At 36.3% G+C, this 144,179-nt stretch overlaps 1 protein-coding gene across 1 annotated transcript; it reads left to right on the top strand.

Moving 5' to 3' along the window:
• Nucleotides 1-59,323: 59,323 nt before the first annotated feature.
• Nucleotides 59,324-130,846, top strand: LOC120142450 (the record flags this gene model as incomplete). The annotated part of the gene is given in 6 exon segments (XM_039157143.1): nt 59,324-60,442; nt 128,346-128,607; nt 129,040-129,677; nt 129,807-130,026; nt 130,029-130,576; nt 130,730-130,846. Coding segments are annotated over 6 exon segments (2,904 nt in total), but the record flags the coding sequence as incomplete, so codon positions are not given.
• Nucleotides 130,847-144,179: the final 13,333 nt, after the last annotated feature.

The following is a 144,179-nucleotide window of genomic DNA, read 5'->3' as shown; positions in this document are numbered from 1 at the left end:
ATATCATCACTATCCATTAACCATTTCTCCTATCATTGAATTATCCATCATATATCATCAAGAATCACGTGCATCATCACCATTGGTGGCCGAATTCTACTGCATTTTAAGGACAATTCAATAATACTTCCACAGCCTATCTTTGATAACATTTCTATGCATTTCATTTCATTTCTTTCCATTTCCATTTCCTTTCTTAATTATCCATTAACTTAATCATTTCTTTCTTATTTTGTGCAGATTACTTATTGATTCAAGTGTAGCATTTGGTGTCTCTCCTAGATCGGGAAACACTAAGGCTGCTACTTCTCCATTATTGAAGAAGCTTGAATAGCCTTACAACAAGTTCCTTTCTCATTGTGAGATTCATTGGTGCATTGAACTCATGCATTTATTTCAAAGGTTAAGACTCTTCACAAACCATCATGATTCAAGGAGTGGAGATGAAGAGTTACATATTTTCTTTAAAGAACATGATATGCCGGGTCAAGGAGAAATAAGTTCCATCACCAAAAGGCACATTGCAAGTGCCTATTCAAACAAAGCCTTGATTCGAGAAGCCCTTTTTGGAGACAAATTTTCATTTCTTGTTTTGCAGGATACATCAAAGGATGCGACCTTACCAAAGGATGAAATTGTTGAACCAATAGATGTGTTGATTCAAAACAATACAATTATTGATGTTCTTAGAGACATTAACAAGGAGATTTTTTTCATTAAAAGAAACCAAGTAAGTGAACCATTATCATATTTTCAGGTTATGTATGAGAAATTTCCAAATGAGGTGTCTTTTGAGAAAGGTTATTTAGGAAAGGTACCTATTGGCATGCAATCATATCTATCCAATGAAAGACCTAGTACTAAAGAATTTTCTGAAAGAAACCCTCCAAATGTCGTACAAGAAGACATCAACCCTTGGGAAAAAGTTCATGAGTTTGGAAGGTAAGGAGTGAAAAACAAGGACGAACTACTAGAAGACCCTTTCGATTTGAGGACAAATTGCTTCAAAGAAGGGAGGGATGATGTGATACAGACTAACCTACTTCTTTTCTTCTTAACGTTCTCACCATGGTGGCTTGAGGGAGTCTTCTCAATCCCTTTTATTTAACTTTTCCTTAGTTTACAATTCACAAAACTACATCATATTACATATATATTAATCTACGCTTTAAATATTATATTATATGATTTATATTTCATAATATATATAGCTTATCTTATATTCGTCATTAAATGAAGCATACTTAATATATATGTTATATGCATCACATCTTTACATTATATAAGCACTTAAGTTATATTTTAATATAAGCTTTTTATTTCTTTTGTAGGAATCAATGTATACAACAACTTGGGAGCTAAATTTGAGATTAACTAAGGTCAAGGAGCTAGTAAAACTTACATAGGATTACTCGGGAGATCATGAAGAACAAATGGTAAAAAGTTGTCAGCTACCCTCCAAGCTCATAGCTAACTTGAGCTGGACTTTTGAGCTAGCTAGAGATCTCATTTCAGCTGGAGAGTTGCACCATCATCACCACCATACAGAGTACTTCAAATATGGTCTAGGTTAATTTTTGTGGATTCGTACCTTTTCGTGAATAGTTACCATTTCAAGAGGTGCCTTTTCACAAGGAGCTGACCAAAGACTCATCTTCATGTACTTCATCTATGGCCAGCTCATCTCCAGCTCATACACAAGGGAAGTAGCTCAAATGATGAAAGGCTACCTTACACATAATGTGACCTTCATGACAAGTTGCTGCCCATTGAAGACCATGACACCTAGATACATGTTGGAAGCTAAGTCACGCCTAGTTGATGTCTATCTTCATTCCATGGACTTCAAGACACCATCCTATGGTTTCAACCTCGCCAAAGCATTGCAATAAGACCCATGTGCATTCAAGTAGGCTTCCATATGTATCATTCAAGCATGTGCACTCCATGTGACATCAAATAGGCACCAAAACACCAAGGGATGCTTCCTATTTGGCCAAAGACTCCTTCCTCTTCATTTTGGCGCCCAAATAACTTCCAAATGCATTCAAAATATCCTTAGGGCCGAACCAACACCTAACCATTCGGCTAAGAGCATTTATCTTCATTAAAATTATGTATTTTCATTAAAAATAATGTATTTTTAAAGGGGTTTCAACCTTAGCCAAACCATCATGTGTCTATTTGGCCTAAACCCTTTGAAAACTATAAATAGATTTTGGTATTTTATTTGTAACTCAACCCTTTTTGATAATACCAACTCTTTGTGATATTATTCTCTCTTCAAGTTCCTTTTAGAACTATATCGATTAAGTAAGCTTTCTTAAGTTTGTGGCGTCATTCCTTCCATAGATACTTTGAGTTTCTAGTTCTTATAACTAGTGGGTTCAAGTCCTTTCATACCATCCCTTAAAGAAGCAATATAAAGTCTGGGTCTTTGTTCTTTAACATTGGTTCTTCTTTGAGTCATCTTTAAGATACTATCTTACCATCGTCATATTTAATCACCTTCATGCCTAAATCATCACCATTCCATTACCATTTCTCCATCATTGAATTGTCCTTCATCTATCATCGAGGATCACGTGCATCATCACCATTGGAGGCCGAATTCTCTTACATTTGAAGGACAATTCAACAACACTTCCGCAACCTATGTTTGATAACATTTCTATCTATTTCATTTCTTTCCATTTCCATTTCCTTTCATAATTATCTAGTTACTTAATCATTTCTTTCTTATTTTGTACAGATTACTTATTGATTCAAGTATAGCATTTGGTGTATCTCCTAGATCGGGAAACAACAAGGCTGCCAACTTCTCTATCATTGAAGAAGCTTGGTTAGTCTTACATCATGTTGGAATCAAGACAACAATATTAGAACAAGAAAAACAAAAGATAAAAAAAATAGAAAATAAAGTAAAATAATAAAGAAATCAAAAGATCTCCCTTATGAAGGTGAACGATAAAGATGATTGATGGTGCAGATAGGTTTGTGGAAAATTGATGGATAAGTGTCCAATCTAACCCTCCTACTCGCAATAAAAAGGCAAACTCAATAATATGGCTCTAACCAACCCTCCTAGTATTTATGAAAAGGCAAATTGATGTGATCTAATTCAACATCAAGTCTAACTTTGCATTTTTAACCTTTCAAGGGGAGAAACTTTCTAATTTTCTACACAATGATATTTATCTCGTTTGCTATAACCTAACTATATTCATATATATATATATTATATCTATAGCTATAATGATAATAACTTATTCATTATTATGTGTGACATAAGTTATTATTACATACTATAGAACACATATTTATCATATACACATTAATTTATTTCATGTACTTAAATTATTCTTTATGTTCTGAATATAAGCCACAACTTGGGAGCTATCTTGGAGCTAAATGGTGAAAGCAACAGCAAGGAAACATACATGGGGATGTTTAGGAGAGAATAAGAAAAATTTGGTGAAAGGATATTCGGAGACTATTGAGCTCATAGCTGGATTGAGCTGAAGATTTGAGCTACAAGATGATTTCAATTCAGCTGGCGTGCTGCACCATCATTATCACCACTCAGGACACTTCAAATATGTACTAAGTCAATTTTTGTGAAATCGCACCTTTTTACGAATAGTTACCATTCCAAAAGGTACCTTTCCACAAGGAGATACCATAACGTTCATCATGTTGCAACTCACCTATGGCCAGCTCACCTCCAGCTCATTCACCCTAGAACTAGCTCAAATATGAAAGGTCACCTTCCAATAATTGTGACATTTCATGAATGATGTTGCCCTTTCATCAATGTACATGTTGGTGAAGAGATTACATCCACTGGACTCCTTTCATTTAAATAATTATGTATTTTTATTAAGGATCATGTACTTGTCGAATCACTAGGTATCTATTCGGCCAAGCCCTCTCATTTCCTATAAATTGAGAGGCTTGTTTTCATTTGTACTCATCTCATTTCATAATATAAACAACCTTTTGTGAGTTAAATCTCTCTTCAAAGTTCTTTGAGAACTTTGTCGATTAATTGATAGGGAAGCGGTTGTGGGTTAATGAACGTTGCTCTTGTTGAAGAATCAAACCTAGAAAGCTCTAGACTCGATGAAGAACAATGGGGGATGAATAGGGGAAGGTGGCGGCAGTAAGTAGGGTTCTTAGGGTTTCTTTTAAGTGTTGGAAACAAGGTAAAAAAACAAGATTAAGAAAAGATAAATGAATTGCAAATAAAGTAAGATAACAAAGAAATCAAAAGATCTCTTTTATGATGGTGAACGTTAAAGATGATTGATGGCGTGGATGGATATATAGATAATCAATGGATAATGTCCTATCGAGCCCTCCTAGTCACAATAAAAAGGAAAACACAATAATATGACTCTAACCAACCTTCCTAGTAGTGATAAAAAGGCAAATTGGAGTGTGAAGATTAATCTCCTTCACAAGAACTTGAAAGAACTCAAGGAGAAGAAGCTTCGAAAGCACAAGGGAATTAACACTTGCAAAACCGAACTCTCGTTGTATTATTAATCAAATAAATCTTGTTTACAAAGTTGAATGAAGCCTCCTTTATATAGGGTTGAGTTCTAAAGGTCCTAAATAACTAAATAATAAAATAATAATAAACTAGACATGTCTTAACTCTAATTCCTAATAAAATAATAATAACTAAAAATATTGTTTTAACCCAACCTTAATTCCTAATAAAATAATAAATCTGATCCTAATGCTTGGACGAGTGGATCATTTGGATGAGTTATTACTTCTTCCTTTGATGTGAGCCTTGTGATGAATGTATCATCCTCCCTTTCTTCAAAAAGATTTGACCTCGAATCTGAAATATTAAAGGGAGCAACATTAGAATTGTTTAATGATTTATTCACATTATACTTACCGAATAGATATGCTTTGAATCTTCGAGACTTTGTTCTTCTAATAGGTTCGAGTAGAAACATTAGTCCAAAGAAGCATGTATTATGGACCCTGGTGCATGTATCATTCTCCTACTCCTCAAAAGGATTCATCCTTGAATCTGAAAAATCCAAAAGAAAGAGAATTAGATGTGTTGAAAGAAAAACTTGTGAAACATTTACCATGATCAATGTGATGTGTCTTTATGTGTTTTAGTCGAGTTTTCTTCTTTGTAAGAACTGATTTCTTGTAGTCTTGAAATCCTCTTTTGCATACAAGTCTTTTAATATGATGTTTAGGTTGAAATTCAACATGGCACCGACCACTGTTGGCTTTCTGTATGATTGCTTCAGATAATTTCCCCATGGTTTTATTCTTGTGTGGCGAGAATGAGTGTTTAAAAGCCATATTAACTGGTTTGTTAAAGTAATTCCTTAAGTCTCCTAAGTGTGGTTCATGAATTAAGAATTCTTAGGAGGAGATTTATGGACTGTAAAACCTGTTTAGTTGGCAAGGAAACTCATATACAAGATAAAACTCATTAGAAGAACTTTTAAAAGTATAGGTAGAAATATCAGAAATATATCAGTTATTGTGATATACATCTTTGATATGTTTAATTCTCATAAAATTAGTATGCGTTTGATAGGTAAGAGTATACCTTCGTGGTAGTGCATCGTCTACTGTGTTTTGCTTACCTCGGTTTGTTACGTACTTAAAGGAGTTGTGTTTAGTATGGATGACAACTTCACGAGCCTTACCTTGTAAAAAGGAGAAGAAGTATGTTACAATGTCATTAAAATGAGTAATAAAATACTTACCTTTGGACTCCCGTAAATCGTGACTCTTCATTGATATGGTATAGTGATTAGGGCTTTCAGGTGGTAACCCATCAGGATGGTCACCTAACACTATTCGACAACTCTTGGTGATGGAAGATGGTATGGGCCAGTCTCGTGTTACTTTTACTTTTTTATCATTTACATGGATTTCTTGTGCACGAACTATAAAGCCCGTGGAGTTGTTCAAATCATGTTTCGTTATTAAGATGGCGTACGGACTAAGGCTTTCCTAGATGTAGCCTTTTCGTAACAATTCTAACTCTTTGGTTTCTTCGATATTGTATGTTTGACGAGGTATGATGGAACCTTGAATTAGATTAGTTTGGTTTTGTTTTCTTCTTTTCGGTGGTAATTCGTTAGGTGGATCACCTAATACTTCTTGAAAATCCTGTAACAAAGATGAAAACACACTAGGCAAAATCCTTGTTAATGTTAGAAATCGAAACAATTGATTCCCTAAAGTGAACAATGATGGAAGGTTGTTTGTAAAGAAGGTTCTCTCTCAATTCTTTTGTGATCACACATTGATTTTGAGTCACTCTTTTCTTCTCACATTTAGGTTCACTCACCACCCAATGGTCATTATTCTTTTGGCTTTTGTAACTAGTAACCTCTTTCGATTTTGCATCTTCTCATCTTTTTCTTTTTTTGCTTTCACTACCTCCTCACAAATTATTATTTGATCTTTAGGGGCTGGAAGTTTGTCATTCTTTGCTGGTCGTTCTTTCCCCTTGTCAGGTTGTCATCTCTTGGCTTTTTTAGTGAAGATGGAGTAGAAGATGAGGAAGGATTTGAAGGATTACCTTCATAAGAGGATGAAGTACCTTCGTAATGTTCTCTAAATCGAAATCTCATTTGGATTTGTGCTTCTATTGTCATTGCTTTATTTAGTGTATCTTCAAGCTTTTCGTACCCATAGATATCAAGAAGATCAGTGATGTTTGAGTTCAAGCCGAATACAAATCTTGGCACGGTGACCTATTCTTTTTTAGTTATGTTAGCCCTATTGAGTAAGGACTACATCTCCTTGCAGTAGTCTTCAACTGAACTTCTACCTTGTCGAAGTCGGTATAGTTGTAGTTTAACTTCTCGTGTATAATGTGTCGGTAGGAATCGCTTCCTCATGGTTTGTTTGAGGTCGGTCCAAGAAGTGATCGTTGGAATTTGGAAGTTCTGAATCTTTTTCCTTGTTTGCATCCACCATGTTCGAGCATATCCTTCGAATTGCATGGTAATAAGGGGAACTTGTTTAGCTTGGGGGTAGTCATGGTATACGAACATGAGATCAACTTTTCCTTCCCAATCGATGTACCTGTCCGGATCGTTGTCTCCTTTGAAAGACGGGATCATGAACTTTGGTTTTACAAAGAGTTCGTGTGCTTGGGAACTTGGTTGTTCTCGCCTGGGTACCAAAAGGTCAGCATTATTTGTTCTTGGATTCTGGTTTGATAGATCTAGTTGTGGTTCTTATCGTTCTATCACGATATTGGTAAGTTCATCAAATCTTTCAACTTGAGTCGTAAGTCGTGCAAGTGTGGCTAAGATAGTCGTAAGTGTCTTGTTGTTATTGTCGCCCATCCTGAAATCATAACACTCGAAAGAAAATTTTAAAGTAAAATAAAAATAAAAGAAAGAAAATTCAACAAAGCAAGAAACCTCACAAGTCACTCCAAGAAAGTAACACAGCGAGAGGCAAGTAAGCCGATCTTGTACTCTTTAAAACTCACTTCACCAAGTAGTCTTCCACATTTCGTATTGGAGTTTGATTACTAGCAGGCGATAATAAAACCTAAAAGCTCTAAGAGGCCAAACAAGGGTTAGACTCCAAGAGAACGAGAATACGAAGAAGGAAGAAATATGCAAACTCTTTAGTCCTACTAACACAAGAAACATAATGTGTTAGATAATGCAAAAGAACAATAAAAGGGAAAACAAAAGAACCTAAAGCACTAAGAATCAAAGGGGAAAAAACCAACCTAGAAACCTAGAAAAGGCTAGATCAATGTGAGCAACGTTTTTGAGAGGGTTACTGGTGTCTAAAAATTTTGGAAAACTTCTTGAATGTCTTTCTATGCGTCAAGAAACCGCCTGTGAAATTTCAGAACCAAATAGCTTTAGTAGTATTCAGTCGACTCTGTTGAATGGTGAGTCCTCAAACAATCTATTTTTCTTGAATGCTTTGTTCAAAGGTGTTCTTGATCTCCAACAATTCTGATTTTTTGTGTGAATTATCTTGAATATATGAATTTACAATATGAAAATTTTCACCACGAAATTCCTCATGTATAATGTTCAAGAAATTTGACAAAATTCTAGACCGAATCTGCCGATGAAACTTCAATGATGTATTTGAATTCCCTAATTAACTTCAATTGGGGTGAAATTTGGACTTTAGATTACTCTTATAATGAATATGAGATCTGGAGAAAATTAACCATAAATTATTTCATTTGCAATTGTTCAATTTTTTGACTTTTTTTTTGGCTTTTTGGCTTTTAGGCTTTTTCTTTTTTTTTGGCCATTTTCTTCTTCTTATTTTTTTGAAAAATATCAAACTAACAAGAAATATTTGAATCTAAATTAAAATTAAATAAAAAGAATCTAAAACCACGAATCTTTTGCGAACTAGCTCCGTTGGGGTACCTTGACGGTTTTGTGTGTAAGAACAAGCAAGATTGCTTGCTTCTTTCCAAGAATCGGCCCAAATCTGATACCAATTGATAGGGAAGTGGTGGTGGGTTAATGAACATTGCTCTTATTGAAGAATCAAACCTAGAAAGCTCTAGACTCGATAAAGAACAATGGGGGATGAATAGGGGAAGGTGGCAGTCGTATCTCCAGAAGACATCTTGACCAAACAAGGTAAGAAACAAGATAAAGAAAAGATAAATGAATTACAAATAAAGTAAGATAACCAAGAAATCAAAAGATCTCCCTTATGAAGGCGAATGATAAATATGATTGATGGCGTGGATGGATATATGGATAATCGATGGATAATGTCCTATCGAGCCCTTGATGCAAGCACGTTTTCATCAATAAAGGGAGTACTCTTTAACACCTTTATATTGAAATTACTATATATTAGTTATATACTACATGCTCTTATAATACAATTCATGATAAGAATTCTTGTTATATAGATAAAGAATAACTTAGTATGAACACAATAAGCACATTGATATTTAAACATATTACGATAGTTTTATAATCATATTAAACATGATTATCATATAAACATTAAGGCAGCATCATTATAATTCATTTTATTAGTTCATATGCATTCATATTATATCTTAAGCTTCATGCATTATCTTACACATATTATGAGATGATATATTTATCTCATGACCTTCAATCATAGCTCACATTACCATATTCTTACATGGCAGCAAGGTATTTAGCTCATAACATCTCAATACCATGGACTTACCTTGTTTCCTTGCACATATAGGTACATTGGAGTGTGATTCACGATGAGGTAGCTTGGTGGATGATTTGGACATCATAAGAAGCTCACAAACTGCTCACAAAGTACAAGGCATCTCATGGAACACTAGGGAAAGCTCGATTCAGCTGGAGGAGTTTAAGACTAGCTAAACTTAGTTAGTTGGACTATTTGGAGTTGAGTTGTCAAAGGTAGCTGAATGTAGCTGAACATGTTGTTATAGAGCTCACAAGGACTTGGCTAGGAAGCTTGCTCACGAACAACCCATAATTGTTAAGATAGCTCCACACTCAAGCTAGCTTGGAAGGAGACACATGCATGCCCAAGATGGAGCACATGACCAGCCATCATTCCATACACAAGGCTGCACCACAAGGTTCCCTAGGACACCCATGTACCAACCATATGACCAGCCCCCATGTGCCTTGCATGTGGACTCATTTAGGTGCCAAGATGAAGAGCCCTCTCCCTATTCGGCCCAGCATCATCTCCCATCCAATTTGACGCCAACATGAAGGGACACTAGAGCTATTCGGCCAAGGGTTATCACCCTCCATTTAAACTGAAACATCATCTCTATTTTGTAATTAATTATGTCAATATAGGAAGGCACAAGGCTGGTCGAATCCCCTTGTAACCATTCAGCCATGCCTCTCCATTTCCTATAAATAGGAAAGCATATTTCATTTGTAATCAGACCATTTTTTATTAATATAAGTGAGATTATTCTCTTCCTTAAGTCCTGGTGACTTTTATCGACTTATCAAGTATTTTTAATACTTGTGGCGTCAACCCCTTTCTTTTCACCTTGATACTTCTGGTTCCTAGTTCTTATAACTAGTGGGTCAAAGTCCTTAACACCACCCCTTGAAGAAGCAATATAAAGTACGGGTCTTTGCTCTCTATAGCATTGGTTCTTCTTTAAGACTTCTTCAAGATACTATCCTTACTACTATCCCTTTTATTTTATCACCTTAACCATAGCCAAATAAACTATCTTCCGCTTCCATCATTTATTATTTAAATAGCCTACCTATTTCACCCATACGTTTACCACCTTAGCCATCTCTTTTAGGCATTCACTTGTGAGGTTGTTTGCTTCCTTCCTAGATCCACAATCAATTTGTTAAGGTAAAAGTGCCTTACATCAAGCGGTAATCAGAGCTTTGGTGGAAGAAAGCAACGTGGAACAACAACAAAAAGAAAAATACAAAAAAAAAAAGAAGTGCAAGTGAAGTGCAAAGTGAAAGAAATCAAGAAAAATCAGAAAACAAAGTGTAGCACTCAAAAGAAAGAAACATCCAGCACTCAAAAAGAAGAAAAGTAAAGAAAATAAAAGAAAGACGTTGAAGCTCTCATCAACAATTCTTATCACCAAGTAAGTCAAGTAAGCCGTTTAAATTGATTGTGGTGATAGAAGGTTGTAAAGTGACTTGTGTAAGTAACCCCTTTTGTTCTTTCTTTCTATTTCTAAGCCACCCTTTCATTATATTTGTTTTCCCTTCCTACTATCCTTTTTGCAGCCGATGCCAAACAAGTAAAATTCACTTGATATAGTCTTGAGTAAAGTTCTCTAGAACTTGAGATAAGAGAATCGAGAGGAAAAAAGCTGGAGAGTGTGTGAGATCAGAAGAGGACATGTAAAAGCCATTAAGTCCTAGAGTTGCAAACACGAGCAGATTGAGTGACATTCAAGTTTCCTTGGAGTGACTCGTGAGGACTTGTGAGAGTACATTCTGGTAAGGTCTTTTACACATCTTAATCTTTTCTTATTTCACTAACCATGTCTCGAAGTCCAGGATGAACCCCTAAAAGAGATGCCCCTAATTTGTAAACTCAAACAATCATGCATGAAATGGCCAGATTGCTGAAATTAGAATTGGAGCCTCTGCATGATCGTATGGACCAATTTGAAGCATCTTTAGGCAATCGAAGAGTAAATCGCCCTAGAATGGAAGAAGAATTCGAAGAAGATGAGGCTGAAGTAACATCAGTAGCACGAAGAGATGCTCATCGAAATCAGAATGACAACTTCAGCAACATCAAAGTGACCATTCCTCCATTTCAAGGACGAATTGATCCTGAAGCCTACCTTGATTGGCTAATCAAGATTGAACACATTTTTGAATGCCAAAATTATACGGAGTAAAAGAATGTCAGGCTTACTGCCATGAAATTTGTGGATTATGCTTTAGTTTGGTGGGACCAATTGGTGAGTTCCAGAAGACGAAATGGTGAACGTCCCATCAATACATGGGAAGAAATGAAGGCCATTATGAGGAAAAGGTTCGTGCCTACTCACTATCACCAAGATCTTTACCATAAATCACAAAATCTGAAACAAGGAAGCAAGAGTGTTGAAGATTATTTCAAAGAAATGGAAATAGCCATGATCCGAGCCAATATTGATGAAGATAGAGAAGCAACCATGGAAATGTTTTTATCTGGCCTAATCCTGATATTGCTAGCCTTGTTGAACTTCAGCATTATGTAGAGATTGAAAAGATGGTACATGTGGCCATGAAAATTGAAAGACAACTCAAAAGGAAATCCTACACTAGGAACAGTCCAAGTTCGGTCACCAAATGGAAGCAAGAGCCTATTACCTTCAGGAAACCAATTCCAGCACAAGCAAAGGATCATATATAAGTTACCAAGACTAAACAAGTGGGCGAATCTAGTAAGGATAAAGAAAAGCAAACCGATACTTTTGAGAGATCCAGAGACATCAAATGTTTCAAGTGTTTTGGGAAAGGACATGTTGCTAGTCAATGTCCCAACCGAAATACCATGATGATACTTGACAATGGAGATATTGTATCGGATTCTGACGAACCTATTTTTGATGAGGAACCTGAAACAATGCAAGATGAAGAAACTGAAGAAAATGCATATCATGGTGAGATGCTTGTTTCGAAAAGGTGCCTACAATCACAAACATCCCAAGAGGATATTGAAAGAAACAATATTTTTCATACAAGATGCCATGTCAAGAACAAGGTTTGCACAATGATCATCGATGGAGGAAGTTGCACAAATGTAGTCAGTACTCTTATGGTTGAAAACTTGGATTGGCAACATCAAAGCATCCCACTCCATATAAACTCCAATGGCTCAATGAAAGAGGTGAGTTAAACGTTACCAAATAGGTTATAATTACTTTTTCAGTTGGTAGGAACAAGGACGAGGTGCTTTGTGACATTGTCCCTATGCATGCTAGCCATATCTTACTTGGAAGACCATGGCAGTATGAAAAAGGGCCATTCACGATTGTTATCACAATCAATACGATTTTAAGCATGATGGACGTAAGGTAACCTTGATGCCTTTGACGTCAAAAGAGGTACAACAAGATCAGTTGCATATGCGAAAAAGTGTACAAGCATGGCGCAAATAAAAAACCCCAATGAAGAATGAAGAGGAATGAAACATGACACCAAACTTCTTCATAGAGAAACACGATGGTTCAAGGTTGGAAAATGAAGGGGTTCCTACGAAAATTGGTGATGATTGGAATTTAAAGACACAACTCTTCACCAAGGTTTTTAATCACCAAAAGGTAAGTAACCCTTTAATTAAAACCTCTTCTCTCCTCACTTTTCAGGAACAATCACGTGAAAAGTCACTTCCAAAAAGAATATCCTTAAAGGAAGATCACTCTAAAAAGGTACCTATTGGTAAATCAAATTCCAAAGAAAGGCCTAAAGGGAAATCTTATGAAAGGATACCTAATGGAAGAACACAACCATTCAAAGGATGTTTTCTTTTAGCAAGGAGACTTGAAGTTATGCAAGGACAGAATGAACTCGATTTGAGGACAAATCACCCTAAAGAAGGGGGATGATGCAAGCACGTTTTCATCAATAAAGGGAGTACTCTTTGACACCTTTATATTGAAATTACTATATATTAGTATGAACACAATATGCACATTGATATTTAAGCATATTAGGATAGTTTTATAATCATATTAAACATGATTACCTTATATACATCAAGGAAGCATCATTATAATTCATTTTATTAGTTCATATGCATTTATGTTAGCTCTTAAGCTTTATGCATTATCTTACACATATTATGAGATGATATATTTAGCTCATGACCTTCAATCATAGCTCACATTACCATATTCTTACGTGGCAGCAAGGTAGCTCATAACATCTCAATACCATGGACTTACCTTGTTTTCTTGCACATATAGGTACATTGGAGTGTGATGCACGATGAGGTTGCTTGGTTGATGATTTGGACGTCATAAGTAGCTCACAAACAGCTCACAAAGTACAAGGCAGCTCATGGAACAATAAGGAAAGCTGATTCAGCTGGAGGAGCTTAAGACTAGCTAAACTTAGTTAGTTGGACTATTTGGAGCTGAGTTGCCAAAAGTGATGTCAAAGGTAGCTGAATGTAGTTGAACATGTTGTTATAGAGCTCACAAGGACTCGGCTAGGAAGCTTGCTCACGAACAGCCCATAATTGCTAAGATAGCTCCACACTCAAGCTATCTTGGAAGGAGACACATGCACGCCCAAGATAGAGCACATGACCAGCCATCATTCCATGCACAAGGCTTCACCACAAGGTTCCCTAGAACACCCATGTGCATACCATATGATCAGTCCCCATGTGCCTTGCATGTGGACTCATTTAGGTGCCAATATGAAGAGCCCTCTCCCTATTCGGCCAAGCATCATCTCCCATCCAATTTGGCGCCAACATGAAGGGACACTAGAGCTATTCGACCAAGGGTTATCACCCTCCATTTAAACTAAAACATTATCTCTATTTTGTAATTAATTATATCACTATAGGAAGGCACAAGGCTGGCCGAATCCCCTTGTAACCATTCAGCCATGCCTCTCCATTTCCTATAAATAGGAAAGCATATTTCATTTGTAATTAGACCATTTTTTATTAATATAAGTGAGATTATTCTCTTCCTTAAGTCCTGGTAACTTTTATCGACTTATCAGGTATTTTTAATACTTGTGGCTTCAACCCCTTTCTTTTCACCTTGATACTTCTGGTTCCTAGTTCTTATAACTAGTGGGTCAAAGTCCTTAACACCACCCCTTGAAGAAGCAATATAAAGTCTGGGTCTTTGCTCTCTATAGCATTGGTTCTTCTTTGAGACTTCTTCAAGATACTATCCTCACTACCATCCCTTTTGTTTCATCACCATAACCATAGCCAAATTAATCATCTTCCGCTTCCATCATTTATTATTTAAATAGCCTACCTATTTCACCTATATGTTTACCACCTTAGCCATCTCTTTGAGCCATTCACTTGTGCAGGTTGTTTGCTTCCTTCCTAGATCCACAATCAATTTGTTAAGGTACAAGTGACTTACATCGGCCCTCCTAGTCGTAATGAAAAGGCAAACACGATAATATGACTCTAACCAACCCTCCTAGTCGCGATGAAAAGGAAAATTAGAGTGTGAAGATTATTCTCACTCACAAGAACTTGAAAGAACTAAAGGAGAAGAAGCTTCGAAAGCACAAGGCAATCAGTACTTGCAAAAATGAACTCTCGTTGTATTATTAATCAAAGAAATCTTTTTTACAAAGTTGAATGAAGCCTCCTTTCTATAGGGGTTGACTTCTAAAGGTCCTAAATAACTAAAGAATAAAATAATAATAAACTTAACATGTCTTAAATCTAATTCCTAATAAAATAATAATAACTAAAAATATTGTTTTAACCCAACCTTAATTCCTAATAAAATAATAAATCTGCTACTAAAAGATAATTCTTCATCCTATATTAAATTATATTACAAATAATCAATATAAATATTGAAAATACGTAATATTTACAAAATTACGTATTAATCTCGTATAGGATTTCCTGCATGCACTATCTTTAGTAAAATGACCATATTGAGTTTTCGATATCGGATTGATGTGATTCAAGAATTGTTGGAAAGATAAGAGATAGGCAGTCGTATCTCCAGAAGACATCTTGACCAAACAATGTAAGAAACAAGATAAATAAAAGATAAATAAATTACAAATAAAGTAAGATAACCAAGAAATCAAAAGATCTCCCTGATGAAGGTGAACGATAAAGATGATTGATGGCGTGGATGGATATATGGATAATCGATGGATAATGTCCTATCGAGCCCCCTAGTCTTAATGAAAAGGTAAACACGATAATTTGGCTCTAACCAACCCTCCTAGTCGCGATGAAAAGGAAAATTAGAGTGTGAAGATTAATCTCACTCACAAGAACTTGAAAGAACTCAAGGAGAAGAAGCTTCGAAGGCACATGGCAATCAACACTTGCAAAAACGAACTTTCGTTGTATTATTAATCAAAGCAATCTTTTTTACAAAGTTGAATGAAGCCTCTTTTATATAGGGGTTGAGTTCTAAAGGTCCTAAATAGCTAAAGAATAAAATAATAATAAACTAAACACGTCTTAACTCTAATTCCTAATAAAATAATAATAACTAAAAATATTGTTTTAACCCAACCTTAATTCCTAATAAAATGATAAATCTGATTCTAAAAGATAATTCTTCATCGTATATTAAATTATATTACAAATAATCAATATAAATATTGAAAATTCGTAATATTTACAAAATTATGTATTAATCCTGTATAAGATTTCCTGCATGCATCGCCTTCAGTAAAATGGCCATATTTTGAGTTCCCGATATCAGATTGATGCGATTCAAGAACTGTTGGAAATTTAAGAGATAGGAAGTCGTATCTCCAGAAGACATCTTGACCAAATAAGAACTGTATAGGATTTCCTGCATGCATCGCCTTGTGATGCATGTATCATCCTCCCTTTCTTCAAAACGATTCGAACTCAAATCTGAAACATTAAAGGGAGTAACATTAGAATCGTTTAATGATTCATTCACATTATACTTACTGAATATATATTCTTTGAATCTTCGAGACTTTGTTCTTCTAATAGGTTCGAGTAGAAACATTAGACCAAAGAAGCATGTATTATGGACCCTAGTGCATGTATCATTAAGTGATACATGCACCACATACCCTAATGCTAAGGATGATGAATTTACTATACCACTTGGCCCTATCACACGAGGCCGGACCAAACTTCTTAAAGACAAGCTTCAAATCGCAGTTCAAGCATTCATCCGGAAGGGTCTAATAGCAGCAGATTTAAAACAACTTTTTTAAGGGGATCCAGTTGTTATCCGGTCGACATGTCTTCTGGAGATACAACCGTCTGTCTCTTATCTTTCCAACGGTTCTTGAATCGAATCAATCCGATATCGGGAACTCAAAATATGGTCATTTTACTGAAGACGGTGCAGGCAGGAAATCCTATACGGGATTAATACGTTATTTTGTAAATATTACGAATTTTCAATATTTATATTGATTATTTGTAATATAATTTAATATAGGATGATTAATTATCTTTTAGGATCAGATTTATTATTTTATTAGGAATTAAGGTTGGGTTAAAACAATATTTTTAGTTATTATTATTTTATTAGGAATTAGAGTTAAAACATGTTTAGTTTATTAATATTTTATTCTTTAGTTATTTAGAACCTTTAGAATTCAGCCCCTATATAAAGGAGGATTCATTCAACTTTGTAAATCAGATTTCTTTGATTAATAATACAACGAGAGTTCGTTTTTGCAAGTGCTGATTGCCTTGTGCCTTCGAAGCTTCTTCTCCTTGAGTTCTTTCAAGTTCTTGTGAGGGAGATTAATCTTCACACTCCAATTTGCCTTTTCATCACGACTAGGAGGGTTGGTTAGAGCCATTTATCGTGTTTGCCTTTTCATTGCGACTAGGAGGGCTCGATAGGACACTTATCCATCTATTATCCACAAATCCATTCGCACCATCAATCGTCTTTACCGTTCACCTTCATAAGGGAGATATTTTGATTTCTTTATTATCTTATTTCATCTTCCGTTTATTTATCTTTTGTTTATTTTATTCTAATCTTATTGCCTTGATTCCAGCACATAAAAGAAACTCTAAGAACCCTACTTGCTACCGCCACCTTCCCCTATTCGTTCCCTTTGTTCTTAATCGAGTCTAGAGCTTTCTAGGTTTGGTTCTTCAACAAGAGCAACGTTCATCAATCCGTCACCGCTTCCCTATCAATTGGTATCAGAGTTGGGCCGATTCTTGGAAAGAAGCAAGCAATTTTGCTTGTTCTTGCACACAAAATCGTCAAGATACCCCAACGGAGCTAGTTCACAAAAGATTCAGCGTTTCAGGTTCTTTTTATTTAATTTTAATTTAGATTTAAATCCTTCTTGTTAGTTTGCTATTTTTTTTTCAAAAAAACAAAAAAAGGCAAAAAAAAAAAGGCAAAAAAACAAAAAAAAGAGCCAAAAAAGCCAAAATTTCAAAAAAATTGCAAACGAAGGTATTTAGGGCTGATTTTATTCATATATCATATTAATTCTACGATTAAACCCAAGTCCAAATTTCACCCCAATTGGAGTTCATTGGAGCCTTCAAATACATCATTCAAGTTTCATCAGCAGATTCGGTTTAGAATCTTGTCGAATTTCTTGAAAATTTTACAGGAGGAATTTCGTGGTAAAAATTTCCAGATTGAAAATTCATATATTTAAGATCATTCAAACAAAAAATCAGAATTTTTGGAGATCAACAACACCTTCGAACAAAGCGATCAAGAAAAACAGATTGTTTGAGGACTCACCGTTCAACAGAGTCTACTGGATACTACTGAAGGTATTTGGTTCTGAAATTTTACAGGTGGTTTCTTGACGCATCAAAAGACATTCAAGAATTTTTCCAGAATTTTTTGACACCGGTAAACCCCTCAAAAACGTTGCTCAAATTGATCCAGCGTTTTCCAGGTTTCTGGGTTGGTTCTTTTTTTCTTTGACTCTTAGTGCTTTAAGTTCTTTTGTTTTTCCTTGTTATTGTTCTTTTACATTATCTAACACATTATCTTCATTGTGTTAGTAGGACTAAAGAGTTTGCATACTTCTTCCTTCTTTGCATTCTCGTTCGCTTGGAGTCTAACCTTTGTTTGGCCTCTTAGAGCTTTTAGGTTTTTCTTATCGCCTTTGCTAGTAATCAAACTCCGATACGAACTGTGAAAGACTACTTGGTAAAGTGAGTTTTAAAGAGTACAAGATCGGCTTACTTGCCTCTCGTTGTGTTACTTTCTTGGAGTGACTTGTGAGGTTTCTTGCTTTGTTGAATTTATTTTATTCTACTTTAAAATCTTCTTTTGAGTGTTATAATTGCAGGATGGGCGACAATAACAATGAGACACTTACGGCTATCTTAGCCGCACTTGAACGACTCACAACTCAATTTGATCAACTTAACAATGCCTTGAGAGAACGGCAAGAACTACAACTGGATCAACCAAACCAGAATCCAAGGCCAAACAATGCTGAACTTATGGCCCCCAGGCGAGCACAACCACGTTTTCAAACACCCGAACTCTTTGCAAAACCAAAGTTCACGATCCCCTCTTTTAAAGGAGACTACGACCCAGACAAGTACATCGATTGGGAAGGAAAAGTTGATCTCTTGTTCGCATACCATGACTGCCCCCAAGCTGAACAAGTTCCCCTCATCACCTTGGAATTCGAAGGATATGCTCACACTTGGTGGATGCAAACAAGGAAAAAGATCGACAACTACCAAATTCAACCAATCACGTCTTGGACCGAACTCAAACATGCCATGAGGAACCGATTTCTACCGACACATTATACACGAGAAGTTAAACAACGACTACACCGACTTCGACAAGGTAGAAGTTCAGTTGAAGATTACTACAAGGAGATGCAGTCCTTACTCAATAGGGCTAACATAACTGAAGAAGAAGAGGACACCATGTCAAGATTCGTCGTTGGCTTAAACTCAAACATCACTGATCTTCTTGATCTCCATGGGTACGAAAACCTCAAAGATACACTAAAGAAAGCAATGAAAATCGAAGCACAAATACAAAGGAGATTCCGATTCAGAGAACATTACCAAGGTACTTCATTCTCTTACCAAGGTAATACTTCAAATCCTTCCTCATCTTCTACTCCATCTTCTCAAAAAAAGTCGAGAGATGACAAACTCGACAAAGAAAAACAACGACCAACGAAGAATGAGACACTTCCAGCCCCTAAAGACGATACCCGAGCAAGAGACATCAAGTGTTTTAAATGCTTAGTAAGAGGCCATATCAGCCGCAATTGTCCAAACACGAGGACCTTAACCATACTAGGTGATGGATCTTACAATTCTGACTCTGATGACGACCTTGCCGACATTCCAGCACATGCCGAAGCCAAAGAAGACAGCGATGACTATGGAAGCGATGAGTACAATGGCACAATCTTGGTGATCCGTCATACATTGAACATCCAAGCATCCGATGAATCTGACATGCAACGTTCCAACATCTTCCACACACGCTGCCTAATCAAGGAAAAACCATTCTCCATCATCATTGATAATGGTAGTTGTGTCAACGTCATTAGCTCCAATGTTGTTGAATCACTCAAACTTCCTTGCCAACGACATCCGAAACCTTATTGCTTACAATGTCTTAATGAGAGTGCCGAGATGAAGGTGGTTAAACAATGCCTCGTTAATATCAAGATGGGAAAGTATTGTGACGACGTATGGTGTGATGTAATTCCGATGCAAGCATCCCACATTCTCTTAGGACGACCTTGGCAATACGACAATGACGTCACATATTATGGTCGAAAGAACATTTACACAATTCCAATAAAAGGTAAACCGTTCCGACTTAACCCCCTACCCCCCAAAGAGATTCTCATAGATCAACAACGAATTCTCAAGGAAACAGGGAATTTGAAACAAAAGGCAAAAGAGGTCACAATCGATAAAAGCCAAACAAATGACCCACGGGTGGTGAGTGAACCTCAATGTGAAAATAAAAGAGTGTCTCAAAACATTTATGCGAGTGCAAAAGACATGAGAGATACCCTTTTTCAAAATAGGCCGTGCATTCTAGTCCGTTTCAAGGACTCCATTTTATCAAGTATCACTAACATCACAGATTTGCCTAGTGTGTTTTCTTCTCTATTACAGGAGTTTCAAGATGTCTTAAGCAACCCACCGGATGGTTTACCACCTACAAGAGGAATTGAACATCAAATCGAATTTATCCCTGGATCAACCATACCAAACCGCCCCGCTTACCGATGCAACCCTGAGGAAACAAAGGAATTGGAACGACAAATAGATTCATTATTACAAAAAGGACACATCCGTGAGAGTCTTAGTCCTTGTACAGTTCCCGTCATTCTAGTTCCAAAGAAAGATGGCACATTCTGAATGTGTGTAGATTGTCGACCTATCAATCGGATAACAATCAAGTATAGGCATCCTATTCCACGCCTAGATGATATGTTGGATGAACTACATGGTGCAAGTATCTTCACCAAAATTGACTTGAAGAGTGGTTACCATCAAATTCGAATGAAAGAAGGTGACGAATGGAAAACAGCATTCAAGACAAAGTTCGGCTTGTATGAATGGCTTGTTATGCCTTTTGGACTCACAAACGCTCCAAGCACCTTCATGAGATTAATGAATCACGTTCTTAAGGAATTTATAGGTAAATTTGTTGTCGTTTACTTTGATGACATTCTTATATACTCATCTTCTTTTGATTCTCATGTCATTCACGTTCGAATGGTTCTCGAAGTTCTTCGACGAGAACATTTATATGCTAACATGGACAAGTGTGTGTTTTGCAGTGATAAGCTTATGTTTTTAGGCTTTATAGTTAGTGTACAGGGTATTCATGTAGATAAAGAGAAGGTCAAGGCAATTCAAGAATGGCCCACGCCTACTTCCATCACCGAGGTAAGATCTTTTCATGGTTTGGCAAGTTTCTACCGTCGCTTTGTCAAAGATTTCTCAACCATTGCTGCACCATTAACCGAGATCAACAAAAGTCAGTTGAATTCAAATGGGGACCACTACAACAAAAGCTTTTGAACTTCTTAAAGATAAGTTATGTTCTGCCCCTATTCTTCGTCTTCCCAATTTTTCTAACATCTTTGAGCTAGAATGTGACGCTTCAGGCATAGGCATTGGTGCCGTCCTCACGCAAGAAAGACAACCTATCGCTTACTTTAGTGAGAAGTTAAAAGGTGCACAATTGAACTACTCTACCTACGACAAGGAACTTCTTGCACTCGTCCGAGCACTCGAAGTGTGGCAACACTATCTTCTCCCTAAAGAGTTTGTCATTCACACAGACCATGAATCACTCAAATGGTTAAATGGACAAGGTAAGTTAAACAAACGACATGCTCGATGGGTTGAGTTCATTGAATCTTTTCCTTACATCATCAAATACAAACAAGGGAAAGATAACATCGTAGCTGATGCATTATCCCGACGATACACACTTATCACTCGAATGCATGCTACTGTTCTGGGTTTTGCACATATCAAAGAACTTTATCCTAACGATCCAGATTTTTCTGAGATTTATAAACAATGTGTAAAAGGTGCTTTTAACAAGTTTTATCTTGTAGATGGCTTTCTTTTTCGCATGAACAGGTTGTGTATACCACAAAGCTCTTTGCGAGAATTCTTGGTTCACGAGTCACATGCAGGAGGACTTATGGGACACTTCGGTATTCACAAAACACTTGATATGGTCATGGAACACTTCTTTTGGCCGCACATGCGTAAAACAGTGGAAAAGATTTGTGCATCATGCATCACGTGCAAACAAGCAAAGTCAAAGGTAAATCCTAATGGTTTGTATACGCCTTTACCAATTTCTTCTTCTCCTTGGATCGATTTATCGATGGATTTTATACTTGGCTTACCCCGCACTAAGAAAGGACGAGATAGTATTTTTGTGGTTGTGGACAGATTCTCAAAGATGGCACACTTCATTCCTTGCCATAAAATGATACATGCATCACAATGATTCTCAAGTATGGTTTGATTTTTCCAGGTTTCTGGGTTGGTTCTTTTTTTTCTTTGACTCTTAGTGCTTTAAGTTCTTTTGTTTTTCCTTGTTATTGTTCTTTTACATTATCTAACACATTATCTTCATTGTGTTAGTAGGACTAAAGAGTTTGCATACTTCTTCTTTCTTTGCATTCTCGTTCGCTTGGAGTCTAACCTTTGTTTGGCCTCTTAGAGCTTTTAGGTTTTTCTTATCGCCTTTGCTAGTAATCAAACTCCGATACGAACTGTGAAAGACTACTTGGTAAAGTGAGTTTTAAAGAGTACAAGATCGGCTTACTTGCCTCTCGTTGTGTTACTTTCTTGGAGTGACTTGTGAGGTTTCTTGCTTTGTTGAATTTATTTTATTTTTATTTTACTTTAAAATTTTCTTTTGAGTGTTATGATTTCAGAATGGGCGACACTAACAACAAGACACTTACGGCTATCTTAGCCACACTTGCCCGACTCACGACTCAAGTTGAAAGATTTGATGAAATCGTGAGAGAACGACAAGAACCACAACTGAATCTACCAAACCATAATCCAAGACCAAACAATGCTGAACTTTTGGTACCCGAGAAAGAACAACCACGTTTCCAAGCACCCAAACTCTTTACAAAACCAAAGTTCATGATCCCGTCTTTCAAAGGAGACAACGATCCAGACAGGTACATCGAATGGGAAGGAAAAGTTGATCTCATATTGCATACCATGACTGCCCCCAAGCTAAACAAGTTCACCTGATCACCATACAATTTGAAGGATATGCTCGAACTTGGTGGATGCAAACAAGGAAAAAGATCCAGAACTTCCAAATTCCAACAATCACTTCTTGGACCGACCTCAAACAAACCATGAGGAACCGATTCCTACCGACACATTATACACGAGAAGTTAAACAACGACTACACCGACTTCGACAAGGTAGAAGTTCAGTTGAAGATTACTACAAGGAGATGCAGTCCTTACTCAATAGGACTAACATAACCGAAAAAGAAGAGGTCACCGTGTCAAGATTCATCGTCGGTTTAAACTCAAACATCATTGATCTTCTTGATCTACAAGGGTACAAAAACCTTGAAGACGCACTAAAGAAAGCAATGACAATCGAAGCACAAATCCAAAGGAGATCTAGATTCGGTGAACATTACCTAGGTACTTCATCCTCTTACCAAGGTAATCCTTCAAATCCTTCCTCATCTTCTACTCCAGCTTCTCTAAAAAAGCCAAGAGATGACAAACCTGACAAGGAGAAAGAACGACCAGCAAAGAATGACACACTTCCAGTCCCTAAAGATCAAATGATAATTTGTGAGGAGGTAGGGAAAGCAAAAAAGAAAAAGTTGAGAAAGAGGCAAAAGCAAAAGAGGTCACTAGTTATAAAAGCCAAAAGAATAATGACCCATGGGAGGTGAGTGAACCTAAATGTGAGAAGAAAAGAGTGACTCAAAATCTATGTGTGAGCACAAAAGAATTGAGAGAGAACCTTATTTACAAACAACCTTGCATCCTTGTTCTCTTTAGGGAATCAATTGTTTCGATTTCTAACATTAACAAGGATTTGCCTAGTGTGTTTTCATCTCTTTTACAGGATTTTCGAGAAGTGTTAGGTGATCTACCTAACGAATTACCACTGAAAAGAGGAAAACAATGCCAAATCAATCTAATTCAAGGTTCCATCATACCTCGTCAAACATACAATCTCGAAGAAACCAAAGAGTTGGATTTGTTACAAAAAGGCTACATCCAGGAAAGCCTTAGTCGTGACGCCATCATAATGACGAAATATGATTTGAACAACTCTTCAAGCTTTATAGTTCATGCACAGAGAATCCATGTAAATGATGAGAAAGTAAAAGCAACACGAGACTGGACCACACCATCTTCCATCGCCAAGAGTTGTCGAATAGTGCTAGGTGACCCTCCTGACGGGTTACCACCTGAAAGCCCTAATCACTATGCCATACCAATGAAGAGTCACGATTTACGAGAGTCCAAAGGTAAATATTTTATTACTCATTTTAATGACATTGTAACGTACTTCTTCTCCTTCTTACAAGGTAAGGCTCGTGAAGTTGTCATCCATACTAAACACAACTCCTTTAAGTGCGTAACATACCGAGGTAAGCAAAACACAGTAGACGATACACTACCACGAAGGTATACTCTTACCTATCAAACTCATACTTCTATTCCGAGAATTGAACATATCAAAGATGTATATCACGATAACTCGGATATTTCTGATATTTCTACCCATACATTTAAAAGTGCTTTTAATGAGCTTTATCTTGTATATGAGTTTCCTTGCCAACTAAACAGGTTATACAGTCCACAAATCTCCTCATGGGAATCATTAATTCATGAACCACACTTAGGAGACTTAAGGGATTACGTTAACAAACCAGTTGACATGGTTTTTAAACACTCATTCTCGCCACACACGAATAAAACCATGGAGAAATTATCTGAAATAATCATACAGAAAGCCAACAGTGACCGGCGCCATGTTGAAATTCAACCAAAACATCAGATTACAAGACTTGTATGCAAAAGAGGATTTCAAGACTACAAGAAATCAGTTCCTACAAAGAAGAAACCTCGACTAAAATGCATAAAGACACATCACATTGATCCTGGTAAATGTTTCACAAGTTTTTATTTCAACACATCTAATTCTCTTTCTTTTGGATTTTCAGATTTGAGGACGAATCCTTTTGAGGAGTGGGGGAATGATACATGCACCAGAGTCCATAATACATGCTTCTTTGGACTAATGTTTCTACTCGAACCTATTAGAAGAACAAAGTCTCGAAGATTCAAAGCATATCTATTCGGTAAGCATAATGTGAATGAATTATTAAACTATTCTAATGTTGCTCCCTTTAATGTTTCAGATTCGAGGTCGAATCTTTTTGAAGAAAGGGAGGATGATACATGCATCACAAGGTTCACATCAAAGGAAGAAGTAATAACTCTTCCAAATGATCCACTCGTCCAAGCTTTGGAAAAGAAGATCAGAACAGCAGCGCACTTGAGACGACTTTTTGAATGGGATCCTGATATTATTTGGTCGGCATGTCTTCTGGAGATACAACCGTCTGTCTCTTATCTTTCTAACGGTTCTTGAATTGCATCAATCCGATATCGGGAACCCAAGATATGGTCATTTTACTGAAGACGGTGCATGCAGGAAATCCTATACGGGATTAATACGTTATTTTGTAAATATTACGAATTTTCAATATTTATATTGATTATTTGTAATATAATTTAATATAGGATGATTAATTATCTTTTAGGATCAGATTTATTATTTTATTAGGAATTAAGGTTGGGTTAAAACAATTTTTAGTTATTATTATTTTATTAGGAATTAGGGTTAAAACATGTTTAGTTTATTAATATTTTATTCTTTAGTTATTTAGGACCTTTAGAATTCAGCCCCTATATAAAGGAGGCTTCATTCAACTTTGTAAATCAGATTTCTTTGATTAATAATACAACGAGAGTTCGTTTTTGCAAGTGCTGATTGCCTTGTGCCTTCGAAGCTTCTTCTCCTTGAGTTCTTTCAAGTTCTTGTGAGGGAGATTAATCTTCACACTCCAATTTGCCTTTTCATCACGACTAGGAGGGTTGGTTAGAGCCATTTATCGTGTTTGCCTTTTCATTGCGACTAGGAGGGCTCGATAGGACACTTATCCATCTATTATCCACAAATCCATTCGCACCATCAATCGTCTTTACCGTTCACCTTCATAAGGGAGATATTTTGATTTCTTTATTATCTTATTTCATCTTCCGTTTATTTATCTTTTGTTTATTTTATTCTAATCTTATTGCCTTGATTCCAGCACATAAAAGAAACTCTAAGAACCCTACTTGCTACCGCCACCTTCCCTTATTCGTTCTCTTTGTTCTTAATCGAGTCTAGAGCTTTCTAGGTTTGATTCTTCAACAAGAGCAACGTTCATCAATCCGCCACCGCTTCCCTATCATAAAACGGACGATGCCACACATATTGCTAATTTATTCTTTCGAGAAATAGTCCGCCTTCATGGCATTCCTCGCACCATTGTGTCCGATCGTGACACTAAGTTCATAAGCCACTTTTGGAAGGTATTATGGGGTAAGATTGGTACAAAACTTCTCTATTCCACTTCTTGTCATCCTCAAACTGATGGACAAACCGAAGTAATAAATCGGATTCTAGGATCTTTGCTAAGAACTGTGGTAGGTAAGAATACCCGTAATTGGGAAGAATGTTTACCTTTTGTTGAGTTTGCTTATAATCGATCCATTCACTCCACAACAGGTTATTCTCCATTCGAAATAGTTTATGGTTTTAACCCACTAACTACTTTGGATCTTATTCCCTTACCTTTAGATCAGGTTGCCAGTTTAGATGGTGAAAAGAAGGATGCCCTTGTCAAAGACATTCACGCCAAAGCCAAACTCAAGATGGAGAAAACCTACAAGGCAATCGCAAACCGAGTTAACAAGGGCCGACGACATGTCACCTTTGAACCAGGAGATTGGGTATGGGTTCACATGAGAAAAGAAAGATTCCCGACACAAAGGAAATCCAAGCTAAACCCACGAGGCGATGGCCCATTCCAAGTTCTTGAACGAATCAATGACAACGCCTACCGCATTGATCTTCCTGGTGAGTATAACGTGAGTGCATCCTTTAATGTTTCTGACTTATCTCCTTTTGATATTTCAGATTCGAGGACGAATCCTTTTAAGGAAGGGGGAGATGATACATGCACCACATACCCTAAAGCTAAGGATGATGAATTTACTATACCACTTGGCCCTATCACACGAGGCCGGACCAAACTTCTTAAAGACAAGCTTCAAATCGCAGTTCAAGCATTCATCCGGAAGGGTCTAATAGCAGCAGATTTAAAACAACTTTTTGAAGGGGATCCAGTTGTTATCCGGTCGACATGTCTTCTGGAGATACAACCGTCTATCTCTTATCTTTCCAACGGTTCTTGAATCGAATCAATCCGATATCGGGAACTCAAAATATGGTCATTTTACTGAAGACGGTGCAGGCAGGAAATCCTATACGGGATTAATACGTTATTTTGTAAATATTACGAATTTTCAATATTTATATTGATTATTTGTAATATAATTTAATATAGGATGATTAATTATCTTTTAGGATCAGATTTATTATTTTATTAGGAATTAAGGTTGGGTTAAAATAATATTTTTAGTTATTATTATTTTATTAGGAATTAGAGTTAAAACATGTTTAGTTTATTAATATTTTATTCTTTAGTTATTTAGAACCTTTAGAATTCAGCCCCTATATAAAGGAGGCTTCATTCAACTTTGTAAATCAGATTTCTTTGATTAATAATACAACGAGAGTTCGTTTTTGCAAGTGCTGATTGCCTTGTGCCTTCGAAGCTTCTTCTCCTTGAGTTCTTTCAAGTTCTTGTGAGGGAGATTAATCTTCACACTCCAATTTGCCTTTTCATCACGACTAGGAGGGTTGGTTAGAGCCATTTATCGTGTTTGCCTTTTCATTGCGACTAGGAGGGCTCGATAGGACACTTATCCATCTATTATCCACAAATCCATTCGCACCATCAATCGTCTTTACCGTTCACCTTCATAAGGGAGATATTTTGATTTCTTTATTATCTTATTTCATCTTCCGTTTATTTATCTTTTGTTTATTTTATTCTAATCTTATTGCCTTGATTCCAGCACATAAAAGAAACTCTAAGAACCCTACTTGCTACCGCCACCTTCCCCTATTCGTTCCCTTTGTTCTTAATCGAGTCTAGAGCTTTCTAGGTTTGGTTCTTCAACAAGAGCAACGTTCATCAATCCGCCACCGCTTCCCTATCATTAAGCAAGTATATTTCTTATACTTGTGGCATCATTCCTTCACCTTAATTCTTAAATTCCTAGATTTTATATCTAGTGGGTTGAAGACACATTTCCATCCCTCAAGAAAGTTTATGAAGACCGGGGTTGTGCTCCCTAGCATAGCTTCTTCTTTGGCGTGTTTGAAATACATTATCATCTCCATTACTTATTTACTTATCCATTTCTTATACCATTACTAATATTATTTCCTTATCATCTCTGTTGCAGCCCTGCATATAATTCAAGGCATTACTACTTGTCACTCCAAAATCGGGACAACAATAAGGCTATCTATTCACTTCCATTGAAGAGTGTAGATTAGCCGATATCAAGGGTATTCGAAGCATATTTGGATTGAAAACGAAAGTGTCATTGACGTGAAACAATAAAAAAATGTCAAAAGGAAATCGAAACTCCTACAACCAAAAAAGGAGTGCAAAAAAAGATGATAAAAAGAAGAAAAAGAATTTCCAACAAAAAGAAAAGCAAAGCCAAGGAAAAGTGCTCTACCATTACAATTCAATCAAGGAAGCACATCTACACTGAGGAAGATAACCTTATTGTTTATTCTGTAAGGGTGCAGTAAGTGTTGTTCTTGAGTTTTAAGTCACCTATTCCAGTACTCTACTTTCATTTCCTTTCCTTAAATCTTTTCCTTCTTTTCATTTCCTTGAATCCTTTCTTCTACCTTTCCATTTCTTCATTTCATTTATATCCTAACCTATATTGCAGCCGACACACACAAGAAGAAAAATAACTTGTTCTAATCTTGAGTTAGTTCTTTAAAGGACCTAACAAGAGAGATAGAGTGGAAATAGGCTTATTGAGTGAGTGAGATTATAAGGGGAATTGTAAAAAGCCAAATCATATTCTTGAGCGTAAACACGAGTGTTGAGTGGAGTGATCTCTTAATTTTCTTTGGAGTGAAAATTGAGAGGCTTTGAGAGTGTGCTGGTAAGGTTTACTTTATTTTATTTGTTTACTGGCCATGTCTCGAAGTCCTATTAGAGATAATGCAGGTCAGCCAAACTTGCAAATGCAAGCATTGATTGGTTAAGTGATGAGAATGTTTCGTGAAGAATTTGAAGCTCTTCATGACAAGATAGACGAAAAATGAGATACACCACAAGCTCAAAACAATGATACCCCTCGGAGACAACAATCTCTCCAAGAAGATGATATCCTAGATAATTATGATAGAGTAGAACCATCAATGTTACAAGGACCTAGTGATGCAAGCACGTTTTCATCTATTAAGGGAGTACTCTTGAACATCCTTATATCGCATTTACTTTATACTAGTCTTATAGTATATGTTATTATAATACATATCATGCTAAAAATATTAGTTACGCAGTTAAAGAATAACTAAGTATGAACACAGCATGCTCATTAATACTTAAGCATATTAGGATTATAATCCTATTAAGCCTGAATACTTTATATACATCAAGGTAGCATCATTATAATTCGTTTTATTAGATCATATGCATTCATATTAGCTCCTAAGCTTTATACATTAGTTTACACATATTATGAGATGATATATTTAGCTCATGACATGCAATCATAGCTCACATTACCATATTCATACATGGCAGCAAGGTATTTAGCTCGTCTTAGCTCAATATCATGGACTTACCTTAATTCCTTGCACATATAGGTACAATGGAGTGTGATGAACGTTAAGATAGCTTGGTAGATGATTTGGACGTCCTATGCAGCTCACAAACTGCTCACAAAAGAAAAGACAGCTCAAGGAACATTAAGTAAAGCTCAATTCAGCTGGAGGAGCTCAAGGCTAGTTAAACTCAGCTAGTTGGACTATTTGGAGCTGAGTTACCAAGGGTGATATCAATGGTAGCAAAAAGTAGCTGAACATGCTGTTATGAAGCTCATAAGGATTCGGCTAGGAAGCTTGTTCAAAAAACATCCCATGCTTGCTAGCTAGCTCCACACTCATGCTAACTTGGAGGAGATACATGCACGCCTAAGAAGGGAACACATGACCTGCCATCATCCCATGCAAAGGGCTGCACCACACGGCTCCCTAGAACACCCATGTGCTTGGCATATGATCAGCCCTCATGTGCCTTGCATGTGGTTCATTTAGGCACCAAGATGAAGAGCTCTCTCCCTATTCGGCCAAGCATCATTTCCCATCCAGTTTGGCGCCAACTTGAGGGGACACAAGGACTATTCGGCCAAGGATTATTTCCCTCCATAAAGGACCAAAACATTATGTCATTTAGCATTTAATTATGTCATTTTATAGAGGCACAAGGGCTGGCTGAACCACCATGTATCCATTCGACCATGCCCCTCCATTTCTTATAAATAGGAAAGCACAATTCATTTGTAAGCAGACCTTTTGATTAATATAAATGAGATTATTCTCTTCCTCAAGTCATGGTTACTTTTATCGACTTATCAAGTATTTTAATACTTGTGGCGTCAACCCCTTCTTTTCACCTTGATACTTCTGGTTCCTAATTCTTTATAACTAGTGGGTCAAAGTACTTCTTACCACCCCTTAAAGAAGTAATATAAAGTCTGGGTCTTTGCTCTATATAGCATTGGTTCTTCTTTGAGTCTTCTTTAAGATATTATCCTCACAATCATCCCTTTGTTTCATAACCTATAACCATAGCCATATCAACCATCTTCCACTTTCATCTCTCAATTAAACAGCCCATCTAATCACCCATACGTTTACCACCCTTAACCATTATGTTTTGAGCCATTCACTTTGCAAGTTGTTTTGCTTCCTTCCTAGATCCATAATCAATTTGTTAAGGCATCAGAAGAGCCTTACATCAAGCGATAATCAGGCTTTGGTGGAAGAAGCAACGTGCAACAACAACAAAAAGAAAAATACAAAAAGAAGTGCAAAGTCAAAGAAATCAAGAAAAATCAAAAAACAAAGTGAAGTACTCAAAAGAAAAAAAATACAGCACTCAAAAGAAGTTGAAGCACTCATCAACAATTCTCATCACCAAGCAAGTCAAGTAAACCGTTTAAATTGATTGTGGTGATAGAAGGTTGTGAAGTGACTTGTGTAAGTAACCCCTTTTGTTCTCTTCTTTCTATTTCTAAGCCACCCTTTCATTATATTTGTTTTCCCATTCCTACTAACCTTTTTACAGCCGACATCAAACAAGTAAAATTTACTTAATATAGTCCTGAGTAAAGTTCTCTAGAACTTGAGACAAGAGAATCGAGAGGAAAAAGGCTGGAGAGTGTGTGAGATCAGAAGAGGACAAGTGAAAGCCATTAAAGTCCTAGAGTGCAAACACGAGCGGATTGAGTGACATTCAAGTTTCCTTGGAGTGACTCATGACGCTTTGTGAGAGTATATTCTGGTAAGGTCTTTTACACATCTTATTCTTTTCTTATTTCACTAACCATGTCTCGGAGTCCCAGAAGAACCCCAGAAAGAGAAGGCCCTAACTTGCAGACTCAAGCCATTATGCATGAAATGGCAAGATTGCTGAAATTAGAATTGGAGCCTTTACATGATCGTATGGACCAATTTGAAGCATCCTTAGGCAACAGAAGAGTAAATCGCCCTAGAATGGAAGAATAAATCGAAGAATAAGAGGCTGAAGTAACATTAGTAGCAAGAAGAGATATTCATCGAAATCAGAATGACAACTTCAGCAACATTAAAGTGATCATTCCTCCATTTCAAGGTCGAACTGATCCAGAAGCCTATCTTGATTGGGTAATCAAGATTGAACAAATTTTTTAATGCCAAAATTATACGTGCAAAAGAAGGTCAGGCTTGCTACTATGGAATTCATGGATTATGCCTTAGTTTGGTGGGATCAATTGGTAAGTTCAAGAAGACGAAATGGTGAACGGCCCATCACTACATGGGAAGAAATGAAAGCCATTATGAGGAAAAGGTTTGTGCCTACTCACTATCACCGAGATCTTTATCATAAACTACAAAACTTGAAATAATGAAGCAAGAGCGTTTAAGATTATTTCAAAGAAATAGAGATAGTCGTGATCCGAGCCAATGTGGATGAAGATAGAGAAGCAACAATGGCAGGGTTCTTATCTGGCCTAAATCTTGATATTGCTAACCTTGTTGAACTTTAGCATTATGTAGAGATTGAAGAGATGGTGCATGTAGCCATGAAAATTGAACGACAACTTAAGAAGAAAACCTACAATCGGAGCAGTCCAAATTCGACCACCAAATGGAAGAAAAAGCCTAATATCTTCGGGAAACAAGTTCCAGTCCAATCAAAGGATCGTACAGAGGTACCCAAAATTATACAAATGGGCGAATCTAGCAAGGGTAAAGAAAAGCAAACCAGCACTTTCGAGAGATCAAGAGATATCAAATGTTTCAAGTGTTTTGGAAAAGGGCTTGTTGCTAGTCAATGTCCCAACCGAAATGCCATGATGTTACTTGACAATGGAGATATTGTGTCGGATTCTGACGAGCCTATTTTTGATGAAGAACCTGAAACAATGCAAGACAAAGAAACTGAAGAAAATGCAGATCATGGTGAGATGCTTGTTTCGAAAAGGTGCCTACAATCACAAACATCCCAAGAGGATATTCAAAGAAACAATATTTTCCATACAAGATGCCATGTCAAGGACAAGGTTTGCGCAATGATCATCGATGGAGGAAGTTGCACAAACGTAGCCAGCACTCTTATGGTTGAAAAACTTGGATTGGCAACGTCAAAGCATCCTACTCCATATAAACTCCAATGGATCAATGAAGGAGGTGAGTTAAACGTTACCAAACAGGTTCTAATTTCTTTTTCAGTTGGTAGGTACAAGGATGAGGTGCTTTGTGACATTGTCCCTATGCATGCTAGCCACATCTTACTTGGAAGACCATGGCAGTATGACAAAAGGGCCATTCATGATTGTTATCACAATCAATACACTTTTAAGCATGATGGATGCAAGGTAACCTTGGTGCCTTTAACACCTAAAGAAGTACAACAAGATCAATTGCATATGTGAAAGAGTGTACAAGCATGGCGCAAAGAAAAAACCCCAACGAAAAATGAAGAGGAACTAAACAAGAAACCAAATTTCTTCATAGAGAGAAATGATGGTTCAATGCTGGAAAATAAAGGATCTCCTACGAAAAATGGTGATGTTTGGGACTTAAAGTCACAACTCTTCACCAATGGTCTTAATCTTCCAAAGGTAAGTACCCCTTTATTTGAAACCTCTCCTCTTATCACTTTTCAGGACCAGCCACGTGAAAGGTCACTTCCAAAAGGGATATCCTTAAAAAAAGATCACTCCCAAAGGGTACCTGTTGGTAAATCATATTCCAAGAAAAGGCCTAAAGGGAAATCTTACGAAAGGGTACCTATTGGAAGAACACAAATGTTCAAAGGATACTTTCTTTCAGCAAAGAGATGTAAAGCTATGCAAGGACAGAATGAACTCGATTTGAGGACAAATCGCCCTAAAGAAGGAGGGGATGATGCAAGCACGTTTTCATCTATTAAGGGAGTACTCTTGAACATCCTTATATCGCATTTACTTTATACTAGTCTTATAATATATGTTATTATAATACATATCATGCTAAAAATATTAGTTATGTAGTTAAAGAATAACTAAGTATGAACATAACATGCTCATTAATACTTAAGCATATTAGGATAGTTTTATAATCCTATTAAGCATGAATACATTATATACATCAAGGTAACATCATTATAATTCGTTTTATTAGATCATATGCATTCATATTAGCTCCTAAGCTTTATACATTAGTTTACACATATTATGAGATGATATATTTAGCTCATGACATGCAATCATAGCTCACATTACCATATTCTTACATGGCAGCAAGGTATTTAGCTCGTCTTAACTCAATACCATGGACTTACCTTAATTCCTTGCATATATAGGTACAATGGAGTGTGATGAACGTTAAGATAGCTTGGTAGATGATTTGGACGTCCTATGCAGCTCACAAACTGCTCACAAAAGAAAAGACAGCTCAAGGAACATTAAGTAAAGCTCAATTCAGCTGGAGGAGCTCAAGGCTAGTTAAACTCAGCTAGTTGGACTATTTGGAGCTGAGTTACCAAGGGTGATATCAATGGTAGCAAAAAGTAGCTGAACATGCTGTTATGAAGCTCATAAGGATTCGGCTAGGAAGCTTGTTCAAAAAACATCCCATGCTTGCTAGCTAGCTCCACACTCATGCTAACTTGGAGGAGATACATGCACGCCTAAGAAGGGAACACATGACCTGCCATCATCCCATGCAAAGGGCTGCACCACACGGCTCCCTAGAACACCCATGTGCTTGGCATATGATCAGCCCTCATGTGCCTTGCATGTGGTTCATTTAGGCACCAAGATGAAGAGCTCTCTCCCTATTCGGCCAAGCATCATTTCCCATCCAGTTTGGCGCCAACTTGAGGGGACACAAGGACTATTCGGCCAAGGATTATTTCCCTCCATAAAGGACCAAAACATTATGTCATTTAGCATTTAATTATGTCATTTTATAGAGGCACAAGGGCTGGCTGAACCACCATGTATCCATTCGACCATGCCCCTCCATTTCTTATAAATAGGAAAGCACAATTCATTTGTAAGCAGACCTTTTGATTAATATAAATGAGATTATTCTCTTCCTTAAGTCATGGTGACTTTTATCGACTTATCAAGTATTTTAATACTTGTGGCGTCGACCCCTTCTTTTCACCTTGATACTTATGGTTCCTAATTCTTTATAACTAGTGGGTCAAAGTACTTCTTACCACCCCTTAAAGAAGTAATATAAAGTCTGGGTCTTTGCTCTATATAGCATTGGTTCTTCTTTGAGTCTTCTTTAAGATACTATCCTCACAACCATCCCTTTATTTCATAAATCATAACCATAGCCATATCAACCATCTTCCGCTTCCATCTCTCAATTAAACAGCCCACCTAATCACCCATACGTTTGCCACCCTTAACCATTCTGTTTTGAGCCATTCACTTTGCAGGTTGTTTTGCTTCCTTCCTAGATCCACAATCAATTTGTTAAGGCATCAGAAGAGCCTTACATCACCTAGGCATGCCAATGTTGATGATAACATGAGTAATATTAAAATCAAGATTCATCAATTCCAAGGGAAAACTGATCCTGAAGCCTATCTTGAATGGGAAAGCAAGGTGCAACATGTTTTTAGTTGCCACAACTATTCTGAATTAAAGAAAGTAAGATTGACAACCGTGGAGTTCGTATATTATGCTTTGATATGGTGGGATCAACTTACTCTTACTAGAAGGAGGAATGGAGAAAGACCAATCTCAACATGGCCTGAAATGAAAGGTATCATACATAAACGATTCATTCTTATTCATTATCATCGGGACTTGTTTAAAAAATTGTAGAATCTTAAACAAGGCCAACGGAGTATGGATGATTACTATAAGGAGATGGAAGTGGCAATGATCCGAGTTAATATTGAAGAGGATTGAGACATGCATGATCATGACCAACATTCTCCATAAGTTGATTATTCCATGGACGTTTTTCACTGCTGTTTCTAAGGGAGTTCTTCATTACCCTATCGTATATTATATCATTTATACATTCTATTCTATCATAAGGATGCATTCACATGTTAGTATAAATTATTATATTATTATTTTCATCATATGCTTAGTTGATCATGTCTTTCATATCATTCAAATATATGATATGATTACATATCATTTCTTAGGATATTATTATTACATGTTTCCATTTATCATTTATTATGAATACCATGTTATATGATATTCATGCGTACAACATATACCCACATCTTTATGATTGATAAACAATGTTATAAGTATGTTAGATTAATCTTGCATCCATTTAAGCATGATTCATTACATTAATGAAATGGCAGCATGCTTAATCATTCATTTGATAGCTCATATGCATTCATTTTAGCTCCTAGGTCTTATACATTAGCTCACACATATTATATAATGATATATTTAGCTCATGACATGCATTCATAGCTCACAATACCATAATCATGCACGAAAACAAGGTTGATATAGTTCAACCTAGCCTCACTTGGATGGATGGTGAAGTCAAGCCTTTGATTGTTTCGATCTAGGAAAGCAACAAGTATCCTGCTCAAACAAGAAAGCTAAAAAAATTGTTAAATGGAAATAATGAAATGGAAAGATAAATATGGCAGCGGAAAATATATATAAGTTGGTGATATGTTTAAAGGAAATGATGAAGTATGGTAATGGAAGTAGAATTAAGGTTATGGAGATGAATATGAAAAGTAGTATCTCAAAGAAGACTCAAAGAAGAACCAATGTTAAAGAACAAAGACCCAGACTTTATATTGCTTCTTTAAGGGATGGTAAACAAGGACTTTGACCCACTATCTATAAAGAGATAGGAACCAGAAGTATCAGGGTGACATAGATAGGGGTGATGCCACAAGCATAAGCTTGATAAGTCGATAAAGTTCACTTAAGAACTAAAGAGAGAAATTCTCACAAATATTTGATTAAACAAAGTGAATTTTCTTTACAAATGAAATGGAAAGCTATTTATAGGCCTAAGAGATGTCTAGGATTCACATACAAGATTTAATGATTTAACATTCATGGATGAATGTTCATCCTTAAGTAGATACAATGTACGCCCCCTATGCAAGTTCATGGACTAATAAGATAAATGAATGTTCATCCATTTAAGTGAATACATCTTCATAGCCAAATTCATCCTCTCTTGATGTGAACATTTTGGTTCATTCCCTTGCATGAATTTGGAGGAATGTTTCATTGTATGTCCGGCCCCCTTTGGAATGCATGCACCAAGTGTGAACGTGACTCATAGGCTCCCTTCATGCACTTGGATTTGGTGAATGAGTTTGAAAATAATGCATCCATCTCCCTTGAATGTGAACAAGTCCTTTAGCCTCCTTGTATGATTGTACACGCCATAAATGGATTCATGAAGGTGGAAATGCATCAGGTGTGAACATGGCTCTTCATTTGGTGTAAATCCCGTACTTATTTCCAGCCTGCACTCTCTTAATTAATCTGGGCATATATTGAGCTCCTAATATCGGATTGATATGATTCAAAGTGCGTTGGAAAGCTAATAGGTAGGGGAATAAATTTTAAGATACTTCATCACCCAAAGATGCTTGGAACATGTTCAGAAATTGCGATCTCTATGAGTGACGTGAATCTGTCCAACCAACTCTTCAATTGCCTTTAGTCTTCTTAGCATCCAATGTACCTAGACAAAGTTTGTAAACAAATAATTAGATAGGAATTGAGCTATGATAATTATGAATGCATGCTTCCACCTATGTTAATAATGCAAATGAGCTACCCCAATGTGTGTCATACTCCAATGTACCTATCTTTGCACATGTAGGCACATTGGAGTATGACACACATTGGGGTAGCTGGGTGGATTATTGGGACATCATATGAAGCTCACAAACAACTCACAATTAACAAGGCAGCTCATGGAACACTAAGGAAAGCTCAACTCAGCTGGAAGAGCTCAAGGCCAGCTAATCTCAGCTAGTTGGACTATTTAAAGCTAAGTTGCTAAAGGTGACATCAAGTGTAGCTGAATGTAGCTGAATGAGATACTATGAAGGTTGGAAGGTAAGATAGGAAGTTCTTTCACAACCAGCCCCCTTGCTTACTAGCTAGCTACACACTCAAGCAAGCTTGGAGGAAGAAGCATGCACGCCCAAGATGATGCACATGACCAGCCTTCATCCTATGCACAAGGCTGCACCACAAGGTTCCCTAGTACACCCATGTGAGTGCCATATGACCAGCAACCATGTACCTTGCATGTGGTCTCTTTTAGGTGCCAAGAGGAAAGGATACATCACCATTCGGCCAAGCACTCCCTCCTCTTCAATTTGGCGCCAAGATAAATAGAAAAGGGGACCATTAGGCCAAGGATTATTACCCTTTATTTAGGACTGAACCATCATCTCTTTTAGCATTAAAGATATTTCATTTTAAAGAGACACAAGGCCTGGTCAAACCCATTGTAACCATTCGGCCATGCCCCTCTAAAACCTATAAATAGGCTGTCATAATTCATTTGTAATGAGACCTTTTTCATCAATTAAAGTGAGATTATTCTCTTTTCTTAAGTCCATGTAAATTTTGTTGACTTATCAAGTAATTCATTACTTGTGGCGTCAACCCCATGCCCTTGATACTTGTAGTTCCTATCTCTATATAGATAGTGGGTCCAAGTCCTTGTTACCACCCCTTAGAAAGGATTTGGAAGGCTGGGTCTTTGCTCTATATAGCATTGGTTCTTCCTTGGTCATTTCTAAGATACTATCCTCTTCAACCTTCCATTGTTTCATCAACCATACCATAGCCATATCAATCATCTTCCACTACCGTCTCTTATTTCTTAAATAGCTTACCATTTCACCTTTTACATCTACCACCAAACCCTCTATTTGAGTCATTCACTTATGCAGGTTGTTTTTCTTCCTTCCTAGATCCACAATCAATTGAAAAGGTAGAATTAACTTACATCAAACGGTAATCAGAGCTTTGGTAGAAGAAGCAACGTGCAACAACAACAAAAACAAAAATACAATAAGAAGTGCAAGTGAAGAAATCAAAGTCCAGCAAAGAAATTAAAGCACTCAAAAGAAGAAAAATTCAAGCACTCAAAAGAAGAAAAATTCAAGCACTCAAAAAGAAGAAGAAAAGAAAGAAAAGTTGAAGCACTCAACAACAAGTCTCATCACCAAGCCATTCAAGTAAGCCTTTAAATTGATTGTGGTAATAGAAGGTTGTGAAGTGACTTTGTGTAAGTAACCCCTTTATTCTCTTATTTCTATTTCTAAGCCACCATTTTCATTATTATTTGCTTTCCATTCCTACTAACCCTTTTGCAGCCGATGCACAACAAGTAAAATTTACTTGATACGATTTTGAGTAAAGTCATTTAGAACTTGAGATAAAGAGAATTGAGAGGAAAGAGGTTGAGCGTGTGAGATAAGAAGATGACTAGTAAAAGCCTTGAAGTCCTGAGTGCAAACACGAGCGGATTTAGTGACATTCAAGTTTTATTGGAGCGACTCATGAGGCCTTGTGAGAGCATTATTGGTAAGGTGTTATACACATTTCCTTTTTCCTTATTTGCTAATATGTCTCTTCCATCCAACATCTTTGTAATCAAAAGGAATTTGTACATTCAAAGTCAAGAAGATGAATAGAGAGAAAATATCTTACATACAAAATGTCACGTGGGAGATAAAGTTCGTGTGGTGATCATTGATGGAGGAAGTTGTACAAATGTAGCAAGTACTCACATGGTGGAGAAGTTGGGCCTAAAGACGTCTAAACATCCTCATCCCTACAAACTTCAGTGGCTCAATGAAGTTGGGGAAGCCAAGGTAACCAAACAAGTTATTGTCCCTTTCTCAATTGGAATATACAATGATGAAGTCCTTTGTGACGTGGTTCCCATGAGTGCAAGCCACATTATATTAGGACGACCTTGGCAATTTGATAAGAAAGCTACTCATGATGGATTTTCCAATAAGTATTCCTTCCAACATCAAGGAAATAAAATCCTATTGGCGCTTCTACTTCCAAGTCAAGTCCATGAATGCCAACTTACTCTTAAGTCATGTATAGAGGAGTGGGAGAAAATGAAGGGCAAGAAGAAAAGCATTGAAGATATAAGGAGAAATGATGATGCAAGAATGTTTTCACCTACAAAGGGAGTACTCTTGAACATTATGTTATATTTACTTTATACTAGTTTAATGATATATGCTATTATGATACATCTCATGTTAAGGTTACTAGTTATGTAATTAATAAATAACTTAGCATGAACACATCTTCACAATATATGCATATTGTTATTTAAATATGTTGAACATATTAGAATAGTATTGCAATCATATTAAGCATGATTCATCACATTTATATAATGGCAACATACTTACCATTCATTTTATCAGCTCATATGTATTCGTTTTAGCTCTTAGGCTTTATACATTAGCTCACACATATTATATGATGATATATTTACCTCATAACATGCAATCATAGCTCACAATACCATAATTATGTATGGCATGGAATTACCTTGTTTCCTTGCACATGTAGGTACATTGGAGCATGACAAACGTTGGGGCGGCTTGGTGGAGCATTTGGAAGTCATATGCATCTCACAAACTGACGTAAGGTTGATCTACACGCTTTGATGAAAGAGAGTAGATAGCCTTATTGTGTCCCGATCTAGGATTGACAAGTACTGATGTCCTTGAATTTATAAGTTTGGGATGCAAAATAAGATATTTTGGCGCCCAAATAACTTCCAAATGCATTCAAATCATCCTTAGGGCCCAACCAACACATAACCATTCGGCCAAGAGCATGTATCTTCATTTAAATCATGTATTTTCATAAAAAAATTATGTATTTTCAAAGGGGTTTCAACCTTGGCCGAACCATCAAGTATCTTTTCGGCCTAAACCCTTTGAAAACTATAAATAGGCTATTGTATTTCCAATGTAAACATGAACCCTTTGATAATACAAACTCTTTGTGAGATTATTCTCTCTTCAAGTTCTTTTTAGAACTATATCGATTAAGCAAGCCTTTCTAAAGCTTGTGGCGTCATTCCTTCACCTTGATACTTCTGGTTCCTAGTTTAAATAAATAGTGGGTCAAAGTCCTTTCATACCATCCCTTATAGAACTTATAAGAAACGGGTCTTTGCTCCTTTATAGCATTGGTTCCTTCTTAGTTTTATAAGATACAATCTGTCCATCACCATTATCACGCCTATATCATCACCATAGTCCATCACCATTATCACGCCTATATCATCACCATATTCCATCACCATATTCCATCACCAACTTATAAATTTCCATTTCTTCATCTTTGAATTATCCTTCATCCTCAACAAGGCATTCGTCCATCACCACTATTGGAGGTCGAATCCATCATCACTTGAAGGATCATTCTACAACACTTCCGCAGCCCTTCTCTGATAACTATTCTATCCATTTCAATTCTTTCCATTTCCATTTACTTTTCATTTCTTAATTATCATATTACTTAATCAATTCTTCTTCTTTGTGCCGGTTACTTTCAATCCAAGGTGTAGCATTTGGTGTCTCTCCTAGATCGGGAAATAATAAGGTTGCCAACTTCTCCATTATTGAAGAAGCCTAGTTAGCCTTACATCAAGCGGTAATCAGAGCTTTGGTGGATTGACATTCAAAGTGCTACAACAAAAAGCAACGAGAAAGAAAAAAAGAAAAAAGAAAAGAAAAGAAAAGACTCCTACAACAAATTTGGAGTGCAAAAGAAAGAAAAGTAAAGAAGAAAATTCAAAGCAAAAGAAAAAGTGAAGCAAAGTTGCAAAGTACACTCAAAGAGAAGCATATTACAATCTGCCCAACATCAAACTTGAAGGAGGTATCCTTGTTGTTTCTTGTGAAGGAAGATAGTAAGTGTTGCAACTTGAGTTGTAAGTTATCTTCATTTTTTTTATCATTTCATTTCTTTATTCTTTCATCTTTTCTTATTTCATTACCATATTTTTTCTAAACCTTTTTCTATACTACCCTTATCATAACCATTTTCTATTCCTAACCATTCTAAATCGACGCACAAACTAAAGAAACTTGCTTAATCTTGAGTTAGTTCTTAAAAAGGACCCACAAGAGAGAATTGAGCAGTAAAAGGCAAACGAGATGGTGAAATCTGAAGGGGGATCAGAAAAAGCCAAGAATATATCACTGAGTGCAAACACGAGTGTGAGTGGAGTGACATTTTAATTTCTTTGGAGTGTTACTGTGAGGTTTTGTGAGAGTGTTCTTGGTAAGGTCCTTTTCACATTTTCATTCTTTATTTCACTAACAATTTTTCATCTTTTCAATGGAGTATGAACAGCAAAGAATGAATGCATTTCACACTCGTTGCCATGTAGATGGTAAAGTGTGTCTAGTAGCTATTGACGGAGGAAGTTGTGCAAATCTTGCAAGCACATACATGGTCACAAAGTTGGGACTTACAACATTCAAACATCCCAGTCCATATGTTTTGCAAGGATTAAATGAAGATGAAGAGTTAGAAGTCACAAAGCAAGTTGTCATCCCGTTTTCAATCGGCAAATATCAAGATGAAGTTCTTTGTGATGTTGTACCAATAGATGTTGGACATATACTTTTGGGAAGACCGTGGCAATTCGATAGACGAGCAATCCATGATGGGTTTACAAACAGATTTTCTATAACCCATAATGGCAAGAAATTCACTTTGACGCCACTTTCTCCTAGTCAAGTGAATGAAGAGCAGCACCATTTGAAGAAAAGAATGGAATCATTCAAAAACGTTGAAATTAATGAGAATCAAAGAGTAGATGAAGAAAACATTGGAGTTGAAAATGAGAAAGATAAATTTGGAGAAAAAGAGGAGAGTGAAGAACAAATTTTATCTAACCTTTCTTCTCCTATCCTTCTTTCTGTTTTGCAGGGCAATTTCAGAGACGTATCTTTTCAAGGTGATGATTCAAGAATCATGGCTTTTGGAGGACTAAAAGATGTGACTTTTGAAGAACAAATAGTTGTTACTTTTGGTGGTCAACGAAACATATCTCTTAATGTTTCAAAGATAACGTTGTTTGAAGTTCCAAGAGAAGCGTCACTTGAAGTGCCAAGAGTTGTGTTCGTTGAAATTCCAAGTGCATTGCCAATTATGAAAAGAATTCAACAACCAACTCCCATTAAACATCCGCCCTGGTTTGATATGTCCATTCATCTTGTCAATAGTTTTTCATTTACTTATTTTGATTCATTTTGCAGCAATTCAATTCATGTCTGTGGCATTATCTTATCTATTTTTGATGACAAGGATGATTTAAAGAACATAATTTTTCAAGGAAAGGAGCCAAAGGCTGTGACTCTTCAAGAATCTAAGGCTGTGACTCTTCAATCAAAGGACATGATCTTTGGAGGACCAAAGAATGTGTCTTTTAGAATGCCAAAAGTTATGAACGTTCAAAGCAACATCTCTTTCGATTCAAAAGACATCACTCTTGGTCATCCAAAAGATGTGAACAGGGAGTATACTTTTAACCTAACAATGATTCATAATTCCCTTACTTATGAAAGTTTTCTTTCTTTTCAGGACAAGGAGGTTCAAGATACTTATTCAAGGTTCATGACTTTTCACAAGGATCCTTTCATAGATCTTTTCAAAAGGGAATGTCTTGAACAAGTTAATATTGAATGGATATATTTAGAATACAAATCAACAACGATTGAAGGGGTGTACAATTTGGAGAAGTCACATTTCGATTTGAGGACAAATCGCATAAAAGAAGGAGAGGATGATGTGATCCTGTCTAGCACCAACTTTCTGCATGACATACTCACATCATTGAAAATCCATCAAGCTCAATATAAGGGAGTTCTACCTTACTTTATATTATATTTACTCATTTATGCACTATATATTATTATGAGCATACATTTTCATATTAGACTATGCTTGAATTATCATAACATGTGCATTCATTCATTATGTCCTATGGTTTGCATCATTGATTGATATTCATGCATATAATCTATAGTTATAATAATAATATTCATTCAATATCATATGATGCATGAGTTATTATTATAACCTATAGTTCACATCTTTATAATATGCACATTCTTATTACTTTATAATAATTCATATACTTAGCTTATATTATGCTTTCTTTCGTAGGTACATGTTCGGCCATATGATGGGAGCTAACTTAAAGCTAGCATTGGAGTCCAAGAGCTATGGAAACTTAACTAGGACAACTCCGGGACAGCTCAAGAACATTTTGGGACAAAGTTGCCAGCTGACCCTCGAGCTCATAGCTCACTTGAGCTGGACTTTTGAGCTAGCTAGAGACCTCATTTCAACTGGAGAGTTGCACCGTCATCTTCACCACACAGAACACTTCAAATATGGTCTATGTCAATTTTTGTGGATTCGTACCTTTTCGCGAATAGTTGTCATTCCAAAAGGTGCCTTTTCACAAGGAGCTGACCTATGACTCAACTTCATGTAATTCATCTATGGCCAGCTCATCTTCAGCTCAAACACTTGTAAAGAAGCTCAAATGATGAAAGGTTACCTTCCACATAATGTGACCTTTCATGACAAGTTGCTGCCCATTGAAGGCCATGACACCTAGATGCATGTTGGAAGCCAAGTCACGCCTAGTTGCTGCCATATTCATTCCATGGACTTCAAGACACCATCCTATGGTTGTAACATCACCAAAGCCTTGCAAGAAGACCCATGTACGTTCAAGTAGGCTGCCATGTGCATCATTTAAGCATGTGCACTCCATGTGACATCAAATTGGCGCCAAAACACCAAGAGATGCTTCCTATTCGGCCAAAGACTATTTCCTCTTCATTTTGGCGCCCAAATAACTTCCAAATGCATTCAAATCATCCTTAGGGCCGAACCAACACATAACCATTCGGCCAAGAGCATGTATCTTCATTTAAATCATGTATTTTCATCAAAAATCATGTATTTTCAAAGGGGTTTCAACCTTGGCCGAACCATCAAGTATCTTTTCGGCCTAAACCCTTTGAAAACTATAAATAGGCTATTGTATTTCCAATGTAAACATGAACCCTTTGATAATACAAACTCTTTGTGAGATTATTCTCTCTTCAAGTTCTTTTTAGAACTATATCGATTAAGCAAGCCTTTCTAAAGCTTGTGGCGTCATTCCTTCACCTTGATACTTCTGGTTCCTAGTTTAAATAAATAGTGGGTCAAAGTCCTTTCATACCATCCCTTATAGAACTTATAAGAAACGGGTCTTTGCTCCTTTATAGCATTGGTTCCTTCTTAGTTTTATAAGATACAATCTGTCCATCACCATTATCACGCCTATATCATCACCATAGTCCATCACCATTATCACGCCTATATCATCACCATATTCCATCACCATATTCCATCACCAACTTATAAATTTCCATTTCTTCATCTTTGAATTATCCTTCATCCTCAACAAGGCATTCGTCCATCACCACCATTGGAGGTCGAATCCATCATCACTTGAAGGATCATTCTACAACACTTCCGCAGCCCTTCTTTGATAACTATTCTATCCATTTCAATTCTTTCCATTTCCATTTACTTTTCATTTCTTAATTATCATATTACTTAATCAATTCTTCTTCTTTGTGCAGATTACTTTCAATCCAAGGTATAGCATTTGGTGTCTCTCCTAGATCGGGAAACAACAAGGTTGCCAACTTCTCCATTGTTGAAGAAGCCTGGTTAGCCTTACATCAACTTAACTCAAGACCGTATCAAGTAAATTTTTACTTGTTTGGCATCGGTTGCAAAAGGGTTAGTAGGAATGGAAAAACAAAATATAATGAAAGGGTGGCTTAGAAATAAAAAGAAGAGAACAAACGGGGTTACTTACACAAGTCACTTCACAACCTTCTATCACAATCAATTTAAAATGCTTACTTGAATGGCTTGGTGATGAGAATTGTTGATGAGTGCTTCAACTTTCTTTCTTTCTTTCTTTTCTTTGTTTTTTTTCTTTTTGAGTGCTGGAAATTTCTTCTTTTGGAGTGCTTTAATTTCTTTTCTGATTTTTCTTGATTTCTTTGACTTTGCACTTCACTTTCTTTTTTTTTATTTTTTTATTTTTTTTCTTTTTGTATTTTTTTCTTTTTTGTTGTTGTTATACGTTGCTTTCTTCTACCAAAGCTCTGATACCACTTGATGTATGACACTTGTACCTCTTCATTTGATTGTGGATCTAGGAAGGAAGCAAAACAACCTGCACAAGTGAATGACTCAAAAGAGATGGTTAAGGGTGATAGACGAGGGTGAATAGGTGGGTTGTTTAACAAATGAGAGATGGAAGTGGAAGATAATTGATATGGCTATGGGTTATGGTTAATGAAACAAAGGGATGGTTGTGAGGATAGTATCTTAAAGAAGACTCAAAGAATAACCAATGCTATAGAGAGCAAAGATCCAGACTTTATATTGCTTCTTTAAGGGGTGGTATGAAGGACTTTGACCCACTAGTTATAAGAACTAGGAACCAGAAGTATCAAGGGGAAAGGGGTTGATGCCACAAGTATTAAAATACTTGATAAGTCGATAAAAGTCACCAGGACTTAAGAAAGAGAATAATCTTGCTTATATTAATCAAAAAGGTCTGAATACAAATGATATTTGCTTTCCTATTTATAGGAAATGGAGAGGCATGGCCGAATGATTACAAGGGGATTCAACCAGCCTTGTGCCTTCCTATAGAGTCATAACTTAATTACAAAATAGAGATGATGGTTCAGTTTAAATGGAGGGTAATAACCCTTGGCCGAATAGTTCTTGTTCCCTTCATGTTGGCACCAAAATGGATGGGAGATGATGCTTGGCCGAATAGGGAGAGGGCTCTTCATCTTGCCGCCTAAATGATATCACACGCAAGGCACATGGGTACTCTAGGGAGCCTTGTGCATATGATGATGGTTGGTCATGTGCTCCATCTTGGGCATGCATGTGTCTCCTTCCAAGCTAGGTTGAGTGTGGAGCTAGCTAGCAAGCATGGGGCTGTTTGTGAACAAGCTTCCAAGCCAAGACCTTGTAAGCTCTATAATAACATGTTCAGCTACATTTAGCTACCATTGATATCACTTTTGGCAACTCATCTCCAAATACTCTAACTAGCCGAGTTTAGCTAGCCTTAAGCTCCTCCAGCTGAATCGAGCTTTCCTTAGTGTTCCATGAGCTGCCATGTACTTTGTGGCTGTTTGTGAGCTGCATAAGATACCCAAATCATTCACTAAGCTAACTCAATGTGCATCACACTTCAATGTACCTACATATGCAAGGAAACAAGGAAAGTCCATGATATTGAGCTGATATGAGCTAAATACCTTGCTGTCATTTATGATTATGGTAATGTGAGCTATGTTTGAAGGACATGAGCTAATTATATCATCTCATAATATGTGTAAGATTATGTATGAAGCTTAAGAGCTAATATGAATGCATATGAACTAATGAAATGAATTATAAGTATGCTACCTTGATGTATATATGATAATCATGCTTAATATGATTATAAGACTATCCTAACACGCTTAAATATCTATGTTCATGCTGTGTTCATACTAAGTTATTCTGTAACTATTAAAACATTATATAACATAACATAAGAGGGTGTTAAGTTATCAAATTAATCAAAAGCTTCAAGACACTTAGTTAGGAGAACTTCCCTAAATTGTTTGGCCCTTGATCTAGTAATGGGACCTTGTGGCATGACTTCCGAATCTGGGGTGGGTGTGACCACATCACCTTGCTTGAACATAAATGGCCTTCAATTGGTGATAACATCAACCTTGAATGCCTTGAATTGATGAATTAAGATGAACATCAATTGATTGTCTCTTGTTAGAAGATGAAATGACTCTTCCTTGGCTCAAAATCATCCATGCATAAAATTCTCATAACAAAATTCCAGCCATTACTATCTTTAATAAATCGATCATATCTCAAGCTCCCAATATCAAATTGAGGTGATTCAAAAGGCATTGGAAAGATAAGAGATAGAAGAATAATTTCCAATTGGTTTCTGGATCCAAAAATGTCTGTATCGATTCCAAAATTAGAAGACCTTCTGACTGATATCTATTGAGACTGTTCAGCTTCCCTCTTGCACCTAGACACAAAAGTAAGAAATGTTTAAGCTTGAATAAAATAAAATAAAATAAAAACATGCTATGAAAACATATAAAGAGCTAGTTTAATTAATGAACCAGTTTAAATGGATGAACTAGTTTAATTAGTGAACTAGCTTTATTGAATGAAAGGTGATACTTAAATGAAGTAGCTTCATAAAAACCTACATGCTTTGATGAACTCATGCTTAAATAAAGTAGCATGCTATTTTATTTATGCAACTTAATGTCCTGCGAATTTATTATCACTCATGCAAATTCATGAAGAAGTAAAAGATAAAAATCCTCCCTTAGAATTGGTTGTTCCTTCTTCACGTTCCAGCTCTTCTTTTGGATTGAAAAAGGCTTCCAAAAATCTAAACTTGGTTTAAAATTCCCATATTAAGCTCGAATAAACTTCTAGAAGCTTCACGAATGCAAACAACTTACCTCGATCAAACGGTCTCAAGGAGATTGCAGAAAATGATGTAAGGCGCATAGTCGGGATCACATCACAAAGTCACCTTTAGTTGTCTACCTGACTTTGATAAGACTTTTGAAGTGGAATGTGATGCTTCTGAAATTGGAATTGGGGCTGTTTTGACTCAAGAAGACGACCCATTGCATATTTTAGTGAAAAATTGAATGGTGCTTTGCTAAACTATCCAACTTATGACAAAGAGATGTATTCTCTCATAAGGGCACTTGAAGTTTGGCAACATTTTCTTTTACCCAAGGAATTCGTCATACATACCGACCATGAAGCCTTAAAGCATATCAAGGGCCAACACAAGTTGAACAAGTGTCATGCCAAATGGGTAGAGTTTTTGGAGTCATTTCCCTACGTTATTCATTACAAGAAAGGTAAAGACAACATTGTAGTCGATGCTCTCTCCAGAAGGTATGTACTCCTTAGCACCCCTGATTCAAAGTTAATTATTTTTCATATATTAAAGATTGTTATGCTACTGACCATGACTTTGAAGAACAGTATAAGGCTTATGAAAAAGGTGCACATGATAAGTTTTATAGGCACGAAGGGCATGTCTTTAATTCTAGAAGTACTTGTTCGAGAAGCACATGAAGAAGGTCTCAAGGGCCATTTTTGGGTAAGCAAAACATTGGAAATTTTGAAGCAACATCTCTATTAGCCTAAAATGAAGAGGGGCGTTGAAAGAGTGTGTGAAAGATGTGTCACTTACAAAAAGGCTAAATCAAAAGTTATGCCTCATGGTCTTTACATGCCTTTACCTATTCCACAAGAGCTATGGGTTGATATATCAATGGACTTCGTAATGGGACTGCCAAGGACAAAGAATGGGTGAGATTCAATATTTGTTGTAGTTGATCGTTTTTCCAAAATGGCACATTTCATACCAAGCCACAAGACTGATGATGAAACACATGTGGCCAATTTGTTTTTCAAAGAGATCGTGAGATTACATGGCGTTCCAAGAACCATAGTCTCTTATAGAGATGTCAAATTTCATAGCCATTTCTGGAGGACATTATGGAGTAAAATTGGAACAAAATTGCTATTATTCACAACATGTCACCCTCAAACAGATGGGCAAAGCGAAGTAGTGAACCGAGTGCTATCAACCTTATTGAGATCTGTCATCAAGAAGAACATCAAAGCATGGGAGGAGTGTTTACCACACGTTGAATTTGCATACAATCGAACTGTCCATTTAACGACTAAGATGTCACCATTTGAGGTAGTGTATGGATTTAATCCCTTAACACCCTTAGATCTTCTTCCTTTGCCTCAGGAACACGTAGTTAACAAAGATGGAAAGAATAAGGATGAGTTTATTAAGAAGCTTCATCAACAAGTTCGAGACAACATAGAAAAGCGAACAAGGCAATATGAAAAACAAGCAAATAAGGGATGCAAACAACTAAAATTGGAGAAAGGTGATTGGGTGTGGGTGCATTTAAGGAAAGAACGATTTCCTTCACACAAAAATCCAAATTGTTACCAAGAGGAGATGGACCGTTCCAAATCATAAAAAAAATCAATGATAATGCATACAAATTGGATCTACCTGGTGAATACAATGTAAGTGTAACTTATAATGTTTCAGATCTTTCTCCATTTGAAGATAACGACGATTTGAGGGAAAATCGCTGAAAAGAAGGGGATGATGATGTGATTATAACCACACAAATGGATCTTGAAGTCGTGCCTAAAGGATCTATCACTCGTGCAAGGGCAAAACAATTCATAGAAGTACTTTCTCATAAGTGCATTCATGCTTTTAAATCTTTTAATGAGAAAAAACCATTAGATAATAGGTTGTTAATATGTTACATATTGATTATTAAATAACCTATAGTAGAAATCTTTATCTTATACATATATATATAGTTCATGTACTTAACTTAGTCTTTATGATTATATGTGTAGGTACATTTGGCCACAACTTGGGAGCTATCTTGGAGCTAAATGGAGAAAGCAAAGGCAAGGAAATTTACATGGGGACATGAGACAAAGCTCCATGCCTATTCGACCACACCCACATGCCTTGCACAAGAGAGCTTTGGTGCCAATTTGAGGAGACACAATACAATTTGGCTAAAGCAGATGTCTTTGGTGTGAAGATGAACAAGAATGACACCATTCGACCAAGGGAGATAAATCTTCATCATAGCCGAACCAACATGTCTCCTTGAAGAGATAGTCAAACCATTACCAAGCCAAGGGACTCACCCTTTCATCTCAAGCATTATGTACTTTCAATAGAGACATTGATGTGATCCTACCGACCACCAAGTTCAAACAAAACATGTTCACAACTTTGAAGTTCTTCCAAGATGATTCTAAGGGAGTTCTTCCATATTTTATTACTTATTTACTCATTTATGCTTTATATGTGTTATAAGCATACTTTGGCATTCTAAACTATGCTTGAATATTCATATATTCTCCTATGTTTGCATCCTATTTGATATTCATGCATGTCACATCTTTAAATGAGCTTGTTTCATGCATAGTTACACATTCCTTACTTATGTTATCATGTCATGTTATCATGTCAATTGCATTATTATATTAGTCATAGAATCAAGTGTTACATTAGAATGTTACTTATTATTTATTCATTACCTTGAGAATTGTAACTTATATACATTTTGTATTTAGTGCAAGCTACATTTAAGGCAATCCAATGGACAGTGCACGACATTCATATTGATCTCCACTTTTGAACATGTTAAAAGCATATTTGGGTGATGAAGTCTTCACAACATTTAATCCCCTATCTCTTATCTTTCCAAATAACTTTGAATGATATCAATCCAATATTGGGAGCTCGAGATATTCCATATTACTGAAGACAGTGCAGGCTGAAGATTTATACGGGATTTACAACCAAATGAAGAGCCATGTTCACACCTAATGCATTTCCACCTTCATGTATCCATTTATGGCGTGAACATTCATACAAGTAGACTAAAAGACTTCCTCACATTCAAGGGATAAGGATGTATTATTTTTGAACTTATGCACCAAATCCAAGTGCATGAAGGGAGCCTATGAGTCACGTTCACACTTGGTGCATGCATTCCAAAGGTGGCCAAACCTACAATGATACATTCTTCCAAATTCATGCAAGGAAATGAACCAACATGTTCACACCAAGAGAGGATGAATTCGGCTATGAAGATGCATTCACTTAAATGGATGAACATTCATTCATGAATATTCACTCATTAAACGTTTTGCATTCACACCATGCATTCTTAGGCCTATAAATAGCTTACCATTTCATTTGTAAAAACCAATTCACTTTGTTTAATCAAATATTTATGAGAGTTTCTCTCTTTAGTTCTTAAGTGAACTTTATTGACTTATCAAGCTTATGCTTGTGGCGTCACCCTATCTATGTCACCTTGATACTTCTGGTTCCTATCTCTATATAGATAGTGGGTTAAAATCCTTGTTTACAACCCCTTAAAGAAGCAATATAAAGTCTAGGTCTTTGTTCTTTAACATTGGTTCTTCTTTGGGTCTTCTTTGAGATACTATCTTTCATATTTATCTCCATCACCTTCATTCTACTTCCATAGCCATACTTCATCATTTCCATTAAACATATCACCAACATATATATATTCCACTGTTATATTTATCTTTTCATTTCATTACTTCCATTTGTCCATTTTATTTTGACCTTTCTTGTTTGTGCAAGATCTTTGTTGCTTTCCTAGATTCGAAATAATCAAAGGTACAACCTTGACTTCACCATCCAACCAAGTGAGGCTAGGTTGAACTATATCAAATGGTATCAGAGCTAAGGTGATTGCAACAAAAACAAGCAAAAGCAACATCCTACCATTCAATAAAAAGAAAATCAGAAAGAGAAGTTCCAAAAGAAAAAAAAATCAGCAAGTTAATTCTAACATCAACAAGGGATTCCAAGTGAAGAAAAAAGTAGAGAAAGGGAAAAAATGCAAAGAAATGCCAAAGGTGACAAGCATCATCATTACAACCGAGCCTAAAGAAGCCTTCAAGTCCTTTGATTGTTTCTTCTAGGAAGGTGTGAGTATCTTTGCATAGTAAGTGGACCTTTCTTTCTTTTCTTCCTTTTCTAAGACCACCCTTCATTATTTAACCTTTCTACCTTTCTATTTTTTCCTCTACACTAACGAACTTTTCAGCCGACGTCCATAGCACTTGAAAGGTCTCGAGTTAGTTCTTTTAAGAACTTTACAAGAGAGGAACGACTGAAAAAAAGGCTAATCGGATGTGTGACATCAGAAGGGGAATTGCAAAAGCCAATTTATATTTCCGAGTGCAAACACTAGCGTTGAGTGGAGCATCATCATTTTTTTTGGAGTGGTCGTTAAGATTTGTGAGTGTTTATTGGTAATGTCATTTCATCTTATTTAATTATTAATATTTCACTAACATTCTCCCATCTTTCGAATGGAATACAGATAACAAAGGAGGAATACATTTCATACTCGTTTTCTTATGAATGATAAAGTATGACTTGTAGCCATTGATGGTGGAAGTTGTGCAAATCTTGCAAGCACATACATGGTCGAGAAGTTGGGGCTTATAACATTCAAACATCCCAGTCCATATGTTTTGCAAGGATTAAATGAAGATGAAGAGCTAGAAGTTATAGAGCAAGTACTTGTGTCATTTTCAATTGGGAGATATGAAGATGAGGTCTTGTGTGATGTTGTTTCCATGAATTCAAGCCATTTACTCCTCGGACGTCCTTGGCAGTTTGATACACGAGCATTGTATGATGGGTTCTCCAAAAAGTATTCATTCAAATACCAAGGGAGAAAGATCACGTTGGTTCCAATGTGCCCAAATCATGTCCATGAATGCCAAGTTATCATCAAATCACGTATAGAGGAATGGAAGAAAACTAAAGGCATGAAGAAAGTTGAAAGAGAAGTTTCACGTGAGAAATAAATAATAGTGGAGGAAGATCAGAATGAAAATGAGAAAATTAATGTGAGAAACGTTGGAGTCGAAAATGAGAAAGTTGAAAAGATTGAATTTGGGAGCAAAGGGGGAAGTGCGTGTAAAAGAGAAAATGAAAAGAATACAAGTGAGGTTGTGGTTAAAAGATATGGTGAAGTTGAACATGCACAAATCAAAGAAGAACGTTGTGAGAAAACCATGACATTTGGGGTTGAAAATGAGAGTAAGAGCATTGAGAGTAAAGATGAGTGTGTTGAAAAACATGAGCATGAGAGAAAAGAATGTGAGGAGAAGGAAGTTTTTCTTTATACTAATCAATTTTTTTCTTCTATTCGTTCTTTAAATTTGCAAGTTATTCCAAAGGACATTCAAGATATTCAAGAATCATTTATTTTGAAATTCCAAAAGACGTGTCACTTGAAATTATAAAGAACATGTTCATTAACCTTCAAAGTACATTCACCTCATACTCAAGATCGAATGAACCTTATGAAGGGAAGATTCAATTAACCTAACCATGTAGAACAATAAGAGTCTAAACTCATTCATTCATGAATTTAATATTTTCCTTTTCTTTGATTCTAAATTATCTACTTCTAACTTTGTTTTATTTTTGGATTGTTGATTCAAAAGCAAAGACTTGAATATGTGAAGCATTTTGAGCAAAGCAAAGGATGCAAGATGAGAATGAAAAAATTTCCATTCAAACGAAGATCAAAGTTGTTCCCTTATGTACCAAGCATCGATTTGGGGACAAATCGCTTTAAAGAAGGGGGATGATGTGATCCTACCGACCACCAAGTTCAAAAAAACATGTTCACAATTTTGAAGTTCTTCCAAGATGATTATGAGGGAGTTCTTCCATATTTTATTACTTATTTACTCATTTATGCTTTATATGTGTTATAAGCATGCTTTGACCTTCTAAATTATGCTTGAATATTCATATATTGTCCTATGTTTGCATCCTATATGATATTCATGCATGTCACATCTTTAAATGAGCTTGTTTCAGGCATATGTTACACATTCCTTACTTATGTTATCATGTCAATTGAATTATTATATTAGTCACGGAATCATGTGTTACATTAGAATGTTACTTATTATTTATTCATTACCTTGAGCATTGTAACTTATATACATTTTGTATTTAGTGCAAGGTACATTCAAGGCAATCCAATGGACAGTGCACGACAGTCAGATTGATCGCCACTTTTGAATATGTTACAAGTATATTTTGGTGATGAATTCTTTTAACATTTAAGACCCTATCTCTTAGCTTTCCAACGCACTTTGAATCGTATCAATATGATATTGGGAGCTCGAGATATACCCAGATTACTGAAGACAGTGTAGGTTGAAGATTTATAAAGATTTACAGCCAAATGAAGAGTCATGTTCTGATGTAAGGCGAATCTACACACTTTGGTGAGAAGAGTAGATAGCCTTATTGTGTTCCGATCTAGGATTGACAAGTACTGATGTCCTCGAATTTATAAGTTTGGGCTGCAAAATAAGATAAGAAAATATGTTTAATAATGGACTTAATAAAGGGTAATAATATAAGTAATGAAAATAAATAATAAGAATGAAATGAAATAAATAAAAAGATAGAGATGGCTGCGGAATTGATGGAAGCGATGGATGATGTTGATGATGAAATGGCAATGGTGGTGATATTGTATCTCAAACACGCCAAAGATGAAATAGTGCTAAGGAGCACAATCCCGGTCATCACAAACTTGCTTGAGGGGTGGTGATAGTGTCTTCAACCCACTAGATAACAATCTAGGAATTTAGGAATCAAAATGGAAGGAATGACACCACAAGTATAGGAACTACACTTGTTTAATCGATAAAGTTCACAAAGAACTTTGAAGAGAAATAACTCACAAGAGTAATTTTATATATGAGATGAGATGGATCCAAATGAAGGCAAGCCACTCTATTTATAGGAAATGAGAGGGCTTGGCCGAATGGTTACAAGTTGTTTCAGCTAGATACATGTTTCTAGGAAAATACATAATGCTTGAGTTGAATGAATAAGTCTTTTGAGCTTATGATGGTTCGGTTAACTCTTCATGAAAGGCCTTAATGATTCGGTCAAAGGATGGAGAGACATCTCCCTTGGCCGAATGGTTCATGCTTGTTCATATTGGCGCCAATTTCCTCTCCTTGGCCGAATAGTCATGTGCTTTATCATGTTTGGCTCCAAAGGCTCTCATGTGCATGCCATGTGATGTGGCCGAATATGCATGGCATTCTTCCTCATGATGATTTAAGCTTCCAATGGTTGCAATTTCTTCACCAACGTGCTTCTAGATCAAAAGGTATCTTCATGGGCAGCATCATTCATGAAAGGTCACAATGTTTGAGAAAGGTGTCCCTTCATGTTTGAGCTATTTAAGGTGTGAATGAGCTGGTGGTGAGCTGGCCTTAGATGACTTGTAACATGATGAAAGTTTGGGCAGCTCCTTGTGGAAAGGTACCTCTCGAGGTGGCAACTATTTGCGAAAAGGTACCATTTCACAAATTTTGACTTAGGACATATTTGAAGTGTCCTAAGTGGTGATGATGATGGTGTAACTCCCCAGCTGAAATGAGTTCATCTTGTAGCTCAAATCTTCAGCTCAATCCAGCTATGAGCTCACGGCCTCCGGACAACTTTTCACCAATTGTTCCTTGTGCTCTCTTAATCGATCCCTTGTAAGTTTCCTTGCTGTTACATGCTCCATTTAGCTCCAATGTAGCTCCCAAGTGTTGGCCGAATGTGCCTACATGCGTAACATAAAGAAATAAACTAAGTAAATGAACTTATGCAATGTAGTATATAATAATGTGGACTATAGGTTATTTAATATTCAATAGGTAACATATTAAACAACCTATTATCTAATGGTTCTTTCTCATTAAAAGATTTTAAAACATTAAGGCACTTATGAGAAAGTACTTCCCTGAATTTTTTGCCTTTGCACGAGTGATAGGTCCAATGGGCATGACTTCAGGATCTATTTGTGTAGTTGTGATCACATCATCCTCCCCTTCTTTTGAGCGATTTGTCCTCAAATCGAATGATCATCTTTTCTTAGTGTCCTTCCATTCAATCTTTACAAAAAGGTTCATATCCGTTGAAAGTCTGTTTTGGAAGTTCTTAACCTAAAAAGAAAGAAAACTTTCATTAGTATGAATGTGATCAAACAAATTTAATGTTAAGAAATACTTCCTGAAAAATGTAGGTTCAAAGTTCATGTCTATTGAAGACATTTGGCTTTGAACGTTAGTTCCCTTTTGTATTCCAAAAATCATGCTCCTTTCCATAGATAGATGCATTGATTCATGAAAGGTGGTGACTCTTGGAATGGTGATGTCCTCATAAGTCACGCCCTTTGGATGAAAAATCATTTCCCTTTGGGTTTCAATAGGCATGACTCTTGATTCTTGATGGATCACGTCATTTGGATGAAGAGTTACCATTCGTTGCTCTTCAATAGTCGCACCTATTGATATCATCACGTTTTCATCTACAAAGGGAGTACTTTTGAACATCTTTATATTGAATTTACTTATTATTAGCTTTATAATATATGCTATTATAATATATTTTATGATAAGAATATTAGTTAAAATAACTTAGTATGAATTCATATTATACATTGTTATTTTAATATGTTAAACATGTTAGGATAGCTTTATTATCATATTAAGCATGATTATTATATATACATCAAGGCAGCATACTTATAATGCATTTCATTAGTTTATTTGCATTCATATTAACTCTTAGGCTTTATACATTATCTTACACATATTAGAAGATGATGTACTTAGCTCATGAACATCATACTTAGCTCACATTACCATAAACAAACATGGCAGCAAGGTATTTAGCTCGTTTTAGCTCAATATCATGAACTTACCTTGTTTCCTTGCACATATAGGTACAATGGAGTATGATGCACGTTGAGGTAGCTTGGTGAACGATTTGGAAGTCACATACAGCTCACAAACAGCTCACAAAGTACAAGGCAGCTCATGGAATGCTAAGGGAAGCTCGATTCAGCTGGAGAAGCTTCAGGCTAGCTAAACTTAGCTAGTTGGACTATTTGAAGCTGAGTTGCTAAAAGTGATGACAAAGGTAGCTGAATGTAGCTGAACATGCTGTTATGGAGCTCAAAAGGACTCGGCTAGAAAGATCATTCATAAACAGCCCCATTCTTGCTAGCTAGCTCAACACTCAAGCTAGCTTGGAAGGAGACACATGCACGCCCAAGATGGAGCACATGACCAGCCATCATTCTATGCGCAAGGCTACACCACAAGCATCCTAGAGAGGCCATGTGCACGCCTTATGACCAGACCACCATGTGATAGGCGTGTGACTTCATTTAGGCGCCAAGATGAAGAGTCCTCTTACCATTCGGCTAAGCACTCCTTTCTCTCTAATTTGGCGCCAACTTGAAGGGGTACAAGCACTATTCGGCCAAAGGATATTTTCTTCCATTTAAACCGAACCATCCTCTCTATTTGTAATTAAATTATATCATTTTATAGAGGCACAAGGGCTGGTCGAAACCTCTTGTAACCATTCGGCCATATCCTTCCATTTCCTATAAATAGGAAAGCATATTTCATTTGTAACTAGACCTTTTTATTCAATTAAAGTGAGATTATTCTCTTCTTAAGTCCTGGTGACTTTTTATCGACTTATCAAGTATTTTATACTTGTGGCGTCAACCCCTTTTCTTTCATCTTGATACTTCTGGTTCCTAGTTCATATAACTAGTGGGTCAAAGTACTTAATACCACCTCTTGAAGAAGCAATATAAAGATTGGGTCTCTGCTCTCTATAGCATTGGTTCTTCTTTGAGATTTCTTCAAGATACTATCCTCACAACCATTCCTTTATTTCATCTCCATAACCATACCCTTATCAACTATCTTCCGCTTCCATCACTCATTATTTAAATAGCCTACCATTTCATCCCTATGTCTACCACCCTTAACCATTCTATTTTGAGCCATTCACTTTGCAGGTTGTTTTGCTTCCTTCCTAGATCCACAATCATTTGAAAAGGTACAAGTACCTTACATCAAGTGGTATCAGAGCTTTGGTGGAAGAAGCAACGTGCAACAACAACAAAAAGAAAAATACAAAAAGAAGTGCAAAAGTGAAGTGCAAAGTCAAAGAAAAAGAAAAAAATCAGCAAAGAAAATTGAAGGACTCAAAAGTCAAAGCACTCAAAAAGAAGAAAAAGCAAAGAAAAGAAAGAAAAGTTGGAAGCACTCATCAACAATTCTCATCACCAAGCATTTTCAAGTAAGCCTTTAAAATTGATTGTGGTGATAGAAGGTTGTGAAGTGACTTGTGTAAGTAACCCTTTCATTCTCTTCTTTCTAATTTCTAAGCCACCTTTTCAATTATATTTGTTTTCCATTCCTACTAACCATTTGCAGCCGACGCCAAACAAGTGAAATTACTCGATATAGTCTTGAGTAAAAGTTCATTAGAACTTGAGATAAGAGAATTGAGAAAAAAGGCTAGAGCGTGTGTGAGATCAGAAGAGGACAAGTAAAAGCCATTAAAGTCTTAGAGTGCAAACACGAGTGAATTGAGTGACATCAAGTTTTCTTGGAGTGACTCGTGAGGCTTTGTGAGAGTATATTCTGGTAAGGTCTTTTACACATCTTATTCTTTTCTTATTTATTAACCATGTCTCGGAGTTTAGGACAATCCCCAGAAAGAGATTCCCCTAATTTGCAGACTCAAGCCGTTATGCGTGAGATGGCAAGATTGCTGAAATTAGAATTGGAACCTTTGCAAGATCGTCTGGATCAATTAGAAGTATCTCTAGGCAATTGGAGAGTAAATCGCCCTAGAATGGAAGAAGACTTAGAAGAGGAAGAGGCTGAAGTAACATCAGTAGCAAGGAGAGATGTTCATCGAAATCAAAATGACAACTTCAGCAACATTAAAGTGACTATTCCTCGATTTCAAGGACGAACTGATCCAGAAGCATATCTTGATTGGGTAATCAAAATTGAACACATTTTTGAATGCCAAAACTATACGGAGCAAAAGAAGGTTAGACTTGCTGCTATGGAATTCGTTGACTATGCCTTAGTTTGGTGGGATCAGTTGGTGATTTCAAGAAGACGAAATGGTGAACGCCCCATCACAACTTGGGAAGAAATGAAGGCTATTATGAGAAAAAGGTTTGTTCCTAATCACTATCACCGAGATCTCTATCATAAGTTACAAAATCTGAAACAAGGAAGCAAGAACGTTGAAGATTATTTCAAGGAGATGGAGATTGCCATGATCCGAGCCAATGTAGATGAAGATAGAGAAGCAACAATGGCAAGGTTCTTATCTGGTCTAAATATTGATATTGCTAACCTTGTTGAACTTCAGCATTATGTAGAAATTGAAGAGATGGTGCATGTGGCCATGAAAATTGAAAGACAACTCAAAAGGAAATCATACACTAGGAGCAGTCCAAATTCGGCCACCAAATGGAAGCAAGAACCTATTACCTTCCGGAAACAAACTCCAATCCAACTAAAGGAACGCGCAGAGATACCCAAATCTGCACAAATGGGCGAATCTAGCAAGGGTAAAGAAAAGCAAACCAGCACTTTCAAGAGATTAAGAGACATCAAATGTTTCAAGTGTTTTGGAAAAGGACATGTTGCTAGTCAATGTCCCAACCGAAATGCCATGATGGTACTTGACAATGGAGATATTGTATCAGATTCTGATGAGCCTATTTTTGACGAGAAACCTGAAATAATACAAGACGAAGAAACGGAAGAAAATGCAGATCATGGTGAAATGCTTGTTTCAAAGAGGTGCCTACAATCACAAACATCCCAAGAGGATATTCAAAGAAACAATATCTTTCATACAAGGTGCCATGTCAAGGATAAGGTTTGCACAATGATCATCGATGGAGGAAGTTGCACAAACGTAGCCAGCACTCTTATGATTGAAAAACTTGGATTGGCAACGTCAAAGCATCCTACTCCGTATAAACTCCAATGGCTCAATGAAGGAGGTGAGTTAAATGTTACCAAACAGGTTCTAATTCCTTTTTCAGTTGGTAGGTACAAGGACGAGGTGCTTTGTGACATTGTCCCTATGCATGCTAGCCACATTTTACTTGGGAGACCATGGCAGTATGATAAAAGGGCTATTCATGATTGTTTTCATAATCAATATACTTTTAAGCATGATGGACGCAAGGTGACCTTGATGCCTTTAACGCCCAAAGAAGTGCAACAAGATCAGTTGCATATGAGAAAGAGTGTACAAGCATGGCGCAAAGACAAAACCCCAACAAAGAATGAAGAGGAACAAAACAAGAAACCAAACTTCTTCATAGAGAAACATGATGGTTCAATGCTGGAAAATGAAGGGTCTTCTATGAACAATGGTGATGTTTGGGACTTAAAGTCGCAACTCTTCACCAATGGGTTTAATCTTCAAAAGGTAAGTAACTTTTCATATGAAACCTTTTCTTTTCTCACTTTTCAGGACCAATCACGTAAAAGGTCACTTCCAAAAGGGATATCCTTAGATAAAGATTATTCCCAAAAGGTATCTGTTGGTAAATCATATTCCAAAGAAAGACCTAAAAGGAAATCTTACGAAAAGGTACCTAATGGAAGAACACAAACGTTCAAAGAATACTTTCTATTAGCAAAGAGGCGTGAAGCTATGCAAGGACAGAATGAACTCGATTTGAGGACAAATCACCCTAAAGAAGGGGGGGATGATATCATCACGTTTTCATCTACAAAGGGAGTACTTTTGAACATCTTTATATTGAATTTACTTATTATTAGCTTTATAATATATGCTATTATAATATATTTTATGATAAGAATATTAGTTAAAATAACTTAGTATGAATTCATATTATACATTGTTATTTTAATATGTTAAACATGTTAGGATAGCTTTATTATCATATTAAGCATGATTATTATATATACATCAAGGCAGCATACTTATAATGCATTTCATTAGTTTATTTGCATTCATATTAACTCTTAGGCTTTATACATTATCTTACACATATTAGGAGATGATGTACTTAGCTCATGACCATCATACTTAGCTCACATTACCATAAACAAACATGGCAGCAAGGTATTTAGCTCGTTTTAGCTCAATATCATGAACTTACCTTGTTTCCTTTCACATATAGGTACAATGGAGTATGATGCACGTTGAGGTAGCTTGGTGAACGATTTGGAAGTCACATACAGCTCACAAACAGCTCACAAAGTACAAGGCAGCTCATGGAATGCTAAGGGAAGCTCGATTCAGCTGGAGAAGCTTCAGGCTAGCTAAACTTAGCTAGTTGGACTATTTGAAGCTGAGTTGCTAAAAGTGATGACAAAGGTAGCTGAATGTAGCTGAACATGCTATTATGGAGCTCAAAAGGACTCGGCTAGGAAGATCATTCATAAACAGCCCCATTCTTGCTAGCTAGCTCAACACTCAAGCTAGCTTGGAAGGAGACACATGCACGCCCAAGATGGAGCACATGACCAGCCATCATTCTATGCGCAAGGCTACACCACAAGCATCCTAGAGAGGCCATGTGCACGCCTTGTGACCAGACCACCATGTGATAGGCGTGTGACTTCATTTAGGCGCCAAGATGAAGAGTCCTCTTACCATTCGGCTAAGCACTCCTTTCTCTCTAATTTGGCGCCAACTTGAAGGGGTACAAGCACTATTCGGCCAAAGGATATTTTCTTCCATTTAAACCGAACCATCCTCTCTATTTGTAATTAAATTATGTCATTTTATAGAGGCACAAGGGCTGGCCGAAACCTCTTGTAACCATTCGGCCATATCCTTCCATTTCCTATAAATAGGAAAGCATATTTCATTTGTAACTAGACCTTTTTATTCAATTAAAGTGAGATTATTCTCTTCTTAAGTCCTGGTGACTTTTTATCGACTTATCAAGTATTTTATACTTGTGGCGTCAACCCCTTTTCTTTCATCTTGATACTTCTGGTTCCTAGTTCATATAACTAGTGGGTCAAAGTACTTAATACCACCCCTTGAAGAAGCAATATAAAGATTGGGTCTCTGCTCTCTATAGCATTGGTTCTTCTTTGAGATTTCTTCAAGATACTATCCTCACAACCATTCCTTTATTTCATCTCCATAACCATACCCTTATCAACTATCTTCCGCTTCCATCACTCATTATTTAAATAGCCTACCATTTCATCCCTACGTCTACCACCCTTAACCATTCTATTTTGAGCCATTCACTTTGCAGGTTGTTTTGCTTCCTTCCAGATCCACAATCATTTGAAAAGGTACAAGTACCTTACATCACCTATTGGCTCTTGAAAGGTCACGTCCTTTAATCTCCCAAATTGATGGATTGTGTCACTTGGATTATCCTGCAAATCAAAGGAAATTCTTGCATTGTCAAAGTTAGAAAAATCTTCATTGACCTTGCGCCTCGTCAGTAAACATCTTTGTAACAAGCACTTAGATGTATAAGCACTTGTTTTTGGAATGTTTTCTTCCTGGATTAACTTCGATTTTCCTTTCCTCATGTCCTCAACACTTTGTTTCATCTTGATTTGATCAATTTGAACTTGTCTAGGCGTCAAAGGTGTTAGGATGATCTTCTTCCCTCCATGGTTGAATGAATACTGATTGGTAAAACAATCATGAATGGTCTTCCTATCATATTGCCATGGTCTTCCAAGGAGTAAGTGGCTAGCATGCATAGGAACAACATCGCACATAACCTCATCCTTGTACTTACCAATAAAGAAAGGAACCATCACCTATTTATTAACATTAAGTTCACCTCGTTCATTGAGCCATTGAAGTTTGTAGGGATTTGGATGTTTCAATGTTTGCAATCCCAATTTTTCTACCATGATGGTACTTGCCACATTCGTACAACTTCCACCGTCTATGATCATGAAACACACCTTTTCATTCACATGGCAGCGAGTATGAAAGATGTTTTCCCGTTGTACATCGTCTTCTACTACTTGAGCACTTAGACTTCTCTTGACCACTAGGGCTTCACCTTCCACCGGAGCACCAATTTCTGCTTCTTCCTCGACTTCGGTTGGTGTTGCTTCTTTTTCTTCATGGTCAGATTCAATCTCACCATTTCCAAGTAGTAACATGGTGTTTCTATTGGGACATTGTGTGGATATATGCCCCCTCCCAAGACATTTAAAGCAACGGATGTCTCTTGTTCGTTCAGGGATCTCTTTTCCTCGATTCTCCTTACCAAGTTGAGATGCATTTGATGATTCGACCTTTTCTTTGGTAGGAATAGGAGTAGACTTCCTCAAATTGTTGTTTGGACTCCATCTTGAAGATGTAGACACTGAAGTACGAGAGATAGGTCTTCTCCGAAGTTGCCTTTCTATTTTCATAGCCATTTGCACCATTTCATCAAGTTCGATGTAATGATACAATTCTAGCGTGTTGGCAATCTCAGGATTGAGTCCAGCAAGAAATCTAGCCATGGTTGCTTCACGATCCTCCTCAATATTGACTCGGATCATTGCCACTTCCATTTCTTTATAATAATCCTCCACACTCCGTTGGCCTTGTTTCAAATTCTGCAATTTCTGAAACATGTCTCGGTGATAATGAGTAGGAATGAAACGTTTACGCATGATACCTTTCATTTCGAGCCATGTTGAAATTGGTCTCTCTCCATTCCTTCTTCGAGTAATAGTAAGTTGATCCCACCATATCAAAGCATAATCAACAAACTCCATGGCTGCCAATCTTACTTTCTTGAGTTTGGAATAGTTATGGCAACTAAACACATGTTCCACCTTGCTTTCCCATTCAAGATAGGCTTCTGGATCAGTCTTTCCTTGGAATTGAGGAATTTTGATTTTGATGTTGCTTATATTATCATCAACATTGGCACGCCTAGGTCCTTGTATCAATGCTGGTTCTTCTTCATCATAAGGATTTGGAACATCATCTTCTGGAAGAGGTTGTTGCCTACGAGGAGTATCATTGTTTTTGGTTTGTGGTTGATCTTGTCTTTGGTCTAGTTTCTCATGGAGAACATCAAATTCTGTTCAAAACATTCTCATCATTTCTCCAATCAGTGCTTGCATTTGTAAATTGGTTTGACCTGCATTTCCTTTAGGACTTTGAGACATGGTTAGTAAATAAAACAAAAATAAACCTTACCAGCACACTCACAAAGTCTCACAATTTCACTCCAAAGAAAAGATAAGATCACTCCACTCAACACTCGTGTTTACTCTCGGGAATATATCTTGGCTTTTAACAATTCCCCTTCTGATCTCACTCTCTCAATAGCCTTTTTCCACTCAATTTCTCTTGCTAAGTCCTTTGAAGAACTTACTCAAGATTAGAACAAGTTAATTCTTTCCTTGTGTGCGTCGGCTGCAAATATGGTTAGGGTAGAAAGAATAGAAGAAATGGAAAGCTAGAAGAAAGGATTCAAAGGTATTAAAAAAATAAAATGGTTGAAGACAAGGAAAATGAAAGGATAGAAAAGAAAGAGGTGACTTACAATTCAAGAAACAACACTTACTGCAACCTTTCTCAAGAAAACAATAAGGTTATCTTCTCTTAGTGTAGATAGGCCTCTTTGATGTATTTGTAATGGCAGAGCACTTTCCTTGGCTTGCTTTCTCTTTTTGAACTTCTCTTTTTCTTTTCTTTTCTTCTTTTCTTATTTTTCTCTTCTTTTTTGATTTTTGTCTTCTTTTTGCACTCCAATTTGTTGAAGGAGTCTTTTTCTCTTTTGAACTTCTTTTTGCTTTGCACGCCAATGACACTTTTGTTGTCAATCCAACTATGCTCTGATTACCGCTTGATGTAAGGTGAATCTACACACTTTGGTGAGAAGAGTAGATAGCCTTATTGTGTCCCGATCTAGGATTGACAAGTACTGATGTCCTCGAATTTATAAGTTTGGGCTGCAAAATAAGATAAGAAAATATGTTTAATAATGGACTTAATAAAGGGTAATAATATAAGTAATGAAAATAAATAATAAGAATGAAATGAAATAAATAAAAAGATAGAGATGGCTGCAGAATTGATGGAAGCGATGGATGATGTTGATGATGAAATGGCAATGGTGGTGATGTTGTATCTCAAACACGCCAAAGATGAAATAGTGCTAAGGAGCACAATCCCGGTCTTCACAAACTTGCTTGAGGGGTGGTGATAGTGTCTTCAACCCACTAGATAACAATCTAGGAATTTAGAAATCAAAATGGAAGGAATGATGCCACAAGTATAGGAACTACACTTGTTTAATCGATAAAGTTCACAAAGAACTTTGAAGAGAAATAACTCACAAGAGTAATTTTATATATGAGATGAGATGGGTCCAAATGAAGGCAAGCCACTCTATTTATAGGAAATGAGAGGGCTTGGCCGAATGGTTACAAGTTGTTTCAGCTAGATACATGTTTCTAGGAAAATACATAATGCTTGAGTTGAATGAATAAGTCTTTTGGGCTTATGATGGTTCGGCTAACTCTTCATGAAAGGCCTTAATGATTCGGTCAAAGGATGGAGAGACATCTCCCTTGGCCGAATGGTTCATGCTTGTTCATCTTGGCACCAATTTCCTCTCCTTGGCCGAATAGTCATGTGCTTTATCATGTTTGGCTCCAAAGGCTCTCATGTGCATGCCATGTGATGTGGCCAAATATGCATGGCATTCTTCCTCATGATGATTTAAGCTTCCAATGGTTGCAATTTCTTCACCAACGTGCTTCTAGATCAAAAGGTATCTTCATGGGCAGCATCATTCATGAAAGGTCACAATGTTTGAGAAAGGTGTCCCTTCATGTTTGAGATATTTAAGGTGTGAATGAGCTGGTGGTGAGCTGGCCTTAGATGACTTGTAACATGATGAACGTTTGGGCAGCTCCTTGTGGAAAGGTACCTCTCGAGGTGGCAACTATTCGCGAAAAGGTATCATTTCACAAATTTTGACTTAGGACATATTTGAAGTGTCCTAAGTGGTGATGATGATGGTGTAACTCCCCAGTTGAAATGAGTTCATCTTGTAGCTCAAATCTTCAGCTCAATCCAGCTATGAGCTCACGGCCTCCGGACAAATTTTCACCAATTGTTCCTTGTGCTCTCTTAATCGATCCCATGTAAGTTTCCTTGCTGTTACATGCTCCATTTAGCTCCAATGTAGCTCCCAAGTGTTGGCCAAATGTGCCTACATGCGTAACATAAAGAAATAAACTAAGTAAATGAACTTATGCAATGTAGTATATAATAATGTGGACTATAGGTTATTTAATATTCAATAGGTAACATATTAAACAACCTATTATCTAATGGTTCTTTCTCATTAAAAGATTTTAAAACATTAAGGCACTTATGAGAAAGTACTTCCCTGAATTGTTTTGCCTTTGCACGAGTGATAGGTCCAATGGGCATGACTTCAGGATCTATTTGTGTAGTTGTGATCACATCATGTTCACACCTGATGCATTTCCACCTTCATGGATCTATTTATGGCGTGAACATTCATACAAGTAGGCTAAAAGACTTGGTCACATTCAAGGGATAAGGATGCATTATTTTTGAACTCATTCACCAAATCCAAGTGCATGAAGGGAGCCTATGAGTCACGTTCACATTTGGTGCATGCATTCCAAAGGTGGCCAAACCTACAATGATACAGTCATCCAAATTCATGAAAGGAAATGAACCAACATGTTCATACCAAGAGAGAATGAATTTGGCTATGAAGATACATTCACTTAAATGGAAGAACATTTATCCATGAATGTTCACTCAGTAACCGTTTTGTATTCACACCATGCACTCTTAGGCCTATAAATAACTTACCATTTTAAAAACCAATTCACTTTGTTTAATCAAATATTTGTGATAATTTCTCTCTTTAGTTCTTAAGTGAACTTTATCGACTTATCAAACTTATGCTTGTGGTGTCACCCCTATCTATCTCACCCTGATACTTCTGGTTCCTATCTCTTTATAGATAGTGGGTCAAAGTCCTTGTTTACCACCCCTTAAAGAAGCAATATAAAGTTTGGTTCTTTAACATTGGTTCTTCTTTGAGTCTTCTTTGAGATCCTATATTTCATTTTCATCTCTATCACCTTCATTCTACTTCCATTACCATACTTCATAATTTCATTTAAACATATCACCAATATATATATATATATATTCCGCTATCATATTTATCTTTCCATTTCATTACTTCCATTTATCCATTTTATTTTGACCTTTCATGTTTGTGCAGGATCCTTGTTGTTTTACTTCACCATCCATCCAAGTGAGGCTAGGTTGAACTATATCAAATAGTATCAGAGCTAAGGTGGATTGCAACAAGAACAAGAAAAAGCAACATCCTACCATTCGATAAAAATGAAATCAAAAAGAGAACTTCCAAAAGAAAAAAACCAGTAAGTTAATCCTAACATCAACAAGGGATTCCAAGTGATGAAAAAATGTAGAGAAAGGGAAAAATACAAAGAAGTGCCAAAGGTGACAAGCAATATCATCATTACAACCGAGCCTAAAGAAGCCTTCAAGATATTTGATTGTTTCTTCTAGGAAGGTGGTGAGTATCTTTGCATAGTAAGTGAACATTTCTTTATTTTCTTCCTTTTCTAAGACCACCCTTCATTACTTAACCTTTCTACCTTTATATTTTTTTCCTCTACACTAACGTACTTTTCAGTCGACGTCCATAGCACTTGAAAGGTCTCGAGTTAGTTCTTTTAAGAACTTTACAAGAGTGGAACGAGTGGAAAAAGGCTAATCGGATGTGTGACATCAGAAGGGGAATTGCAAAAGCCAATTTATATTTCCGAGTGCAAACACGAGCGTTGAGTGGAGCATCATCAATTTTTTTTGAGTGATCGTTAGGATTTGGGAGTGATTATTGGTAAGGTCCTTTGATGTAATGCACTTGTACCTTAACAAATTAATTGTGGATCTAGGAAGGAAGCAAACAACCTGCACAAGTGAATGGCTCAAAGAGATTGCTCAGGTGGTAAACATATGGGTGAAATAGGTAGGCTATTTAAATAATAAATGATGGAAGCGAGAGATGGTTAATTTGGCTATGGTTATGGTGATGAAATGATGTAAGGCTAACCAGGCTTCTTCAATAATGGAGAAGTTGGCAACCTTGTTGTTTCCCGATCTAGGAGAGATACCAAATGCTACACCTTGGATTGAAAGTAATCTGCACAAAAGAAGAAGAATTGATTAAGTAATATGATAATTAAGAAATGAAATAGAAATGGAAAGAATTGAAATGGATAGAATAGTTATCAAAGAAGGGCCGCGGAAGAGTTGTAGAATGATCCTTCAAGTGATGATGGATTCGGCTTCCAATGATGATGATGGACGAATGCCTTGTTGAGGATGAAGGATAATTCAAAGATGAAGAAATGGAAATTTATAAGTTGGTGATAATATGGGCGTGATAATGGTGGTGGAATATGGTGACGATATAGGCGTGATAATGGAGATGGACTATGGTGATGATAAAGGCGTGATAATGGTGATGGACTATGGTGATGATATAGGCGTGATAATGGAGATGGTGTTGGACAGATTGTATCTTATAAAACTAAGAAGGAACCAATGCTATAAAGGAGCAAAGACCCGTTTCTTATAAGTTCTATAAGGGATGATATGAAAGGACTTTGACCCACTAGTTATTTAAACTAGGAACCAGAAGTATCAATGAGGGAATGACGCCACAAGCTTTAGAAAAGGCTTGCTTAATCGATATAGTTCTAAAAAGAACTTGAAGAGAGAATAATCTCACAAAGGATTTTTAATATCAAAAAGGGTTGTTTTTACAAATGAATGCCAAAGCCTATTTATAGATTTGTAAAGGCTTGGCCAAATAAATACATGTCTTTTCGGCAAAATACATGTCTTAAAACGAAAATAAATGATGCTTGGATGAGGGGAGATGTCTTTGGCCGAATGGTTCCTATAACTCTTCATCTTGGCGCCAACTTGAAGCATGATGATGTTTAGGCCGAATAGAGAGAAGCCTTTTCATTTTGGCGCCTAATTCATTCACATGCAAAGCACATGGGTGGCTGATCATGTGGCACTCACATGGATGGTGTAGAATGCTTAAGACGTGGACTCCTTCATGATGTGAAGATAAACAGCAACTTAGGCGTGACTTGTCATCAAACATGTGTCTAGGTGACATGGCATCAATGGGGCAGCAACTAATTATGAAAGGTCACATTTGTGTGAAACAACCTTTCATCATTTGAGCTACTTCCCATGAGTTTGAGCTAAAGTTGAGCTGGCCATAGATGAAGGACATGTGTACAAGTCATAGGACAGCTCCTTGTGAAAAGGCACTTCTCGGAATGGCAATTCTTCGCGGAAAGGTACGAATTCATAAAATTCGACCTAGACCATATTTGTAGTGCTCTATATGGTGAAGATGATGGTGCAAATCTCCAGCTGAAATGAAGTCTCTAGCTAGCTCAAAAGTCCAGCTCAAGTGAGCTATGAGCTCGGAGGTCAGCTGACAACTTTTCATCATTTGTTCCTCATGATCTCCCGAAGCATCTTATGTAAGATTTCCAAGCTTATTGACTCCAATTCTAGCTTTAAATCAGCTCCCATGATGTGGCCGAACATGTACCTACAAAAGAAAGCATTTATAAGCTAAGTAATATAAGATATAAATATGTGGTTCATAGATTATATTATATGTCAACATAAAACATATCATATAATCTATTGTTTGGGGATGCATTTCTAAATGATTCAAAGGTTTTAATGCATTTGGTAGTAAGAGCTTCCCTGAAAAGTTTGGCCCTTGATCGAGTTATTGGTCCTTGTGGCATTACTTCCATATCCTTTGAAGGTGGCGTTGGTGTACTCACATCATGAAATAAAAGGGATGGTAGTGAGGATAGTATCTTGAAGAAGTCTCAAAGACAAACCAATGCTATAGAGAGCAAAGACCCATACTTTATATTGCTTCTTCAAAGGGTGGTGTTAAGGACTTTGACCCACTAGTTATAAGAACTAGGAACTAGAAGTATCAAGGTGAAAAGAAAGGGGTTGACGCCACAAGTATTAAAAATACTTTATAAGTCGATAAAAGTCACCAGGACTTAAGGAAGAGAATAATATCACTTATATTAATCAAAATGGTCTGATTACGAATAAAATATGCTTTCCTATTTATAGGAAATGGAGAGGCATGGCCGAATGGTTACAAGGGGATTCAGCCAGCCTTGTGCCTTCCTATAGTGACATAATTAATTACAAAATAGAGATGATGTTTCAGTTTAAATAGAGGGTGATAACCCTTGGCCGAATAGCTCTAGTGTCCTTTCATGTTGGCGCCAAATTGGATGGGAGATGATGCTTGGCCGAATAGGGAGAGGGCTCTTCATCTTGGCGCCTAAATGAGTCCACATGCAAGGCACATGGAGGCTGGTCATATGGTATGCACATGGGTGTCCTAGAGAACCTTGTGGTGAAGACTTGTGCATGGAATGATGGCTGGTCATGTGCTCCATCTTGGGCATGCATGTGTCTCCTTCCAAGCTAGCTTGAGTGTGGAGCTATCTTAGCAATTATGGGCTGTTCGTGAGCAAGCTTCCTAGCCGAGTCCTTGTGAGCTCTATACCAACATGTTCAGCTACATTCAGCTACCTTTGACATCACTTTTGGCAACTCAGCTCCAAAAAGTCCAACTAATTAAGTTTAGCTAGTCTTAAGCTCCTCCAGCTGAATCGATCTTTCCTTAGTGTTCCATGAACTGCCTTGTACTTTGTGAGCCATTTGTGAGCTGCTTATTACATCCAAATCATCCACCAAGCTACCTAATCGTTCATCACACTCCAATGTACCTATATGTGAAAGGAAACAAGGTAAGTCCATGGTATTGAGCTGTTATGAGCTAAATACCTTGTTGCCATGTAAGAATATGGTAATGTGAGCTATGATTGAAGGTCATGAGCTAAATATATCATCTCATAATATGTGTAAGATAATACATGAAGCTTAAGAGCTAATATGAATACATATGAACTAATAAAATTAATTATAATGATGTTGCCTTGATGTATATAAGGTAATCATGTTTAATATGATTATAAAACTATCCTAATATGTTTAAATATCAATGTGCATAATGTGTTCATACTAAGTTATTCTTTATCTACATAACAAGAATTCTTATCATGAATTGTATTATAAGAGCATGTAGTATATAACTAATATATAGTAATTTCAATATAAAGGTGTTAAAGAGTACTCCCTTTATTGATGAAAATGTGCTTGCATCATCCCCCCTTCTTTAGGGCGATTTGTCCTCAAATCGAGTTCATTCTATCCTTGCATAACTTCAGGTCTCCTTGCTAAAAGAAAGCATCCTTTGAACGGTTGTGTTCTTCCAGTAGGTATCCTTTCATAAGATTTCCCTTTAAGGATATTCTTTTTGGAAGTGACCTTTCACGTGATTGTTCCTAAAAAGTGAGGAGAGAAGAGGTTTCAATTGAAGGGTTACTTACCTTTTGGCGATTAAAACCCTTGGTGAAGAGTTGTGTCTTTAAATTCCAATCATCACCAATTTTCGTAGGAACCCCTTCATTTTCCAACCTTGAACCATCGTGTTTCTCTATGAAGAAGTTTGGTGTCATGTTTCGTTCCTCTTCATTCTTCATTGGGATTTTGTCTTTGTGCCATGCTTGTACACTCTTTCGCAGATGCAACTGATCTTGTTGTACCTCTTTTGGCGTCAAAGGCATCAAGGTTACCTTATGTCCATCATGTTTAAAATTGTATTGATTGTGATAACAATCATGAATGACCCTTTTGTCATACTGCCATGGTCTTCCAAGTAAGATGTGGCTAGTATGCATAGGGACAATGTCACAAAGCACCTCTTCCTTATACCTACCAACTGAAAAAGAAATTAAACCTGTTTGGTAACGTTTAACTCACCTCCTTCATTGAGCCATTGGAGTTTATATGGAGTGGGATGCTTTGATGTTGCCAATCCAAGTTTTTTAACCATAAGAGTACTGGCTAAGTTTGTGCAACTTCCTCCATCGATGATCATTGTGCAAACCTTGTCCTTGACATGGCATCTTGTATGGAAAATATTATTTCTTTGAATATCCTCTTGGGATGTTTGTGATTGTAGGCACCTTTTCGAAACAAGCATCTCACCATGATATGCATTTTCTTCAGTTTCTTCATCTTGCATTTTTTCAGGTTCCTCATCAAAAATAGGTTCGTCAAAATCTGATACAATATCTCCATTTTCAAGCATCATCATGGTATTTCGGTTGGGACATTGACTAGCAACATGTCCTTTCCCAAAACACTTGAAACATTTGATGTCTCTGGATCTCTCAAAAGTACCGGTTTGCTTTTCTTTATCCCTACTATATTCGCCCACTTGTTTAGTCTTGGTAACTTCTATATGATCCTTTGCTTGTGCTGTAATTGGTTTCCTGAAGGTAATAGGCTCTTGCTTCCATTTGGTGACCGAACTTGGACTATTCCTAGTATAGGATTTCCTTTTGAGTTGTCTTTCAATTTTCATGGCCACATGTACCATCTCTTCAATATCTACATAATGTTGAACACAAGGTTAGCAATATTAGGATTTAGGCTAGATAAAAACCTTGCCATGGTTGCTTCTCTGTCTTCATCAACATTGGCTCGGATCATGGCTATTTCCATTTCTTTGAAATAATCTTCAACGATCTTGCTTCCTTGTTTCAGATTTTGTAATTTATGGTAAAGATCTCGGTGATAGTGAGTAGGCACGAACCTTTTCCTCATAATGGACTTCATTTCTTCCCATGTATTGATGGGATGTTCACCATTTTGTCTTCTGGAACTCACCAATTGGTCCCACCAAACTAAGGCATAATCCACGAATTCCATAGCAGCAAGCCTGACCTTCTTTTGCTTGGTATAATTTTGGCATTCAAACATGTGTTCAATCTTGATTACCCAATCAAGATAGGCTTCAGGATCAGTTCATCCTTGAAATGGAGGAATGGTCACTTTGATGTTGTTGAAGTTGTCATTCTGATTTCGATGAGCATCTCTTCGTGCTACTAATGTTACTTCAGTCTCCTCTTCTTAGAATTCTTCTTTCATTCTAGGGTGATTTAATCTTCGATTGCCTAAAGATGCTTCAAATTGGTCCATACGATCATACATAGGCTCCAATTCTAATTTCAGCAATCTGGCCATTTCATGCATGATTGCTTGAGTTTGCAAATTAGGGACATCTCTTCCAGGGGTTCATCTTGTACTTCGAGACATGGTTAGTGAAATAAGAAAAGATTTAGATGTGTAAAAGACCTTACTAGAATGTACTCTCACAAAGCCTCACGATTCACTCCAAGGAAACTTGAATGTCACTCAACCCGCTCGTGTTTGCAACTCTAGGACTTAATGGCTTTTACTTGTCCTCTTCTGATGTCACACACTTTCCAGCCTTTTTCCTCTCCATTCTCTTGTCTCAAGTTCTAGAGAACTTTACTCAAGACTATATCAAGTAGATTTTACTTGTTTGGCATCAGTTGCAAAAAGGTTAGTAGGAAGGGAAAACAAATAAAATGAAAGGGTGGCTTAGAAATAGAAAGAAAGAACAAAAGGGGTTACTTACACAAGTCACTTTACAACCTTATATCACCACAATCAATTTAAACGGCTTAATTGACTTGCTTGGTGATGAGAATTATTGATGAGTGGTTCAACTTCTTTCTTTTCTTTTTGATAGGGAAGCGGTGGCGGGTTAATGAACGTTGCTCTTATTGAAGAATCAAACCTAGAAAGCTCTAGACTCGATGAAGAACAAAGGGGATGAATAGGGGAAGGTGGCGGCAGCAGCTAGGATTCTTTAGGGTTTCTTTTATGTAATGGAATCAAGGCAATAAGATTAGAATAAAATAAACAAAAGATAAATAAACGGAAGATGAAATAAGATAATAAAGAAATCAAAAGATCTCTCTTATGAAGGTGAACGGTAAAGATGATTGATGGCGTGGATGGATGTGGAAAATCGATGGATAATGTCCTATCGAGCTCTCCTAGTCACAATGAAAAGGCAAACACGATAATATGGCTCTAACCAACCCTCCTAGTCGCGATGAAAAGGCAAATTGGAGTGTGAAGATTAATCTCCCTCACAAGAACTTGAAAGAACTCAAGGAGAAGAAGCTTCGAAGGCACAAGGCAATCAGCACTTGCAAAAACGAACTCTCGTTGTATTATTGATCAAAGAAATCTGAATTACAAAGTTTAATGAAGCCTCCTTTATATAGGGGTTGAGTTCTAAAGGTCCTAAATAACTAATAAATAAAATAATAATAAACTAAACATATATTAACTCTAATTCCTAATAAAATAATAATAACTAAAGATAATATTTTTAACCCAATCTTAATTCCTAATAAAATAATAAATCTAATCCTAAAAGATAATGCATCATCCTATATTAAGTTATATTACAAATAATCAATATAAATATTGAAAATTCGTAATATTTACAAAATAACGTATTAATCCCGTATAGGATTTCCTGCATGCACCGTCTTCAGTAAAATGACCATATCTTGAGTTCCCGATATCGGATTGATGCAATTCAAGAACCGTTGGAAAGATAAGAGATAGAAGGTTGTATTTCCAGAAGACAAGTCGACCAAATAAGATCAGGATCCTATTCAAAAAGTCGTCGCAAGTATGATTCTGTTCTGATCTTCTTTTCCAAAGCTTGGACGAGTGGATCATTTGGAAGAGTTATTACTTCTTCCTTTGATGTGAACCTTGTGATGCATGTATCATCCTCCCTTTCTTCAAAAAGATTTGACCTCGAATATGAAACATTAAAGGGAGCAACATTAGAATAGTTTAATAATTCATTCACATTATGCTTACCGAATAGATATGCTTTGAATCTTCGAGACTTTTTTCTTCTAATAGGTTCGAGTAGAAACATTAGTCCAAAGAAGCATGTATTATGGACTCTGGTGCATGTATCATTCCCCCACTCCTCAAAAGGATTCGTCCTCGAATCTGAAAATCCAAAAGAAAGAGAATTAGATGTGTTGAAATAAAAACTTGTGAAACATTTACCAGGATCAATGTGATGTGTCTTTATGCATTTTAGTCGAGGTTTCTTCTTTGTAGGAACTGATTTCTTGTAGTCTTGAAATCCTCTTTTGCATACAAGTCTTGTAATATGATGTTTTGGTTGAATTTCAACATGGCGCCGGTCACTGTTGGCTTTCTGTATGATTATTTCAGATAATTTCTCCATGGTTTTATTCGTGTGTGGCGAGAATGAGTGTTTAAAAACTATGTCAACTGGTTTGTTAACGTAATCCCTTAAGTCTCCTAAGTGTGGTTCATGAATTAATGATTTCAGGAGAAGATTTGTGAATTGTATAACCTGTTTAGTTGGCAAGGAAACTCATATACAAGATAAAGCTCATTAAAAGCACTTTTAAATGTATGGGTAGAAATATCAGAAATATCCGAGTTATCGTGATATACATCTTTGATATGTTCAATTCTCGAAATAGTAGTATGAGTTTGATAGGTAAGAGTATACCTTCGTGGTAGTGTATCGTCTACTGTGTTTTGCTTACCTCGGTATGTTACGCACTTAAAGGAGTTGTGTTTAGTATGGATGACAACTTCACGAGCCTTACCTTGTAAGAAGGAGAAGAAGTATGTTACAATGTCATTAAAATGAGTAATAAAATACTTACCTTTGAACTCTCGTAAATCGTGACTCTTCATTGGTATGGCATAGTGATTAGGGCTTTCAGGTGGTAACCCGTCAGGAGGGTCACCTAGCACTATTCGACAACTCTTGGCGATGGAAGATGGTGTGGGCCAGTCTCGTGTTGCTTTTACTTTCTCATCATTTACATGGATTCCCTGTGCACGAACTATAAAGCATGTGGAGTTGTTCAAGTCATGTTTCGTCATTAAGATGACGTTACGACTAAGGCTTTCATGGATGTAGCCTTTTTGTAACAAATCTAACTCTTTGGTTTCTTCGAGATTGTATGTTTGACGAGGTATGATGAAACCTTGAATTAGATTGGTTTGGTGTTGTTTTCCTTTTTCCAGTGGTAATCCGTCAGGTGGATCACCTAACTCTTCTCGAAAAGCCTGTAACAAAGATGAAAACATACTAGGCAAATCCTTGTTAATGTTAGAAATCGAAACAATTGATTCTCTAAAGCAAACAAGGATGGAAGGCTGTTTGTAAAGAATATTCTCTCTCAATTCTTTTGTGCTCACACATAGATTTTGAGCCACTCTTGTCTTCTCACAATTAGGTTCACTCACCTCCCATGGGTCATTATTCTTTTGGCTTTTGTGACTAGTGACCTCTTTTTCTTTTGCCTCTTTCTCAGCTTTTTCTTTTTTTGCTTTCCCTACCTCCTCACAAATTATCATTTGATCTTTAGGGACTGGAAGTGTATCATTCTTTGCTGGTCGTTCATTCTCCTTGTTAGGTTTGTCATCTCTTGGCTTTATCAGAGAAGATGGAGTAGAAGATGAGGAAGGATTTGAAGGATTACCTTGGTAAGAGGATGAAGTACCTTGGTAATGTTCACTGATTCGAGATCTCCTTTGGATTTGTGCTTCGATTATCATTGCTTTCTTTAGTGTATCTTCAAGGTTTTCGTACCCTTGTAGATCAAGAAGATCAGTGATGTTTGAGTTTAAGCCAATGACGAATCTTGACATGGTGTCCTCTTATTCTTCAGTTATTTTAGCCCTATTGAGTAAGGACTGCATCTCCTTGTAGTAATCTTCAACTGAACTTCTACCTTGTCGAAGTCGGTGTAGTCGTTGTTTAACTTCTCGTGTATAATGTGTCGGTAGAAATCGGTTCCTCATGGTTTGTTTGAGGTCGGTCCAAGAAGTGATTGTTGGAATTTGGAAGTTCTGGATCTTTTTCCTTGTTTGCATCCACCAAGTTCGAGCATATCCTTCAAATTGTATGGTGATGAGGTGAACTTGTTTAGCTTGGGGGCAGTCATGGTATGCGAACATGAGATCAACTTTTCCTTCCCATTCAATGTACCTGTCTGAATCGTTGTCTCCTTTGAAAGACGGGACCGTGAACTTTGGTTTTGTAAAGAGTTTGGGTGCTTGGAAATGTGGTTGTTCTTTCTCGAGTACCAAAAGTTCAGCATTGTTTGGTCTTTGATTCTGGTTTGGTAGATCCAGTTGTGGTTCTTATCGTTCTCTCACGATTTCATCAAATCTTTCAACTTGAGTCGTGAGTCGGGCAAGTGTGGCTAAGATAGCCATAAGTGTCTTGTTGTTAGTGTCGCCCATTCTGAAATCATAACACTCAAAAGAAGATTTTAAAGTAGAATAAAATAAAATAAATTCAACAAAGCAAGAAACCTCACAAGTCACTCCAAGAAAGTAACACAACGAGAGGCAAGTAAGCCGATCTTGTACTCTTTAAAACTCACTTTACCAAGTAGTCTTTCACAGTTCGTATCGGAGTTTGATTACTAGCAAAGGCGATAAGAAAAACCTAAAAGCTCTAAGAGGCCAAACAAAGGTTAGACTCCAAGAGAACGAGAATGCAAAGAAGGAAGAAGTATGCAAACTCTTTAGTCCTACTAAAAAAAAGAAGATAATGTGTTAGATAATGCAAAAGAACAATAACAAGGAAAAACAAAAGAACCTAAAGCACTAAGAGTCAAAGAAAAAGGGACCAAACCAGAAAACCTAGAAAACGCTGGATCAACTTGAGCAACGTTTTTGAGGGGGTTACCAGTGTCCAAAAAATTCTGAAAAATTTCTGGAATGTCTTTCAATGCGTCAATAAACCACCTGTAAAATTTCAGAACCAAATACCTTCAGTAGTATCCAGTAGACTCTGTTGAACGGTGAGTTCTCAAACAATCTGTTTTTCTTGATCACTTTTTTTGAAGTTTTTATTGATCTCTAAAAATTCTGATATTTTGTGTGAATGATCTCCAATATATGAATTTTCAATCTGAAAATTTTCACCACGAAATTCCTCCTGTAAAATTTTCAATAAATTCGACAAGATTCTAAACCGAATCTGCCGATGAAACTTGAATGATGTATTTGAAGGCTCCAATGAACTCCGATTGGGGTGAAATTTGGACTGGAGATTAATATTAGAATGAATATAATATATGGATAAAATCAGCCCTAAATACCTTCGTTTGAAATTTTTTGAAATTTTGGCTTTTTTTGGCTTTTTTTTTGTTTTTTTGCCTTTTTGTTTTTTTGCCTTTTTTTTGTTTTTTTTGTTTTTTTGAAAACAAAATAGCAAACTAATAAGAATGATTTAAATCTAAATTAAAATTAAATAAAAAGAACCTGAAACGCTGAATCGTTTGTGAACTAGCTCCGTTGGGGTACCTTGACGGTTTTGTGTGCAAGAACAAGCAAGATTGCTTGTTTCTCTCCAAGAATCGGCCCAAATCTGATACCAATTGATAGGGAAGCGGTGGCGGGTTAATGAACGTTGCTCTTGTTGAAGAATCAAACCTAGAAAGCTCTAGACTCGATGAAGAACAAAGGTGATGAATAGGGGAAGGTGGCGGCAACAGCTAGGATTCTTTAGGGTTTCTTTTATGTAATGGAATCAAGGCAATAAGATTAGAATAAAATAAACAAAAGATAAATAAACGGAAGATGAAATAAGATAATAAAGAAATCAAAAGATCTCCCTTATGAAGGTGAACGGTAAAGATGATTGATGGCGTGGATGGATGTGGAAAATCGATGGATAATGTCCTATCGAGCCCTCCTAGTCGCAATGAAAAGGCAAACACGATAATATGGCTCTAACCAACCCTCCTAGTCGCGATGAAAAGGCAAATTGGAGTGTGAAGATTAATCTCCCTCACATGAACTTGAAAGAACTCAAGGAGAAGAAGCTTCGAAGGCACAAGGCAATCAACACTTGCAAAAACGAACTCTCGTTGTATTATTGATCAAAGAAATCTGAATTACAAAGTTTAACGAAGCCTCCTTTATATAGAGGCTGAGTTCTAAAGGTCCTAAATAACTAATAAATAAAATAATAATAAACTAAACATATATTAACTCTAATTCCTAATAAAATAATAATAACTAAAGATAATATTTTTAACCCAATCTTAATTCCTAATAAAATAATAAATCTAATCCTAAAAGATAATGCATCATCCTATATTAAGTTATATTACAAATAATCAATATAAATATTGAAAATTCGTAATATTTACAAAATAACGTATTAATCCCGTATAGGATTTCCTGCATGCACCGTCTTCAGTAAAATGACCATATCTTGAGTTCCCGATATCGGATTGATGCGATTCAAGAACCGTTGGAAAGATAAGAGACAGAAGGTTGTATTTCCAGAAGACAAGTCGACCAAATAAGATCAGGATCCCATTCAAAAAGTCGTCGTAAGTCTGCTGCTGTTCTGATCTTCTTTTCCAAAGCTTGGACGAGTGGATCGTTTGGAAGAGTTATTACTTCTTCCTTTGATGTGAACCTTGTGATGCATGTATCACTTTTCTTTGCTTTTCTTCTTTTTGAGTGCTGGATTTTTCTTTCTTTTGAGTGCTACACTTTGTTTTCTGCTTTTTCTAGATTTCTTTCACTTTACACTTCACTTGCACTTATTTTTTTTGTATTTTTCTATTTGTTGTTGTTGCACGTTTCTTTCTTCCACCAAAGCTCTGATTACCGCTTGTTGTAATGCACTTGTACCTTAACAAATTGATTGTGGATCTAGGAAGGAAGCAAACAACCTACACAAGTGAATGGCTCAAAGAGATGGCTAAGGTGGTAAACGTATGGGTGAAATAGGTAGGCTATTTAAATAATAAATGATGGAAACGGAAGATGGTTAATTTGGCTATGGTTATGGTGATGAAACAAAAGGGATGGTAGTGAGGATAATATCTTGAAGAAGTCTCAAAGAAGAACCAATGCTATAGAGAGCAAAGACCCAGAATTTATATTACTTCTTCAAGGGGAGGTGTTCAGGACTTTGACCCACTAGTTATAAGAACTAGGAACCAGAAGTATCAAGCTGAAAAGAAAGGGGTTGATGGCACAAGTATTAAAAATACTTGATAAGTCGATAAAAGTCACCAGGACTTAAGGAAGAGAATAATCTCACTTATATTAATCAAAATGGTTTGATTACAAATGAAATATGCTTTCCTATTTATAGGAAATGGAGAGGGATGGCCGAATGGTTACAAGGGGATTCGGCCAGCTTGTGCCTTCCTATAGTGACATAATTAATTATAAAATAGAGATATTGTTTCAGTTTAAATGGAGGGTGATAACCCTTGGTCGAATAGCTCTAGTTTCCCTTCATGTTGGTGCCAAATTGGATGGGAGATGATGCTTGGCCGAATAGGGAGAGGGCTCTTCATCTTGGCGCCTGAATGAGTCCACATGCAAGGCACATGTGGGCTGGTCATATAGTATGCACATGGGTGTCCTAGGGAACCTTGTGGTGCAGCCTTGTGCATGGAATGATGGCTGGTCATGTGCTCCATCTTGGGCGTGCATGTGTCTCCTTCCAAGCTAGCTTGAGTGTGGAGTTATCTTAGCAATTATGGGTTGTTCATGAGCAAGCTTCCTATCCGAGTCTTTGTGAGCTCTATAACAACATGTTCAGCTACCTTTGACAACACTTTTGGCAACTCAGCTCCAAATAGTCCAACTAACTAAGTTTAGCTAGTCTTAAGCTCCTCCAGCTGAATCGAGCTTTCCTTAGTGTTCCATGAGCTGCCTTGTACTTTGTGAGCCGTTTGTGAGCTGCTTATTACATCCAAATCATCCACCAAGCTACCTAATCGTTCATCACACTCCAATGTACCTATATGTGCAAGGAAACAATGTAAGTCCATGGTATTGAGCTGTTATGAGATAAATACCTTGTTGCCATGTAAGAATATGGTAATGTGAGCTATGATTGAAGGTCATGAGCTAAATATATCATCTCATAATATGTGTAAGATAATACATGAAGCTTAAGAGCTAATATGAATGCATATGAACTAATAAAATGAATTATAATGATGTTGCCTTGATGTATATAAGGTAATCATGTTTAATATGATTATAAAACTATCCTAATATGCTTAAATATCAATGTGCATATTGTGTTCATACTAAGTTATTCTTTATCTACATAACAAGAATTCTTATCATGAATTGTATTATAAGAGCATATAGTATATAACTAATATATAGTAATTTCAATATAAATGTGTTAAAGAATACTCCCTTTATTGATGAAAACGTGCTTGCATCATCCTTTCATCTTATTTAATTAGTAATTTTTCACTAACAATTCTCTCATCTTTCGAATGGAATACGAACAATAAAGGAGGAATACATTTTGATGTAACGCTATTCAGGCTTCTTCAATAATGGAGAAGTTGGTAGCCTTGTTGTTTCTCTATCTAGGAGAGATACCAAATGCTACACTTTGAATTGAAAGTAATCTGCACAAAAGAAGAAGAATTGATTAAGTAATTTGATAATTAAGAAATGAAAAGGAAATGGAAAAGGAAAGAATTAAAATGGATAGAAATGTTATCAAAGATGGGTTGCGCAAGTGTTGTTGAATTATCCTTCAAATGTAAGAGAATTCAGCCACCAATGGTGATGATGCACGTGATTCTTGATGATAGATGATGGATAATTCAATGATAGAGAAATGGTTAAAGGATGGCGATGATATAGGCGTGAAATGGTGATGGAAGATGGTGATGGAAATATAGTATCTTATAAGACTAAGAAGGAACCAATGCTATAAAGGACAAAAGACATGTTTCTTATAAGTCTTATAAGGGATGGTAGTAAGGACTTTGACCCTCTAGTTATAAGAACTAGGAACCAAAAGTATCAAGGGGAAGGAATGACGCCACAAACTTAAGAATTAAGCTTGCTTAATCGATATAGTTCTAAAAGACCTTGAAGATAGAATAATCTCACAAGGATTTAATTTTTCAAAGGGTTAAGTATAAATGATATGCCAAAGCCCTATTTATAGGTTTGCATAGGTTTGGTTGAATAGTTATGTGTCCATTTGGCTAGATACATGTCTTTTTAATGGAAATACACGTCTTAAAATGAAAATAGATGATGCTTGGATGAGTGAGAATGTCCTTGGTCGAATGGTGCCCTTGCTGTTTATCTTGGCACCAACTTTGAAGCAAGATGATGCTTTGGCTGAATAGAGAGAACCCCTTCATTTTGGTGCCCACTTCATCAACACGCATGGCACATGGGTGGCTGGTCATGAGACACTCACATGGGTGGCATAGGGTGCTTATGGTGTGGCTCCTCCTTAGTGTGTAGATAAGGAGCAAACTAGGTGTGACTTGGCATCCAACTTGCATCTAGGTGACATGGCATCAATGGGGCAGCAACTAATTATGAAATGTCACATTTTTGTGAGGCAACCATTCATCATTTGAGCTACTTCCCATGGGTTTGAGCTAAAGTTGAGCTGGCCATAGATGAAGGACATGTAGATGAGTCTTAGGTCAGCTCCTTGTGAGAAGGCACCTCTTGGAATGGCATCTCTTCACGAAAAGGTATGAATATCCAAAAATTAACCTAGACCATTTTTGAAGTACTCTATGTGGTGGTGGTGATGGTGTAACTCTCCAGCTGAAATGAGGTCTCTAGCTAGCTTAAAAGTCCAGCTCAAGTGAGCTATGAGCTTGGGGGTCAGCTGGCAACTTTGTCCTAAAATGTTCTTGAGCTGTCCCGGAGTTGTCCTAGTCAAGTTTCCATAGCTCATGGACTCCAATGCTAGTTTTAAGTCATCTCCCATCATTTGGCCGAACATGCACCTACAAAAGAAAACATATTATAAGCTAAGTAATACAAGATATAGTTATGTAAATATGTGGCTTATAATAATAACTTCATACAATCATAATATCATCATCATATCTATAAATATAATGTATGTAAGCTATTATCATAACTATGGTATAAAGAAAGATAAGTTAAAGAAAATCCCCCTTTGATTATTGTGAAAGGTTGGAGATGCAAATTCATTTATGTTGTTGATTTGGATCACATCATCCCCCTTATTTAAAGCGATTTATCCTCAAATCAAAGGGTGGTTTCTTTTCAATGTTCATCCATTCCATAGTTGTTGTTTTGTCAAAAGTATATATCCCTTTAATAGGCATTTGCATGAGATATGCCCATGTAGTTTTGTTTTGAACGTTTAGGTCCCTTGATATCCCAAAAGTGGTATCTCCTAATATTCCAATAGGCATGATCATTGAGTCCTCATAGGTCACGTCCATTGGTCTTTCCAAGGACATGTCATTTGAATAAAAAAATTGTGTCCTTTTGCTGGTAAATGGACACATCTTTAGGGTTCCAAAAGGTCACGTCTCCTAAACCTTTATTTTGACAAATGGTGCCTCTTGGTACAACCTGTAAGTTAGAGAAAAATTTTGCATGTTCAAAGTTAGGATAATCATTTTCAACCTTGCATTCTATCAATAGGCATTCTCGAATCAAGCACTTCGAAGAATAAGCAATTGTTCTCAGATCAGTTTCCTCCGTGCTTGTTGTTGCCTTTCCTTTCCTCATAGCCTCAACACTTTTCTTCATTTTAGTTTGATCATTTTGAACTTGTTTTGGCATTAAAGGAGTAAGGACAATCTTCTTCCCTCTATGGTTGAACGAGTAGTGATTGGTAAAACAATCATGAATAGTCCTCTTATCATATTGCCATGGTCTCCCAAGGAGTAGATGGCTAGCGTGCATAGGGATAACGTCACACATCACCTCGTCTTTTTATTTTCCAATTGAAAAAAGAACTGTTACTTGCTTGCTAACGCTGAGTTCTCCTCGTTCATTGAGCCATTATAACTTATAGGGATTAAGATGCTTCATTGTTTTCAAGCCAAGCTTTTCCACCATTATTGTAATGGACACGTTAGTACAACTTCCACCATCTATAATAACAAAACATACCTTTTCATTCACATGGCATCGGGTATGGAAAATGTTTTCTCGCTGTGCATTGTCTTCCGTTACTTGAAGGTTCAAACTTCTTTTAATTACTAAGGCTTCTCCTTGATCAACAGGATCTGTAAGAGTTATTTCTTCATTGCCTTCAGTTGGTGCCTCTTCTTCTTCTTCAGATTCAAATTCTATTTTCCCATTTCCATGTAAGAGCATTATGTTCCGGTTAGGACACTGTATAGATACGTGGCCCCTCCCAAGACATTTAAAGCACCTAATGTCTCTTGAACGTTCAGTGGTTTACTTTCCTCGATTGGGGTCTTTTCTTACTTGCTGAGTTTTTGAAGATTCGACTTGATCTTTGATAGGAGGAGGAGTAGGCTTCTTTGTGTTGTTTGGATTCCATTTTGATGGTGTGGAAGCAACATTGCGAGATGTATGTCTCTTCTTCAGTTTCCTTTCAATCTTCATTGACAATTGCACCATCTCATCTATTTCAATGTAATGATACAACTCCAAGGTGTTGACAATTTTGGGATTAAGTCCAACAAGGAATCTCGCCATAGTTGCTTCACGATCCTCCTCAATGTTGACTTGGATCATTGCCACTTCCATTTCTTTGTAGTAGTCCTCCACACTTCTCTAGCCTTGTTTGAGATTCTGTAACTTTTGAAACAAGTCTCGGTGATAGTGAACAGGAATGAATCGTTTCTGCATAATACCTTTCATTTCATGCCAAGTTGAGACCGGTCATTCTCCATTCCTCATTCAATTAAGGGTAAGTTGATACCATCATATTAAAGCATAGTCTATGAACTCCATGGCTGCCAAACTCACTTTCTTCATCTCAGAATAGTTGTGGCAACTAAAAACGTGTTCCTCCAAACTTTCCCAATCGAGATAGGCTTCAGGATCAATCTTTCCTTGGAATTGAGGAATTTTGATATGATATTGCTCATATTATCATTAACAATAGCACGTCTAGGGCCTTGGAATGCTGCTTGTTCTCCATCATTAAAATTTTCTTGAACATCTTCTCCTAGAGGTGGTAGTTGTTGTTGTCTTCTAGGGACTCCATAATTCCGGGCTGGTGGTAGATCCTAACGTCATTCTATCTTTTCATGAAGAGCATCGAACTCTTCACGAAACATTCTCATCATTTCGCCAATTAGTGCATGCATCTGTAAGTTTGGTGTTCCTATATTTTTTCTGGGGCTTTGAGACATGGTTAATACAATAAAAATAAATTAAAAACATTACCAGCACACTCTCAAAAGCCTCACTTGATCACTCCAAAGAAAATTTTAGATTGCAGTCCACTCACTGATTCAGTTTAACCTAGCCTCACTTGGATGGATGGTGAAGTCAAGGTTATACCTTTGATTTTTCGATCTAGGAAAACAACAAGTATCCTGCACAAACAAGAAAGCTAAAAAAATGGTTAAATGGAAGTAATGAAATGGAAAGATAAATATGGCAGCGAAAAATATATATATGTTGGTGATATGTTTAAAGGAAATGATGAAGTATGGTAATGGAAGTAGAATGAAGGTGATAGAGATGAATATGAAAAGTAGTATCTCAAAGAAGACTCAAAGAAGAACCAATGTTAAAGAACAAAGACCCAGACTTTATATTGCTTCTTTAAGGGATGGTAAACAAGGACTTTGACCCACTATCTATAAAGAGATAGGAACCAGAAGTATCAGGGTGACATAGATAGGGGTGACGCCACAAGCATAAGCTTGATAAGTCAATAAAGTTCACTTAAGAACTAAAGAGAGAAAATCTCACAAATATTTGATTAAACAAAGTGAATTGGTTTCTTTTACAAAAGAATGGAAATATATTTATAGGCCTAAGAGTGCATGGTGTGAATAAAAAACATTTAATGAGTGAATGTTCATACTTTAAGTAGATACAAAGCATGTCTTAGGTGAATGAATTTTGATGAATGTATGTTCATCTTTTAATGGAATACATCCTTTGGCCGAATTCATCCTTTGGCCAAATTCATCCCACCTTGTGTGAACTTGTTGATTTGTCTTCTATGGATGAATGTTCATGAATGTATCTTGGCTGAAATTCTTCCCCCTTGTGTGAACATGACTATTTGGCTTCTTGCATGAATATGCATGAATGGATGAATTTAAAAGCCTTTGAATGAATCCTTGCACCTCCTCACAAATGTTCTGATTTATTTTAATATTATTTTCTCGTCCATGCATGTCTTCATTAATTCCTACCATGCATAAGCCCTTTGAAGGAGATGAATGGTTGCAAATCCCGTATTAATTTCCAGCCTGCACTGTCTTCAGTAATCTGGGCATAGATCAAGCTCCCGATATCGGATTGATGTGATTCAAAATGCGTTGGAAAGCTACGAGATAGGGGATTAAATGTTAAGATACTTCATCACCCAAATATGCTTGGAACATGTTCAAAAATCTAGATCAATCTGACTGACGTGAACTGTCCAACCAACTCTTCAATTGCCTTTAGTCTTCTTAGCATCCAATGACCCTAGACAAAGTATGTAAACAAATAATTAGATAGGAATTGAGCTACTATAATTATGAATACATGCTTCCACATATGTTAATAATGAAAATGAGCTAATTATGAATGCATATGCATTGAATGAGTTATATAAATATGTGAATTAATAAGTCATGCATGAATATCATATATTATACATATAAATGACAGCATATAACATTCAAGCATAATTAAGAATAAGATAAACATATTCACATGATATGTAATGCATAAATAAGTAAATAAATAATAAAATAAGGTAAGACTCCCTTAGAATCATCTTGGAAGAACTTCAAAGTTGTGAGCATGTTTTGTTTGAACTTGTTGGTCGGTAGGATCACATCACTCACACTTGTGTTTGCACTCGGGGATATATTCTTGGCTTTTTCTTGATCCCCCTTTTGATCTCACCCTCTCGTTTGCCTTTTTTCGCTCGATTCTCTCTTGTGGGTCCTTTTTAAGAACTAACTCAAGATTGAGCAAGTCTCTTTAATTTGTGCGTTGGCTTAAAAGAAATGGTTAGGGTATAGAAATGGTTATGGTAGAGGTAGAATAAAAAAGGTTAAGAAAATAATAAGGCAATGTAAAAAGAATAGATGAAAGAATAAGGAAATGAAATAGTAATAAAGTGAAGATAACTTACAACTCAAGTTGCAACACTTACTATCTTCCTTCACAAGAAACAACAAGGATACCTCATTTTAGTTTATTGATGGGCAGATTGTATTGTGCTTCTCTTTGAGTGTACTTTGCAACTTTCTTTACATTTTCTTTTTCTCTGAATTTTTCTTCTTTTTCTTTTCTTTCTTTTGCACTCCAAATTTATTGTAGGAGTCTTTTATTTTTTTTTCTTTTTTTTCTTCTTTTGCTTTTGTTGCAGCACTTGATTGTCAATCTGACTAAGCTCTGATTACCGTTTGATGTAAGGCTATTCAGGCTTCTTCAATAATGGAGAAGTTGGTAGCCTTGTTGTTTCCCGATCTAGGAGAGACACCAAATGCTACACTTTTAATTAAAGTAATCTGCACAAAAGAAGAAGAATTGATTAAGTAATTTGATAATTAAGAAATGAAAAGGAAATTGAAATAGAAAGAATTGAAATGGATAGAAATGTTATCAAAGATAGGCTACGGAAGTGTTGTTGAATTGAGCTTCAAATGTAATAGAATTCAGCCACCAATGGTGATGATGCACGTGATTCTTGATGATAGATGATGGATAATTCAATGATAGAGAAATGGATAAGGGATGGTGATGATGTAGGCGTGATATGGTGATGGAAGATGGTGATGATATAGGCGTTAAATGGTGATGGAAGATGGTGATGGACAGATAGTATCTTATAAGACTGAGAAGGAACCAATGCTATAAAGGAGCAAAGACCCGTTTCTTATAAGTCTTATAAGGGATGGTAGAAAAGACTTTGACCCACTAGTTATAAGAACTAGGAACCAGAAGTATCAAAGGGAAGGAATGACGCCACAAACTTAAGAATTAAGTTTGCTTAATCGATATAGTTCTAAAAAGAACTTGAAGAGAGAATAATCTCACAAGGATTTAATTTATCAAAGGGTTAAGTACAAATGATATGCCAAAACCCTATTTATAGGCTTCCATAGGTTTGGCCGAATAGTTATGTGTTTATTCGGCTAGATACATGTCTTTTTAATGGAAATACATGACTTAAAACAAAATAGATGATGCTTGGATGAGGGGAATGTCCTTGGCTGAATGGTTCCCTTGCTATTCATCTTAGCTCCAACTTTGAAGCAAGATGATGCTTTGGTCGAATAAAGAGAACCCCTTCAATTTGGCACCCATTTCATCCACACGCATGGCACATGGGTGGCTGGTTTTGAGATACTCACATGGATGGCATAGGGTGCTTATGGTGTGGATCCTCCTTGGTGAGAAGATAAGCAGCAAACTAGGTGTGACTTGGCATCCAACTTGCGTCTAGGTGACATGGCATCAATGGGGCATCAACTAATTATGAAAGGTCACATTTGTCTGAGGCAACGTTTCATCATTTGAGGTACTTCCCATGGGTTTGAGCTAAAGTTGAGTTGGCAATAGATGAAGGACATGTAGATGAGTCTTAGGTCAGCTCCTTGTGAAAAGGCACCTCTTGGAATGTGATATGATCTCGGTTATGTGTTTCGAGTCATATACGATGTTGCCCGATCGTGATTCTAGTAAGAACTTCGCAGTGCTTTGATTGAAGACTGAAAATGCACAAACAACGTTATAAGAAGGGAAAAATGTATATATAAATATGTGTATGAAAGTAATGGAAATGATAGAATGAAGTTGAAGTGGAATGTAAATGAAAGAAGTGTGGTGGTCATATTGGTTGAATGGATGTAACGAAAATGGTGAAAAATGTTTGTGCTTGGCGTGGAGAATGATAGTAATTCAAAGGATAGATTGTTACCCTCTAACTATATATGAGTTAGGAACAAAAAATATAATAAAGATGGAATCGAAGTGATAGAGGGTGGAACGTGACCCACTAGCTATTGTAGTGCTAGGAACCAACGCTATAACAAGATGAAATGGATGAAGGCTTCAAGACCGACAAGAAACCGATAGAGTTCTAATCCAAGAACTAAAATGAAAGCAACCTTTCAAAGAGTTTATTATGCAAAAAAGTTCTATGTACAAATGCATTGGAGGTGCCTATTTATAGTGTTGGTAGGCATCATATGAAGAGTTTTTACAATTAAATTAAAACAATCACCTAAATGCAATTGAATTCAATTAAATGACTTGTCATTCTTCTTATCCTTTGATGGCTGGCCATGTAGATTGAAAATGGATGAATTAAGCTTTAATTTGAGATAATTTCAGTCTTAAATTCGTCTAAAAAGGAGGGTGACTCTTGGGCTGCCTTGCTTTTCTTGCAAATGGAAGAAAAGAGGATAAATGAAGTCATAGGATGAATGTTGACATCCTACATGTCCAAATCAGCTTGTCTCTTCAAACTCCTTGTTGATTTTATCACTTAATTTGATGATTAAATGAAATAAAATCAGCCTAAATTCATCCTTGAATTCCTTTGAATAGAAGCATTAAGATAGTCTTCAATTGCTTGTGTCTTGGTATAAGATGAAAGGACTCTTCCTTGGCTCAAACTCATCCAAATAATCCATGCATGAAATTCCCGTAATGAAAATTCCAGCCTGCACTATCTTCAGTAAATCGATCATATCTCAAGCTCCCGATATCCGATTGAGGTGATTCAAAAGGAATTGGAAAGCTAACAGATAGAGGAATAATGTACAGTTTAATTTTTGGACCCAAAAATGTCTGTATCGAATCCAGAATTGGAAGACATTCTGACTGATAATCTTACATCTGTTGAGACTGTTCAGCTTCCCTATTGCACCTAAACATAATGATAAACTTTAGTAAACCATAACATGTAAATATGCATGGGATATTAAGAGTTAGTTTGATTAATGAAATAACATTATTCAATGAAATAACTTTATTCAATGAACTAAATGCATGATTGAATTAGTTTATTAAATAACTAGATGCATAAATGGACTACTTCCCTAAATGAAATACATGCTTAAATGCAATGAATACTTTAATGAACAACATACTTATTAAATGCAATGAATGTCATGCAACTAATAAAACTCATGCAAATTCATGCAATGAATGATATCACATGATAAGAATATCCTAAGAGGTAAATACAAACATATGATAAAATATAGTGCATAAATGAGCAGGTATAGGATGAAGTAAGGTAGAACTCTCTTTGAATCAGCCTTGGTGACCTTCAATGATTTAATCAGATCAAGAAGAAAGTTAGGGCTGATTGGGATCATATCATTCCCTCCCTCTTTAATGCGATTTGTCCCCAAATCGATGCTTGCTACAAAAGAAAACAATCTCGACTTTCTTTTAGCTGAGAACTTCTTCATTATTGTTTTGTACAAACACCATTCTTTGGAATTAAGTTTTGCTTTCTTGTGCACTTCATTTCCATGTTGTTTATCCGAATAGGTATATGTTCTTTGTACTCATTCTTTGTGTTCCTTTGAATCATCATGAGGGTGGATGGAGAGTCTTGACCTTTGAACTCCTTCAAATAGGTAGGTTACACCATCTCCTTTAATCTTTGTGCCCTTCCACATTATGAGCCTTTAATAGATTGATAATGCTCATTTCATCTCCTTGAATCGATCATCGCAAGTAAGAGAAATTCCATGAATCAATGTTCTACAAAATAAATCTAGTTTAGAACATGGAACATCGTTAATAAAATGAATGAACATAGAAAATTCATGAAAGTTCATGAAAGGAATTTGTCCCTTGACATTCTCAAGAATCAGATTCATTGAAGCTTCCCTTTTATGAGGTTCTTTGAATGGATGGAGTAAACTTGGAATGTCAATGAACACGTCCCTTGGAATTTTAAGCGATTCAACCTTTGAAACTTCAAGTGTCACTCCTTTTGGAACTTCAATGGACATGTTTCTTGAATCATCATTTTGTAAATGATACATGCATCACTAAAGAACCCTAGCTATTGCCACCACCTTCCCCATTCATCCCTTATTGTTCTTCATCGAGTCTAGATCTTTTCTAGGTTTGATTCTTCAACAAGAGCAACGTTCATCAATCCGCCACCGCTTCACTGTCAGTAAAGGTATGACTCTTGGAATATCCTGTAAAACAATAGGATGAGTAGGAAGAAAAGATTGGTTAGTAGAAAACAAATTTTCCAACTATTCACTTTCTTTTCCCTCACTTTCATGCTTCTTTTGAACTATCTCTTCAATACCACACTCTTGTTTTTCAATATGCTCATTTTCACTCTCAATTGTTTTTTCAATTCTCTCAATGTCTTTTTCAACTCTCATTTCTTCTTCTTTTTTGTAAACACTTTCTTTTTGTAGTTGTTCATGAAATTTTGTTTCTTTGACAAAATTATCAAAACACACTTGAAGACGAGCTAGACTTTCTGGATTGAAAGGATGCAAAATTCATTGGCTCACTTCGCGTTGAACTTTTGACATTACTTCTTGTTAGAAAATTGGGGTCCTTCTTGTATGATCTTCTGTTGCAATTGCGTGTAGAACTAGAAAAATATTGATTGTCATCTCTCCTTTTTAGTTGTGTTTTGATCTTCGATGGATGCATTTGTGAACAAGAATGTCGTTCGATCATTCACTCTAATTTCTTTGAGATTGGGTTGAGATGCTTTTGAAACAAATCCTTATCTCTCGTCTCATGGCTTGTATTTGCAAGTTTGGTATACAACCATCATTTTGGTCGTCACCTTCTGAAATATGAGAATTGTCTCTAGAAGTATGAGACATTATTAGTAATAAAAAATGAAAAATAGACCTCACCAATACAAAACCTCACCAATACACTCCAAAGAAAAAATTAATGTTACTCCACTCGTGTTTCACTCAGGATGGCTTTTACCCTTGATGTTCACTCTTGCCTTTTACTACTCTTGCTTTCTTTCAAAGCTCTTTTGGAACTCCCTCGAGGTTTACAAGGCGTCTCATAAACTTCGGCTGAAACAATTGGGGCTTGGTTGGAAAAATGATGTGAGTAAAAAAAGATAAGAATAGGCAATGAAATCGTAAAGATAATAAAAGAAAAGATGAAATGAATACGAAACCTTCTTAATTATTTTTTTCAAAGATGAAAAGAATTGCTCCCTCCCTCTTTAAATTTTAATTTTTTTCTTTTCATTTTTTATTTTTTTACTAACCCGAGAGAGAGAAAACTACAATCTTACTGAATCGGCTAGCTCTAATACCAAATGATATGATCTTGGTTATGTGTTCCGAGTCATATACGATATTGTCCGATCGTGATTCTAGTAAGAACTTCGCAGTGCTTTGATTGAAGACTGAAAATGAACAAACAACGTTATAAGAAGGGAAATATGTATATATAAATATGTGTATGAAAGTAATGGAAATGATAGAATGAAGTTGAAGTGGAATGTAAATGACAGAAGTGTGGTGGTGATAGTGGTTGAATGAATGTAATTAAAAAAGGTTAAGGATGTTTATGGTTGGCATAGAGAATTATAGTAATTCAAAGGATGGATTTTAACCCTTTAACTATATATGAGTTAGGAACCAAAAATATAATAAAGATGGAATCGAAGTGATAGAGGGTGGAACGTGACCCACTAGCTATAGTAGAGCTAGGAACCAACGCTATAACAAGATGAAATGGATGAAGGCTTCAAGACCGACAATAAACTGATAGAGTTCTAATCCAAGAACTAAAACGAAAGCAACCTTTCAAAGAGTTTATTATGCAAAAAAGTTCTATGTATAAATGAATTGGAGGTGCCTATTTATAGTGTTGATAGGCATCATATGAAGAGTTTTTACAATTAAAATAAAACAATCACCTAAATGCAATTGAATTCAATTAAATGACTTGTCATTCTTCTTATCCTTTGTTGGCTGGCCATGTAGATTGAAAATGGATGAATTAAGCTTCAATTTGAGATAATTTCAGCCTTAAATTCGTCCAAAAAGGAGAATGACTCTTGGGCTACCTTGCTTTGCTTGCTAATGGAAGAAAAGAGGATAAATGAAGTCATACGATGAATGTGGACATCCTACATGTCCAAATCAGCTTGTCTCTTCAAATTCCTTGCTGATTTTATCACTTAATTTGATGATTAAATGAAATAAAATCAGCCTTCATTGCCTGTTCCTCGGTAGCATGTGAATAGCCTCCAAAGAATGATAAGTAAGACTTGAATAGGTGAATTATGAAGGATTGAATGCATTGTCTCTCCAAGAATATGAACAGCCTTGAAAAGATGAAAAGAATTCATCCTTAAATTGCTTTCAATTGCTTGTCTCTTGGTAGAAGATGAAAGAACTTTTCCTTGGCTCAAACTCATCCAAATAATCCATGAATGAAATTCCCGTAATGAAAATTCCAGCCTGCACTATCTTCAGTAAATCATTCATATCTCAAGCTCCCGATATTAGATTGAGGTGATTCAAAAGGAATTGGAAAGCTAAGAGATAGAGGAATAATTTCCAATTGATTTTTGGACCCAAACACGTCTGTATAGAATCCAGAATTGAAAGACATTCTGACTGATAATCTTGCATCTGTTGAGGCTGTTCAACTTCCCTATTGTACCTAAACATAAAGATAAAATTTATTTAATCATAAAATGTAAATATGCATGGGATAGTTAAGAGTTAGTTTGATTAATGAAATAACATTATTCAATGAACTAAATGAATGAATGAATGAATTAGTTTATTAAATAACTAGATGCATAAATGAACTACTTCCCTAAATGAAATACATGCTTAAATGCAATGCATGCTTTAATGAACAACATACTTATTAAATGCAATGAATGTCATGAAACTAATAAAACTCGTGCAAATTCATGCAATGAATGATATCATATGATAAGCATATCCTAAGAGGTAAATACAAACATATGATAAAATATAGTGCATAAATGAGCATGTATAGGATGAAGTAAGGTAGAACTCCTTTTGATTCAGCCTTGGTGAACTTCAATGATTTAATCAGATCAAGAAGAAAGTTAGGGCTGATTGGGATCATATCAGAATGGCATCTCTTTGCGAAAAGGTATGAATCTCCAAAAATTAACCTAAACCATTTTTGAAGTACTCTATGTGGTGGTGGTGATGGGGCAACTCTCCAGCTGAAATGAGGTCTCTAGCTAGCTCAAACGTCCAACTCAAGTGATCTATGAGCTCGGGGGTCAGCTGGCAACTTTGTCCTAAAATATTCTTGAGTTGTACTTGAGTTGTCATAGTCAAGTTTCCATAGCTCATGGACTCCAATGCTAGCTTTAAGTCAGCTCCCATCATGTGGCCGAACATGTACCTACAAAAGAAAGCATAATATAAGATAAGTAATACAAGATATAGTTATGTAAATATGTGGTTTATAATAATAACTTCATACATTCATAATATCATCATCATAGCTATAAATATAATGTATGTAAGGTATTATCATAACTATGGTATAAAGAAAGATTAAGTTAAAGAAAATCCCCCTTTGATTATTGTGAAGGTTGGAGATGCAAGTTCATTTATGTTGCTGATTTGGATCACATCACATTTCATACTCGTTTTCTTATGAATGATAAAGTATGCCTTGTTGCCATTGATGGTAGAAGTTGAGTAAATCTTGCAAGCACATACATGGTCGAGAAGTTGGGGCTAATAACATTCAAACATCTCATTCCATATGTTTTGCAAGGAATAAATGAAGATGAAGAGCTAGAAGTCATAGAGAAAGTACTTGTGTCATTTTCAATTGGTAGATATGAAGATGAGGTCTTGTGTGCTGTTGTTTCCATGAATTCAAACCATCTACTACTCAGACGTCCTTGGCAGTTTGATAAACGAGCATTGTATGATGGGTTCTCCAATAAGTATTCATTCAAACACCAAGGGAGAAAGATCACATTGGTTCCAATGTGCCCAAATCAAGTCCATGAATGCCAAGTTATCATCAAATCACATATAGAGGAATGGAAGAAAACTAAAGGCATGAAGAAAGTTGAAAGAGAAGTTTCACGTGAGAAGCAAATAATAGTGGAGGAAGATCATAATGAAAGTGAGAAAATTGATGTGAGAAACGTTGGAGTCGAAAATGAGAAAGTTGAAAAGATTAAATTTAGGAGCAAAGGGGGAAGTGCGTGTAGAAGAGATAATGAAAACATTGCAAGTGAGGTTGTGGTTAAAAGATATGGTGAAGTTGGACATGCACAAATCAAAGAAGAACATTGTGAGAAAACCAAGACATTTGGAGTTGAAAATGAGAGTAAGTGCATTGAGAGTGAAGATGAGTGTATTGAAAAACATGAGCATGAGAGAAAACAATGTGAGGAGAAGAAAGTTTTTCTTTATACTAATCAATTTTTTTCTTCTATTCGTTCTTTGAATTTGCAGGTTATTCCAAGGGACATTCAAGATGATTCAATCATCATTTATTTTGAAATTAAAAAAGATGTGTCACTTGAAATTATAAAGAACATGTTCATTAACCTTCAAAGTACATTCACCTCATACTTAAGATCGAATGAACCTTATGAAAGGGAAGATTCAATGAACCTAACCATGTAGAACAATAAGAGTCCAAACTCATTCATTCAGAATTTAATCATTTTCTTTTCTTTGATTCTAAATTATATACTTCTAACTTTGTTTTATTTTTCAGATTGTTGATTCAAAAGTAAAGACTTGAACATGTGAAGCATTTTAAGCAAAGAAAATGATGCAAGATGAGAATGAAAGAATTTCCATTCAAACTAAGATCAAAGTTGTTCCCTTATGCACCAAGCATCAATTTGGGGAAAAATCACCTTAAAGAAGGGGGGATGATGTGATCCTACCGACTACCAAGTTAAAAAAAAATATGTTCACAACTTTGAAGTTCTTCCATGATGATTCTGAGGGAGTTCTTCCATATTTTATTACTTATTTACTCATTTATGCTTTATATGTGTTATAAGCATGCTTTGACCTTCTAAACTATGCTTTAATATTCATATATTGTCCTATGTTTCCATCCTATATGATATTCATGCATGTCACATCTTTAAATTGGCTTGTTTCATGCATATGTTACACATTCCTTACTTATGTTATCATGTCAATTGCTTTATTATATTAGTCATGGAATCATGTGTTACACTAGAATGTTACTTATTATTTATTCATTACCTTGAGCATTGTAACTTATATACATTTTGTATTTAGTACAAGGTACATTCAAGGCAATCCAATGGATAGTGCACGACAGTCAGATTGATCGCCACTTTTGAACATGTTACAAGCATATTAGGGTGATAAAGTCTTTTAACATTTAATCCCCTATCTCTTATATTTCCAACGCACTTTGAATCGTATCAATATGATATTTGGAGCTCGAGATATGCCCAGATTACTAATGATAGTGCAGGCTGAAGGTTTATACGGGATTTACAGCCAAATGAAGAGCCATGTTCACACCTGATGCATTTCCACCTTCATGGATCCATTTATGGCGTGAACATTCATACAAGTAGGCTAAAAGACTTGCTCACATTCAAGGGATAAGGATGCATTATTTTTGAACTCATTCACTAAATCCAAGTGCATGAAGGGAGCCTATCGGTCACGTTCACACTTGGTGCATGCATTCCAAAGGTGGCCAAACCTACAATGATATATTCCCCCAATTTCATGCAAGGAAATGAACCAACATGTTCACACCAAGAGAGGATGAATTCGGCTATGAAGATTCATTGACTTAAATGGAAGAACATTCATCCATGAATGTTCACTCATTAACCATTTTGTATTCACACCATGCACTCTTAGGCCTATAAATAGCTTACCATTTCATTTGTAAAAATCAATTCACTTTTTTTAATCAAATATTTGTGAGAGTTTCTCTCTTTAGTTCTTAAGTGAACTTTATCGACTTATCAACCTTATGCTTGTGGCGTCACCCCTATCTATGTCAGCCTGATACTTCTGGTTCCTATCTCTTTATAGATAGTGGGTCAAAGTCCTTGTTTACCACCCCTTAAATAAGCAATATAAAGTTTGGGTCTTCGTTTTTTAACATTGGTTCTTCTTTGAGTCTTCTTTGAGATACTATCTTTCATATTCATCTCCATCACCTTTATTCTACTTCCATTTCAATACTTCATCATTTCATTTAAACATATCACCAACATATATATATATATATATATATATATATATATATATATATATATATATTCTGTTGTCATATTTATCTTTCCATTTCATTACTTCCATTAATCCATTTTATTTTGAGCTTTCTTGTTTGTGCAGGATCATTGGTCCTTTTCTAGATTTGAAACAATCAAATGTACAACCTTGACTTCACCATCCATCCAATTGAGGCTAGGTTGAACTATATCAAATGGTATCAGAGCTAATGTGGATTGTAACAAGAACAAGTAAAAGCAACATCCTACCATTCAATAAAAAGAAAATCAATAAGAGAAGTGCCAAAAGAAAAAAATAAGCAAGTTAATCCTAACATCAACAAGGGATTCCAAGTGAAGAAAAAAGTATAGAAAGGGAAAAAATGCAAAGAAGTGCCAAAGGTGACAAGCAACATCATCATTATAACCGACCCTAAAGAAGCCTTCAAGACATTTGATTATTTCTTCTAGGAAGGTGGTGAGTATCTTTGCATAGTAAGTGAACCTTTCTTTCTTTTCTTCCTTTTCTAAGACCACCCTTCATTATTTAACCTTTCTACCTTTCTATTTTTTCCTCTACTCTAACAAACTTTTTAGCCGACATCCATATCACTTGAAAGGTCTCGAGTTAGTTCTTTTAAGAACTTTACAAGAGAGGAACGAATGGAAAAAGGCAAATCGAGTATGTGAGATCAGAAGGGGAATTGTAAAAGCCAATTTATATGCCCGAGCGCAAACACGAGCGTTGAGTAGAGCATCATCAATTTTTTTTGGAGTGATCGTTAGGATTTGTGAGTGATTATTGGTAAGGTCCTTTCATCTTATTTAATTATTAATTTTTCACTAATAATTCTCTCATCTTTCGAATGGAATACGGACAACAAAAGAGGAATACATTTCATACTCGTTTTCTTGTGAATTAGAAAGTATGCCTTGTAGCCATTGATAGTGGAAGTTGTGCAAATCTTGCAAGCACATACATGGTTGAGAAGTTGAGGTTTATAACATTCAAACATCCTAGTCCATATGTTTTGTAAGGATTAAATGAAGATGAAGAGCTAGAAATCATAGAGCAAGTACTTGTGTCATTTTCAATTGGGAGATATGAAGATGAGGTCTTGTGTGATGTTGTTTCCATGAATTCAAGCCATCTACTCCTCGGACGTCCTTAGCAGTTTGATAAACGAGCATTGTATGATGGGTTCTCTAATAAGAATTCATTCAAATACCAAGGGAGAAAGATCACGTTGGTTTCAATATGCCCAAATCAAGTCCATGAATGCCAAGTTATCATCAAATCACGTATAGAGGAATGGAAGAAAACTAAAGGTATGAAGAAAGTTGAAAGAGAAGTTTCACGTGAGAAGCAAATAATAATGGAGGAAGATCATAATGAAAATGAGAAAATTGATGTGATAAACGTTGGAGTCGAAAATGAGAAAGTTGAAAAGATTTAATTTGGGAGCAAAGGGGGAAGTGCGTGTAGAAGAGAAAATGAAAAGATTACAAGTGAGGGTTAGAAGATATGGTGAAGTTGGACATGCACAAATCAAAGAAGAACTTTGTGAGAAAACCAGGACATTTGGAGTTGAAAATGAGAGTAAGAGCATTGAGAGTAAAGATGGGTGTGTTGAAAAACATGAGCATGAGAGAAAAGAATGTAAGGAGAAAGAAGTTTTGCTTTATACTAATCAATTTTTCTTCTATTCGTTCTTTGAATTTGCAGGTTATTCCAAGGGACATTCAAGATGATTCAAGAAATTATAAAGAACATGTTCATTAACCTTCAAAGTACATTCACCTCATATTCAAGATCGAATGAACCTTATGAAAGGGAAGATTCAATGAACCTAACCATGTAGAACAATAAGAGTCCAAACTCATTCATTCATGAATTTAATCTTTTCATTTTCTTTGATTCTAAATTATATACTTCTAACTTTGTTTTATTTTTCAGATTGTTGATTCAAAAGCAAAGACTTGAACATGTGAAGCATTTTGAGCGAAGAAAATGATGCAAGATGAGAATGAAATAATTTCCATTCAAACGAAGATCAAAGTTGTTCCCTTATGTACCAAGTATCAATTTGGGAACAAATCGCCTTAAAGAAGGGGGGATGATGTGATCCTACCGATCACCAAGTTCAAACAAAACATGCTCACAACTTTGAAGTTCTTCCATGTGATTCTGAGGGAGTTCTTCCATATTTTATTACTTATTTACTCATTTATGCTTTATATTTGTTATAAGCATGCTTTGACATTCTAAACTATGCTTTAATATTCATATATTATCCTATGTTTTCATCTTATATGATGTAAGGTTAACCATGCTTCTTCAATTATGGAGAAGTTGGCAACCTTGTTGTTTTCCGATCTAGGAAAGACACCAAATGCTACACCTTGGATTGAAAGTAATGCACAAAAGAAGAAGAATTGATTAAGTATTATGATAATTAATAAATGAAAAGTAAATGGAAATGGAAAGAATTGAAATGGATAGAATAGTTATCAAAGAAGGGTTGCGGAAGTGTTGTAGAATGATCCTTCAAGTGATGATGGATTCAACCTCCAATGGTGGTGATGGGTGAATGCCTTGTTGAGGATGAAGGATAATTCAAAGATGAAGAAATGGAAATTTATAAGTTGGTGATAATATGGGCGTGATATGGTGATGGAATATGGTGATGATATAGGCGTGATAATGGTGATGGACTATGGTGATGATATAGGCATGATAATGGTGATGGACATATTGTATCTTATAAAACTAAGAAGGAACCAATGCTATAAAGGAGCAAAGACCCGTTTCTTATAAGTTTTATAAGGGATGGTATGAAAGGACTTTGACCCACTAGTTATTTAAACTAGGAACCAGAAGTATCAAGGTGAAGGAATGACGCCACAAGCTTTAGAAAGGCTTGCTTAATCGATATAGTTCTAAAAAGAACTTGAAGAGAGAATAATCTCACAAAAGGATTTTAATTATGAAAGGGTTGGTTTACAAATGAATGCCAAAACCTATTTATAGATTTGTAAAGGCTTGGCCGAATAAATACATGCCTTTTCGGCAAAGTACATGTCTTAAAACGAAAATAAATGATGTTTGGATGAGGGGAGATGTCTTTGGCCGAATCATTCCCATATCTCTTCATCTTGGCGCCAACTTGAAGCATGATGATGTTTAGGTCGAATAGAGAGAAGCCTTTTCATTTTGGCACCTATTTCATTCACATGCAAAGCACATGGGTGGCTGGTCATGTGGCACTCACATGGATGGTGTAGAATGCTTAAGGCGTGGACTCCTCCATGAACAGCAACTTAGGCGTGACTTGGCATCAAACATGTGTCTAGATGACATGGCATCAATGGGGCAGCAACTAATTATGAAAGGTCACATTTGTGTGAAACAACCTTTCATCATTTGAGCTACTTCCCATGAGTTTGAGCTGAAGTTGAGCTAGCCATAGATGAAGGACATGTGTACAAGTCATAGGACAGCTCCTTGTGAAAAGGCACTTCTCGGAATGGCAACTCTTCGCGGAAAGGTACGAATCCACAAAAGTTGACCTAGACCATATTTGTAGTGCTCTGTGTGGTGAAGATGATGGTGCAACTCTCCAGCTGAAATGAAGTCTCTAGCTAGCTCAAAAGTCCAGCTCAAGTGAGCTATGAGCTCGGGGGTCAGCTAGCAACTTTTCACCATTTGTTCTTCATGATCTCCCGAGTCATCCTATGTAAGATTTCCTAGCTTATTGACTCAAATTCTAGCTTTAAGTCAGCTCCCATGATGTGGTCGAACATGTACCTACAAAAGAAAACATTTATAAGCTAAGTAATATAAGATATAAATATATGGTTCATAACAATAACTTCATACATTCATAATATCATCATCATTATAATGTATGTAAGCTATTATCATAACTATGGTATAAAGAAAGATTAAGTTAAGGAAAATCCCCTTTGAATATTGAGAAAGGTTGGAGATGCAAGTCCATTTTTGACGTTGAATCGGATCACATCATTATATGATATTCATGCATGTCACATCATTAAATTAGCTTGTTTCATGCATATGTTACACATTCCTTACTTATGTTATCATGTCAATTGCATTATTATATTAGTCATGGAATTATGTGTTATATTAGAATGTTACTTATTATTTATTCATTACCTTGAGCATTGTAACTTATATACATTTTGTATTTGGTCCAAGGTACATTCAAGGCAATCCAATGGACAGTGCACGACAGTCAGATTGATCACCACTTTTGAACATGTTACAAGCAGATTTGGGTGATGAAGCCTTTTCCGATATTGGGAGCTCGAGGTATGCCCAGATTACTGATGACATTGCAAGCTGGAGATTTATATGGGATTTACAGCCAAATGAAGACCCATGATCACACATGATGCATTTCCACCTTCATGGATCCATTTATGGCGTGAACATTCATACAAGTAGGCTAAAAGACTTGCTCACATTCAAGGGATAAGGATGCATTATTTTTGAACTCATTCACCAAATCCAAGTGCATGAAGGGAGCGTATCAGTCACGTTCATACTTGGTGCATACATTCCAAAGGTGTCCAAACCTACAATGATACATTCCTCCAAATTCATGCAGGGAAATGAACCAACATGTTCACACCAAGAGAGGATTAATTCGGTTATGAAGATGCATTCACTTAAATGGAAGAATATTAATCCATGAATGTTCACTCATTAAACATTTTGTATTCACAACATGTACTCTTAGGCCTATAAATAGCTTACCATTTCATTTGTAAAAACCAATTCACTTTGTTTAATTAATTTTTTTCTAGAGTTTCTCTCTTTAGTTCCTAAGTGAACTTTATCGACTTATCAAGCTTATGCTTGTGGTGTCACCCCTATCTATGTCACCTTGATATTTCTGGTTCCTATCACTTTACAGATAGTGGGTCAAAGTTCTTATTTACCACCCCTTAAAGAAGCAATATAAAGTCTGGGTCTTTGTTCTTTAACATTGGTTCTTCTTTGAGTATTCTTTGAGATACTATCTTTCATATACATGTCCATCACCTTCATTCTACTTCCATTGCCATACTTCATCATTTCCTTTAAACATATCACTAACATATATATATATATATTCCGCTGTCATATTTATCTTTCCATTTCATTACTTCCATTTATCCATTTTATTTTGAGGTTTCTTGTTTGTGCATGATCCTTGTTGCTTTCCTAGATTCAAAATAATTAAAGGTACAACATTGACTTCACCATCCACCCAAGTGAGCCTAGGTTGAACTATATCAGACATGTATCTAGCCGAAACCTTATGTGACTATTCGTCCAAGCCCTCTCATTTCCTATAAATTGAAAGGCTTGCACTCATTTGTAAGTATCTCATTTCATAATATAAACAAACCTTTGTGAGTTAATTCTCTCTTCAAAGTTCTATGTTAACTTTATCGATTAAACAATTATATTTCTTATACTTGTGGCGTCATTCCTTCATCTTGATTCCTAAATTCCTAGATTTCTATCTAGTGGGTTGAAGACACTATCACCACCCCTCAAGCAAGTTTGTGAAGATCGAGATTGTGCTTTCTAGCATAGTTTCTTCTTTGGCGTGTTTGAGATACAACATCACCACCATCTTCCATTTCAACATCAACACTATCAACCATCTTCCATCAAGATTACCAACATCTTCACTATAATTCCGCAGCCATCTCTTTCTTATTTTTATTTCATTAATTATTTTTTCTTATCCATTTCTATTTTCATTTCTAATTCCATCTCTTTCTTATCGTTTTTGTAGCCATACTTATAACTCAAGGACATCAGTACTTGTTATTCCTAGACTGGGACAACAATAAGGCTATCTACTCACTTCCATTGAAGAGTGTATTTTCAGTATTATAGGCTAAGTACATAACTTTAAATGAAAATAAATGATGCTTGGATGAATGTAGATGTCCCTTACCTCTTCATGTAAATGCATGTCCATTCGGTTTGAATTGAAAGTGCATCTCCCTTGGCTGAATGGTTATAAGCTTCTTCACTTTGGCTCCAAGCCCTGTGCATGTGATAGGTATGTGCTAAGGTGTGGCCAAATGGTTGTAAGGGTTGCCTCATGTCTTCTCGCAAGTTAGGCTTTATTTAGCTACAATAAGCTCACCAACGTGAATCTAGTTGTCATGGCATTCAATGGCCAACAACTTTCCATGAAAGGTCACGTTGTGTGTAAGGTAACCTTTCATCATTTGAGATATTTCCCACGTGAATTAGCTGAAGATGAGCTGGTCATAGGTGACTTACATTTAGACGAGTCATTGAACAACTCCTTGTGTAAAGGCACCTCTTGGAATTGCAACTATTCATGAAAAGGCAAGATTTCACAAAAATTAACCTCGACCATATTTGAAGTACTCTGTGTGGTGATGATATATTGCAACTCTCCACCTAAAATGAGATGTCTAGCTAGCTTAAAATTTCAACTCAAGTCAGCTATGAGCTCAGACTGTAGCTGACAACTTTGTCCCAAAATGATCTTGAGTTGTCCCTGAGTTGTCCTAGTCATGTTTCCATAGCTCTTGGACTCCAATGTTATCCTAAGTTAGCTCCCATCATGTGGCCGCCTATGTACCTACAAAAGAAAACATATCATAAGCTAAGTATTTAGAGAAAAGATATATAAAGATGTAGTATATAGATATAATAACTTCATACATTACATTCATATGAAAGAAATATTATAACTATATTTATAATATATATATATATATATATATATAAAGATATCAATTGCATAACATATGAAATATAAGGCATATAATATAAATAAGATCATAATCATGGAATGGAAAAGAGTTGAATTAGAGAAAACCCCCTTTTTGAATTTAAGGAAAATTAAAGATGGAAGAATGACTATGGTGTTGAATTGGATCATATCAGTTTTCCTCTTTTCGATGGTAATCCGTCAAGTGGATCAACTCTAGGAAAATACTTGTTAATAATAGAAATCAAAACAATTGTTTCCCTAAAGTGAACAAGGATGCAAGGTTGTTTGTAAAGAATGTTCTCTCTCAATTCTTTTTTGCTCACTCATAGATTTTGAGTCACTTCTTTCTTCTCACAATTTGGCTCACTCACCTCCCATGGATCATTATTCTTTTGGATTTTGTAACTAGTGACCTTTTTGGCTTTTGCCTATTTCTCAATTTTTTATTTTTTTGCATTCCCTACATCCTCACAAATTTTCATTTGATATTTCAAGATTTCGTTTGGTGGCATTGGTCTTAGAGTGTAGGGCTTATCGTCTAGGTTACAAGTGTATTTGATTGCCTTACCATAGTAGGTAACATAATTGTCGTATTGCCATAGTCTTCCCATAAGGATATGAGAACCTCGCATTGGAATTAGGTCACACCAAATTTCGTCACAATACTTGTCCATCTGAAGTTTGAGTAGGCATTGTTTGGTGACTTTTAGGTGCTGCAAACAAGGTAAAAAATAATATTAGAACAATATAAACAAAATATAAAGAACTTAAAAATAATGTATGATAAACAAGAAATCAAAAGATCTCCCTTGTGAATGTGGATGGTGTTGTAATGGCACTTGTACCTTAACAATTGATTGTGGATCTAGGAAGGAAGCAAAACAACCTGCACAAGTGAATGGCTCAAAAAGAGATGGTTAAGGGTGGTAAACGTATGGGTGAATAGGTGGGCTATTTAAATAAGAGATGGAAGCGGAAGATGTTTGATATGACTATGGGTTATGGCTGATGAAACAAAGGGATGGTTGTGAGGTAGTATCTTAAAGACGACTCAAAGAAGAACCAATGCTATAGAGAGCAAAGACCCATACTTTATATTGCTTCTTCAAGGGGTGGTATTAAGTACTTTGACCCACTAGTTATATAAACTAGGAACCAGAAGTATCAAGGTGAAAAGAAAGGGGTTGACGCCATAAGTATAAAATACTTGATAAGTCGATAAAAGTCACCAGGACTTAAGAAAGAGAATAATCTCACTTGTATTAATCAAAAAGGTATGAATACAAATGATATATGTTTCCCTATTTATAGGAAATGGAGAGGCATGGCTGAATGGCTACAAGGGGATTCGGCCAGCCTTGTGTCTTCCTATAGAGACATAATTAATTACAAAATAGAGATGATGGTTAAGTTTAAATGGAGGGTGATAACCCTTGGCCGAATAGCTCTAGTGTCCCTTCATGTTGGTGCTAAATTGGATGGGAGATGATGCTTGGCCGAATAGGGAGAGGACTCTTCATCTTGGCATCTAAATGAGACCACATGCAAGGCACATGGGGGCTGGTCATATGGCATGCACATGGGTGTTCTAGGGAACCTTGTGGTGCAGCCTTGTGCATGTAATGATGGCTGGTCATGTGCTCCATCTTGGGCGTGCATGTGTCTCATTCCAAGCTAGCTTGAGTGTGGAGCTAGTTAGCAAGCATGGGCTATTTGTGAACAAGTTTCCTAGCCGAATCCTTATGAGCTCCATAACAACATGTTCAACTACATTCACCTACCTTTAACATCACTGTTGGCAACTCAGCTCCAAATAGTCCAACTAGCTAAGTTTAGCTAGCCTTAAGCTCCTCCAGCTGAATCAAGCCTTTCTTAGTGTTCCATGAGTTGTCTTGTACTTTGTGAGCTGCATATGACGTCCAAATCATTCACCAAGCTACCTCATTGTGCATCACACTCCAATGTACCTATATGTGCAAGAATATGGTAAGTCCATGATATTGGGCTGTTATGAGCTAAATACCTTGCTGCCATGTAAGAATATGGTAATGTGAGCTATGATTGAAGGTCATGAGCTAAAAATATCATCTCAAAACATGTGTAAGATAATGCATGAAGCTTAAGAGAGAATATGAATGCATATGAACTAATAAAATGAATTATAATGATGCTGCCTTGATGTATATAAGGTAATCATGTTTAATATGATTATAAGACTATCCTAATATGCTTAAATATCAATGTGCATGATGTGTTCATACTAAGTTATTCTTTAACTACATAACAAGAATTCTTATCATGAATTGTATTATAAAAGCATATAGTATATAACTAATATATAGTAATTTCAATATAAAGGTGTTCAAGAGTACTCCCTTTATTGATGAAAATGTGCTTGCATCAGATGGCAAAGGTGATGATGGTGAGGATAGATTTGTGGAAAATAGAATGATAATGTCCTATCGAGCCCTCCTAGTCGCAATGAAAAAGCAAACACAATAATATGGCTCTAACCAACCCTCTAGTCACAATGAAAAGGCAAATTGGAGAGTGAAGATTAATCTCCCTCACAAGAACTTCAGGAGAAGAAGCTTCGAAGGAACAATGCAATCAACATTTGCAAAAATGAACTCAAGTTGTCTTATTAATCAAAAAAATCTATTTTAGAAAGTTTAATGAAGCCTCCTTTATATAGGGGATGAGTTCTAATTGTCCTAAAAAACTAATGAATTAAATAATAACAAACTAAACATGTTTTAACTCTAAATCGTAATAAAATAATAATTACTAAAAATAAGGTTTTAACTCAACCATAATTCCAAATAAAATAATAAATCCAATCCTAAAAGATAATGCATCAAACTATGTTAAATTATATTATAAATAATCAATAAAAATATTGAAAATTCGTAATATTTATAAAATCTCATATTAATCTCCGTATAAGATTTTCTGCATGCACTGTCTTCACTAAAATGTCCATATATTGAGTTTCTGTTATTAGATTAATGCAATTCAATAACCGTTGGAAATATAAGAGAAAGACGACCGTATCTATAGAAGACATGTTTACCAAATAAGATCATGATACCATTCAAAAATTCGTCAAAAGTATGCTATTGTTCTGGTCTTATTTTCCAAGGCTTGGACGAGTGGATCATTTGAAAGAGTTATTACTTCTTCCTTTGATGTTATCCTTGTGATGCATGTATCATCCTCCCTTTCTTCAAAAAGATTCAACCTCGAAACTGTAACATTAAAGGGAGTAACATTAGAATCATTTAATGATTCATTCACATTATGCTTACCGAATAGATATTCTTTGAATCTTTGAGACTTTGTTCTTCTAATAGGTTTGAGTAGAAACATTAGTCCAAAAAAATGTATTATCATTATGGACTCTGGTGCATGTATCATTCCCCCACTCCTCTAAAGGATTCATCCTCGAATCTATAAATTCAAGAGAAAGAGAATTAGATTTATTGAAAGGAAAACTTGTGAAACATTTACCAGGATCAATGGGATGTGCCTTTATGCGTTTTAGTTGAGGTTTCTTCTTCGTAGAAACTGATTTCTTGTAGTCTTGAAATCCGTTTTTGCGTACAAGTCTCATAATCTGATGGTTAGGTTGAAATTGAACATGGCGCGAGCTACTGTTGGCTTTCATTATGATTGACTCAGATATTCTCTCCATGGTTTGACTTGTGTGTGGCGAGAATGAGTGTTGAAAAATTATGTCAACTAGTTTGTGAAAGTAATCCCTTAAGTATCCTAAGCGTGGTTTATGAATTAAGAATTCTCGGGAGGAGATTTGTGAACTATAGAACCTTCCTGGTAGTGGATCGTCAACTGTGTTTTGCTTACCTCACTCTTTTATGCAGTTAAAGGAGTTCTGTTTAGTATGGATGACAACTTCAAGAGTCTTACCTTGTAAAAAAAAGAGAAGAATTATGTTATCATATCATTAAAATGAGTAATAAAATACTTACCTTTGGACTCCCATAAATTGTGACTCTTTATTGATATGACATAGTGATTAGGGCTTAGGTGGTAACCCCTCAAGAGGGTCACCTAACACCATTTAACAACTCTTCATGATGGAAGATGGTATGGTCTAGTCTCATGTTGCTTTCACTTTTTCATCATTTACATGGATTCCCTGTTCACAAACTATAAAGCCTGTGAAGTTGTTCAAATAATGTTTTGTTATTAAGATGGCATCACGACTAAGGCTTTCCTGGATATAGCTTTTTTGTAACAAATATAAATATCTGGTTTCTACGAGATTGTATGTTTGACGAGTTATGATGGAACATTGAATTAGATAGGTTTGCTTTTCTTTTTCTGGTGGTAATCCGTCAGGTAGATAACCTAACACTTCTAAAAAATCATGTAAAAGAGATGAAAACACACTAGGGAAATCCTTCTTAATGTTAGAAATCGAAACAATTAATTCCCTAAAGCAAACAAGGATGCAAGGTTATCTATAAAGAAGGTTCTCTCTCAATTCTTTTATGCTCACACATTGATTTTGTGTCACTCTGATGTGATCCAAATCAGCATCATGAATATCCTTGCATTTCCAACCTTTCACAATAATCAAAGGGGGATTTTCTCTAACTTATTATTTCTTTGTACCATAGTTATGATAATAGTTTACATACATTACATTTATAGCTATGATGATGATATTATGTAATGTATGAAGTTACTATTATGAACCACATCTTTATATGTTTATATCTTATATTACTTAGCTTATATTATCCTTTCTTTTGTAGGTACATAGGCGGCCACATGATGGGAGCTAACTTAAAGCTAGCATTGGAGTCCACGAGCTATGGAAACATGACTAGGAAAACTCCAGGACAGCTCAAGAACATTTTGGGACAAAGTTTCCAGCACCCTCCGAGCTCATAACTGACTTGAGCTGGACTTTTGAGCTAGCTAAACATTTCATTTCAGCTGGTGAGTTGCACCATCATCACCACCACACAGAGTTCTTCAAATATGGCCTAGGTCAATTTTTGTGGAATCGTACCTTTTCACGAATAGTTGCCATTCCAAGTGATGCGTTTTCACAAGGAGTTATCCTAAGACTCACCTACATGTCCTTCATCTATGGCCAGCTCATCTTCAACTCATACACATGGGAAGTAGCTCAATTGATGAAAGGTTACCTTACTCACAATATGACATTTTCATAATAACTTGCTGCCCAATTGATGCCATGTCACCTAGACACATGTTGGAAGCCAAGTCACGCCTAGATTGCTTCCTATCTTCAAGACATGGATGAGCCCACACCTTAAGCATCCTATGACCCCCATGTGAGTGCCTCATGACCAGCCCACCCATGTGCCATGTGTGTGTAACAATTAGCTGCCAAAGTGAAGGGATGCCTCTCTATTCGGCCAAAGCAAGATGATTTTTTAAGTTGGCGCCAAGATGAACAAACAAGGAGACTATTCGGCCAAGGACATCTCCATTCATCAAAACATCATGCATTTTCATTTAAAGTCATGTATCTAGCTGAATAGGCATGTATTTATTCGGTCAACACTTCAAAATCCTATAAATAGGAAGGCTCATTCATTTGTAAACACAACCCTTTTATTAATATAAACTCTTGTGAGATTTTTTTCTCTTCAGATTCTTTAAGAACTATATCGATTAAGCAAACTTTCTAAGTTTGTGGCGTCAACCCCTTTCCTATATACTTTGAGTTCCTAGTTCTTATAACTAGAGGGTTCAAGTCCTAACATACCACCCCTTAAGTTTATAGAGAATAGAGATAAGCTTTCTATAGATTTTCTTCTTCTTTAGCTTATTTAAGATACTACTTAAACCATCACCATCTTCCATCACCTTCACGCCTGCAACATCATTATTTTTAATTCCATTCCATCATCATAAAGACATCCTTCATTCATCATCAATGCAAGCTTCCAACAACATCATTTAGAGGCTGAATTCATGATACATTGAAGGATATTTCTTCAACACTTTCGCAGCCTACCTTTGATAACATCTCTATTCATTCATTTCATTTTCATTTCATTTCTTTCATTAATTTATTATTCCATTAATCATTTCTTTCCTTTATTTATGCATATTGCTTATTAATTCAAGTATGGCATTTGGTGTATCTCTTAGATCAGGAAATAACAAGGCTGCAAACTTCTCCATCATTGAAGAAGCTTGGATAGCCTTACATCAAGTGGTATCAGAGCTTAGTTGGATTGACAATCAAAGTGATGCAACAAAAATAAAAAGAGAAGAAAAAAACAAAAAGAAAAGAAAAACTCCTACATCAATTTTGGAGTACAAAAAGAAAGAAAAGAAAAGAAGGAATTCAAAAGCAAAAATTCCAACAAAAAAAAATTGAATACAAGTTGCAATTCATTCAAAAAGAAGCACATTACAATCTTCCCAACATCAAACTTGAAGGAGATATCATTGTTGTTACTTCATTTTCTTTGCTTTCATCTTTATCTATTCATTACCTTATCCATTATATCCTACCTTTTACCATATACATTTCTATATCCTAACCATTTCTTATAGTTGACGTAACAAACAAAGAAACTTGTTCAATCTTAAATTAGTTCTCTAAAGGACCCACAAGGGAGAATTGAGAGGAAAAAGGCAAACGAGAGGGTGAGATCAGAATGGAATCAGAAAAAGCCAAGAACATATCCCTAGTGCAAACACGAGTGTGAGTGGAGTGAAAATTGAATTTTATTTGAAGAGACCAAGTGAGGCTTTTGTGAGCGTATTGGTAAGATTTTAATTTAATTTTATTTCACTAACCATGTCTCAAAGTCCCAGATAAAATGTAGGGCAACCAAACTTACCAATGCAAGCACTCATTGGCGAAATGATGCGAATATTTCATGAAGAGTTCGATGTTCTTCATGAAAAGATAGATCAACGTCAGGATCATCAGCCCAGAATAATGGGGTTCCTAGGAGACAACAACAACCACTCCCAAAATAAGATGTTCAAGATAATATTGAGGACGAAGAACAAGCATCATTCCAAGAACCTAAATGTGATATTGTTGATGATAACTTAAGTAACATCAAGATCAAAATTCCTCAATTCTGTGTAAAGACTGATCCTAAAGCCTATCTCAAATGGGAAAGTAAGGTTGAACATGTTTTTAGTTGCCACAACTATTCCAAGATAAAGAAAGTGAAATTGAAAGCCATGGAGTTCATAGACTATGCTTTAATATGGCATGATCAACTTACCCTTAACAGAAGGAGGAATAGAGAACGACTGCTCTCAACTTGGCATGAAATGAAAGGTATAATGCAAAAATGATTTATTCCTGTTCATTATCACCGAGACTTGTTTCAAAAGTTACAAAATCTCAAGCAAGGCCAGAGGAGTGTGGAGGAGTACTATAAAGAGATGGAAGTGGCAATGATCCGAGTCAACAATAAGGAGGATCATGAAGTAACTATGGCTAGATTCATTACCAGACTTAATCCAGAAATTGCCAACACCTTTGAGTTGTACCATTACATTGAAATAGATGAGATGGTACAAATGGCAATGAAGATTGAAAGGCAACTGAATAGGATACATACATCTCGCAATGTTGCGCCCACACCATCCAAATGGAGTCAAAACAACATAAAGAATCCTACTCATCCTCCTGTCAAAGAACAAGCTGAATCTTCAAAGACTCAAAAAGTAAGTAAAGTCCCCAACCGAGGAAAACAAACCACTGAACGTTCGAGAGACATTATGTGTTTTAAATGTCTTGGGAGGGGCCACGTATCTACACAATGTCCTAACCGGATTACCATGTTCTTACTTGGAAATGGTGATATTGAATCTGAATCTGAAGAAGAGGAAGAAGCACCATTATAAGTCAATGAAGAAATGAAAATTGCGGATCTCGTTGAAAAAGGAGAAGCTCTGGTGATTAAAAGAAGTTTGAACACTCAAGTAATGGAGGACAAGGCACAACGAGAAAACATCTTTCATACTCGATGCCATGTGAATGAAAAGGTATGTTTTGTTATTATAGATTATGGAAGTTGTACTAACATGGCCAGCATAATCATTGTAGAAAAACTTGGCTTGAAAACAATGAAGCACCCGAGTCCCTATAAGCTACAATGGCTCAATGAACGAGGGGAACTCAATGTTAACAAACATGTGATAGTTCCTTTTTCAATTGGAAAATATAAGGATGAGGTTATGTGTGATGTTGTCCCTATGTACGCCAGCCATCTACTTCTTGGAAGGCCATGGCAGTATGATAAGAGGAATATCCATGATTGTTTCACCAATCAATACTCGTTAAACCATAAAGGGAAAAAGATTATCCTTACTCTTTTAATGCCAAAACAAGTTCAGAATGATCAAATCAAAATGAAAAAATGTTGAGGCTATGAAGAAAGGAAAAGCATCAGCAAGCATGGATGAAACTGATCCAAAGACAAGTGTTTATTCTTCAAACTGCTTGATACGGGAATGCCTATTGACAGAACGCAAGGTTGAAGATAATTATTCTAACTTTGAAAATGCATAATTTTCTATGACTTGCAGGATGTACACAGAGACACCAAGACGTGACCTTTGAAATTCCAAAAGATGTGTCTATTGAGTAGTAAAAGGATGCAATTTTTCATTCAAAGGATATGACCTTAGGAGGACCAATGGACATGACTCATGATTATTCAATGAACATGCCAATTGGAAAGTTATTGGTAATCACTTTTGGAATGTCAAGGAACCTAAACTTTCAAAAGAAAATGACATGGACATATCTCACACAAATACCTATTGAAGAAATCCCCATTTTTGACGAAACAACAACTATGGGATAAAGGAACGTTAAAGAGAAACCACTTTTCAATTTAAGGACAAATCGCTTTAAAGAAGGGGGATGATGTGATCCAAATCAGCATCATGAATATCCTTGCATCTCCAACCTTTCACAATAATCAAACGGGGATTTTCTCTAACTTATTCTTTAATTATACTATAGTTATGATAAAAGTTTATATACATTACATTTATAGCTATGATGATGATATTATGTAATGTATGAAGTTACTATTATGAACCACATCTTTATATGTTTATATCTTATAATACTTAGCTTTTATTATGCTTTCTTTTGTAGGTACATAGGCGGCCACATGATGGGAGCTAACTTAAAACTAGCATTGGAGTCTATGAGCTATGGAAACATGACTAGGACAACTCCGGGACAGCTCATGAACATTTTGGGACAAAGTTGCCAACTACCCTCCGAGCTCACAGCTCACTTGAGCTGGATTTTTGAGCTAGCTAAACATCTCATTTCAGCTAGAGAGTTGAACCATCATCACCACCACACAGAGTACTTCAAATATGACCTAGGTCAATTTTTGTGGAATCGTACCTTTTCGCGAATAGTTGCCATTCCAATAGATACCTTTTCACAAGGAGTTTTCCTAAGACTCACCTATATGTCCTTCATCTATGGCCAGCTCATCTTCAGCTCATACACATGGGAAGTAGCTCAATTGATGAAAGGTTACCTTACTCACAATGTGACCTTTCATAACAACTTGATACCCAATTGATGCCATGTCACTTAGACACATGTTGGAAGCCAAGTCAAGCCTAGATTGTTGCCTATCTTCATGAAATGGACGAGAGCACACCTTAAGCATCCTATGACCCCCATGTGAGTGACTCATGACCAACCCACCCATGTGCCATGTGTGTGGAACAATTAGGCGCCACGGTGAAGGGATGCCTCTCTATTCGGCCAAAGCAATATGATTATTCAAGATGGTGCCAAGATAAACCAACAAGGAGACCATTCAACCAATGACATCTCCATTCATCAAAACATCATGCATTTTCATTTAAAGTCATGTATCTAGCGGAATAGGCATGTATTTATTCGGCCAACCCTTCTAAATCCTATAAATAGAAAGGCTCATTCATTTGTAGAGGGTTTAAGAACTATATCGGTTAAGCAAACTTTCTAAGTTTATGGCATCAACCCATTTCCTAGATACTTTGAGTTCCTAGTTCTTATAATAGAGGGTTCAAGTCCCAACATACCACCCCTTACTTAAGTTTATAGAGAACGGGGATAAGCTTTCTATAGTTTTTCTTCTTCTTTGGCGTATTTAAGATACTAGTTAAACCATCACCATCTTCCATCACCTTCACGCCTATAACATCATTATTTCCAATTCCATTCCATCACCATAAAGACATCCTTCATTCATCATCAAGGCAAGCGTCCAACAACATCATTTGGAGGCCGAATTCATGATACATTGAAGGATATTTCTTCAACACTTTCGTAACCTACCTTTGATAACATCTCTATTCATTCATTTCATTTTCATTTCATTTTTTTCATTCATTTCTTATTCCATTAATCATTTCTTTATTTTATTTGTGTAGATTGCTTATTAATTCAAGTGTGGCATTTGGTGTCTCTCCTATATCGGGAAACAACAAGGCTGTCAACTTCTCCATCATTGAATAAGCTTGGATAACCTTTCATCACATTCTTTTCTTCTCATAATTAGGTTCACCTACTTCCCATGAGTCATTATTCTTTTAGCTTTTGTAACTAGTGACCTCTTTGGGTTTTGGTCTTTCTCAGCTTTTTCTTTTTTTGCTTTCCCTACCTCCTCACAAATTCTCATTTGATCTTTCAATATTTCTTTTGGCGGCATTGGCCTCAGAGTGTAAAGCTTACCATTCTAGGTTCAAAGTGTATTTGTTTACCTTACCATAGTAGGTAACATCATTGTCGTATTACCATGGTCTTCCCAGAAGGATGTCTAAAGCTTGCATTGGAATCACGTCACACCAAATTTCGTCACAATACTTGATGTGATCCTGTCTAGATCCAACTTTATCTATGACTTGATCACACCATGGAGATTATTCAAAGCTGGTTCTAAGGGAGTTCTTCCTTACTTTATCTTATATTTACTTATTTATGCATTATATACTATTATGAGCATACATATGAAGATTAGACTATACTTGAATTATCATAACATGTGCATTCATTCATTATATGGTTTGCATCATTGATTGATATTCAAGCAAATAATCTATAGTTATAATAATAATATTCATTCATTATCATATGATACATGAGTTATTATTATAACCTATAGTCCACATATTTATATATTTATATCCTATATTACTTAGCTTATAATATGCTTTCTTTTGTAGGTGCATATTCGGCCACATGATGGGAGCTGACTTAAAGCTAGCATTGGAGTCAATGAGCTTAGGAAACTTGACTAGAACAACTCCGAGACAACTCAAGAACATTTTGGGACAAAGTTGCCAGCTGACCCCCGAGCTCATAGCTCACTTGAGCTGGACTTTTGAGCTAGCTAGAGACCTCATTTCAGTTGGAGAATTGCACCGTCATCTTCACCACACAGAGCACTACAAATATGGTCTAGGTCAAATTTTATGAATTCGTACCTTTCCGCGAAGAGTTGCCATTCTGAGAAGTGCCTTTTCAAAAGGAGTTGTCCTATGACTTGTACACATGTCCTTCATCTATGGCCAACTCAACTTTAGCTCAAACTCATGGGAAGTAGCTCAAATGATGAAAGGTTGTTTCACACAAATGTGACCTTTCATAATTAGTTGTTGCCCCATTGATGCCATGTCACCTAGACACATGTTTGATGACAAGTCACGCCTAAGTTGCTGTTTATCTTCACGCCATAAAGGAGTCCACGCCTTAAGCATTCTACACCATCCATGTGAGTGCCACATGATCAGCCACCCATGTGCTTTGCATGTGAATGAATTAGGCGCCAAAATGAAAAGGCTTCTCTCTATTCGGCCTAAACATCATCATGCTTCAAGTTGGCGCCAAGATGAAGAGTTATGGGAACCATTCGGCCAAAGACATCTCCCCTCATCCAAGCATCATTTATTTTCGTTTTAAGACATGTAGTTTTCCGAAAAGACATGTATTTATTCGGCCAAGCCTTTACAAATCTATAAATAGGCTTTGGCATTCATTTGTAAAATCAACCCTTTTGATATTAAAAATCCTTTGTGAGATTATTCTCTCTTCAAGTTCTTTTTAGAATAATATCGATTAAGCAAGCCTTTTCTAAAGCTTGTGGCGTCATTCCCTCATTGATACTTCTGGTTCCTATTTTAAATAACTAGTGGGTCAAAGTCCTTTCATACCATCCCTTATAGAACTTATAAGAAACGGGTCTTTGCTCCTTTATAGCATGGGTTCTTTCTTAGTTTTATAAGATACAATCTGTCCAACACCATCTTCCATCTCCATTATCGCGCCTATATCATCACCATAGTCCATCACCATTATCACGCCTTTATCATCACTATAGTCCATCTCCATTATCACGCCTATATCATCACCATATTCCACCACCATTATCACGCCTATATTATCACCAACTTATAAATTTCCATTTCTTCATCTTTGAATTATCCTTCATCCTCAACAAGGCATTCGTCCATCATCATCATTGGAGGCCGAATCCATCATCACTTGAAGGATCATTCTACAACACTTCCGCAGCCCTTCTTTGATAACTATTCTATCCATTTCAATTCTTTCCATTTCTATTTCATTTCTTAATTATCATATTACTTAATCAATTCTTCTTCTTTTGTGCAGATTACTTTCAATCCAAGGTGTAGCATTTGGTGTCTCTCCTAGATCGGGAAACAACAAGGTTGCCAACTTCTCCATTATTGAATAAGCCTGGTTAGCCTTACATCAAGCGGTAATCAGAGCTTTGGTGGATTGACATACAAAGTGCTACAACAAAAAAAAAGCAACAAGAAAGAAGAAAAGAAAAAGACTCCTACATCAAACTTGGAGTGCAAAAGAAAGAAAAGAAAAAGAAGAAAATCAAAAGCAAAAGAAAAGTGAAGCAAGTTGCAAAGTACACTCAAAGAGAAGCACTATACAATCTGCCCAACATCAAACTTGAAGGAGGTATCCTTGTTGTTTCTTGTGAAGGAAGATAGTAAGTGTTGCAACTTGAGTTGTAAGTTATCTTCACTTATTTACTATTTCATTTCCTTTTCTTTCATCTTTTCTTATTCCATTACCTTATCATCTTTCTTAACCTTTTCTAGCCTATCCTTTATCATATACCCTAACCATTTCTAAACCGACACACAAACTAAAGAAACTTGCTCAATCTTGAGATCAGAAGGGGGATCAGAAAAAGCCAAGGATCATATCCCCGAGTGCAAACACGAGTGTGAGTGGAATCTGAACTTTCTTTGGAGTGACCAAGTGAGGCTTTGTGAGTGCGCTGGTAAGGTTTAATTTATTTTTCTACTAACAATGCCTTGTGATCTTCCATCTTACCAAACATTAGAGGACGAACAACAAAGAACAAACACATTTCACCATGTAGATGGTAAAGTGTGTCTAGTAGCTATTGACGGAGGAAGTTGTACAAACATTGCAAGCACATACACGGTGAACAAATTGGGGCTTTCAACGATTAAACATTCCAGCCCATATGAATTGCAATGGTTTAATGACGAGGAAGAGTTGATGGTCACTGAACAAGTACTTGTGCCATTCTCAATTGGAAGGTACAAAGACGAGATTCTATGCGACGTGGTACCTATGAATACGAGTCATTTGCTGTTTGGACAACCATGGCTATTTGACAAACGGGCTGTCCATGATGGATTCTCAAATCGATACTCAATCATCCACAATGAAAGAAAATTCATTTTGACTCCATTATCTCCTAGCCGAGTGAGTGAAGATCAAACTCATTTGAAAATGAGAATTGAAGCAATGAACAAGCAACTTAAACACAATGCAACTGAAGGAGAATGTTTGGAGGAAGAATCAAATGAAGAAAAGCTTTTTGAAGTTGAACAAAAGAGAGCGGATGTAGAAAACGTTGGAGTTGAAAATGAGAAGAATGAATTTGGAGAAAAAGAGGAGAGTGAAGAACAAATTTTATCTAACCTTTCTTCTCCTATCATTCCTTTTGTTTTCCAGGACCATTCAAGGGACATATCTTTTCAAGGAGATGAATCAAGAATCATGGCTGTTGGAGGACTAAAAGATGTGACTTTTGGTGATCCACAAAACATGTCTCTTGATATTTCAAAGGAAGTGTCACTTGAAATACCTAGAGTAGCAGCCGTTGACATTCCAAGTACATTGCCAATTATGAAAAGAATTCAGCAACCAACTCCCATTAAACATCCACCCTGGTTTGATATGTCTATTCATCTTGTCAATAGTTTTTCATTTACTTATTTTGATTCATTTTGCAGCAATTCAATTCATGTCCGTGGCATTATCTTTTCAATTTGTGATGACAAGGATGATTCAATAGACACAATTTGTCAAGGGAAAGAGCCAAGAGACGTGAATCATAAAGGCTTAATGGACGTGACCCTTCAAGAGCATAAAATCGTGAATTTTCATGATCCAATGGACATGACTTTTGGGATGCCAAGGAACATGATCATTCAAAGCAACATGTCTTCAACAGACATGATTTTTAACCAACCATCAAACACCAACAGGAAGTACAATTTTCCTTTATTTGTACTTAATCATGTTTTTACTTATGAGTGTTATCTTTCTTTTCAGGTAAATTACGTTCAAAGCACTTATTCAAAGGATATAACTTATGAAAAGAATCATTTAATAAAGATCCCTGTTGCATATATCGGATGGGAGGACACTAAGGAGAAGTCACATTTCGATTTGAGGACAAATCGCATAAAAGAAGGGGAGGATGATGTGATCCTGTCTAGCTCCAACTTTATCTATGACTTGATCACACCATGGAGATTATTCAAAGCTGGTTCTAAGGGAGTTCTTCCTTACTTTATCTTATATTTACTTATTTATGCATTATATACTATTATGAGCATACATATGAAGATTAGACTATACTTGAATTATCATAACATGTGAATTCATTCATTATCATATGATGCATGAGTTATTATTATAACCTATAGTCCACATATTTATATATTTATATCCTATATTACTTAGCTTATAATATGCTTTCTTTTATAGGTGCATATTCGGCCACATGATGGGAGCTGACTTAAAGCTAGCATTGGAGTCAATGAGCTTAGGAAACTTGACTAGAACAACTCCGGGACAGCTCAAGAACATTTTGGGACAAAGTTGCCAGTTGACCCCCGAGCTCATAGCTCACTTGAGCTGGACTTTTGAGCTAGCTAGAGACCTCATTTCAGCTGGAGAGTTACACCGTCATCTTCACCACACAGAGCACTACAAATATGGTCTAGGTCGAATTTTATGAATTCGTACCTTTCCGCGAAGAGTTGCCATTCCGAGAAGTGCCTTTTCAAAAGGAGCTGTCCTATGACTTGTACACATGTCCTTCATCTATGGCCAGCTCAACTTCAGCTCAAACTCATGGGAAGTAGCTCAAATGATGAAAGGTTGTTTCACACAAATGTGACCTTTCATAATTAGTTGCTGCCCCATTGATGCCATGTCACCTAGACACATGTTTGATGACAAGTCACGCCTAAGTTGCTGTTTATCTTCACGCCATGAAGGAGTTCACGCCTTAAGCATTTTACACCATCCATGTGAGTGCCACATGATCAGCCACCCATGTGCTTTGCATGTGAATGAATTAGGCGCCAAAATGAAAAGGCTTCTCTCTATTCAGTCTAAACATCATCATGCTTCAAGTTGGCGCCAAGATGAAGAGTTATGGGAACCATTTGGCCAAAGACATCTCCCCTCATCCAAGCATCATTTATTTTCGTTTTAAGACATGTAGTTTTCTGAAAAGACATGTATTTATTCGGCCAAGCCTTTACAAATCTATAAATAGGCTTTGGCATTCATTTGTAAAATCAACCCTTTTGATATTAAAAATCCTTTGTGAGATTATTCTCTCTTCAAGTTCTTTTTAGAACTATATCGATTAAGCAAGCCTTTTCTAAAGCTTGTGGCGTCATTCCCTCATTGATACTTCTGGTTCCTAGTTTAAATAACTAGTGGGTCAAAGTCCTTTCATACCATCCCTTATAGAACTTATAAGAAACGGTTCTTTGCTCATTTATAGCATTGGTTCTTTCTTAGTTCTATAAGATACAATCTGTCCAACACCATCTTCCATCTCCATTATCACGCCTATATCATCACCATAGTCCATCACCATTATCACGCCTTTATCATCACTATAGTCCATCTCCATTATCACGCCTATATCATCACCATATTCCACCACCATTATCACGCCTATATTATCACCAACTTATAAATTTCCATTTCTTCATCTTTGAATTATCATTCATCCTCAACAAGGCATTCGTCCATCATCATCATTGGAGGCCGAATCCATCATCACTTGAAGGATCATTCTACAACACTTCCGCAGCCCTTTTTTGATAACTATTCTATCCATTTCAATTCTTTCCATTTCAATTTCATTTCTTAATTATCATATTACTTAATCAATTCTTCTTCTTTTGTGTAGATTACTTTCAATCCAAGGTGTAGCATTTGGTGTCTCTCCTAGATCGGGAAACAACAAGGTTGCCAACTTCTCCATTATTGAAGAAGCCTGGTTAGCCTTACATCAATAATTGCCCATCTGTAGTTTGACTAGGCATTGTTTGGTAACTTTTAAGTGCTGGAAACAAGGTAAAGAATAACATTAGAACAATATAAACAAAAGATAAAGAACATAAAAATAAAGTATGATAATCAAGAAATCAAACGATCTCCCTTGTGAAGGTGGATGATGGTGAGGATGAATTTGTGGAAAATAGATGGATAATGTCCTATCGAGCCATCCTAGTCGTAATGAAAAGGAAAATATGAGAATATGGCTTTAACCAACCCTCATAGTTGCGATGAAAAGGCAAATTTGAGTGTGAAGATTAATCTTCATCACAAGAACTTGAAAGAACTCCAGGAGAAGAAGCTTCAAAGGCACAAGGTAATCAACACTTGCAAAAACGAAGTGAAGTTGTATTATTAATCAAAGAAATATGTTTTACAAAGTTGAATGAATCCTCCTTTATATAGGGGATGAGTTCTAAATTTCTTAAATAACTAATGAATAAAATAATAACAAACTAAACATGTCTTAGTTCTAATTCCTAATAAAATAATAATAACAAAAAATAATGTTTTAACTGAACCTTAATTCCAAATAAAATAATAAATATAATCCTAAAAGACAATGCATCGTACTATGTTAAATTATATTAAAAATAATCAATAAAAATATTAAAAATTTGTAATATTTACAAAATCATGTATTAATCCCATAAAAGATTTTCTGCATGCATTGTCTTCACTAAAATGGCTATATTCTGAGTTTCTGATGTCATATTGATGCAATTCAAGAACTGTTGGAAACATAAGAGATAGATAGTCATATATAAAGAAGACATGTTGACCAAATATGATGTGATCCCATTCAGCATCATGGATAATCCAACCTTACAAGGGAAGAGACTTTCTAACTTTACACATATATATGCTTATTTCAAATATTTTAATATAGTTATTTTCATCTACATATATTATATCTATAGTTATTATGATGATAACTTATCCATTAATATGTGAGATATAAGTTATCATAATATACTATAGTTCACTTTCTTATATTATACATTATATAAGTTCATTTACTTAGTTTATTTCTTTATGTTATGCATGTAGGCACATTCAGCCAATACTTGGGAGCTATATTGGAGCTAAATGGAGCATGAAAAAGCAAGCATACTTATATGGGAACGATTAGGAGAGCATAAAAAGCAAATTGGTGAAAAGTTGTTTTGAGGCTGTGAGCTCATAGCTGGATTGAGCTGAAGAATTGAGCTACAAGATGACTTCATTTCAGCTGGGGAGCTGATGTAAGGCTAACCAGGCTTCTTCAATAATGGAGAAGTTGGAAACCTTGTTGTTTCCCGATCTAGGAGAGACACCAAATGCTACACCTTGGATTGAAAGTAATCTGCACAAAAGAAGAAGAATTGATTAAGTAATATGATAATTAAGAAATGAAATAGAAATGGAAAGAATTGAAATGGATAGAATAGTTATCAAAGAAGGGCTGCGGAAGTGTTGTAGAATGATCCTTCAAGTGATGATGGATTCGGCCTCCAATGATGATGATGGACGAATGCCTTGTTGAGGATGAAGGATAATTCAAAGATGAAGAAATGGAAATTTATAAGTTGGTGATAATATAGGCGTGATAATGGTGGTGGAATATGGTGATGATATAGGCGTGATAATGGAGATGGACTATAGTGATGATAAAGGCGTGATAATCGTGATGGACTATGGTGATGATATAGGCGTGATAATGGAGATGGAAGATGGTGTTGGACAGATTGTATCTTATAAAACTAAGAAGGAACCAATGCTATAAAGGAGCAAAGACCCGTTTCTTATAAGTTCTATAAGGGATGGTATGAAAGGACTTTGACCCACTAGTTATTTAAACTAGGAACCAGAAGTATCAATGAGGGAATGATGCCACAAGCTTTAGAAAAGGCTTGCTTAATCGATATAGTTCTAAAAAGAACTTGAAGAGAGAATAATCTCACAAAAGATTTTTAATATCAAAAGGGTTCAGTTACAAATGAAATGCAATAGCCTATTTATAGTTTTCAAAGGGTTTAGACCGAATAGATACTTGATGGTTCGGCCAAAGTTGAAACCCCTTTGAAAATACATGATTTTTGATGAAAATACATGATTTAAATGAAGATACATTCTCTTGGCCGAATGGTTATGTGTTGGTTCGGCCCTAAGGTTGATTTGAATGCATTTGGAAGTTATTTGGGCGCCAAAATGAAGAGGAAAGAGTCTTTGGCCGAATAGGAAGCATCCCTTGGTGTTTTGGCGCCAATTTGATGTCACATGGAGTGCACATGCTTGAATGATGCACATGGCAGCCTATTTGAACGTACATGGGTCTTATTGCAAGGCTTTGGTGATGTTACAACCATAGGATGGTGTCTTGAAGTCCATGGAATGAATATGGCAGCAACTAGGCGTGACTTGGCTTCCAACATGCATCTAGGTGTCATGTCCTTCATTGGGCAGCAACTTGTCATGAAAGGTCACATTATGTGGAAGGTAACCTTTCATCATTTGAGGTACTTTACAAGTGTTTGAGCTGAAAATGAGCTGGCCATAGATGCAATACATGTCAATGAGTCTTAGGACAGCTCCTTGTGAAAGGGTACTTCTCGGATTGGAAACTCTTCGCGAAAAGGTACGAATTCACAAAATTCAACCTAGACCATATTTGTAGTGCTCTATGTGGTGAAGATGATGGTGCAACTCTCCAGCTGAAAAGAAGTCTCTAGCTAGCTCAAAAATCCAGCTCAAATGAGCTATGAGCTCGGAGGTCAGCTGACAACTTTTCATCATTTGTTCTTCATGATCTCCCGAGTCATCTTATGGAAGTTTTCCTAGCTCATTGACTCTCATGCTAGCTTTAAATCAGTTCCCAACATGTGGCCGAACATGCACCTACAAAAGAAAGCATAATATAAGCTAAGTATATGAATTATTATAAAGTAATAAGAATGTGCATATTATAAAGATGTGAACTATAGGTTATAATAATAACTCATGCATCATACGATAATGAATGAATATTATTATTACAACTATAGATTATATGCATGAATATCAATCAATGATGCAAACCATAGGACATAATGAATGAATGCACATGTTATGATAATTCAAGCATAGTCTAATATGAAATTGTATGCTTATAATAACATATAGTGCATAAATAAGTAAATATAAGATAAAGTAAGGTAGAACTCCCTTAGAACCAGATTTGAATAACCTCCATGGTGTGATCAAATCATGGAGAAATTTGGAGCTAGACAGGATCACATCATCCTCCCCTTCTTTTGAGCGATTTGTCCTCAAATCGAAAGGTGACTTCTCCTTAGTGTCCTCCCATCCGATATATGCAACAGGGATCTTTATGAAATGATTCTTTTCATAAGTCATATCCTTTGAATAAGTGCTTTGAACGTACATGACCTGAAAAGAAAGATAACTCTCATAAGTAAAAACATGATTAAATATAAATAAAGGAAAATTGTACTTCATGTTGGTGTTTGATGGTTGGTTAAAAATCATGTCTGTTGAAGACATGTTGCTTTGAATGATCATGTTCCTTGGCATCCCAAAAGTCATGTCCATTGGATCATGAAAATTCATGATTTTATGCTCTTGAAGGGTCATGTCCATTAAGCCTTTATGATTCACGTCTCTTGGCTCTTTCCCTTGACAAATTGTGTCTTTTGAATCATCCTTGTCATCACAAATTGATAAGATAATGCCACAGACATGAATTGAATTGCTGCAAAATGAATCAAAATAAGTAAATGAAAAACTATTGACAAGATGAATGGACACATCTGCCATCAAACTAGGGCAGATGTTTAATGGGAGTTGGTTGCTGAATTCTTTTCATAATTGGCAATGCACTTGGTATTTCAACAAACACAACTCTTGGCACTTCAAGTGACGCTTCTCTTGGAACTTCAAACGACGTTATCTTTGAAACATCAAGAGATATGTTTCGTTGACCACCAAAAGTAACAACTATTTGTTCTTCAAAAGTCACATCTTTTAGTCCTCCAAAAGCCATGATTCTTGAATCATCACCTTGAAAAGACACGTCTCTGAAATTGCCCTGTAAAACAGAAATAATGATAGGAGAAGAAAGGTTAGATAAAATTTGTTCTTCACTCTCCTCTTTTTCTCCAAATTTATCTTTCTCATTTTCAACTCCAATGTTTTCTTCATCTACTCTTTGATTCTCATTAATTTCAACATTTTTGAATGATTCCATTCTTTTCTTCAAATGTTGCTGCTCTTCATTCACTTGACTAGGAGAAAGTGGCGTCAAAGTGAATTTCTTGCCATTATGGGTTATAGAAAATCTTTTTGTAAACCCATCATGGATTGCTCGTCTATAGAATTGCCACGGTCTTTGATATAGTCACGTCTACACCAGATCCGGAGGTCATGCCACACGGTCCCATTACTAGGTCAAGGGCCAAACAATTCAGGGAAGTGCTCTTAACTAAGTGTCTTGAAGCTTTTGATTCATTTGATAACTTAACACTCTCTAATGTTATGTTATATAATGTTTTAATAGCTAAAGAATAACTTAGTATGAATTCATATTATACATTGTTATTTTAATATGTTAAACATGTTAGGATAGTTTTATTATCATATTAAGCATGATTATTATATATACATCAAGGCAGCATACTTATAATGCATTTCATTAGTTTATTTGCATTCATATTAACTCTTAGGCTTTATACATTATCTTACACATATTAGGAGATGATGTACTTAGCTCATGACCATCATACTTAGCTCACATTACCATAAACAAACATGGCAGCAAGGTATTTAGCTCGTTTTAGCTCAATATCATGAACTTACCTTGTTTCCTTGCACATATAGGTACAATGGAGTATGATGCACGTTGAGGTAGCTTGGTGAAAGATTTGGAAGTCACATACAGCTCACAAACAGCTCACAAAGTACAAGGCAGCTCATGGAATGCTAAGGGAAGCTCGATTCAGCTGGAGAAGCTTCAGGCTAGCTAAACTTAGCTAGTTGGACTATTTGAAGCTGAGTTGCTAAAAGTGATGACAAAGGTAGCTGAATGTAGCTGAACATGCTGTTATGGAGCTCAAAAGGACTCGGCTAGGAAGATCATTCATAAACAGCCCCATTCTTGCTAGCTAGCTCAACACTCAAGCTAGCTTGGAAGGAGACACATGCACGCCCAAGATGGAGCACATGACCAGCCATCATTCTATGCGCAAGGCTACACCACAAGCATCCTAGAGAGGCCATGTGCACGCCTTGTGACCAGACCACCATGTGATAGGCGTGTGACTTCATTTAGGCGCCAAGATGAAGAGTCCTCTTACCATTCGGCTAAGCACTCCTTTCTCTCTAATTTGGCGCCAACTTGAAGGGGTACAAGCACTATTCGGCCAAAGGATATTTTCTTCCATTTAAACCGAACCATCCTGTCTATTTGTAATTAAATTATGTCATTTTATAGAGGCACAAGGGCTGGCCGAAACCTCTTGTAACCATTCGGCCATATCCTTCCATTTCCTATAAATAGGAAAGCATATTTCATTTGTAACTAGACCTTTTTATTCAATTAAAGTGAGATTATTCTCTTCTTAAGTCCTGGTGACTTTTTATCGACTTATCAAGTATTTTATACTTGTGGCGTCAACCCCTTTTCTTTCATCTTGATACTTCTGGTTCCTAGTTCATATAACTAGTGGGTCAAAGTACTTAATACCACCCCTTGAAGAAGCAATATAAAGATTGGGTCTCTGCTCTCTATAGCATTGGTTCTTCTTTGAGATTTCTTCAAGATACTATCCTCACAATCATTCCTTTATTTCATCTCCATAACCATACCCTTATCAACTATCTTCCGCTTCCATCACTCATTATTTAAATAGCCTACCATTTCATCCCTACGTCTACCACCCTTAACCATTCTATTTTGAGCCATTCACTTTGCAGGTTGTTTTGCTTCCTTCCTAGATCCACAATCATTTGAAAAGGTACAAGTACCTTACATCAAGCGGTAATCAGAGCTTTGGTGGAAGAAGCAACGTGCAACAACAACAAAAAGAAAAATACAAAAAGAAGTGCAAAAGTGAAGTGCAAAGTCAAAGAAAAAGAAAAAAAATCAGCAAAGAAAATTGAAGGACTCAAAAGTCAAAGCACTCAAAAAGAAGAAAAAGCAAAGAAAAGAAAGAAAAGTTGGAAGCACTCATCAACAATTCTCATCACCAAGCATTTTCAAGTAAGCCTTTAAAATTGATTGTGGTGATAGAAGGTTGTGAAGTGACTTGTGTAAGTAACTCTTTCATTCTCTTCTTTCTAATTTCTAAGCCACCTTTTCAATTATATTTGTTTTCCATTCATACTAACCATTTGCAGCCGACGCCAAACAAGTGAAATTACTCGATATAGTCTTGAGTAAAAGTTCATTAGAACTTGAGATAAGAGAATTGAGGAAAAAGGCTGGAGCGTGTGTGAGATCAAAAGAGGACAAGTAAAAGCCATTAAAGTCCTAGAGTGCAAACACGAGCGGATTGAGTGACATCAAGTTTTCTTGGAGTGACTCGTGAGGCTTTGTGAGAGAATATTCTGGTAAGGTCCTACACACATTTCAATTTTTCCTTATTTGCTAACATGTCTCTTCCATCCAACATTTTTGTAGTCAAAAGGACTTTGAACATTCAAAGTCAAGATGATGAACAAAGAGAAAACATCTTCCATACCAAATGTCACGTGGGAGATAAAATTTGTGTGGTGATCATTGATGGAGGAAGTTGTACCAATGTAGCAAGTACTCACATGGTGGAAAAGTTGGGTCTCAAGACTTCCAAACATCCTCATCCTTACAAACTCCAATGGCTCAACGATGTGGGAGAAGCCAAGGTAACCAAGCAAATGATTGTACCTTTCTCAATTGGAAGATACAATGATGAAGTCCTTTGTGATGTGGTACCCATGAGTGCAAGTCACCTTATACTAGGACGTCCTTGGCAATATGATAAGAAAGCCACCCATGACGGATTCTCTAACAAGTACTCATTCCAACATCAGGGAAAGAAAATCATATTGGCACCTTTGTTACCAAGCCAAGTTCAGGAATGTCAAGTGACCCTCAAATCACGCATAGAAGAATGGGCGAAAGAAAAGAAGGCCAAAGAAATCCATACTCCAAAAATGAATATCTATGCCAGCAGAGGAGATATTCGGAAACATTTATCAACTAAGAAAGCTCTACTTATACTTATGTATAAGGAAAGTTTTCTCCTTACTAACCCTCCTAAAGGTTTGCCTTCTTCTATTTCTAATCTTTTGCAGGAATTTGAGGATATGTTTCCTGAGGAAATTCCCGATGGATTACCACCGATTAGAGGAATTGAACATCAAATTGATTTCATTCCTGGAGCCACCATTCCTAATAGACCAGCATATAGGAGTAATCCTGAAGAAACAAAGGAATTGCAAAAACAAGTCAAAGAACTCCTAAACAAAGGTTACATTCGAGAAAGCTTAAGTCCATGTGATGTTCCCGTTTTATTGGTACCAAAGAAAGATGGAACTTGGAGAATGTGCGTGGATTGTAGAGCAGTGAATCAAATCACTATCAAATATAGGCACCCTATACCTCGGTTGGATGATATGCTTGATGAACTTAGCGGGGCCAATATCTTCTCCAAAATTGATTTGAAAAGTGGCTACCACCAGATAAGAATGAAGGAAGGTGATGAGTGGAAAACTGCGTTCAAAACCAAACAAGGTTTGTATGAATGGTTAGTCATGCCTTTTGGCTTGAATAATGCCCCTAGTACTTTTATGCGTTTAATGAATCATGTCCTTCGGCCTTATATTGGTAAGTTTTGTGTTGTTTACTTTGATGCTATTTTGATATACAGTAAGTCATTGAAAGATCATGTTGAACACTTACGATCTATTCTTAGCACTTTGAGAGAAGAACATTTATATGCTAATCTCAAAAAGTGTGATTTTTGTACTAATCAAGTTACTTTCTTAGGCTTTATTGTAAGTTCACAGGGATTATCAGTGGATCCAGAGAAGATTAAGGCAATACAAGAATGGCCAAAACCGGTTAATGTCAGTCAAGTTCGAAGTTTCCATGGATTAGCCAGCTTTTACAGAAGGTTTGTACCAAACTTTAGTTCCATTGCTGCACCCTTAACAGGGATTATTAAGAAGAATTCAAACTTCTCTTGGGGCAATGAACAAGATAAATCTTTCAACGAACTCAAAGATTGTTTGACAAAGGCCCCATTACTAGTCTTGCCAAACTTTGAGAAAACATTTGAAGTTGAATGTGATGCTTCCGGAATTGGAATTGGTGCTGTTCTAAGTCAAGAAGGAAAACCCATTGCCTATTTTAGTGAAAAACTAAATGGTGCAACTCTGAACTATCCAACATATGACAAAGAGATGTATGCACTCATTCGAGCATTGGAAACTTGGCAGCACTATTTATTGCCAAAGGAATTCGTGATACACACTGACCATGAAGCATTAAAGCATATCAAAGGACAACACAAACTCAACAAGAGACATGCCAAATGGGTTGAATTTCTTGAGTCTTTTCCATATGTCATCCACTATAAGAGAGGAAAGGATAATGTCGTGGCAGATGCTCTTTCACGCAGGTATGTTTTACTTAACACTTTGGATTCCAAACTTCTTGGTTTTTCATTCATTAAGGAACATTATGCTACTGATTTGGACTTTGGAGAAAGGTATAAGTTATGTGAAACAGGTGCTCATGATAAGTATTATCAGCATAATGGATATCTTTTCAAAGAAGGACGATTATGTATTCCACAAGGTTCCATAAGAGAAGTGTTAACCAAAGAAGCACATGAAGGAGGAATCATGGGACACTTTGGAGTTGAAAAGACTCTTAACATTCTGAAAGAACACCTCTTTTGGCCAAAGATGAAAAGGTATGTTGAAAAGGTATGTGAAAGGTGTTTAGTATGTAAAAGGGCAAATCAAGAGTCATGCCTCATGGATTATACATGCCTTTGCCAATACCAACCATGCCATGGATAGATATTTCAATGGACTTTGTTTTAGGTTTACCAAAAACAAAGAGTGGGAAGGATTCAATATTTGTGGTGGTTGATCGTTTCTCCAAAATGGCTCACTTTATACCATGTCACAAGACTGATGATGCTATTTTTGTTGCCAACTTATTCTTCCGAGAAGTGGTAAGGTTACATGGACTTCCTCGAACTATTGTGTCAGATAGAGATGTTAAGTTCCTAAGTCATTTTTGGAGGACTTTGTGGAGTAAAATAGGCACACAACTGCTATTCTCTACTACATGTCATCCTCAAACGGATGGTCAAACTGAAGTAGTTAATAGAGTTTTATCAACGCTACTACGATCCATCATCAAGAAAAATATTAAGACATGGGAAGAATGCCTACCACACGTGGAATTTGCATACAACCGAACCATTCACTCGGCAACTAAACATTCTCCATTTGAGGTAGTGTATGGTTTCAACTCTTTAACTCCTTTGGACTTACTTCCTTTACCTTATGATCAGATAGTGAACAAAGATGGAAAGAACAAAGCAGAATTTGTTAAAAGACTCCATCAACAAGTCAAGGACAATATTGAGAGAAGAACAAGACAATATGAACAACAAGCAAACAAAGGAAGGAAGAAGGTAACTTTTGACATAGGAGATTGGGTTTGGGTACACTTTAGGAAGGAAAGATTCCCAAACCAAAGGAAGTCTAAACTATTACCCTGAGGAGATGGTCCATTTCAGATTAAAGAAAAGATCAACGACAATGCCTATAAAATTGAATTGCCCAGTGAGTTTGGTGGCGTCAGTGCTTCATTCAACATCACTGACTTATCTCCCTTTGAGGATGGACACGATTTGGGGACAAATCGCTTAAAAGAAGGGGGGATGATATAGTCACGTCTACACCAGATCCGGAGGTCATGCCACACGGTCCCATTACTAGGTCAAGGGCCAAACAATTCAGGGAAGTGCTCTTAACTAAGTGTCTTGAAGCTTTTGATTCATTTGATAACTTAACACTCTCTAATGTTATGTTATATAATGTTTTAATAGCTAAAGAATAACTTAGTATGAATTCATATTATACATTGTTATTTTAATATGTTAAACATGTTAGGATAGTTTTATTATCATATTAAGCATGATTATTATATATACATCAAGGCAGCATACTTATAATGCATTTCATTAGTTTATTTGCATTCATATTAACTCTTAGGCTTTATACATTATCTTACACATATTAGGAGATGATGTACTTAGCTCATGACCATCATACTTAGCTCACATTACCATAAACAAACATGGCAGCAAGGTATTTAGCTCGTTTTAGCTCAATATCATGAACTTACCTTGTTTCCTTGCACATATAGGTACAATGGAGTATGATGCACGTTGAGGTAGCTTGGTGAACGATTTGGAAGTCACATATAGCTCACAAACAGCTCACAAAGTACAAGGCAGCTCATGGAATGCTAAGGGAAGCTCGATTCAGCTGGAGAAGCTTCAGGCTAGCTAAACTTAGCTAGTTGGACTATTTGAAGCTGAGTTGCTAAAAGTGATGACAAAGGTAGCTGAATGTAGCTGAACATGCTGTTATGGAGCTCAAAAGGACTCGGCTAGGAAGATCATTCATAAACAGCCCCATTCTTGCTAGCTAGCTCAACACTCAAGCTAGCTTGGAAGGAGACACATGCACGCCCAAGATGGAGCACATGACCAGCCATCATTCTATGCGTAAGGCTACACCACAAGCATCCTAGAGAGGCCATGTGCACGCCTTGTGACCAGACCACCATGTGATAGGCGTGTGACTTCATTTAGGCGCCAAGATGAAGAGTCCTCTTACCATTCGGCTAAGCACTCCTTTCTCTCTAATTTGGCGCCAACTTGAAGGGGTACAAGCACTATTCGGCCAAAGGATATTTTCTTCCATTTAAACCGAACCATCCTCTCTATTTGTAATTAAATTATGTCATTTTATAGAGGCACAAGGGCTGGCCGAAACCTCTTGTAACCATTCGGCCATATCCTTCCATTTCCTATAAATAGGAAAGCATATTTCATTTGTAACTAGACCTTTTTATTCAATTAAAGTGAGATTATTCTCTTCTTAAGTCCTGGTGACTTATTATCGACTTATCAAGTATTTTATACTTGTGGCGTCAACCCCTTTTCTTTCATCTTGATACTTCTGGTTCCTAGTTCGTATAACTAGTGGGTCAAAGTACTTAATACCACCCCTTGAAGAAGCAATATAAAGATTGGGTCTCTGATCTCTATAGCATTGGTTCTTCTTTGAGATTTCTTCAAGATACTATCCTTACAACCATTCCTTTATTTCATCTCCATAACCATACCCTTATCAACTATCTTCCGCTTTCATCACTCATTATTTAAATAGCCTACCATTTCATCCCTACGTCTACCACCCTTAACCATTCTATTTTGAGCCATTTACTTTGCAGGTTGTTTTGCTTCCTTCCTAGATCCACAATCATTTGAAAAGGTACAAGTACCTTACATCAGTCTTCCCAAAAGTATATGTCCAGCATCCATTGGTACAATATCACAAAGAACTTTATCTTGATATTTGCCGATTGAAAACGGGATGACAACTTGCTTTGTGACTTCTAACTCTTCATCTTCATTTAATCCTTGCAAAACATATGGACTGGGTTGTTTGAATGTTGTAAGTCCCAACTTCGTGACCATGTATGTGCTTGCAAGATTTGCACAACTTCCTCCGTCAATAGCTACAAGACACACTTTACCATCTACATGGCAACGAGTGTGAAATGCATTCATTCTTTGCTGTTCATACTTCATTGAAAAATTGAAAAATTGTCAGTGCAATAAAGAATGAAAATGTGTAAAAGGACCCTACCAATAACACTCTCACAAAACCTCACAGTAACACTCCAAAGAAATTAAAATGTCACTCCATTCACACTCGTGTTTTCACTTGGGGATATGTTCTTGGCTTTTTCTGATCCCCCTTCTAATCTCACTCTCTCGTTTGCCTTTTACCGCTCAATTCTCTCTTGTGGGTCCTTTTTAAGAACTAACTCAAGATTAAGCAAGTTTCTTTAGTTTGTGCGTCGGTTTAGAATGGTTAGGAATAGAAAATGGTTATGGTAGTATAGAAAAAGGTTTAGAAAAAATATGGTAATGAAATAAGAAAAGATGAAAGAATAAAGAAATGAAATGATAAAAAAAATGAAGATAACTTACAACTCAAGTTGTAACACTTACTATCTTCCTTCACAAGAAACAACAAGGATACCTCCTTCAAGTTTGATGTTGGGCAGATTGTAATATGCTTCTCTTTGAGTGTACTTTGCAACTTTGCTTCACTTTTTCTTTTGCTTTGAATTTTTTTCTTTTCTTTTCTTTCTTTTACCCTCCAAATTTGTTGTAGGAGTCTTTTTTTTTTCTTTTTTTTTTCTTTTATTCTTTCTCGTTGCTTTTTGTTGTAGCACTTTGAATGTCAATCCACCAAAGCTCTGATTACCGCTTGATGTAAGGCTAACCAGGCTTCTTCAATAATGGAGAAGTTGGCAACCTTGTTGTTTCCCGATCTAGGAGAGACACCAAATGCTACACCTTGGATTGAAAGTAATCTGCACAAAAGAAGAAGAATTGATTAAGTAATATGATAATTAAGAAATGAAATAGAAATGGAAAGAATAGAAATGGATAGAATAGTTATCAAAGAAGGGCTGCAGAAGTGTTGTAGAATGATCCTTCAAGTGATGATGGATTCGGCCTCCAATGATGATGATGGACGAATGCCTTGTTGAGGATGAAGGATAATTCAAAGATGAAGAAATGGAAATTTATAAGTTGGTGATAATATAGGCGTGATAATGGTGGTGGAATATGGTGATGATATAGGCGTGATAATGGAGATGGACTATAGTGATGATAAAGGCGTGATAATGGTGATGGACTATGGTGATGATATAGGCGTGATAATGGAGATGGAAGATGGTGTTGGACAGATTGTATCTTATAAAACTAAGAAGGAACCAATGCTATAAAGGAGCAAAGACCCGTTTCTTATAAGTTCTATAAGGGATGGTATGAAAGGACTTTGACCCACTAGTTATTTAAACTAGGAACCAGAAGTATCAATGAGGGAATGACGCCACAAGCTTTAGAAAATGCTTGCTTAATCGATATAGTTCTAAAAAGAACTTGAAGAGAGAATAATCTCATAAAGGATTTTTAATATCAAAAGGGTTCAGTTACAAATGAAATGCAATAGCCTATTTATAGTTTTCAAAGGGTTTAGACCGAATAGATACTTGATGGTTCGGCCAAAGTTGAAACCCCTTTGAAAATACATGATTTTTGATGAAAATACATGATTTAAATGAAGATACATGCTCTTGGCCGAATGGTTATGTGTTGGTTCGGCCCTAAGGTTGATTTGAATGCATTTGGAAGTTATTTGGGCGCCAAAATGAAGAGGAAAGAGTCTTTGGCCGAATAGGATGCATCCCTTGGTGTTTTGGCGCCAATTTGATGTCACATGGAGTGCACATGCTTGAATGATGCACATGGCTGCCTATTTGAACGCACATGGGTCTTCTTGGAAGGCTTTGGTGATGTTACAACCATATGATGGTGTCTTGAAGTCCATGGAATGAATATGGCAGCAACTAGGCGTGACTTGGCTTCCAACATGCATCTAGGAGTCATGTCCTTCATTGGGCAGCAACTTGTCATGAAAGGTTACATTATGTGAAGGTAACCTTTCATCATTTGAGGTACTTTACAAGTGTTTGAGCTGAAGATGAGCTGGCCATAGATGCAATACATGTCAATGAGTCTTAGGACAGCTCCTTGTGAAAGGGCACTTCTCGGATTGGAAACTCTTCGCGAAAAGGTACGAATTCACAAAATTCGACCTAAACCATATTTGTAGTGCTCTATGTGGTGAAGATGATGGTGCAACTCTCCAGCTGAAAAGAAGTCTCTAGCTAGCTCAAAAATCCAGCTCAAGTGAGCTATGAGCTCAGAGGTCAGCTGACAACTTTTCATCATTTGTTCTTCATGATCTCCCGAGTCATCTTATGGAAGTTTTCCTAGCTCATTGACTCCCATGCTAGCTTTAAATCAGTTCCCAACATGTGGCCGAACATGCACCTACAAAAGAAAGCATAATATAAACTAAGTATATGAATTATTATAAAGTAATAAGAATGTGCATATTATAAAGATGTGAACTATAGGTTATAATAATAACTCATGCATCATACGATAATGAATGAATATTATTATTACAACTATAGATTATATGCATGAATATCAATCAATGATGCAAACCATAGGATATAATGAATGAATGCACATGTTATGATAATTCAAGCATAGTCTAATATGAAATTGTATGCTTATAATAATATATAGTGCATAAATAAGTAAATATAAGATAAAGTAAGGTAGAACTCCCTTAGAACTAGATTTGAATAACCTCCATGGTGTGATCAAATCATGGAGAAATTTGGAGCTAGACAGGATCACATCAGGAGCTGCACCATCATCATCACCACTTAGGACACTTCAAATATGTCCTAAGTCAAAATTTTTAAAACGTACCTTTTCGTGAATAGTTGTCATCTCAAGAGGTACCTTTTCACAAGGTTCTGCCATAATGTTATGCATGCTACAAGTCACCTATGGCCAGCTCACCTTTAGCTCATTCACACCATAAGTAGCTCAAAGATGAAGGGGCACCTTTCTCAAACATTGTGACCTTTCATGAATGATACTGCCCATGAAGATGCATTTTCATCCAAGAGCATGTTGTTGAAGAAATTACAAACAATGGAAGCTTAAATCATCAAGTGACATGATATAGAGCTCCATGCCTATTTGGCCACACACATGAGAACCTTTTGGCGCCAAACATGAGAAGACACATCACCATTCGACCATGGGGAGAAAATGGTGCCAAGATGAACAAGCATGCCCATTCGGCCAAGGGAGATGCCTTCCCATCCTTAGCCGAATCATCAATCCCTCTCATTTCCTATAAATAGAGTGGCTTGCCGAAACATTATGTATCTTTTATTTTGAAGCATTATGTATCTTCATAAATTCATGTATCTAGCCGAAACATCATGTAACCATTCGGCCAAGCCCTCTCATTTCCTATAAATAGAGTGGCTTGCCATCATTTGTAATCATCTCATCTCTTATATAAAACATACTCTTGTGAGTTATTTCTCTTTGTGGCGTCATTCCTTCCATCTTGATTCCAAAATTCCTAGATTGATATCTAGTGGGTTGAAGACACTATCACCACCCCTCAAGCAAGTTTTTGAAGACCAAGATTGTGCTCCTTAGCACTATTTCATCTTTGGTGTGTTTGAGATAAAAATATCACCACCATTGCCATTACATCATCAACATCATCCATCAAGACCATCAATTTTCGCAGCCATCTCTATCACATCCTTATTTCATTTCATTCTAATTATTTCTTTTCATTACTTATATTATTATCCCCTTTATTAATTCCATTATTAATCATTCCTTTCTTATCTTATTTTGCAGGCCAAACTTATAAATTCAAGGACATCAGTACTTGTCAATCCTAGATCGGGACATAATAAGGCTATCTACTCTCTTCCATCAAAGCGTGTAGATTAGTCTTACATCAAAATATGATGAAAGGTGAACCTAGCCTCACTTGGATGGATGGTGAAGTCAAGGTTGTACCTTTGATTGTTTTGACTCTAGGAAAGCAACAAGGATCCTGCAGAAATAGGAAAGCTCAAAACAATTGGTTAAATGGGAGTAATGAAATGGAAAAATAAATATAGCAGTGGAATATATATATAAGTTGGTGATATTTTTAAAGGAAATGATGAAGTATGGTAATGGAAGTAGAATGAAGGTGATAGAGATGAATATGAAAGGTAGTATCTCAAAGAAGACTCAAAGAAGAACCAATGTTATTGAACAATGACCCAGACTTTATATTGCTTCTTTAAGGGGTGGTAAACAAGGACTTTGACCCACTATCTATAAAGAGATAGGAACTAGAAGTATCAGGGTGACGCCACAAGCATAAGCTTGATAAGTCGATAAAGTTCCTTAAGAACTAAAGAGAGAATCTCTCATAAATATTTGATTAAACAAAGTGAATTGGTTCTTACAAATGAAATAGAAAGCTATTTATAGGCCTAAGAGATGTCTAGGATGCACATACAAGATTTAATGATTGAACATTCATGGATGAATGTTCATCCTTAAGTAGATACAATGTACGTCCCCTATGCAAGTTCATGGACTAATAAAATAAATGAATGTTCATCCATTTAAGTGAATACATCTTCATAGCCGAATTCATCCTCTCTTGATGTGAACATGTTGGTTCATTTCCTTGCATGAATTAGAAGGAATGTTTCATTGTATGTTCAACCCCCTTTGGAATGCATGCACCAAGTGTGAACGTGACTCATAAGCTCCCTTCATGCACTTTGATTTGGTGAATGAGTTTGAAAATAATGCATCCATCTCCCTTGAATGTGAACAAGTCCTTTAGCCTCATTGTATGATTGTACACGCCATAAATGGATTCATGAAGGTGGAAATGCATCAGGTTTGAACATGTTTCTTCATTTGGTTGTAAATCCCGTACTTATTTCCAGCCTGTAATGTCTTAATTAATCTGGACATGTATTGAGCTCCCAATATCATATTGATACGATTCAAAGTGCGTTGGAAAGATAATAGATAGGGGATTAAATATTAAGAGACTTCATCACCCAAAGATGTAAGGAACATGTTCAAAAATGGCAATCTCTATGAGTGACGTGAATCTGTCCATTGGATTACCTTGAATGTACCTTGTACTAAATACAAAATGTATATAAGTTACAATGCTCAAGGTAATGAATAAGTAATGAGTAACATTATAATGTAACACATAATGCCATGGCTAATATAATAATGCAATTTATATTATAACATAAGTAAGGAATGTGTAACATATGCATGAAACAAGCTAATTAAAGATGTGACATGCATGAATATCTTATAGGATGCAAACATAGGACACTATATGAATATTCAAGCATAGTTTAGAATGTCAAAGCATGCTTATAACACATATAAAGCATAAATGAGTAAATAAGTAATAAAATATGGAATAACTCCCTTAGAATCATCTTGGAAGAACTTTAAAGTTGTGAGCATATTTTGTTTGAACTTGATGGTCGATAGAATCACATCATCCCCCCTTCTTTAAGGCGATTTATCCCCAAATCGATGCTTGATACATAAGGGAACAACTTTGATCTTCGTTTGAATGGAAATTCTTTCATTCTCATCTTGCATCGTTTTCTTTGCTCAAAATGCTTCACATGTTCAAGTATTTGGTTTTGAATCAACAATCTAAAAAATAAAAAAAAGTTAGAAGTAGATAATTTAGAGCAAAGGAAAGGAAATGATTAAATTCATGAATGAATGAGTTTGGACTCTTAATGTTCTCCATGGTTAGGTTCATTGAATCTTCCCTTTCATAAGCTTCATTCGATATTGAGTATGAGGTGAATATACTTTGAAGGTTAATGAACATGTTCTTTATAATTTCAAGTGACACATGTTTTGGAATTTTAAAAGAAATGATGCTTGAATCATCTTGAATGTCCCTTGGAATAATCTGTAAATTCAAAGAATGAATAGAAGAAAAAAATTGATTAGTATAAAGCAAAACTTCCTTCTCCTCACATTCTTTTCTCTCATGCTCATGTTTTTCAACACACTCATCTTCACTCTCAATGATGTTACTTTCATCTTCAATTACTCTAATGGCTTTCTCACAAAAAATCACACTCTCATTTTCAACTCTGAATGATGTAAGGCACTTGTGCCTCTTCAATTAATTGTGGATCTAGGAAGGAAGCAAAATAACCTGCATAAGTAAATGGCTTAAAACAGATGGTTAAGGGTGGTAAACGTATGGGTGAATAGGTAGGCTATATAAATAATGAGTGATGGAAGCGGAAGATGATTGATATGGCTATGGTTTATGGTTGATGAAACAAAGGGATGGTTGTGAGGTAGTATCTTAAAGAAGACTCAAAGAAGAACCAATGTTATAGAGATCAAAGACCCAGAATTTATATTGCTTCTTTAAGGGGTGGTATTAAGTACTTTGACCCACTAGTTATAAGAACTAGGAACTAGAAGTATCAAGGTGAAAATGAGGGTTGACGCCACAAGTATAAAATACTTGATAAGTCGATAAAAGTCACCGGGACTTAAGGAAGAGAATAATCTCACTTGTATTAATCAAAAAGGTCTGCTTACAAATGAAATATGATTTCCTATTTATAAGAAATGGAGAGGCATGGCCGAATGGTTACAAGGGGATTCGGCCAGCTTTGTGCCTTCCTATAGAGTCATAATTTAATTACAAAATAGAGATGATGGTTCAGTTTACATGGAGGGTAATAACCCTTGGTCGAATAGCTCTTATGTCCTTTCATGTTGGCGCCAAATTGGATGGGAGATGATGCTTGGATGAATTGGGAACCAGATGAATTGGGAGAGGGCTCTTCATCTTGGCGCCTAAATGATATCACATGCAAGGCACGTGGGGGCTGGTCATATGGCACCCACATGTGTGTTCTAGGTTACCTTGTGGTGCAACCTTGTGCATGGAATGATGACTGGTCATGTGCTCCAACTTGGTCATGCATATGTCTCCTTCCAAGCTAGCTTCAGTGTGGAGCTAGCTAGCAAGCATGGGCTATTTGTGAACAAGCTTCCTAGCCGAGTCGTTGTGAGCTCCATAACAACATGTTCAGCTACCATTGATATCACTTTTGGCAACTCAGCTCCAAATAATCCAACTAGCTGAGTTTAGCTAGCCTTAAGCTCCTCCAGCTAAATCGAGTTTTCCTTAGTGTTTCATGAGATGCCATGTACTTTGTGAGCTGTTTGTGAGCTGCATATGTTGTCCAAATCATTCACCAAGCTACCTCAACGTGCATCACACTCCAATGTAACTATATGTATAAGGAAACAAGGTAAGTCCATGATATTGAGCTGTTATGAGCTAAATACCTTGCTGCCATGTATGATTATGGTGATGTGAGCTATGTTTGAAAGTCATGAGCTAATTATATCATCTCAAAATATGTGTAAGATAATGCATGAAGCTTAAGAGCTAATATGAATGCATATGAACTAATGAAATGATTTATAATGATGCTACCTTGATGTATATATGATAATCATGCCTAATATGATTATAAGACTATCCTAACATGCTTAAATATCAATGTGCATCTTGTGTTCATACTAAGCATTTATTAACTACATAACAAGAATTCTTATCATAAAATGTATTATAAAAGCATATAGTATATAACTAATATAAAGTAAATACAATATAAAGATGTTCAAGAGTACTCCCTTTGTAGGTGAAAACGTGCTTGCATCATCCCCCTTCTTTAGGGTGATTTGTCCTCGAATCGAGTTCATTCTGTCCTTGCAAAGCTTTACATCTTCTTGCTAAAAGAATGCATCCTTTTAATGTTTGTGTTCTTCCATTAGGCACCCTTTCGTAAGATTTACCTTTAGGCTTTTCGTTGGAATATGATTTACCAATAGGTACCTTTTGGGAGTGATCATCTTTAAAGGATATCCCTTTTAGAAGTGACCCTTCACATGTTTGGTTATGAAAAGTGAGGAGAAAATAAGTTTTAAATGAATAGTTACTTACCTTTTGGCGATTAAGTCCCTTAGTAAAGAGTTGTGACTTTAAATTCCAATTATCACCACCTTTTGTAAGAGACCCTTCATTTTTCAGTAATGAATCATCATGTTGCTTCATGAAGAAGTTGGATTTCATGTTTTGGCCTTATTCACTTTTCATTGGTGGTTTGTCCTTACGCCATGCTTGTACACTCTTTCGCATATGTAATTGATCTTGTTGTACTTCTTTTGGCGTCAAAGGCATCAAGGTTACCTTGCGTCCATCATGCTTGAAAGTGTATTGATTGTGATAACAATCATAAATGGCCCTTTTGTCATACTGCCATGGTCTTCCAAGTAAGATGTGGCTAGCATGCATAGGGACAGTGTCACAAAGCACCTCGTCCTTGTACCTGCCAACTGAAAAAGGAATTAGAACCTGTTTGGTAACGTTTAACACACCTCCTTCATTGAGCCATTGGAGTTTATATGGACTGGGATGCTTTGATGTTGCCAATCCAAGTTTTTCAACCATAAGAGTGTTGGCTACGTTTGTGCAACTTCCTCCATCGATGATCATTGTGCAAACCTTGTCCTTGACATGGCATATTGTATGGAAGATATTGTTTCTTTGAATATCTTCTTGGGATGTTTGCGATTGTAGGCACCTTTTCGAAACAAGCATCTCACCATGGTCTGTATTTTCTTTTGTTTCTTCGACTTGTATTGTTTCAGGTTCCTCGTCAAAAATAGGCTCATCAGAGTCCGGTACAATATCTCCATTGTCAAGTACCATCATGGTATTTCCTAAAACATTTGAAGCATTTGATGTCTCTGTGATGTAAGACGAATATACACGCTGATGTGATCACAACTACACAAATAGATCCTGAAGTCATGCCCATTGGACCTATCACTCGTGCAAAGGCAAAACAATTCAGGGAAGTACTTTCTCATAAGTGCCTTAATGTTTTAAAATCTTTTAATGAGAAAGAACCATTAGATAATAGGTTGTTTAATATGTTACCTATTGAATATTAAATAACCTATAGTCCACATTATTATATACTACATTGCATAAGTTCATTTACTTAGTTTATTTCTTTATGTTACGTATGTAGGCACATTCGGCCAACACTTGGGAGCAACATTGGAGCTAAATGGAGCATGTAACAGCAAGGAAACTTACATGGGATCGATTAAGAGAGCACAAGGGACAATTGGTGAAAAGTTGTCCGGAGGCCGTGAGCTCATAGCTGGATTGAGCTAAAGATTTGAGCTACAAGATGAACTCATTTCAGATGGGGAGTTACACCATCATCATCACCACTTAGGACACTTCAAATATGTCCTAAGTTAAAATTTGTGAAATGGTACCTTTTCGCGAATAGTTGTCACCTCGAGAGGTACCTTTCCACAAGGAGCTGCCCAAACGTTCATCATGTTACAAGTCATCTAAGGCCAGCTCACCACCAGCTCATTCACACCTTAAATAGCTCAAACATGAAGGGACACCTTTCTCAAACATTGTGACCTTTCATGAATGATGCTGCCCATGAAGATACCTTTTGATCTAGAAGCACGTTGGTGAAGAAATTGCAACCATTGGAAGCTTAAATCATCATGAGGAAGAATGCCATGCATATTCGGCCACATCACATGGCATGCACATGAGAGCCTTTGGAGCCAAACATGATAAAGCACATGACTATTCGACCAAGGAGAGAAAATTGGCACCAAGATGAACAAGCATGAACCATTCGGCCAAGGGAGATGTCTCTCCATCCTTTGACCGAATCATTAAGGCCTTTCATGAAGAGTTAGCCGAACCATCATAAGCCCAAAAGACTTATTCATTCAACTCAAGCATTATGTATTTTCCTAGAAACATGTATCTAGCCGAAACAACTTGTAACCATTCGGCCAAGCCCTCTCATTTCCTATAAATAGAGTGGCTTGCCTTCATTTGTACCCATCTCATCTCATATATAAAATTACTCTTGTGAGTTATTTCTCTTCAAAGTTCTTTGTGAACTTTATCGATTAAACAAGTGTAGTTCCTATACTTGTGGCGTCATTCCTTCCATTTTGATTCCTAAATTCCTAGATTGTTATCTAGTGGGTTGAAGACACTATCACCACCCCTCAAGCAAGTTTGTAAAGACCGGGATTGTGCTCCTTAGCACTATTTCATCTTTGGCGTGTTTGAGATACAACATCACCACCATTTCCATTTCATCATCAACATCATCCATCGCTTCCATCAATTCCGCAGCCATCTCTATCTTTTTATTTATTTTATTTCATTCTTATTATTTATTTTCATTACTTATATTATTACCCTTTATTAAGTCCATTATTAAACATATTTTCTTATCTTATTTTGCATCCCAAACTTATAAATTCGAGGACATCAGTACTTGTCAATCCTAGATCGGGACACAATAAGGCTATCTACTCTTCTCACCAAAGTGTGTAGATTCGCCTTACATCAAGCGGTAATTAGAGCATAGTTGGACTGACAACAAAAGTGTCATTGGCGTGCAAAGAAAAAGAAAAACAAAAGAAAAGACTCCTTCATCAGAATTGGAGTGCAAAAAGAAAGAAAAGACAAAAAGAAGAAAAGAAGAAAAGAAAAGAAAAAGAGAAGTTCAAAAAGAGAAAGCAAGCCAAGGAAAGTGTTCTACCATAGCAAAGTACATCAAAGAGGCCATCTACACTAAGAGAAGATAACCTTATTGTTTCTTGTGAAAGGTTGCAGTAAGTGTTGTTTCTTGAATTGTAAGTCACCTCTTCCTTTTCTATCCTTTCATTTTCCTTGTCTTCAACCATTTCTTTCTTTTAAATACCTTTGAATCCTTTCTTCTACCTTTCCATTTCTATTCTTTCTACCTTAACCATATTTGCAGCCGACGCACATAAGGAAGGAATTAACTTGTTCTAATCTTGAGTAAGTACTTCAAAGGACTTAGCAAGAGAAATTGAGTGGAAAAAGGCTATCGAGAGAGTGAGATCAGAAGGGGAATTGTTAAAAGCCAAGATATATTCCCGAGAGTAAACACAAGTGTTGAGTGGAGTGATCTTATCTTTTCTTTGGAGTGAAATTATGAGACTTTGTGAGTGTGCTGGTAAGGTTTATTTTTGTTTTATTTACTAACCATGTCTCAAAGTCCTAAAGAAAATGCAGGTCAAACCAATTTGCAAATGCATGCACTGATTGGAGAAATGATGAGAATGTTTCGAACATAATTTGATGCTCTCCATGAGAAACTAGACCAAAGACAAGATCAACCACAAACCAAAAACAATGATACTCCTCGTAGGCAACAACCTCTTCCAGAAGATGATGTTCTAAATCCTTATGATGAAGAAGAACCAGCATTGATAC

Source organism: Hibiscus syriacus, unplaced genomic scaffold (assembly GCF_006381635.1).
Source record: "Hibiscus syriacus cultivar Baekdansim isolate YM2019G1 unplaced genomic scaffold, ASM638163v2 tig00110830_pilon, whole genome shotgun sequence".
Taxonomy (NCBI): Eukaryota; Viridiplantae; Streptophyta; class Magnoliopsida; order Malvales; family Malvaceae; genus Hibiscus; species Hibiscus syriacus.
The sequence above is the reverse complement of the archived record's forward strand: the minus strand, read 5'-3'. Positions and strand labels throughout refer to the sequence as shown.